Source organism: Vigna angularis, chromosome 6 (genome assembly GCF_016808095.1).
Source record: "Vigna angularis cultivar LongXiaoDou No.4 chromosome 6, ASM1680809v1, whole genome shotgun sequence".
NCBI lineage: Eukaryota > Viridiplantae > Streptophyta > Magnoliopsida > Fabales > Fabaceae > Vigna > Vigna angularis.
The window spans coordinates 35,780,394-35,893,196 of NC_068975.1; the positions used below are offsets into that span (position 1 = coordinate 35,780,394).

The window sequence follows — 112,803 nt, forward strand, 5'->3', positions numbered from 1 at the left end:
TTTCTTCTTCCGATCATCAAACAGACCACACCTGAGCATTTTCGGCGTCGAGGACGTTCGTTTGAACCGATCAGTTTCAGGTTCTGAGTTGGTAAGTTCTCTCTTCATTCAGCCGGTTGGTTTCCTGGTACATGCAAACCTAGTTTATGGGTTGCATGAGTCAATCATCTTGTTCTGAGAGTTTCTGAATTTCTGTTTGGTTTAGTTTCTTAAGGCGTGACTGTAGAACGCTAAAGTCTCTTGTAAAGGTAAACCCGTATTCTGAACTGTGAACGTTCGGTCACGCTTAGAGGTAAGGAAAACTTATATAATTTGATTGTATGTTCGATTCTACGTTCGTTTTAATGGATGCATGTTTGTTGAGTTGCTGAATGAATATGAAGTATGATTGTTGATATGTTTTGACTGTATAATGTATGAATGTATGCAAGAACGATAAGTATGTAATTCCACATAAGAAATTGTGTTCGTCACTGAATGGTCTTTGACCGTTTCGTTTTCCAGTGGACTCGTTTTGGAACTGGATTCTTTCATTTGGGAAGAATTCTACTTGAGGACGAGCGTTTTCGTTCTGTAACATCTGTATGTGAGCGTTCACCTAAGGGTATTTATTCCTTGGTGTTTGATGGTAAACCTAAGTATATCTATATATATAATTGTATATCTCATTCATTCTTGAATACTAGTTAAATAGTAATCTTATATTTATCAAGCCTTTATTCTATAAGTTTTGTAGTGTTCGGTCTTACACCAGGCGCTCATTTTCCTTTCTGTAATATATATTGATAATAAGAACGTTCGTCCAAACCCAATAGGGTTCGCTCGTTATGGTGTTCAGTCTTTGACTAACATTCTTATTTTCTTTATGTTTAACTCATTCAAAAGCTAAGTATATATTGACATTCGGTTTCTTCACCGGATCCAGTTAAGTACCATTATTTGATGTCCCCCATTGTTTGTCTCAATTGGTTTCAGCCTAGAGTTTTAGTATTCGGCCTAGGCTTGTTGGCGTTCGGTTTAACTCTCGTGAGTCAGTTCATTCAATTGGCTCACCTAGTAAATAACATTTAGTTCTACGCGTCCTCGAGAAATATTATGGTAATTAGTTTTTGTATAACCCGATATTCACTCCCTCGGGTTTGATACGGTTTTGGAACTGAAGACCTTTGGTCTCACTCCAAGCGTTCGGTCTTGTTTAGGGTTAAAGCTCAGCATTCGGCATTTTGATATCCTACGAGATATTTATTCAAATTGATCTCATTGAGGTCTTATTAATGAAAGATGATGAAATATGATATGGATGAAATAACTTGAGTTATGAACGAGCGTTCCGGGGAGGAATAGCTCATGAATGTAAATTGGAAATTGGTAAAGTATGAATGTGGGCATGCTAAGCTGGCGGTTCATCCTGATATTCGTGATTACTCGTTTCTCACGTAGAGAAGGGTAAGTCATGTGTGAGAATAACAGGAGGTCCTCGTCCTTATGGTTAATTTGGACGGAACAGACTAACCTCGAGTGGCAGCTGTTGAGAGTATCCTAGTTACTACATCACCCGGGTGCACGAACATCGTAGCTACACAGAATTCATACAGTCCGGACAGTCAGAGTCTAGCATTAGGCTTTGCATGTAAAAGTGAATGAAATGATCTTGTTTATGTGAATTGTGTGAAATCTATGTTGATACTTGAATTGAATTACATAAGCTTACCCTATTTCCTGTCTTGTCCTTTTGCACGTTCGTGGGTTGTCCTTATGTTGCAATGATCATCCGTATGGATGTGAGTAGAAGGAGAAGAATTGCTGGAAGAGGCATTAAAAGAAAATCTGGTCGAAGTGGAAGTTAAGGCCGAACAGTAGAACCGTTCGGTCAGTTGTTGGTTTTCTTTGTATGATCGTTTGGTCATCTTTTGGCTATTTCTTTTGTAAACTGTTGGTCATAGTTGTAACTAGTGTGCAGTTTAGCTTCTCGTTATTGTAAGGTCGTTCGACCGTAATTGTACTGAATCCCTTTTGAAAGACTGAAATGTAATATTATTATATGTGATCATTCAATTATATAGTTTTACACTGTATTATTTGGGATGTTACAAACACATTGATAACAAGTGTTAAAATAGAATAATTTTAATTATAAATTACTAAATTAAATAATTTTTAAAGAAGTTGATATAAATAGGTTATTATAATATGGTCTCTACATCTATAAGCCCAAACACAATCAAGGCTCTAGTTCAAAACACAAAAAATACAAAAACATGGAAATTTTTATTATAATGAAATGACTATTTTTTTTATTGTAAGTTGATTATGTAAATCAAGCTAAAAAAAATTAGCAAAATGATTGCAGAAAGTAGATTGATGTAGAAAATAATTTAGTATCACTAACTCTTGAGATTATTATTACTACTAAAGAACATAATAGTTATGGCATTAATATTGTGGTTCACATCATAATGCAATACTTAGAATTGATATAAATTATATGTAATCTCTGTTACTGCTACTTTGTTATTATTATTAGTAGCAGTTGTATTTCTCGTTATCAATCTTACAACTTCTTATCACTTTTATTATTACACCGACTATTGATGATAACATAATTATGCAATATTTCTTATAATAATATAATTTTAATAATTTTTTAAATTTTATTTTTATTTATTCACGTGTTTTTATTATAATATATATATATATATATATATATATATATATATATATATATATATATATATATATATATATATATATATATATATATATATATGGTTTTTATTATTGTGATTACTATGAGTTTCATGTTAATAATAGGGTAGTTTTTTTTAACAATTCTGTTAAAAATATACAATGTTTTTAGGTTAGGTTTTAGCAGAGAGAAAGTTACAATTTTTTTCTTTTTATATTTTGCAAATGACAAAAAAACTAAATGATATAAAATAATTTGTACTCATGTTACTGTATTTTTACAACTAAAAATATATACATTTATATCTATACACTGATTCCCCTTAAAAAATGAATTTTGAATAAAATTAATTTGATTCATAATATTAATTATATATAAGATGAATATACTGACAACAGATTTTATAATACGTACAAGGTTACCTTTCTCACAATTTTTTAAATTTTAATTATGTATATATTAGTGAAAATAATTAGTTTAGAAAACTAAAAGCATTACATTTTGGGTGTTTTATTTTATAAAAAATTATAAATAAGTGTCAGGATAGGTAAAACTGTCACAATTCCTTTTCCCGTCCTTATTTTAACTATCAACTCCTATAACTTTATTACCATTTACAATAGATTGAATAATTATCATGTCTAATTTAAGAGTACGAATTTGAAGTTATTGCTTTTAAATGTAAACATAATAACATATTACTTGTTTTATATGCAATTATATCATACTTAACATTTATTTTTACAATTTAAAAGAAAAAAATTAATATTTTTTAAAATTCCTTTTATGTTGAGAATATTTTTTTTCCTAGTCAAATCCCAGGTTTGGTATTTTTAAATATTTTCCTTTTATACTAAACTTCCCATTTTGTATAAGGTAATACTCAATTTTTAATATTATTTTATACTTATAAAAGACATAAAAATGTTTTAAATTTTCTTTTTCTTTTGAGATATTTTTTCTTTTTATATATTTTTTCAAACATATTTCTTCCAAATAAATTTTATCCTTTATAAAAGTTGTCTATTTAAAAAAAACTAAAATTAGTATACTTTATTTATTTATTTTAATTTTATAAATATATATTATTTTCATTTTTAAAGTAATATACTTTAATAATTTATATTTAATATTATATTATATAAATTTATTTTTTAATAAATAAAAAGTATTTAATAAAATACGTAAATATACAATTTCTTAACCGAAATATATCTATTAATATATTTTTGTTTTGTAACTGCTATTTTAGTGTAAGCTAATTTATGCTTTATTAATATATTTTATTTTATTATTTTATTTTTAAAATTTTGTTAAGATATTTCTAATTTATTTGTATAAAAATTTTGTAACCACTATTTTAATGTACATAATTTTTTATCAATTTTAGTCTGTATCAATATATTTTATTTTATTATTTTATTTTTTAATTATGTCTCTTTAAATTCAATTGGTTATTTCTAATAAAAATAATATAATAATATTTTATTTTATATCACAAAAAAAACATGCATATATTTTCACTAATAATAAAAAAATATATATCTACGAATATGTGTATGTTTGCACCAGTATTTATAAAAGAAGTCATGGGTAACAAATATTATGAAACAAAATTTACTTTATGCAATTTTATTAATTTACTAAATATCAATCTAAAATTTGACTTAAAACATTGAAATTCATTTATATTTATTCTATTTGACATTAGATGAAGTATGTCCCCTAACTAGTACATAAAGTAAAATTTGGTGAGTACAGCCACTAAATTATATTTTTGTATTTTTTACTCATAATTTATTAAAACTTAACAGTAATAAAAAGTTATAAATATTTCATTTTCAATATACATATTTTTTCTAATATAATTCAGTGTATTCTAAAAATGTATAACATGTCAATTTTATCTATGTAAAAGTTATTTAATTATGTAATATATATATATATATATATATATATATATATATATATATATATATATATATATATATATATATATATGAGTTGAGTGCAATAATAAAATTTAATAAATAATTTTAAAAACAAAAACAATACATTTAAATTAAATATAATTTTAATATGTAATTTTGGAAGTAAAGTTATTAAAATTTATTTTTTATCTGTCATCTATTAACTTCAAATAACTTTCTTTACTATATTACCAACAATATGGATCTGAGAACATTAAAGAAAAAATGTTTTTGTTTTTTTTATGCATAGGATCCTTAACCCATAAGATACACATGCTTCTTTCTACTCATCACCATTGCAGATTTGATGATACCTTCTACATGGAGAAACAGTAAAATTCTTCAAAGGTTTTTTATATCACCTTCCTCATACATGTCTTTGACTAATTCTGACTTTACCACTACCAGTGAAAATTTAAATAAATAAAAAAACATAATTTATTGTCTACACACAGTGGTAAAACATCAGGAAGCCGCCAGCCGCCAAAATGGGCCAACTTAGAACTGTCTCGTCAAATAAACCTCACATTCAAATTTCCAAACACAAGTACAAATTGGTTGCTGTTTTAGGAATTTTTCAATTGTTATTCTGTGCCTTATTTTATTGTCTTCCCATTAGATAATTCACCACTAATACCTTGGATTCCAACACGTGTCTATATACTATTGGCTAAAGACTTTTATCCTCTATATGGCAGTCCACTAAGAACTGAATTCTGTAGGATGGCACCGACATTACCACCGACTCTGACCGACCAATTTGCCACATCATCACCAACCTATCCTGCATTGCCATCTGTTCTTTCTAACCGTTATTTATTTTTGTTTTATCATCTTTCTTTAACTGCCAATTAGATGATTGGAAGTGACTGCTGAAATTGCCTTAATTTTCTCCTTTCTATAATTTTTAGGTTTAATTAAAATTTCTGATTGATAACCTTTTTAAATGCTTAAAAAGCATTTCTAGGACTCATATAAATGTGCCTATCATTTTGACTTGAAGTTGAACCAAGTAACCAACTGTGCAGTTTTCTAGATTTGTGATTTTCAATTTCCTTTTGAAATCAGAAATAGAAACCCTAGTCAATCTAGCACTTTTCCCTCAAATCGCTGTAGGTTTGATTTCTATAACTCCTTTAAAAATTTTCTTTTCTCTTTTTAATGACAATTCCCATGAGACTCTTTCGGGAAAAAATTGATTGTTTCTCCTATAGTATTCACAGTCTAATAATGTTCCTCACGAGTTCGCGTTAATGGCTGATAAATAGGGAATTTTTGTTGTTGGGTATTCAGATTGCAGCAGAAAAGAGGCATCTTTTGTTGTTGAGTTTGTGCTCGGAGATATGGCAATTGGGCTTGCGGATTACAGTAATACTCTAACACTGGGAAGAAAGAGGGTCGTGGTTTCCAACGATGTGGAAGCTTCTCCTCAAGTTACCACTTCATTGAAGAAAATATGCAGCCGTGGAATCCTTTCCATCTCTGAGATGTCTCCTCTTGAAGCCCTTCCTCAGGATATTCTGGTAATTATAGAAATTTGAAGTTTTTATTTCTGGGTTTCTGCAAATTTGAAGCTTGGGTTTTGTTTTTTTTTATGAGTTTTCGTGACTAAAAGCGTGGAGGGTGTTTGAATTGCAGGTCCAGGTGTTGTGCAGCGTGGAGCATGAAGATTTGAAGCAGCTTTTTCATGTGTCGAAAACCATTAGAGAAGCAGTAAGTGTTATAGAAGTAGGAGGCTCTTAAGTCCTTGCTCAGTTTGATCATTGATTGTTGATTATTCCAGTTTGTAACTGTTGGGTTTTCGTCTATTGCAGACTCTGATAGCAAAGGACTTATATTTTGAGTATAGTACCCCAAAGAAGAAAACGTTTGCTTTTCTTCATCCTTCTGATTTGGATAATGCAGATGTGTTTAAGGAAATTGAAACTCCAAAAGCGCCATTGAGAAAATCAAAGTCAAGATGGAATGCAAATCTGGCTGACATCACAACGGCCTTGTTTAAAGAGGGATTTTGAATGGTGAATCAAGGGAAGACGAAAGAGATACTGATCATTAGAAGTGAGGATTGTGAATAGATAGATTACAGTGAATAGATTATACTTTGGTAGATGAGAAGTCTTCACATGCTGTTCTTCAAAACTTTCATTGAAGATACGCGTATGATCATCTTTCTGTACATCTATAGACAGACAAATAGAAACAAAAGGTTCAAATTGTTAGAATTTTGTAGGAGGGCAATCTGTGACCCTCATATTGTGATATATTTGATGACATATTACTGGTACTACCCACACTTTGTCCTGTATTAATAAAACGAGGAAAATTTGTTTTAATTTTCCCTTTTTACCTCTCTCTATATCTTGTTAACATTTTGTTTTAATGTTGTTTCTCTTATAGATTCAGAAAATGTTTATATAATTCAGTGATCATTTCTCTAAATATGTTTTGTCAGTTACTATCATGAACAAATGAGGAAGCCACCAATTGTGGATACTTTTTTTCAAAATAAGGAATGAAAATCATAAGAAAAGTTCTGCTTCTTAGGATCCTGAGTACTTATTCATACTAAATTTAACTGTAATCTTTCACTTGGCTATGTGTAATCCTTTTGTACAGCAAATAGAAAAGGGAGACTCATTAATTTTACCTGTAATTTTTCATTTGCCTGAATATCTGTGGTGCTGTATATGACAATTAAAAAAATTAAGATTTTAAGGATTTTGTCTAAAGGGTAATTTTTACCTCCTTTCTATGCAGACTTTGTCACCTCTTTAATAAAATGAAGAAAGATTCAATTTTTTTATATTGAATAGTCTTGATACTTCCTTTCTCTCTGTATACCTGTCTGTAGATTCGTTTTTCTTTAATGGAGTTTTTTTTTAAGATTCACCAATTCATGTGAAATTAGTTTAGATAAAATACATAGAAATTAATAAATTGAAAAGAAAATTAAAAAGAAAGGTTGAAGAATGTAGTGTGTAACTAGTTATGGTAGACCATAACTTCTATTTCATGAGAATGTGTATTCACCTTTTCTTTTTATGAAAATAAATCTATCTAGATATTTAAAATAAATTACGTATTTAGATAACACATGTTTAGAAACATACTATATCTTCATCGCAAAATAAAAGTTGAAAAATAATTCATGTATAATAGAAAAGTTGATCCGACACTTAATTATATCCAAAAAAAGTAATATATTTATAAAATATATAATATGATAAAAAAAAGAGAGATCAAAAAAGAAATAAATGTGTAATAGATATTCATAAAACCAAAGATATATATATATTATTGTTATGAGTGATGTCCTTTCTGAATCTTGAAACTTCTGCAATCATTCTTTCTCATGAGCTTTTGTCACTGTAATAACATCCAAGTTTAAGAAAAAAATTCAAATTTATATTTTGTTAATATAAAACATTTTGGGAAGACAATCTCATGGTCCAGACAGACCCTTCTCCCAATCATCTCCTAACATCCACTAATTCTCATCATCAATTACTTGCTTCTGTCATAGGAACAATGTAATTTATTGTGTTAATTAAATAAATTCACATTAATTAAATTTTATTAATCTAAGAGGGATGAGAAGGTGAAAGAATAAATTATTATGTACTCTTGCAATAAGCCTAATAATGGTATATGCATATTAATTTAGCAGCCATGAGAAGTAGTGTATTCATGGGAACTTCTCTCTAAATATTATATAAAATCTATAAATTTTAATTATGTGGGAAATGATAGTGCCATGAGATATGTCCAAATTCACTTCCACACTTTCATGTGTTTAAATAAGGTAAACAATCTTGTCACGTATTAATTTGTAATTTTTTGTTTTCTTTTTATTTTTTTTAATTTAAAAAAAGTTGTTTACCAGTCAAGTTAGTGTGGTACTATTAATATAATGTGTTAAGTCAGTGTTATTGTGTGTTTCGATCTTAATTTTAGTTAATTTTGTATAATTCAATTATAATTTTTTCAAAATAGAACAATTTTATCTCTTTCTATAGAAATAAAATTTAATTTTTATATAAATATTATACTAAATTTTTTATTAAAATTCACATTTTTATTATATATATTTTTTAAACTAACTCTAACTATTATTAGAATATAATTATTATGTTTATGTTTAATTTTTATTACATGTAAAAAAATATAACTTCATTTTATATTATTTTTAAAATATTTTTTCAACCCATGACAACAAAATATCAAACATCATTAACTGCGGTGCCTATTTTTGCAAGAAAAAATATGACTTTTAGGGTATGAAAAAGAATACATTCTTTAACTTTGAAGATCTATGAAACATTATAAAATTCAAAGACTTTATTTGCTCTTGAATAAGTAGTTAATGACAAAGTCTATCCAAAAATAACAAGTATCACAAGTGTAAAAAAGTCATTAAATCAAAAAAATAGTTTATCTAATCTGAAATAAAAATTACTTCAGATAAATTTAACTAAAATACTTTTCTTTCAAACAAACTAAATTGAACTAAACTATTGTTTAAATTAATTTTTTTATTTAATATAATGTATTTCTTTAATAGTTAAATGAATTTCGATTAATTTTGTTCGCTCCTAATAATAATAAATCAAACAAAGCCACTTTCATTGAATAAAATTTTTGAGATGTGTAAGTATTTTCACATTTCTTACATTTAAATTCTAAAAATTTAGAAGTGATAAAGATTTAATATAAATATGTTTTGATTAGGAGAAATATAAAACCAAACACTATAAAGCCAGAAATAAAAAGTGAGGCATGAAGAGGAGAAGTCCTCTGTTATCCTCGACAATGGCTTCCACAAAACGACGTTTTGCAGAGGAGGATAATATTCACTTGTTCTCGAAGAAAGTGAGGGAATCTGCACCTGAATCTGATGTATCTGCTTCTACTCTGCGTGTCATTCTCAATCCTGCCGACTGTGACTTAGGTATTAACTATCGTTTCCCTGTCAATCTTAATACCTGTATTTCATTATTTGATCAAGAAAATCTAACTAGTTATCTAATAAATTTAATGTTAAAAGATATAAAATTGTTAGAATGATGAAGGTATTCGTTAGTTATTGGTTTCGTAAGAGAAGTGATTCGAGGTTTTGTGATTTGAACATAAAGTATTTTCTTGAGTAGTTAGTTAATAAACTTGCGAAATTGTCACAAAATTTATTGTTTTCTCTGTCTGTCTCCTATATCTATTACGTTGTCCTGTGATGTCTCAGCTAATAGTTTTATTTATTGTTAGATTTCAATATTGACCACAATGGACTTGTTGGATATGGACTTCATCAGGATGGGTTTGCTTATTGTTGGTCTGGTGCCCGGGCTAACGTGGGAATAATCCGAGGTAAATATTGTTTTGGCTGTAAAGTTGTGTCTGAACAGCTGGTTCATATGAATGACACTGTCCCTGAGCAGCAACATATTTGTCGTATTGGGATTTCTAGAGGCGACGATACCGTTGGGAAACTTGGAGAGTCTAGACACAGCTTTGGATATGGTGGTACTGGCAAGTTTTCAAACTCTGGAAGATTTGTAAATTTTGGAGATAGGTTTGGTGCTGGGGATACAATAATTTGTTGTGTTGACTTTGAAAGCAAACCGCTGGCTTCTATAGGTTTCTCCAAGAATGGTAAATGGTTGGGTGTTGCGGCTCAATTTGATGTGGCTAACCTTGGATTGATGGATTCTCCTCCAGGGAGTTTCCAGTGGAAATCAGCACTTTTTCCGCATGTGTTGTTGAAAAATGTTGAAGTCCAAATGCAGTTCAGTGTTGGAGATGGACTGGTTCCTGAAGAAGGGTTTAAACCGTGGGCCTCAGCTGTGGAGGATGCAAACATAGTTATGGGACCTTCCTTTTCTGATCCAAAGGATTGTGAAATGATAATGATGGTGGGATTACCAGCTTCAGGCAAGACTACATGGGGAGAAAAATGGGTGAGAGATCATCCAGAAAAGCGTTATGTGTTACTTGGCACAAACTTAATTCTTGATCAGATGAAGGTTAGGACTTTGCTTGACCCAATTTTGTGATTATTGTTTTTTCTTTTTCTTTTTTTCTGAATTCAATGTCATGCAGGTACCTGGACTATTGCGGAGAAACAACTATGGTGAAAGATTTGATCTTTTGATGGATAGGGCTACTGGAATATTCAATATACTGCTATCCAGGGCAGCTAATATACCTCGCAATTACATAATTGATCAGACAAATGTGTATAAGAGTGCACGTAAGCGTAAGCTTAAACCATTTGCTGATTATAAAAAGGTGGCTATTTATCTGATTGTTGAAGCTTGGAATATAAATATTCTATGCATTTTGTAATATGATTTTTTGTCCATTCCAGATTGCTGTTGTTGTATTCCCAAAGCCAGAAGAACTCAAGATAAGGTCTGATAAAAGATTTACAGAAATGGGGAAAGAAGTACCACTTGATGCTCTGAATAAAATGATAGGTATTGTTTAGTTTTGTTTTTCTTTTACCTGTTATCTGCTAGTTTTAAGTTCATCTTATGGCCTATTTATTCTGTTTACGGTTGTGGCAGCTAATTATGTTCTACCTGAAAGCAAGGATATGCCTGATTCAGATGAAGTTTTTGATCAGGTATGTAGTAACCTGCTAGTCTACATCTTTTTGTTACTGTGGTTGTAATCGTGACTGTACTACAAGTCTACCTCACGCTACCTAAATCTTTATTTGTACCTTAAGGTTATTTTTGTGGAACTGAACCAAAGCGAGTCTCAGAAATATTTGGATCAGATGAAACAGAATCTAGCATGTGTATCTAACAATAACAGATCAACATTACCCGTTGGAGGTTGTAATGAGTCTTTTGCCGGATCCCCTTTACAAAATAAAAGAAGTTTGACAGGTTTTTATCTACACGCAGTTATTTGTTTACTTGCAGCATCTGTGTGTAATTAAACACGTTTTGATGATATTCATGATGATACAAATTTGGTTCAGGCAGTGGTCTTCATCAGTCAGGCTCTTATTCTACTATGACTCCAAACAGCCATGGGATTCCTAGTCAAGTTAGTCAGGTTTCGTTCTAGATATTTCTATCTTATTGCAACCTTATCCGTCTTGTTTATTCTATTTTTGTGACAACAATGCTGATGCCTGGGTGGAATAACTGTTCATAGGTTAATGCAAATGGTCTTGTGACTGAACTTCAGAGGAGTATAAATTCATTTTCTGGAGTATATCCTGGAAGTCAAATTCCTCGTGCCGTCAGAGCACCTTCTCCTTGTGAACCTTATTCCAATAGTGAATCAAGTTGTTTCCCTAGAGATGTTACTGGTTATAATCAAACTTACAGTGCCATTTCGAGGGATGATATCCGGAATTTCAACAACTCTGTTGTGGGTGCCCCCTACAGGCCAGACATTGTAGGGAACAATATGGTTTTTCATGATGCTTTTCCTGATGCCTACAGGAGTGGCATGAATGAGCCCTCTCCAACAGCAAGAGCAAGAGCAAGAGCAATGTCTTTTGATTATAGAACTCATGGTGAACCTTATCCTGATGCCTACAGGAGTGGGCTGAATGAATCCTCTCCAATAGCCAGTGCAAGAGCAGTGTCATTCGATTATAGAACTCATGACGAACCTTATCCTACAGAGGCATACAGCCATTCCCTGAGAGGTTTCCGGCCTGACCTGCATACTCGCTCCCCAACCACATTCGGTACTTACTCTCTTCTTCCCTTTTCTTCTTGACCTATATTTTGATTAATACATTCTTTATTTGTTACTATTACTTTTCAGATTCACTTTCCCCGTACGGGACATCGACTCCAAGACCTCCATATGGAAGTTCATCCAACATCATGCCTCATTCAGGGAGATATGCCCCTCATCATCCAAGATACTTCTAACTGTTGTGTTTTGTGTGTATTCGTCTGACTCATGCGAGACTAGGTATATCTGTTTCGAAGGGGATCATAGCTCACTGACTACAAATATACATGTGGGTATTCATGTTGGATATTTAGTATTTATTTATTTATATATGTGCACTGAAAGTAATAAAGTGAGGTTCATTGTATAGGGAAAGAAATTAAAATTTGTACTTTTTTATTATTAATCTTATGTTCATTCGTACTTAATTACCAAATGAAACCAGTGCAGAGGTTTGGTGTTTTAGTTTTCTTATATTAAGCAATTTAACTATACTAAAGTAAGAAATGTGTTTAGTGAGGGAGGATAAGAGTATCCACGAAGTTTGCTAGTGCATAAGATACTATCAAATTAAGGAAGAATATATTATCGTCTTCTAAATTTAGAGGTGAATCTCTTAGATCATCTTTCTTCTGCAAAATTATGTATTATTATGTATATTTGTTAGTATTCTGCATGTAATTGGATGTATATTCTTGTTAGTCAAGAAATGAAGATCTACAGAGCATTTAATGATATGCTGTAAATTCTTATTCTTTTTAATACTACGTTATTTCTCCCGTTGTGGTGAAAAGTTTCAATATGTTGAACGGTTATATGGAAGCACGTTCTGGTAAGGGACTGATACCAAATGGTACCGTCAAAAGGAACTTAAAGAACTAAATAAGTAATGCAAGTTTATCGTTGGCATCAAGTAAATATGGTTAAGGTTTCTCCCAGAGCATTCTTGCAAGTCGCTGATCGGGTTTGGTGCGAAATGTTTTGAACGGAAAACTTTGTATTAATAGTTCTCAATGTTTGGAATTCAATGTGAGCCAGAAATCATATATGGGTTGAGTTGAGATGAATAATATACAAGTAAAAAGATTCACGAATTCTTAAAGTTGAATTGAACATGTTGTCTTGGTCACAAATAATTTTATTAACTGTGTTGGATACTGATCGAGTCTTCCCGTCAATTGATCGATCTTCATATGGTCGCTTGTTCGAATATCATCTATCGAAACATATATGTCAAAGGTCTCATGATATCAAAGTCAATTTGATTCAAATTATAAGAACAATACATATGTAATCTATCTCCTTATCTTGAACTACTGTTTATAGATTTTAAGATGAATTTTTGATTAAAATCAAACAAATTACGATCTAAATATGACTAATGATAATTTAACCTTTCAATAGGATTGTTTGAGTTAATTTACTTCCGCTCAATTGATTGGTTTCCGCAATATTTAGACTGTCTGATAAGGTTGACCGTTTTGCTGTACAATATCTTTTCTCCAAAAATTCACAAGTCTTATCTCAAAGAATTCACATCTCAGCTCAATAAGTATAATGATGATAAGATAATTCTTCTGTGATTTTTTTTTCTTATATGTTAATCACTCATTCTTATATAATATAAAGCCTCTAACTTACACTTTACTCCCACACTCCCCACCATTATCAGTCCCAACACACTTACGGTGAATCAAACTAAGCTTTACAGAGGTATATATGCCAGCATTAATTGCCGTGAACAGATGAAACAGCACAATCATTCATATGAACTAAGTGAATAGGAGCAGCAGTCTTACTTGAATTCAAGTAGAAGGTAGTTTAACCAAATGACAGAAATCACAACCTTCATTTGCAGTCAACTGTACATATGGGAAATGGTTTGAAACATGTTTCAATACATTCATTGAAAAGGTACAGCGGTCGCATTCAGAGTTGCCAAAAGAACAATATGTATTTACTGAGATCCTTAATGACAGAAGAGTGTATAATCCATGTCTGGACACAGCAATCCATAAGTGGGTCACTTCAAAGTCCAAAAGGGAAGGCAGATACCTAAACTTTAGATGTTCATATCACCAACACCTTGTATAGTTATTGCATGTATTATATGTGCGCAGTGAGTTGCCAAAAAAAATGATGAATAGAACAGTACTGATGCTTAATGATGGAAACTGACAAGTCATGGAATGAAGGGGGAAACTGAGCAAGGTGAGAAATTTAGGCGTTGGGTTTGGTGGAAATGAGTTTGGACAAGAGGAAGGAATACTAAGTGGCCTTGATGCAGGGTATAATAGTGGGGCTTTTAATGCAGGGAATGTTGGGGAACAAGTAGAGCTATTGAAGAGACAAAAATGTTAATAGTGTGGAGGAATAATGGAGCTCTTAACTTGGTAATGTTTTAGCACCTTGGGAGTTGTGGGTGGAACTGTGTATGCCTCCTTTTAGTAACTATTTATGATATTTGATGAACAAGAACTAATGTCAGCTTTGTTTGCTCTATCATCTTCGCATGGATGTTACTCACTTGTTAATATAACACGCATATGTTTCTGATTTGCATTAAATGTGACATCAAACATGCATTGAATTTAGTATTAAGAACATTTTAGCAAATGGTCCCCTTATTTAATGTCTTGTTGAACTTGTATACCTAATGCATGAAGTGTTAGCATATCTCATTGCACCAAATATATGCATAAACACAATCATGGCGTTGCAAGGACTAACTGGTGGGTTGAACCAGCCAAAGTCAACAGTCATCAATTCAATCTTGATGAATGATTGAATTGAACATGTAATCTGGTACTGGTTTTTGGAGAGAGACTTACTATATGTATAAATAGGATGACAATGCCTTTTAATTTGTTTCGCATGTGATCTATACAAAAAATAGATTTGATTAGTCTATTTCGCAGAAAAAATGTGAATTAATTTATCTTGCTCTTCCTGTATAACATTTGACCTATGAATTTACGTGTCAAACGTTTTGTAATTTTTTGTTCTGAAATATATTAGGTTTCTCAATTATTTAACAATTTTTAGTCGAGTTCTTAAACTAATTTTAAAAGATAATTAAAGGACACTTACGAAATCATTTGATCTAAAGTCAACAACAGTTTCTAGAAAACTTCTGCGCCTCCAGAATCATTCCACCCAATTTACACACAATTCAGAAAAAGATTGAAGCTGAGGCCCAAAAGAGTTCAAAAGAAAGGTTTTTGCAAAATGTGAATGATGGTAAAGCAAGTTACGATTTGAAAAAAGATAGCGTCTGTAGTAACCACAAAAGCCACTATTTACTCTACCCAATGTTTCATTCTCTGTCTTCAAAAACCTCATCAACTTCAGTTCCAATGCAACAATTATTTGTGGTTGCTCCGCCTAACTGTGATGAAAGGGTCCAAACAGATTGCTTCAAATAAATATTCTACCAACAAAATCACAATCATATATATGTGTTTTGCATGAGATTGGGTGTAATGAAAGTAGAAATATATAATACAATAAAAAATGTAACAAAGAGGAATAAAGGCAAAATAATTTTCATATTGTTGTGTGAATTATTATCAAAATATCATATTTCATTTGAATTTTCATTTAAAGAAATAAAAAGAGACATGGGTGTTTTTTTTTTAACTCAACATTGTTGTAACTTTAATCAATGATGATAGAGAAGAAAAAAATATTCCTTCTAGTGTTTTTTATTTTATTTTATTGCAAGTAGCGTTTTTCAATTCATTAAATCCTTAACTATACTAAGTCGATATATTTGATTTCTTTCTACGTTTAAACTGTTAAACTTCCATTTTTATCATCAAATCCTTGCATATGCTTATTTGTTACCAATTTCAGAGTAGAATGAGTAGAGATAAAGTATATACCCAAATTACTTTATACACTTACTGTTTGAATGAAGCAGTTTACCCAAAATGGAGTTTTTAGGCGGCAGGGCATGTGGTTGGGGGTAAAGTTTAACATTTATGTGAAGTAATAACCAAAAACAATGAAATAGTTACCGCCATTTGGAGCTGAAACCAAGGTCTTGGATTGGTAATTGAAATGAAAAAAGGGAATAGATTCCATGAATAAAAACCTAAAACCAGTACGGAGCTTAATACAGTGATTGATTAAAATGGTGATGAGTTTGAGAAGTGTAAAAGCATAACAACTTTTTAGGTTGGATTTGTAGTATTTTCGTGTATGCATAAAAGATCGTCTTGGTTTTTGCACAAGAAGGACCACTCTCCTTTCTTTCTATTATTCCATGCCTTCTTCTCACGCAAAAAAGGCCTTATAAACCCCACACTACACCCTGTCTAAGCCTTCCTCTACAGTGCTCCCTTTCACCAATCTGTTTCTCACTTTTTTCTCACTTCCCTCATGGCTTTGCTGTTCTTATCACCACCTCTTCTCTTCCAATCATAGTTTGTTAGTTATCTTGTGCCAAGTATATAGCAACAATAATTGTGGCCAATGGAGGATCAAAGTAAATTTCTTCTACAAATCAAGTTCATTGTCAACTTCTTATGCACCGAAACACTTTCCTTTCTCTCTGTTCACTCTTCACAACCTCTGTTTTCATGCATTCTCACTTTCTGTTTCTTGATTCTCCTTTATTTGCCTCATCTCTTCTGGAAGATAGTTCTGTCGCCAGTTCTCATCCTCTCAGGGCTTCTATTGATCCTCCTTCTCCGTCTCGGTGCAATTCAGAGGTCTCAAAATGAAGAGAACAAAATCCCGGTTGAACGCGAACCCATTGCCACCGAAGAAAACAGGGGAAACAGAGATGAGAAACAGGGGAACCCCATTGAACCGGCGGAAGCCGATTCTCTCGACTATGTTTACAGGTGGGTAACCAGCGAATCTCAATTAGAGCTCAATTCACAAGCGGGTTTGCGGTCAAGTTCGCGTCTTGATGAGTCTTTCATGGAATGGAACGTGAAAGCGCCGTTGGAGGTTATATACGAAGGTGAAGAAACAGAGCAGGATCAGAATGGGAATCATGGCGAGGGAATTTTCAGGTACCCGTCGCTATCACGGTACTACCCGGAAACCGACTCCGACAGCTCGTCGGAAAGCGGGTTTCCGGGGAACGATAACACGTGCTTCCGGTGGGACGAGGAGGACAGAGAAGGGTTAATCGAAATAGCTCTGGACGGTTGCAAGAAGAGGGAGGTGGGGTTTCAGTTCGAGGAGGAGAATTTGATCGAGATTGATATTTCTCCGACGAGGCGCGGGGAATTTTCCGGCGAGGATGACCCGTTTTCCGGTGAGATTTGTTGCAACTAGTGTAATGATCAATGGTAAAGATTAATTAACACGGTGGATTATTATGGGATTTGTTTTGGGGATAAGTGAAAGGGAAAATTAGAGATTTGGAATTACTTTGGATTTGTATGTTATGTTACGGTATAGATTGCCTGTTTTTGACGTGATCATTATTGTACTATCGTTGGTGCCAAAGCTTTAAGGGCAATGAATTAATCACTAATCCCAAATATTCAAATGTGATTAAAGTTCTAAGACCCCCTCCCCTTCCCTCCATTAGTCTCTCCATTAATTAATGTATAGGTGAGATTTCCTCTATAGTCAAGGTTTTTGAAATTGAATTATAGTTGTGGAATGGAAAGGTTTTAAATTTGTTGGGGTTATGAGAAGTTTGAAAACATAGTAGCATAGAAATAAATTTGGAAGCGTTGATAATTGTGAGAAGAGAAGGATGATGTAGTAGTCAATAATAGGTTGTTGCAGTTTGCACCCCCAAAATGGACTTTAGAAGCACTCCTACAACGTAGCATTTGCAATAGCGTGAAAGGCTACACCTACTTCAACACACAACCCCACTCCAAGTGCTCTTGCATGTCCCTTCTTCACCCACAAAACCTACATCCATCGAACGGAGGGAGAGTGACGTGACCAACTATCACTAACATTATTGTTTCATACATCAATACATAACAATAGTATATCGAAATTATTATTAGGGTTAAATAGGTTTTTTGTCTTTCAATCAAAATTAGAATTAGTCTCTCTTTAAAATTTTGTACTAATTTAGTCTTCAAACTTTAGAAATGTGTGAATTTAGTCCTTTTAACTAAATTTTGTTAACTTTATTTGATGTTTCAAACGCATTTCTTAGTTAACATTGAAGTAAAATTGTGTCAAACGGTGTAAACAACTCAAATACTATCATGAAACACAATTCAAACATCAAATAAACCTAACAAAATTTAGTTAAAAGAACTAAATTCACACACTTTTAAAATTTAGGAACTAAATTAGACCAAAGTTTTGAAGAGAGACTAATTCCAATTTTCACTAAAAGTTAAGGGACCAAAATCATATTTAATCCTTATTATTATTATTATTATTATTATAAATCAAAATTCAACTTCAAAATTGCTAAATTAATTTCTGTATCTTAAAATTTCTCTCGTAGTTGCAACAAATGAAAGAGGTCTTCATACGTATATAAAGAAGATTCCTATTTTAAAAATACAGCCATGTGCGTTGGAATTTCATCGGTAGCGCACATGGTGTGGCTGTTAAAAGTTGGGAGACGTCGAATTCCAAGCAAATTTACAACCTTTTCTATGCAAATGCCACCCTCACAAAAATAATATTTTTTTATTAAAATAAATTTCACAATTAATATTATTAATTTCACTCCCATTTCTTAAAATATTTTTTCTATTCAAATTTAATGTTTTTAATATATAAACAAAATTGTGTGACAGGTATTACGTTTTTTTTATTCAAAAATGGTAATGAAAACTGAGTCTTATCCTTTGTTTACTTGAATGGATATGGAGGAAAGTGATTGAATATATTTGAGAAAATTTGATAGTAATTTTTTTTTTATTTATTTGAGTGAATTTGGAGATAAGTGAGAGTAGATTTGGAAGTAAAATGTGTAAAAATTAGTGTAGGATTTAGTTGATGTGATAGATTAAAAAAATTTACTTCCAAAATACAGTTTCACTTACTTTTAAATTCAGTTAAATAAACAGCATCAAAATTTACCATCAAATCCTCTCAAATTTATTTAATTATTCTTCTTCAAAATTATTTAAGTAAAGAAAGCGTTCAACTTTATACAGCATTACTGAAATCCTTTACCACCTTATCCACTGACCTACACCTACTGCACTAAAGATATGAGAAACACATGAATCAAAGTTGTTCACGAGTCTCCCAAACTCTTAGAGGGAATGGCTAAACAAAGAGGGCAAAGCAACACCACACGACATGGCACATGTAATAATTTACCTGCACGTCCTTTCCTATTTTAATCATTTTTCTAACCATTTGCTTTAAAAAAAACATTTCCAAAAAATATTATCAACAAATTAAAACCCACAAATTTGGAGTTTTAATTTTTTTTAAACATGTTTTAATCTATTTAAATTCAGTAATATATAAATGTTCACTTTTAGACACGGTAGATGATAAAACGTCGTCACAGATTATATCTGATGTTTTTTTTTCTATTAGAATTAATGACAGAAGTTTACTTACTGTGATACATTTTAACAATTACACTTGAAAAGTCAACGTTTTTAAAAGTAAATACTGAAAATAATATTTTCTATAATTATAGGAAAATTAAGTGTTTTTGTATAGAGATTTCAATTGTTAAGATTTGTTTGAAAAAAGTTTTTAAATGTTTTTCTTCAATACTTTATGTTTTGTCATTTCACATTAGTTGACTTAACGGCCGCTCCACAAATTTTATGCAAACAGACGACCTAGCTTTAATTTTAGTTTTAACATAATATGTGGTTTTTATTATTATATGAGGAGGATAAACAAAAATAAAAAGAATATTAAATGAAAATCAAAATACAATATTAAGAGACTATCAATTAATTAGAATTAATGGCAAAACTTGGTCATTATGACATAAGGAGTCACGGCTCTTCTAAAATTGTTTAATATTATTTTTTATATATATTTTAAAATTATATTTATATGTTATTATATTATTTATATTAAGGTTAAGAATTTTTTTCACCGTCTCACCATTTTATTCATTTATACTATTTATTTATATATTATTATTGTTTAAAAAATAAAAAACAATTTTATAAACATTAATTAATAAAAAAGTTAAAATTATGTTTCTTGCTATAAATTTTCTTCACAATAAGTTATTAAAAAAATGAGAGTAAACAAAATGTAAAAGAGAGATTGAGAAACGGAAATTGAAAAATTGAAAAACATATTATTATATTATAGGCTTAATACCTCTTTTAGTCTCTCTTTAGGGGGCAATGTTCAATTCCGTCCTACCTTTTTTAAAAAGTTCAATGTGGTCCCAACTTGTGAAAAATTGAATTAAATTAATTTTGGTTACGGCGTCAAAATTTTAACGGTAGAGCTGCCTAGTTGGCCAACACTTAATAAGCTGTCCTATTTTTCTCATACGTGGAATATAATATGTTAATTTTGAATTTTAAAAGAACAATTTACTTGCCACACATCAGCTTTATGATAATTCTGCCATGGATCAAGGCTTTATGATAACTCTGCCATGGAAAATCTCTCACTCTACATAGCGGCCTCCGAATCAAGCCTGTCGGTGGCCATCGACTCTCCGCTGCGATGAAAACAGTACCATTGTGGGAAAAAGCACAATCACTGTCCATCTTCTTGCATGCCTCCTTTTTCAGATCCCCAAGCAGCAACACCAGCTCCTTGTTGAACACCACCGCTAAGTAGAACCCCTCTAGCGGCTCGGTCCAGAAACCAAACTTGGCACAACTCAAATCCCAAAAGATATCAATTTTACCATATTGGACCTCCAAATTCTTGGACCATTTTCTCTTTGAGAATAGCGATGGCTTTATCTCAACCTTGCAGAGACAATTATTTCCCAAATCATCAATTCCCACGCTCAAGCCTTGACCCATCAGAGTTTTGGTCTAGGAGACCATGATCAGACATGAACAACGTCTTAATTTGCACTGGTACACACACGTGACAACATTTTGAGCCGCTCTTGTAGTGCTTGATGAGGATGAGTCAGCAACCTGAACCCCATTTTCTCCAAAACAAGAAGGAAACTCCTTCATGGCAACACTAGCAACAACAAACAATTGGATGCAAAAGTGTTCAGTTTGGACATGTGCTTCTAATCGTGTTTCTTCAGAATGGGATAGATTGCTCACCCATGCTCCGCCGCCACCCAAAGAGGCCCATTTCAGAGGTGTCCGCTAGCGTCTTTGGGGCTGCTTCACCGTAGAGGAAGCCGCCAAGGCCTACGACACCGTAGCCACCTGCCCCAACGATCGCAGCTCTATAGCCGGGATTCTAGCTCTCAAAGGAACCCAAACTCAGATCAAATAAAAACCCAAATTCGAAAACCCTAATCAATCCCAAATTGTAAGATTTGGGCCGCTATCCATTCCACTGCCATCGTCGGAGATGACACACAACGCATCACCACTCGGGACGAGCTCCATCATCTCTCCGCAACAGCTGCCGAACGCGTTCTTCACTTCGCCGAAGAGCTCGTTAGCCTCGCAATCTCCCTCTTCTCGCACAGATTCCTCTCTCTCGCTGAACATGTCATTTAACTTTCCAGTGCCACGCAATCACAAAAAGTGGACACCTCATTATGTTTTGTCCAGGAGGGCACTTAGACCGTTAAAAAATTAACACTGTAACCAAAAATGATTTAATTGCACATTTTTTTCACAAGTTGAGACCACATTGAACTTTTTAAAAAAGGTAGGACGGACTTGAACATTGCCCCCCTAAAAAGGACCAAAAGAGGTATTAAGCCTATATTATATCTCCTGAATCAAAATTAGTATTCTATAATGGTTTATATATGTTAAATTTATGAGTCTTCTTTTACAATGTTTTTACCAAATTAGTAAGAATCTTGATTATGATTTTGGGAATTCTTTTATGAAATTGATGTGAATTCTAATTATATTTCTCTCCAAATTAGTATAACCCTAAATTATAAATTTAGAAATTTTGTAATATATAAAATTTTATAGATGTATTTGGGTAGAATAACGAATTCCGCTGGACATAAAGAACTAGTTGAATAATCTTGAATTGAAATAGAAATTAAAATAACGTTGTTGCGTGAATTCAGTGAATTAAAAAAATTAGAAATTCAAAAAAACATAAGTGAATCACTAATGGTTTAAATAAAAGAATTGAGAAATTTTTTATTTAATTATAAAAAATAATTTATATAGAAATAATTTCCCTGTTGTTGAATATATTAATATCTTTACACTTTGCTTGGGGACAGTGAGGAGGATACTAAGCCCATTAATCACTTTCTTCTTTCAGCTACTCTGCTTTCTTAAGATTTCTTTATTCTGTATTGGTTATAATAAAATATTTTATACTTCTTTTTTTAACATCTGTTGATTTTTATAAAAAAAAAATAGAATAATCCTATATAACAAAAATATTGTTACAATATTGACTTATTCAAAAATTAAAAATGAATATCAAGACATTTGATATGATAATGGAAATATATTGTTTGACTGAAATTTATTGGAGTTAGAATATAATTATACAAGTAACAATCTATCTTTTATTAATATATTTATTATTAATGATAAAAAAAACTAAAAAAAATGATGAAAATGTGTAACGTGAATAGATTTTTAAAATTTTAAATATTTTGAATTATTTTTTATGTTGTCCAGATTTAATTTTCGATTATATTATAATAGTTGAATTTGGTGTTGAGTGTGTTGTTATTTAAAATATACATGTTTAAATTCAATTGAGTTGAAAAAAACATATCAAGTAAATATTCCTTATAAAATATTTGAATTGAGTAAATACTACGTATAAAATATTGAATTGAAATAGAGGCTGTCAAATTTCAATCAACAAAAGAAATGCCCATTTAATCATTTTAAAGGAAAATTAATGTATAAATTTCACTAATAGCCAATTTTGATTTCCCTTGACACATTTTAAGAAAAAAACTAAGTTTTATTCACTAATTTTAAATATGTAATGCATGATATAATTTTATTTGAAAAGTTGTTAGAAAATTATTTTTGAGTGAGTATAACATTAACTAGTAATAAAAAAAAAAAGTGAAGTAACGGTTTCGGAAAGTGTTTAATTATTAGGCCATTGTTTCTTGCACCCCCTACTATAGGATTCTGTGTAGCCCATTTTCCTTCCTCATTTCTCCCCATTTAGTATAGGATTGTGTCTAGCCCATTTTGCTTCCTCCTTTCTCTTTTCCTTTGTTTGTTATTCAATCTTTCTCTTATCTTTCACCTTTTCCTTGTGACCCAATTTCTCATAATTATGGTATTTAGAACAATCCAAGTAACATTTCAATTTTAATAGTTTTAACATTATTATTATTATTATTATTATTATAAAAAAACATCACATATTCAATAAATAAAATGAAACAATACGACATATAAAATATTATTATAATAATATAAGCAATAACTATAATACCAAAATATATATACAATATGCTATATTAAATAGAATTCAATTACACACGAAACTAAAATTTTAAAAGACAAAATATATATATAGAGAAATTAAAAGCAATCTTACTTAGTGCCATTACCATCACTCAACACTTACTCCAACATATAATTTTTAATTTCCTCACATCATCAAGCGAATCATAATAAACAAGAAAAAAAAAGTTAAACAGACAGACAACGATAAATGTATAAACTATTTTTAACAAAAAAAACATTAATACAATTTACTTATAAAAACAAACAGCGAAACACTAATAAAGTATGATGAAACAATTTGTCCACCAAGCTACCACACAATTAATTCATATGACATATATGATTAATAAACAACCACTGGATTAAGGACCTTTTATACTTTTCATAACATATTTCACCTGTCTTGACATGAGAATAATGTAAAGATAATCTCCAGTATGAAGTTTCTATATTAATACATACACTATATACAATGAATATAAGAACTTCTCATTAAAATTCTTCTCATACCACGTATCATCCACATTCATAATCATATCACAATCCATAATCATTTTCTATTTCAAATAAACAAATATCTAAAATATTTAAAACCACTCGAGACAACACATGATTTATTGAACACAAAAAAACTACACAAACTTTACAACAGGGAACGTTTAGCACAAGGTATGGCACTCAACGCAAAAGCTCTTACACTTTTGTCACTCAATTCTATAAATCTCTTGCTTAGTGAATTAATTAATAAATTAGCTTCAGACTGATAATTGACTTTTAGTGATATCCTACCACGGCTCAACTCCAACCATTGTGACACTTGGGTCTCTTTAGTGATAATTCGGGCCTTGAAGCTATATTAGAAACCTATGATTTAATAATATACAATTATTTCAAATATAAATTCAAATAATAAACATTATTAAAGTATGATGTATAAAATACCAGTACAAATAAAATCAACTTAAAATATAAATTTAAAAGAATTTAAAAAGTTGGTAAATTTATTTTATTTTATAAAATGCCATGAGAAAAAAGTTTAACATATTAATTTGTTAGTTGAAATTAATTTAAAAAAATTTCTATTAATATTATTTTCTATTAACAACTTTAAAACAATTTGAAATAAAATTCAGTATAAAATATAAATTCAAATATATTTAATATTGTTAAAAATATTTGTATAGTATTTACATAGAAATTAAAATTTGTTTCAATTTAAAGAGTAGTGAAATTGTTTAAATAAAAAAATATTGAGAAAAAATATAAAATACAATGACCAATTTGATATTAAGACAGTGACACATGCAATTACACGTGACATTGTCAACATGATATTAGTTTGACACGTGATAAATTTTTATTTAAAATATTTAAAAAATAAGAAAAATCAAGTAAACTACAAAGTAACATGTAACACATCTTTAACATCAGATACTATTAACATAAAAGACTTAATTGCATTAAATTTTTGAAAATAAAAATTATATTGAAACATAAAATAAATGGTTCGAACCCTTACCTCTCTTCGTGATAGGGTTTCGCCTCTTCTCCTCCGCGGAGTTGCTGATGCTCTCTGGTGGCGAGAAGAAGGTTCGAATGGTTGGCTGGGTTCGCGTTAGTGCTGGTGGCGGCGAGGAGCGAGAATGTAAATGTTGTCACGGTGGTGAATTAGGGTTTTAGGGTTCTTTCAGTTTGGGATTTTTTTGTGGGTTTCAAGGGTGGAATCATGGTGGTTCTGTTGGAGAAGATGAAGATTCATGGTGGTGATGTAGGTGGCGGGTAAAGGTGATTAGAGAATGGCGGAGATGCGATTTGCTTCATTTGGGTTTCTATCAGGTTTCCGGTGCAGTGGTTGTAAGTTCTCACGTTGAGTGGCGCAATTCTTACAGCGACAACAGCCTGAAAAGGGTTGTGCAGCACGACAACGGTTGTGGCGGCCTTGCGGCGATGGAGGATGTCAGTGTTGTGGTTTTTTCGAGGCTTGGTTGTTGTGGTTTCCTAAATTTCCCCAATCTGGCACACACTCAACAATTAAACCACTAATCCTAACTTTTAATCAGTTTTCCTTAACTTGTGTTTTGATTAAAATAAAGTTTTTTAAAATTGTAAATAAATAAAATCCAGCTCAGGCGCTGAAATGCTGTCACGTGAATAAAATTTGCTCAGTCACCAAACAATTTTTAACGCCGTCCAACGTAATTAACGGCGAGACCCAAATTGATTCAATTTTACACAATAAAGAACCTAATTAAGACCATTTAGAATATGAAGACCTATTTGAAACAAACCTACACAAAATACGGTCCGAAAGGATTAAACCCAAAAAATATATATATATATATATATATATATATATATATAATAATAATAATTATTATATACATTAATAATCATATATATTTATTATTATTATATTAAGTACAAATAATTAAATAATTCTAACTAATATTTATGTACTGAATTTTTATTTTCTTTATCAAACATTCAATAAACATGGAATGATCAGATCTGCCTCCAGTTTAATCAGGCGGATCTGAAGGGCACGCTGCTCCACCAAACCAAGTTTCCCAATTAGTAAGGACGCGTCAAATTCTTTTTCTCTAAAGTCCAAATAGGGCGTAGCGTGGAGTCTTCTTCTCCCAGTAACACTCACACCTGTAGTTTGTTAGTTAGGGTTTTACAGAGAGTGTAAATGGCGATTGCGCAAGATTTGTATCCCTCAGAAGACGACCTTTTGTACGAAGAGGAGTTGCTTCGAAACCCTTTCAGCCTTAAGCTATGGTGGCGTTACCTAATTGCGCGTTCGGAAGCTCCGTTCAAGAAGCGCTTCGTGATTTACGAGCGGGCACTGAAAGCGCTTCCCGGAAGCTACAAGCTGTGGCACGCGTACCTCCGCGAGCGCCTCGACCTCGTTCGCAACCTCCCCGTCACTCACTCTCAATACGATACGCTCAATAATACCTTCGAGCGTGCATTAGTCACCATGCACAAGATGCCGCGAATTTGGATTATGTATCTGCAAACCCTAACCAATCAGAAATTGGTTACTCGAACTCGCAGGACCTTCGACAGGGCTCTCTGCTCCCTCCCCGTCACCCAGCACGACCGTATCTGGGAACCTTATCTTGTGTTCGTTAGCCAGAAGGGTATTCCAATTGAGACTTCTCTTCGGGTTTATCGCAGGTATTTGAAGTATGATCCTTCTCACATTGAGGATTTTATTGAATTTTTGCTTAATTCGAGTCTCTGGCAAGAGGCTTCTGAGAGGCTGGCTTCGGTCCTCAATGATGACCAGTTTTACTCCATTAAGGGTAAGACCAAGCACCGGCTTTGGTTGGAGTTATGTGATTTGCTCACTCGCCATGCCAATGAGGTTTCTGGGTTGAATGTGGACCCTATCATTAGGGGTGGGATTAGGAAGTTCACTGATGAGGTGGGTAGGCTTTGGACTTCGCTTTCTGAGTATTACATTAGGAGGGGTTTGCATGAGAAGGCTAGGGATGTGTTTGAGGAGGGTATGTCTACTGTTATCACGGTCAGGGATTTTAGTGTTATATTTGATTCTTACTCGCAGTTTGAAGAGAGCATGCTTGCTTACAAGATGGAGGAGATGGGGTTGAGTGATGAAGAAGATGATGAGGGTGAGGAAAATGGCTTTGAGGAAGTGGAAGAAGAGGATATTCGTGTCAAAGGAAGATTGGTGGAGGAGGATTTTGAGAGGAAGATTTTGCATGGGTTTTGGTTGAATGACAAGAATGACATAGACTTGAGGTTAGCTCGGTTTGATTACCTTATGGAGAGGAGGCCGGAATTGGCTAACAGTGTGCTTTTGCGTCAAAATCCTCATAATGTAGAACAGTGGCACAGGAGGGTAAAGCTCTTTGAAGGGAATCCTACCAAGCAGATACTGACTTACACTGAAGCGGTGAGGACGATTGATCCCATGAAGGCAGTGGGAAAGCCTCACACTTTGTGGGTTGCGTTTGCTAAACTGTATGAACAGCACAAAGATCTTGCCAATGCCCGTGTCATATATGACAAGGCAGTGCAGGTGAACTACAAAACTGTGGATAACCTGGCTAGTGTCTGGTGTGAGTGGGCTGAAATGGAGTTAAAGCATAAAAATTTCAAAGGAGCACTTGAGCTGATGAGGCGGGCTACAGCTGAGCCGTCAGTTGAGGTGAAGCGAAAAGGTACCCTCAATTATCCATGTTCACATTATCTTCTTCTTAGGTGTCGGAAAAATCGATCCAAACTTTTAAGTTTAATCTGGCCATTCCTGACCATTTTAAATCAACTTCAGTGGGTTCGTTTTCGTGTTCAATTGAAATATATATGGTTTGTATATGTTGTGTCTGTTTCTAGTCTCCATTCAGTCTTGATTTTCAATTTAATGATCTACTTGATAAAATTATACTATGAAGCTATTCATCAAAAACAAGATTCACATGATATTATGCACAGCCATAGACACAAAAAGGCCTTGTAAAGCACCATCTTTGACTTCAATTTCACCTATATAACTTCAGCTAACTTTGAGATTTCTTCGGCATCTGTTATTCTACGTCATGGTTTAACCAAGAGACTTGCGTTTGCTTGTTGTGTCTCCTAAGAAATGATTTCTTGGGAGAAAAGTATTTCTCAAGACCTGCTTCTACTGACTTTTGTAATCCTGGTTGAGAGTGGATATCTCTGGAACATAAAGAGTTGGCTTACTTCTGGATCAGTAGTTTTTGTGTGTCCTAGATGTAATAAGATTATAAGATAATCATGTTTACATTTGATGCTGTTTTGTGTTATTCAATGACAATGTTCAAAAGATAAATATCTTGTGTTTATAAATTGTGTCGTATGAATGGTTATTATGTGCTATGTGCAAGGCTTTAAAGGGCTTGTCGTTGTGATCCTTTCGGCTTGTTGTTGTGATCCTGTCAGTACGTTGTTAGTGTCAATAAGCTTGTTTATAAGAATATCCTACATAAGCCTGTTCAGCTAAAAACTTGTTCATAACTGGGTTTTGGTTTAAAATAGATTGAGAAACTAGTTTATAAAAAGAAATTCTAACTGGTTTTAAATAAAATGTATTAGATTTTAAATTCGAACCCCTTTAAGTGGTTTTTGTTTGTATATGGATCGAATTTATTACAATCCATGTCGTCCCCACGCAAGAAATGTTGTTATGGAGAGTGGACTAACTTTTCAATTGCCTTTTGCCTTACTTTTAGTGGCTGCGGATGGGAATGAACCAGTCCAGATGAAGCTACACAAATCCTTGAGATTGTGGACATTCTATGTTGATTTGGAGGAAAGTCTAGGTTCTTTGGAATCTACATGTGCTGTTTATGAGCGAATTTTGGATTTACGAATAGCCACACCGCAAATAATAATCAATTATGCATACTTTTTGGAGGTAGGTTGTACTTTTTTTGTGCTTTTGGATTTTTCTGAGCTGATTTTGGCTTATCGACAATTTCTTTCATTTATTTATGCAGGAACATAAGTACTTTGAAGATGCTTTTAAAGTTTATGAAAGAGGAGTAAAGATCTTTAAGTACCCTCATGTTAAAGACATATGGATTACTTATCTCTCTAAATTTGTGAAGAGATATGGAAAGAATAAATTGGAGCGAGCAAGAGAATTATTTGAAAATGCAGTTGAATCGGTATGCACAATTTTTTTATTGATAGATTTCCAAAATCTAAGCGTTCTTTAAGTACAATTTCTTCACAAGTTTTACTTTATGATCCTTTAGCAAGACTTAAGGGTGTCAAAAGGATGAATTGGTTGAATTCTTAGTCTGATTAATGGATTAGATATAATAACCATTTTTGATCTATTAAAACTCCATTTAAAAAGTCTAATCCATTCCATCCATGAAGAAGTGTGTTTGTGACAACTGAAAAAATTGGATTGTTTTGATAATTGATTATTGAAATAGTCAATTATAATCAAAAATTAGTTTTTGTTAGGGTGAATTTACTGAATAGTGATTGTAAGATAATTATGTTTGTTTGGGGTCGAAATCATATACAATAAGTTTCTAAAAGGGGGTTGGTAGCTGTTTATCATCGTTAATAGATTATTCAAATGGATGGGTAGTTTGGGAATTATGCTTTTAAAAGTAAAATAAGCTTTCCAACTTAAGCAAACAGTTGGACTCTAGAGATTCAAGACAGATTATTTGTGGGAAAAAAAGCTGTTTTGGAATTTAAGCTGATCGAACCAGACAAGAATGCTTTTTAAATAAACAATTGAAATATCTAGAAAACAGCTGAAATGGGGAAATTCAATATCTCCCAAACACACTAACCATATCTAATGGATGGATATCAATCCTTGCACAAAAGCATTATATTTTAAGAATTAAATAGTTTTTATTTGTAAAATATTCTCTCTCTACTCTATTCTTTTTTCAAAAACAATTTCGTATACTACTTTTCTATGTTTTTAGTTAACTGTTTAGTTTTTATTTTGTATTTGTTAGTTAAATGGTATGCTTTTTGTGCAATAAGGATTCCAATCACAGGTTACGTGTTGCATGTAGCATGATTAAGAAAAACAATTTGTTATGTCATTTTGGAACTGAATATTGACTGCAAGAAGAAGGCCTGGCCAGAAAGGGAAATGATGCTAACATTCTCGGGACGGGAGAGAGAAGGGAGAGAGACAGAGAAGAGATGGTGGAGAGAGCAGGAGAGGAGAGAAGAGTATTAAAAAAATTAAATATGATAAATTAATTTTGGTATAATTTTGATCCATTATCATTAGTTAGATGATCCTTTGAATCTGATCATAAAAGCAGATGGATTGTGTTATCCTTCCGTTTAATTTACAATCCATTCAATCTGATCCAAGACTTTCCATCAATGATGAATGGATTGGATTTTCAATGGATGTAGATAGATAATTTATTGGACCTATTTGTCACCCTAACAAGACTGTGGTCAAAACGCACAATTGTGGATATATTATATTTCCTTTGTTGAACCTTTTGAATTCTTTTAATGCATTGCAATTCTAACCTAATCCGTCTTCTGGATCATGCTTGCCAAGCAGGCTCCAGCTGATCAAGTGAAGCCACTTTACCTGCAATATGCCAAGCTGGAGGAGGACTATGGTCTAGCTAAGCGAGCTATGAAGGTTTATGATCAAGCAACTAAGGCTGTTCCTAACAATGAGAAGTTAAGCATGTATGAGATATACATTTCTCGTGCAGCTGAGATATTTGGTGTGCCCAAAACAAGAGAGATCTATGAGCAGGCAATTGAATCTGGTCTCCCAGATAAGGATGTCAAAACCATGTGTTTGAAGTATGCTGAACTGGAGAAAAGCTTGGGAGAAATTGACCGGGCCCGTGCAGTATATGTATTTGCATCTCAGTATGCAGATCCACGATCTGATCCCGAGTTTTGGAATAAGTGGCATGAGTTTGAGGTTCAGCATGGGAATGAAGATACTTTCAGAGAAATGCTTCGTATTAAGCGAAGCGTCTCTGCAAGCTACAGCCAGGTTACTTTGACTTTTATGTTTTCTTTTGTGAGGCTCTAACCTTGATATTTGACTTGTATTCTAATCTTACTTCAACTGTTTTTCCAGACACATTTTATACTGCCCGAGTATCTAATGCAGAAGGATCAAACTGTGAATCTCGATGAAGCCAAAGACAAGTTAAAACAGGCTGGGATCCCTGAGGACGAAATGGCTGCTTTAGAAAGGCAATTAGCACCAGCAGCAGCTGACAATACTGTGACAAAAGATAGAAAAGTTGGGTTTGTGAGTGCTGGAGTGGAATCTCAATCTGATGAAGGGATAAAAACTAATTCAAATCACGAGGATATTGAGTTACCAGAAGAAAGTGATTCTGATGATGATGATGATAAGATTGAAATTGCACAAAAAGATGTTCCTTCTGCTGTGTTTGGTGGTTTGATTAGAAAGAGAGACGAGGATGAAAAGAATGGAGAGGTAGATGCGGCAAAAGATAAGGATAATGAAAATCGGCTTGGTGCTCTTGAGAGAATAAAGAGGCTAAAACGAAATTAAATGCTCGGTCTAGGTTTTTCGGATAAAATTTTGGTAGCTGTGAAATTAGTTTTGGTTTGTATTATGTACTATCAATCTATCCAAAGATAACGCTGAAGATCCTTTCTGATGGTGCTAAATCGGTGAATCCCCAGCGGAGTCTTCATTTTATTTTTAAGGTTTGTTTAACAACTTTTCCAGAAGGGCTTTGACGAGAAAAAAATGGATATGATTTTCATTGTAAGTTAAAATGCTTATGCATAAGCTAAAAATAAAAGTTTGGAAAAGTTACGTGGGAGAACTTTTACCAGTTAACTCATCCATAAGTGAATTTTAATTTCATTGTTTTTTCTTATTTTTCTCTCTTGGAAGTCCTCATGGAAAAGTTCATCCAAACATGCTCTTACTTCAGTGTTATAAAATGCTTGCTAGGCCCAAACATTTCTTTGAACTTGATTTCCAATTTGTGTATCTCTCCACTGTTTACGACTTTATTTGCATCATGATTTTATATTTTCTTCAATACAGGGAAAACGGGGCCACTATTTTTCCTGCAATGTGCATCAAGTTATCAGGTCTCAGTGAAGTACAAAACAGGGTACATGGTTGCTGATATAGATTTGTCAAAAATTGAAAAAAAAATTGTTACAATTTAATTTTGCAGCCATGATTTGTACCCTCAAATTCAATAGCATAGTTAACCAAGTTTGGTACTGTAAATGTCAAATCCATTGCTGACACTGAGTAAATATTGTGTTATTGGGGTTCTTACTGCAAATGGCAGCATTTAACAATCATGAGACTCAAATCTGGAATGAAAAATTTGAGTTTGTCATTGATCAGTTCTTTTGAATCAAGTGGTACAGTACAATTATGTTCTTTAAATATGGATCCTATGCATTTCCTTGAACTTTTTGTTAGACTTTATCTCTCCATGATGTATATTGGCTTGAAACCTTCAAACATAAAAAGCATTTTCATGTTACATGGAGAAAATGATGCTTTGCAATCTTACTCTGTAAATATTTTATTTGGACATGTTTTCCCTTTTTGTGAGTTGACATTCTTGAAATTTGTGAGTATTCACTAGAAGGAGAATTTTACATGATGCCATAATTTTTCCAGTTTATAGGCATCTTTGTGATATTTGTTGGCTGAGTTATCTCTGGTATTCCTGAAATGTTTGGGTTCACTCTTTTTTCTACTTCAATGACTGTAACGAGTGGGATGAAATTGAAAAATGAATCCAGCACAGGTTTTTAATTTATTTTACGTATGACCTTACAGACTATTTTTGTCGCAGGACTTAACAAGCTTCTCCCTTAATGATCTACTTAGCTTCAGTGATCTACTTAGCTTCTGCCAAGGTATTTAGTAAGTGATGCATTAGAGCTTAAATGAGGAAATTCTGGCATGGTAGGATGTTTTTGATCTATGACTGGCTATGTAGAAAATAGAATAGGAGTAGGGGCAGTTACATCAGAGGAACCTCTACAACGGACGTATCGTGATAGTAGAGAGCTAATTTTGCTAAATTATCTGCAACCATATTGTCACTGCATTTGGTTAAGAGAAGCGCAGATTATTCCCTCTATGCGTCATACCTGCACATTACATTCCATAGCAATTCAGCGAATGAGTGATGTACAAATAAGAATGACCAAACATAGGAGGAAAACAAGTTTAATTATCTTATATCCATTTAAAAAGAATCAAATATTCATATTTAATAGATATATTGTTCTCATATCTATCTTTACTAAATACTCATCTTCAAATCCACTTTTTACTGTATCAATATAAATTAATTAATTTTTACAAAGAAAATCACGACAAAGAAAATACAAAATTATTAAATATTTAATATAAAAAAGTATTATAATGTATTCAATATTAAATATTTAGAAATAAATTACAATTGTATATGTTAGAATAAAAAATATTTCACAATAATCAAAATATTTATTAAATTTATAAATGTTAATTATACAAAAATCATAAAATTAAAAAATATTTTTAAAAATGTATAAAATATAAACAAATATTCAATTATAAAAATATTTTAAATATCTATTTACTTCCTTTATCTAAATAATGATATCTTTTTTATATACTAATAAAAGTTATAATATACTACTTAGAAGAATAAAAAAAACAAATATTAAATTAATAATAATTAAAATTTAAATAATATCTTTTATCTTTTGAATTTCTAGATAATCATAAACAATATTAATGAAAAAAATTAAATTATTATATTATATGAAATTATGTCTTTATACAATTCAAGTGATAAAATTACTTTAGATGATTTAACTGTAAGGGCCTGAAAAATATAGGATTTTTGGACCTTATGTTGAGGCAGTCAGGTCTGTAAAACTAAGGACATCATGATCTTAGAAGGGACTTTTCCAAATCTAAGTTCATTATCTCAACTTCCCATTCTCTCTCTAAAAAGCTTGTTCCTTCATTTCTCTCTGCCTTCTCTCTACCATTCCCTCAATTTCAGTCATTGCATGTTGGATTAGGTGGTGCTCAAGTGACCGCGGCGCAGAGAGCTTCGCAACCATTCGATTAGATTTTCGTTCTTCAGCGGGTAAGTCGTTTTCCCTTCTCCTCCGTGATTTTGGAACCTAGGGCATGCATCTTTGCTGGTTGCATGTAGCTAGAAATATTCCCTTCCATTTCCTCTGTTCATTCTAGCTCTAAGAGCTGTTTCTATCACCAATGTGGTGTCTTGTAGGGTTTGGTCGGGTCCTTACTGTGTGAGGAACGGTTAGAGCATTCTAGTGGGCTGTACTGCTCAACTCCAAGGTAAGGGGAGCTAGAGTACTTTCTTATAAATTGTTATATGTTGGGTGTATGGACTGATTTATGCATCATTGTGCTGTTTGAGTTATGTTTTTAAGTTTTAAGTGAATGGAATAATATGTGCTGATATGTTCATCTGTGAATTAATGCTTGTGAGCTGATTTAAACGTGTTGTGTGACTGCAACTGAGGATGCTAGATGAGTAAAATCTGAGGTAGCAACTGTATGTTGAAAGTCAACAGGATTTGTAGTGTTTTGGGTCACTTGAGAGGAAGTGAGGTAGTGATTTTGGGAAGTAGGGGTTCTGTGCACATTTGGGCTGTTGGGACATCTTAGGCAAGTCAATTGTGACTTGTTAGGATCATAAAACTGGACTAGAACATGTTAGAAGTGGTAAAATTGAAATTGGGTCCTCAAGTATAGAAATTGATGTTTTAAAAGATAAAACTTGATCTTAATCACTTTAGATTAGTAATGGGGAGGGTTAGGATCATCTAGGCAGGTGTAATTGAGCTTAATACACGAATTGGAGGTCTTAGAAGTTGGCCAAAAGGCCTAGAAATGGTAAGGGCTGGTGTGAGTGTGTGATTCTGCAGAATTTGCGTTCTGCAGATGATGCAGAGTCGCTATGCGAGCTGTCTCGCATAGCGAGACCCTGTAGAGGGTGCTCACTGTCTGGGTAATTCGTTGTGCGAGCTGGTGCGTTGTGCGAATGACCAAAGGGTGTTGCTCTCTGGTTGTGGATTTGCCTGGCGAATCCTGTCGCTATGCGACTAATGGTGGTCTGGAACCACTGAGCATTTAATTCGAAAGGCGAGTGGGGCGCATAGCGAGAGTTTTAGGGGGGTTGGTCTCTGTCTAGGCTCTCGCATAGCGACTTGGGTGCGTTATGCAAGAGACTGAAGGTCTGATGCACCTCAGTGACTTAATTCACATAGCGAATTAAGTGGGTGCGCTATGCGAGGGACATGAGGTACGGAAGTATCCCAGAATTGCTCCAGGCTAAGCACGCTTAACCATGGAGTTCTTATGAGTCAGGCTACCGAAAAGCAAATGCATTTTGGTGATATGAGTAGTCAAATCAATTCCTTCCAGATCCCTCTCATTCCGGTGTATGTCCGATTCGTCCATGTACCCCTTCCACCCGAAGCTGCCAGGAGCCGCTCCTTGTCTGTGCCCCCTGCACCATGCTTCTTGCACCGGCGTCACTCCCCGCCCTCGTCTCCGTGCCCGGGTGTCACATGCCCACCAGCTTTTGCTCTGGTTCGTCCTCGAACCACACCGTACTGGGAGAAACCAGGCTCTGATACCATCTGTAACGCCCCGGCAACTCACAGGGACCATCGACTGTCCCCACAGATCACCACCAGGCTTTCCAGTGTGCTTTGTCCTCACTCGCACACTTTCTGGGAAAACTTCCCAGAAGGTCACCCATCCCAGAATTGCTCCAGGCTAAGCACGCTTAACCATGGAGTTCTTATGAGTCAGGCTACCGAAAAGCAAATGCATTTTGGTGATATGAGTAGTCAAATCAATTCCTTTAAGCTATCCTTCATCTGTATAGTCCCATACCTATACAGTCTCCAGATCCCTCTCATTCCGGTGTATGCTCGATTCGTCCATGTACCCCTTCCACCCGAAGCTGCCAGGAGCCGCTCCTTGTCTGTGCCCCCTGCACCATGCTTCTTGCACCGGCGTCACTCCCCGCCCTCGTCTCCGTGCCCGGGTGTCACATGCCCACCAGCTTTTGCTCTGGTTCGTCCTCGAACCACACCGTACTGGGAGAGGCTAGGCTCTGATACCATCTGTAACGCCCCGGCAACTCACAGGGACCATCGACTGCCCCCACAGATCACCACCAGGCTTTCCAGTATGCTTTGTCCTCACTCGCACACTTTCCGGAAAAACTTCCCGAAAGGTCACCCATCCCAGAATTGCTCCAGGCTAAGCACGCTTAACCATGGAGTTCTTATGAGTCAGGCTACCAAAATGCATTTGCTTTTCAATAATTGCTAAACCAATATTGGATCAAGGAAAATAACCAACAATTCTCAATAATTGCTTCAAAATACTCCCATGGATTCATGCATTATTACCGAACGCTATTTCCAACTCTGATGCTGTCTGAACGAACGTCCTGAAATCAATCCTCATCAAAACCGAACGTTGCCGAGCTCCCAGGACGAACGCTCATAAAACCAAGGACGAACGCTCTCAAAATCAAGGACGAACGCTCCCAAAACAAAGGACGAACGCTCCCAGAAAACAAGGACGAACGCTCCCAGAAAACAAGGACGAACGCTCACTGAAACAAAGGACGAACGTCCAAGATCCACACCGAACACTTAAAACCGAACGCTCCCTTATATCCAAAAATCGAACGTTCACTTATACTCAAAAACCGAACGCTTGTTATACCCCAAAAGCCGAACGCTCATAATTATCACAACAAATCCAACATACCTCATACATTTACATACTTCCCACATAAATCATATCATACTATGCATTCCAACATTCCACATGCATAAAAATCTGTTAAGCAAACAACATTAATCAATCCAATACACATTACTAAACAATAACAGTCTCAAGAGAACCACTAAACAATACAAATCCCCGTAACTCATACTTAGGCAAAGAAAATGGCTTTGAAACCATCACCAACAGTTCCGGAAGGGTCCAAAACCTCTAAAACGACTTAAGAAACGTCCAAAACGGACACCCGGAACCCCAAAAACTATCAAAAACAAAGACAAAGTCACTTTTTCCGAACACCTCGCGCCCGGGCGCCAACAAGGGGCGCTTGGGCGCGACTTTCTGCGAGACTCTCGGGCCTGGGCGCCACCGGGGGCGCCGGGCGCGAACCAGAAGTCGTCCAGCCCCATACCAGTTGACAGCAACCATTTTGCACCTGTTTTGATCAATATGATGACTCTAACAAGTCATAATACAGTGGGTGAAACTGTTCCAAAGGCTCAATAACACTCTAGACCCCAAATGCTCAAAATCACTACCTCACTTCCTCTCCAAATGACTAAAAGCTATGAATTTCCAATTTCTTTCAATTCCAAAGCATACAAGATTTCATACATGAATCAACACATCAATTTCAATCCAACCATACATACAACCACAATTTTCCAGCATCCTACTCATGCAACCACTATCAACATCCAGAAAATCCAACTCCCCTTACCTCTTGAAGACTTCCATGTAAGTTTTGGGATCAATCTCCTCCCAGACGTGCAGATCAAGATCTTCCAGGAACTTCAGCAGCTCTTCACTTCCTTTTCCAGTTCTTGATGCAAGAACTCCATCATCACCAGATGCCCAACTCAGTTCCTCCTCTAAGCCCCTTCCAAGGTTGGAACAGCTTCCCATGGGTGCTCTTTGGACGGGTGAAAATGGGAGAAAGGGTTCGCTCCCTTTGGTTGCTCTCCCTCTCTCTCTCCCTCTCCTGCCAAAAAATGAATCCCACACCTTGCAAAGCTTCCCGTAAAATGCACCCCCAATAATTGCATCTTGATAGTCAAAGAGGTGGGTGACCACCATGTCCCCACCATGTCCAAAAAAATACGGGTCTTACAGATGGACGTAATTCCATGGATCTCTAAGGAGGTCACATGGTGCTGCCCTATGTTATTGGACGTAATTCCATGATCTTCAAGGAGAAGATTCATGGTGGTGCCCTTAGTGTCTAGAATGAATTGCATGGTAGCTCAATCTTGGGAGTTATCCTAGAACTACAATAATCAATCATTCTCAAGTAGAGAGGATTGAATCATGTGGTGAGTAGTAGCAGGAGGTCCTAGTCTTGGGTGCTTCTAGCATTGGCAATGAATTTGCAAAGCAGTAGAGGCCACCACGAGTGCACGACCTGCCATAACTCGACAATCATTCTAAGTCCGGACGAGTCAGGTTTAAGTGCAACAAGTCATGTTTGTGTAGTGTAGTGTATCTGTCTTTACTTGCATGTTGCATGTGACTGTTATAACATGATTTATATATCTAGCTCACCCTTACTTGTGTGATTGTGTTTGCTTGGGTATGCTTTTTTCTTGCAATGATCATCCACTTGGATGTCAGCAGAGGCAGATGAGGTGCCTCTAGAGCAGGCTTTGGAGGAAGACGATGTTGTTGCTTAGTCTCCTTAGGATTCTCATAGTATTTCTTGTATTTTGAATTACCATTTAGTTGTTAAGGATTTCCCTGTGATTCCTATCCTTCTGAAATACTCTATTTGCGTTTAAGTTTTAAATTATGACTGATTTCGGGATGACTCTAAGCTTAACAACTGTATTTACAGTTTACTCTAAGTGTTCTCTTTTATTCAAATGTGAACTTACTATGTTATATGCTTTTGGAATGTTACATTAACAAATAAAAATAATTATATGAAAGATCATTAAATTAATATTTTACATGATAAAATTAAATAACAAATAAAAATAATTATATGAAAGATCATTAAATTAATATTTTACATGATAAAATTAAATAACAAATAAAAGTATTAAAAAGAAATAAAAATGATCAAATGTTTATCTTAAAAATAAGTTGATACATTATTGAATGAAAAAGTAAAATAAATATATAATTAATACTATAATAATATGGAAAATATCTTAAATATTAAATAATTATTTTTCAAATATCAAACTAGTTAAACTGTTTAGAGATAATAAATATTGTTTTAATAAAACAAATAAAACAAATGAAACGAAAGATAAAAAAGAATAAAAAAAAATATAAGTTTTTTAATTACTTAAGAGTAAAATATTTTCATATAAAAAATAATAAATAAAATATTAAGAAAAATAACATTTAAATCTAAGATATAAAAACTATTTTATTTACTATGATTGATAATACACTATTTAAAGATAATTTTATAAAAAAATTATTTACTATGATTGATAATACACTATTTAAATATAATTGTATAAAGACGCAATTAGATATTATATATATATATATATATATATATATATATATATATATATATATATATATATATATATTACTATTCTCAATTGAAAAAATTAAACATTAATATTAGAGCTGTCAAAATGGGTAACCCGGTCCGACTCGACCTACCACAGGTTGGTGGATTAAACGGGTTGGCTCATGGCTCACTTAATTAAATTTTTTTTCACCCTCTTCTTCTGATATTCTTATAACATGTTACTTTGATCGATTAAATTGAAACAGTAATAATTGGACCAATTGATATAAAAGAAAATTAAACAAAAGAAATATATTGTTATATATATTCTAAGCTATCAAGCATAAAATTTTGCCAATTTAGTTTAATGAGACATACACAACTGTTTGACCAAGAAACTACATATAGCCGTTAACAAAAATATATAATACAAGATAAAACTGTCATGCTTGTAGATAGGTCTAAAAATAAGATAAAACAAATGATATATTCCTGATATTATCCATCTATTAAATTGGAGTCTTGAATGGATAAATTCAAAGTATTATACTCTGTTGAAGCATCTTCTTCTTTATCTCCATCTATAATATTATCCAATCTATAATCTTAGAATTTTATTTACAGAGGGAAACTTTTGGAAATACAGCAACGCGAAACTCTATTGCTAAGTAAAATGGTGCGTTTTGAATAATTAATTTGATTTCAATAAAAAAATAGGATTTGAATAATTAATTTAATTAATTTGATTTAATTAAAAAAATAGGTGGGTTAGTGAGCCAACCCGACTCACCACGGGTTCAACCCGTGTGAGCCGAATTCTTAGTGAGCTGGGTCAAAATTAACTCACATAAAAAAATTTGTATTTTTTTCCAACCCAACCCATTTCAAACCCGTAGTGAATCGAACCACACTAATTAATATATGAATTTCCGTATTATCATACGAGTTAATGCTTGAATTTCCGATAGAAACGAAAACAAGTTGTGGTAACAAGGTTATATGTCATGTATAATTTAGGGCAATTTAAAATGTTTAAAATGTATGTTTGGAAGGATATGGTTTTACTCAAAACGTTCCGATATATGTGGTCAAATTTACATCATATTCATTTTTGTTTTGGTCGTGGGATTTTTCTGGATAAGAGGGTTTCATTTGTTAATTGTTTTTCGAGTAACGTGTCTCATTAGCTCTTCACTGATTATTTAGAAGGGAACATAATCTTTGATTTGTACTTATTTATTTTTTCTTTTCTTAAATATTTTCCGTTTTTGGGTTGACTTTTGTCCGTTTAAACTGTGTCCACGTTCAAAAGACGAAAGCCGGTGATCTAATAGTCAAAGTTTCAAACTTCACTCCTTCTTTTCACATTATTTTCTTTTCTTTTGCAAATATTTACTTTATTGGCTTTCACATATTTGTCTTTTAGTTTGAGTGGTTAGTTCGAGTGTTATTTTCTTTTTATGATTTAATTAATTTTAATACTAATATTTTTAATTGAGTTTATATTAAAAAACTTCAAGTATTTATATATATTTTTATATTTTTTTAAATAAATGTGTATCTTTTAAAAAATAAAAGTTATAAGATTGTTTGATTTAAAACAAAAAATATGAAATGTTGCATAAATTTCATTATTTATTTATTAGATAATATGTATAAAACTATAAAAGTTAAAAATAGTGTATTTTGATAAGTTTCTCAAAGGAGTTTACTTGAAGTACACTAATTGTAAGATATGCATGGATATGTATAATTATCTTTTGCTTCGTGTATAGTAATATTTTTAATACTATATTAAAAAGTGTATTTTTAAACCAAATTCAATTTAAAAAAAATATATAAAATAAGATTTACATTCACTTTATATATATATATATATATATATATATATATATATATATATATATATATATATATATATATATATATATATATATATATATATATATATATATATTAAGATATCGTCTTAGGGACTTTGAACAATTACTTTTTAAAACATTAAGTTTAGGGATATACTTCTTTTAACTATAGCAATCTATCATATATAATTTCCAGCCATAAATTGTTTCATTTTACGTTTACGATGAGGAAAAGTTTGTAAAATACAATGTTAGAAAGATAAAAACAAAATTAAAATATTTTTATTTACAAATTAATTTATAGTAATTTTGTATACCCCAACAGAGTTACAAAGAGGAACATATCTAATCCCATGTGTTTTTTCTGTATTTCTATCCTATCTAATTCATGTTTAACTTGAACCACATATTTGGGATATGGATCTTACATAGCCACAAAACAAACAAAAAATAATAATGATCATCACCCTAACCCAACCCTAAACTTATATGCCAATAAAATAAAATAAAATAAAACAAAACAAAACAAAACAGTTCTTCAACTGCAAAACTATCACTGTCTATACCCTATTCAACTATTTACACTGTTTTTTCTTCCTTTTTCTGTAAATGTAACTAACAAAATATTAAATCATTGAGACTAAGCGGCACCGCGGCTAACCATCTGCATGTACTGTTCTAAGGATTCTTGTCTCTGCAACCTCATCTCCTCGTTGAACTTCCGTATGAACGCTTCCACGCGCCGATTCAACTCTTCTTGACTCAGCGACGGCTCTTTCCGCAGCCTCCCGGCGGTGGAAACGTCGGTGAAGATCTCGCCGGACTTGTTTTCAAGAGACGGAGCGAGGTTGCCGCGGCTCTGCCACGTGTCACACTTCTTCATGTGTCTGCTCAATGGCACGGATCGACCTTCCGTTATGGCCTTCCACGTGCTCTCCAACGTTTCGTGCCGTTTGGCCTTGCCCACCACCTTCAACGCTCTCCCACCTGCACATTCTTCGGTTCAGTCAACTTTGTTTGAAAGCCGCTACATGCAACTTGCTAAACGACAATAACTTGCGCGTATTCAAACTTAACTGTTATACATTGTTTTAACGTATGGAAACAATAATGACATAATAAATGATCATTTTATAAAAATTACTGTAGAAAATTTTTTCAATGACATTGTATAATCATTATTAAACTGAATTTGAATTAATAGGTGAGTATGTATACCTTCAGAAGTGGATTTAAGGAATTTCCGGTGAGTGAACCTAGCAGACACGAGAGGCTTCTCCGTGGACGATGGAATCTCCGTTGAGTCTGTTCTCTTGAGTGTGATTTCTTGGTGGATTATTTCCTTTTCCACTTCTTGTTCTTGGAGGAGGGATTTGGGTTGAAGAGGTGGCGGAGGAGTTGGATCGGATTGAGGTTTGGAGTGGTGGAACCTGGAGGATGCAACGATGGAGATGATGATGGTGTTGAGAAGGAGGAAGAGGTAAGGAGGCTTGAAGCAGAGAAGGAGGAAGGTCCATACGAGAGGGAGGTGGGTGGCGGCGATGGGAAAAGACACTTTTACTCCCAAGGCCGCGAACATGAGAGCGGCCCAGAGCAGGAGAAGTTTCCAACTGCGCATCTTTTGTAAGTTTTGAAGGAGTAATGAGATGAGAGTGTAGAGAAGAGGTATGTCGGAGTGGGATAATTTATAGAATGGGGAAGACTCTGGGTCCACACTCATCATTAAATCTCAACCGTTCAATAGTGGGACTTCATCATAGCTCTATGCCGTGTAGACCCCTCCCATCCCTTCTATTTGTTCTTTTCTCAGTGGGGCTCGTTTTAGCAGAATAAATGGATTTTTATATTAAATATTAACTACCATGTTTAACTGTGGAATTCTTGATAATGAGAAAAAAAAGAAAGAGAGAGACTGTCAGTGTGTGTTGGAAATAGATGAATGGTATTATAACAAACTTTTACATGCATTTTTTAAATGGTGATAAAAGTTTAAATTTTTGTGTTTTTTTAAAATATAAAAAAATAAATATAAAGAAAAGTATGGTGAAATGAATGTACAAAGTGTCTCAAACCATATTTTTCTTGAAAATAATATGATTTGACCGTGAAAAAAACATCAATAAGATGTTAGAAAAATAAAATAAAATAAATTGAATAATAGATTAATTTAATTGGAATAAGAATGGTTATGAATTAAATTTTTGAAAATAATTAATTATGTATTTCATAAAAGTGGAAATTATATTAAGAAATTTAAATTTTAAATTTAATATATTTATATAATTAATTTTAAATCAAATAAATTATTTTGTCTGCGTGAAAAATAAGTTTTCTTTGATTTAGTTGGATAAATTGTGTAATATTTATAAAACTTAATAAAAATTTATTTAATATTTGTATCATTTTTATTACAAAATCATGGAATTCTCTTTTTCAACTGATAATTTCGTTCCATATCATATGCTTAATAGTAATAGTATTTTATTTTTTACAGTTGTCTAAAATTTATTTATATTTTAAACATTAAATTTTCTTTTAATAAATGCATACTTGACATCACATGACATAAAGATTTTAACAAAAAAGTTAAAAAGAAACAAAAAAAAAAAACATAAAGGATCACATCATATCATTTAAAAAGTATATCATAAATTTTTTTTTTATAGGATTGAAATATACTTAAAATCTATTGTTTAACGTGGCATCATAAAAGCATAAGTTTAGTGAAATTTGTTGTTGGTTAAACTTATTATTTCATTCTCTCAATCGAATAGTTATTAAATTATATATTGATGTATAATATCATATATATTTTATAAGAGGGAAGATGTATTGAAAGTTTTACATTAATAATTAATAAAATCAAATTACATTACATAAACAAATGTAAACCTTATCAAATAATTACATAAATAAAATAAAAATTAATGAAAACTGTTATTTACATTAATAAAATAAATTTAATTGATTTTCTAACTAAAAACTAGTTATTTCAATATTATTCTAAAAATAATAATTAACATTGGTATTAACATCAATTAAAAATAATTTTAATTAATATAAAATTAAAAAAAAATAATATTTAAAACTACCTGACAAAACAGTATTAATATACATCAAGAAAATCTTAAATAGTATTAATTGATAAATAAATATGATAAGATCAACAATAAAATAATTGATAAAGTCAATTAAATAAAAATCACGAATATTTTTAGTCTAAAATTATATTTGTCAAAAAATAATATTCAAATTATAACACATAGATCTAAATCAAACCAGTAATATTTCAATCTTAATCAAAGTCCACAACACTTTAACGAAAATTGAATTGAAGAAAAAAAAGTAAATAAATTTTAAAATATGAACAATTTTAAACTATTATTTTTTTAAATACAATATTAAATTTTCTACTTTTAAGAAATTATTTATAATTATATTTTTCTTACTTAAATAACATATTTTAATAATAAATTATTTTAAATTGTTTATTAAAATAAATTACCCTTTTAAACTTCTTTATTCTATCACATTATTAAATTTTATATACCTTAATGATGCTATAATAATTACAATGAAAATTACTTAATACTATAAAGATCATTGATAAGAATTGTAAGACGATTCAATGAGATAAATGATTGTGAAAAATATCATGACACTATGAATATTTGAGTTAAGGCAGATTAGTGTATGGACAAATATTATAGCACTAGAAAAAAAAAAATAGTTTAAAATTGATGAGAGTGGTGGAGCTGTTCACCATGGAACCAATCCAACATTTCAACTTTCTTAATTATAGCATGCCAAACTAATTATAAATAAACTTATACGAAGTATTACTATGAAGTATTATTATGAGTTCTAATATATTTAAACTTCATCCATCTTTTATTATCATATGAAATTTTATTAGAAGAAATAAAAAAAGTAAAAAATATTAAAAGTTACCAACTGATAATAAAAATTGCATCTCACGAAAATTAGTCAATTTTCTCTTCTCATAGTTTACAAATTAAGTTATATATAATTAACAAGAATGATTAGAGTTTATTAGAACACTATGAATGTTTTGGTTTGTTCTTAGAATTTTTTTAATTATTAAAGACCAATTATCTTTAAAATTTTGTTTTTATATTTTATTACAAATGTTCAAAGTAACTAAATTACAAAAAATTTCAATTTGATTACAATTTCAAATAGTTTAATTAATTATTCTTCCTCGCCCTAAATACAAAGCTATTTATATATAATATAGAACACTTTTAAAAAAAGTTACATATATTAATAACAAATAATTTTTTTTTAACTTTTAAAATAAAACCATAAAAAATTATAGGTATTATTAATATTATAAAAAAAATAATTATTTATTAATAAAAAAAGCATATGTGTATGTAAATATTTAATTGGATTAAGCAACGATTTTTTTTTTCATTTATGAAAACTACAAAATGTTGTTTCAAGATATAGAGTTATTTTACAATATGTCTTATATTAAAGACAAGAATGAGTATTATTTAAAAGACCATTTTTTTTCATACTAATTAGGCATAAATTATTTTACATCTATATTATCTTCTGCTTTTTAAAAAACAGCTAAATTATTTTATACCAAAATATATGACTTCTTTCGTAATTTTCAAACCTGATATAAAGTAATTTTGTGGCTATTTTGTAAAATTAAACAAAAGGATAATTTATTTTTGAAGAAAAAATAATTTACTTATTTTAAGAAAATAATATATTTTTTACAGATAATTATATTTTATCTGGCTTAACGAGTCTGAATATATATATATATATATATATATATATATATATATATATATATATATATATATATATATATATATATATATATATATATATATATATATATATATAACACTTATAGAATGTCATAGATATGATTTAATATACGTTACCACATTTATTTTAGTTTCATAGTTAAGATATTATATACTAACCATCATAAAATCATTTTTTTTAATTTAATCAAGAAATTCATATTGTTTCGGGTATAGGGTTGAAGTCCCATACTCAAAGCACTCCAAATTAAAGACCAGACGGACGTGACTTAAGTTAGTAATGTAACCGGGCGGTTAGAAGAGCAAGTAATGCATGTATATTGTGCATTTTGTTCTAAAGTCATACCCGAGATCTTTATTTGTACTAATTGTGATGGACTTTTACCTTTTGCTGACCTAATAACGGTCCAATTGCACCTTAACCTTCATTAGGACTTAATGAATCATTATTGTTTATAATCTAACCATGTGGTCAACCTAGGTGGTCGGCCTAATAATTGGCTTGGGTGGTCAGTCTGAAAGAACGGCCATGGGATCGTACGAATAGACGAACGTGTGGAAGAACGATAACTTTAGAGGATAGTAAGGTACACATGTCTTAAAATTTTTTATGTTTATTATTTTTTTTAGTAATTTATTTAAACCACTTTTTATTCGAAACAAAAAATCTCTACTCAACAGAAAAAATAAAAACTAAAGGATATTTTTTGTTTTACAAACTTATTGTTTTTTATATTATTAAAATAAATATATAATTAATAATGTTCTTCCGATTCTTTTAAAATTAATATATAAGCGAAATAAGTGCACGGTCAATAGCAACCGCGTCAACGAAGACGTTGCTATAATAGCCATTTTAATAATACTCATTTTATAACTGACTCATTATTTTTTTAAGAAGATTATCTTGTTGTTCTAATAACCAGAGTTATTCAAAATTGGAAAAATGGGATAAAATGTTTACTTTGTTAATTTCATACAACAGCACTATATTACTTCAGTGAAAAATATTAAGTAGTTCTTTCTATAGTAAAATTAGTTTATGTTATTTATGTTAAATAATTAAAAAGATACTATATTAGAATAGTAAAACAAAGTCTCACAATAAAATATTTTCTAAAGTGATATCAAAAATAAATTCTTAATAACTTAACTGAGAATGGACAATATTTTACTATCATGAAGATTTATGTGTCTGTTTTCCTTTCGTTACCATACATATCTTATTAATAAGTATTTTAACGACACTAATGAAAGAATTAATGAATAACTTTCTTTTAAATTCACGTTAAAATGCATGAAATATTATATTTATATGTTTTTTATGCATATAGTATATTCTTTTTTTGTTTCCTTTTTCTTTTGGTCTATTACGATATCACATTATTAGGTTACTATCTCAGTGATGGGTGCATGTGGCTCACAGGTGGGTGGGTCATCTTGAAAATGAAACAGAGAAAGAAAAGTGTAGTGAGGTCATAAATTCCAAGAGAAGAGGATTAAAAAATTATGTTGTTTTTAAGGTTAATTCTCTACAATATCTCCCAGAAAAAGACAATTTAACCGATTGATAATGACGATGAAAGTTGTTTATTTGGACATTTCAAACCGTAATTTTAGGAGTTTCTGGATTCGGATCCTAATCTTGTTCTTTTGCTACATTCAGACGAAGAATTACCCATTCCCAAAGGCACAACTCTCAACTCCACCCCGCTAAGAGAAAAAATGGTCGGTTAAATAAATCCATAAATTTCCTTAATTCATCCATAAAATTGCCTTCTCCTCTTGTTGTTTTCAAGAACGAAATTGCCTTGGAATTCTCTGAAAGTCCAGACAAAAACTTATGTGTGATGTTCAGAAGCTAGGTAAAGGTGGTTTTCAATAACATAGCCATAATATAAAAAATGATATATTATTTTCATCTGATAATATACTATTATTTAATATTGAAATTATCTTCTTTTTTTCATATTTTGGTAGGATGGAAATCCCAACGTAATAATCATTCTCCTTTCGGTAATATTCAATAAAATCTGAGCAGGTTCAATTTAGGTATTCTTTAGATTACATACGCAAACCACCGTTCATAGTGAATTACGCAAGAATTTAATAGTTCGCAAGTATTTTTAAATTATGACATTTTGTGTTCATCTTCATATAAGAGTATGAAAAAGATTTTGGAAGGTACGTGTCGTCGTGATTTGGCAAAGCAGAAGTTATTTGGTGTGAAACTGGTGAAGTTTTTATGATTATATTATGTGTCGGCAAACAACCTCGGCTTTTCACTTTGTCTGGCAAATGCTAGGTAATTTCTGAGTGATGTATATTATCATTCGACGAGACCGAAAAGGATAACGATAAAGAAGGAAGAAAGTGCAGTTTTGAAAATGAGAAAACTGAAATAGTCAATAGGGAAACGTCTGGATAATGTGTAGGGCCCTTATCATTATTTAACTGTCTGAGGTGGTCGATAGATTCATGGCAGTTGGTAACGTTCAGATCAGAAATTACATCCAAAACCATCCCTTCCAACACGGTGGTCATTAAATAAAGAGTGTTTGGTTAAAAGACAAACTAATTATATATGGTGATTTCAAAATAGATGATAAGTGCCGAAAAGTGAAGATTAGTGCTTAGCAAGTTTGGTGAATAAGTTAAGGTATGTGAGAGAGTAACGGTAGGAGTTAGTTGGACCTTTAGAAGTCAAGAGCGTAGAATATGGCTACGTTTTTCTGTAGTCTTATGCACCGTCCATTGCTCATGAAAGGCCCAAATGTTTGGCTTAGAAAGCTACAGCTCAGGTTTAATTAAATTCTATCTCTTCATTATTTTTCTTCAATATCTTCATATTCTTTTTAAAAAATCCATTTTTGGATGAATTTTAAAACTGATTATGACATTATTACTAGTATTTTATTCTTTTCAAACAAAGTTAAATGATATTCTAATATAAATTTTATTATTTTGAACTTTAAATTGGGAATAGTTTTTAGACATATTAAAAATGATCAATATAAAAGACGACACGAGCCTTATTAATGAAAGATGGTAAGAATTTCGAAAAACCTACTGAAAAATTAAATTTATAATATACAAGTTCAGCACTGATCATATTGACCTAGGAGTCTAGATAGAATTTAAACGTAGAATCAAATTATTCTTTTCAAGAGCTGGGTTCTGAGTGAGCATGACCGTATTTTGCGAGAGTTTTTCAGGTAAGAAATGACTTTTGCATCGTGTTTATCCGCTTTTAGATTTACAAATGCTTATCTAGTTTACATTATGAATCAGTTTCAATAAAAAGAAAACCATTTAACATAAAAAAAAAATAAACAAACCGAGTTAAAATAACTAGACCAATTCCAATTTAATACTAAAAAGTTGATGATCGTGATGAAGCCAAACCATAGAATAATTTACGAAAAATAGGGCTTAGCTGAATTAGCATCTAAAAATGAAATTTCCCAGTTTTTCAATCCACACATTCTAAACGTTTCCAGCGACAGAAAATTGATTGCGAGAAGAAAAATAATGCAACGCAACAGAAGTCCCCGCAACAAAGTTTCCTTTGACCAAAAATTGCATCTTTTCCAAGAATCTTGACCATCAAGGAAACCAAACAGTGGGAGAGCGTTGACTGTAAAATTATCTGAGATTAAAGAAGAAAGCTCCCAGAAAGGCCTTTTTGCCTTTATATTATAGGGTAGGGAGCTTTCACTAAAGTAGCCAAGCAGAAAGTAACTAACTTTCTCTAATAGCATGCCATCAGGGTATCTCATGTTTCATCACAGGAGCTTTGTATGCCACTGTTGGTGCAAGTTCTTACTTATGTGCCTAGGAGGAGAGTAGCTATGACAGAGAGCGTGTCAAAAAAACATCTTAGAGAGTGTCTTTCTAAGATTTCTCCATCATGATTGATCAATATCTGTTAGGGATTCAGGCATTTAAAACGGGTGGGTCCTCCACATTGATATCTAAGTGGGGCCTGATGGAAAACTTGAACTTGTGCAACGCTATTGAGGACTATTGTTAAAATTATATTAAGAGGGGGGTCATGCAAAAAACATAGCATGAAACACTGAGGAATCAAATCAATGTGACTACGTCAAAATAATTCAAGTTTCAGTTAATGTATTGATCAGCTATTCCCTCGATCCAGACCATGAAAGTGTCTCTGATTGTAACACGGTAATCAGAAACAAATATCATCTTGAGCAAATGGCCCTCCGGTGCGAATAATGATAATAAAAACGAAATCTCTTTTACTATGGCTGGGAAATTACAACTAAAAAGAAAACATTACACAGGTGGTGGACGGGCAGCCTTGTACAGTAAACTAACATTAAAAAATAACAAATCCACTTGGCATCAATGTTTTCATGTTTCTAGCGCCACAGTGAAGAACTCTTAAATACATCTCTGTAGCCTGATTTTTTTAGCTTATAATACTTAGTCATTTTTCTTGTTTTGTCTAAGCATTTTCTCAACTTCTCCGCTATATGGTGCAGGATGATAAGCATACTGTTGCAGAACAGAAAAGATAACCATCTCTACACATACCAAAATATTCTGCATAGCTTCCTCAATGTGCTCCACATCTAACCGCAAATGACGAGATTGAATGACGCCAAATTTTGCTAAAAGATCCAGCACCATTCCCTGCACGTGGCAAAGAGAGTTCATTATTATAAAAAAACAGCCCTAGATAATGATGCAATAATATATGAAGGATAATACACAAATATAAGGCTAGAAAAAGAATTGAAGATAAATGGATGGATCAAGCAAATTGAAGCACAAAAGGTTGTAAATGGAATGGAATGACCCATCAGTAGGGGAATTCTTCATAATCTAAATGATGTGATACAGAGCAATGAACAACAAAATCTAAAAATAATTCATCATTCAAAATAGAATTTAAAGAGAATTAATTTCTAACGAAGTTTCAAATTTTAAATAATGTGGAAAAATGTTAGTCTTTAGTTTAGATTTGACGTAAGTAGCAAACAACCTCTGTCGTATTGTATCATTGATTTCAGAATTGTGTTCTTTCCCAATAAATACAAGGACGAATATGGGATGGTTTTCCCATTTATAACAAAAACTTAATGTTGATTTTCTCTAATTCCTAATTTGCACATTTTAGACTAGGGCTATAATTATTAGTTTATTATACAGATCTGTACATGAGCAAGGACGACTCTGGGCTAACACTCAGAAGGTCTTGAAGACTTATTAAAGAGATTTACTAATTGGATCCCGGGGCCATCACAATTGTCATCAGAGTTTAGACCATGGAAATTTACCATATCAGTGAATGACTTGGCTTCTTCACCGGCAAAGTATTTACATAAAACACACCTCAAACAACAAACACAATATAAACCCAAGCTTAATAAAATCCAACCTGATAAAGTGTTTTATAGCAACAATCAAACTGACTACCCACTAAGTAAGATCAGTTACATGGATCAAAACCCACCACAATGTTCAGTTGTAAATCGTGCCTATAGTTTTTCTTAGTGCTCTTCTAGTGACTGGGTTACCTTTTCATTTGGTCTACCCTCCTCACGTAGGCTTCTATAAGTTTTCACATGCCTGAACCACCAAAGGTTCTGCCATGTTTTCTACAATAGTTGCTACTTCCATATTTTCTCGATTCATTTATCCCTAAAACTGTTTTGCCAACATACTCATTTTTGCTACATTGAATTTTTCTCTTGATGGCTACACCAAAATAAATAAATAATAAGCAAAATCGTTTTATAGAAAAAAATATTATAATAAAGAGAAAAGGCTTGAGAATCACTAACTAGTCTAATTATTTGTATCGATTCTATATGTAAACACAGGTTTTTAGTTTTTAGTTTTTTTTTTTCATGTAAAGAAAAGACCATACCAACCAGCATTATAAGTTCAGCAAGTTTTGCAGTTCAAAAATTGTAGTATCTATATTCCTCTAACAGGGAGGGGTCTGCGACTCTCTGCTGCTATTTTTGGCTCGAGATCTTCTTTAGGTGGTCATTTAACTCAGCTTATGTTATGACTATAAAGGGTAAGGAGTTTACCTGCCAAAAGCAGAAGAAAACAATTCCTTTGATACACAAGAATTTCGCTAGAGGCGTGTGTGGTGCCAGTTCTTTAGCAAACACATGGTAAAAGACCACCAGAGAATACAAGGCTAACGACACAGATATGTTGAGGATGACGGTGAATGTCCAGCTCAACCAAGTTGGATACAGCCCAAGTAACTGCAATGCTATCATCAGAATGGAACATACTGGACGGATAACAACAAATTGCCATGTCCAATATTTTAGAAGCTTCAAATTACGGTAGTCCAGGTGAACAGTACGAGGCTGCAAAAGATCAATTTACAGAATTATGAATACCATGACATCATTAACGTCATACACAAAATGTAAATTTCTTGTGAGAAGAAAAAATCCATTCTCCCCAAAAGTTTAGCATAGTTATAAGTAGCCACACCTGAAAAAGTGTCATGGGAAAAGAGTGGTGAATTTCCCTGCCTTTAATTTCATCGGGCACAATGTTTCCACTCATTGATATGTTCAAGTAACTATACATCAAAGCCAAAAACTTGGCAATGACCAAAGCTTCATAACATTCTTTGGCTGACTCCAAAAAGGTGAAAAACTCTTTGCTTCCTCTAATATCCAAGAGACCCACAAAGGAGACAGTTGCATAAAGGGGAGCCATGAGAATGATGATGATAATAGCCTTTTGCTCTTTTGGATTCTTCCAATAGAAGAGATGCTGAGACAATAACTGCGATGTGAAATGCATGGAAAGCATAACACAAAACGCGGATCCCAGCACGGTAATCTGTGCGGGATTGAGCGTGCTTAGATCTATCATTTTTCACAACACTCTGTCTGAGATGAAAGCCTAATAATTTCAGAACCTGCAAAAGGAAATTTGGAAAACTAAAGGATCAAGCAATACCCTCAAAGAGAAAACTAAAATTAAATTAAATTCATAATAATAAAAGGTCACTGTAATTCGCAGTAAGACCAAAACATGTTTGCTTCATATAATAACAACCTAGTTCCTCTCGAAATTCACATAAACAAGGACCACTTCGCTTTCGAAAAGACGAGTTTCAGGTTCGGCGAACAACTAAAGCAAACTTGAATTATGAAAAAAATCCAAAGGGAATAATAGAAAGAAGTTGAAAACAGAAAGCACGAAAAACACCTTACTTAACGCGATTCAACAAATGGCATCTGAGGCGATGAAAGGAAGGGTTTACGATAGTATAAAGAAATTATTGAGACACGTGGCAGAAATTATCATATTGTTTATTGTATTGTGTCACAGTGTGTCAGCCATGGCGTGCGTTTATTAGTTCTTAGGGCGATTCGTCGTCAAACTGGACGAAGGCACCAGAAATTCAATTTGAATACGACATTAGGAAATTTAAACATTTTGAGTTTATAAAGGATTTCCGTTTCTTTCTTTGATTTCTGTGTCAAATTTTATTCAACTATTACTTACAGTAGATTATATTCATAACAGTACTCAAGCAAGAATAAATTATCAAGTGATAAACTAAGGAGTAATATGCCATTGCTTAAAAAGATCTAATACACTAGAAATTAGCAAAGCTTATTTCCGTTTATCTATTATTTATTTTTCTTAGTAAGCTATTGAAAGCGTTAATTGGATAATCTAACGATTCAATCCAATCTATAGATTGATTTTCTTTATTAGATTAAATTTAACTCACCAACTTCTTACAAAATGGTAATAAATTGAATTTTAAGAAATTCCACCAAAATTATTAAATAATATTAGTATTACTACTTAATTAATTTTATTTTGTTAACTATAGATATATTTTTAGAATATTAAATAAGACAGTGTGTTTTAAAAGAATAAAAAAATTGAAATTATAATTTTTACAAAGAAATATTTAAGTTTGTAGTCCAGTTGACGCAATCCGATCATGTGTAAATTAGGCTGGATTGAACTGAATAAAAGAAATGCAAAAAGTAAGCTAATCTGGAATTTTTCATTATATAGAGAGTGATGAATTTGTTCCACCCCCTCCCATCTATACACTTTGTTATTGAGCAGTTTGGGTGTGGTGGAAAACTGGTATGAAATGGAATGTTACGAATGCTCTGAAATATGTCCACACATGCTTGAGCGAAGAGTATGTATGAAGCTGGAGTTTTAATTCGGACTGTGATGGAAGGCTGAAAAGCTTCCAGATTGCGAAGTAGCATGCTCCTATAAACACATACAATGTATAATCACATGGAATTACTCTTTTTTCTTCTTTAAGCTTACCAAATGCATTTGGTTTGGCAGACATTTGTGGAGTGAAACATGCAGGGATTAACTTCAAAGTATTTGAAACGCTCCACGTAACAAAATGAGCCTGATACACGATAGACATTCTTGGGAGTATATTTAATCTTTGATCTACTACGGGTTTCTCTTACAATTACTGGAGTGACCTATTTCTTTTATTCATTAGTCGCGCAGACGATGTGGCCAATGGGTAAAATTTTCTTTCTATCGCATCACTTGTTTGATCATACTTTTTTTCTCTCTCTTTTCCTACCGTTTATCTCTTTATTGTAAAAATCATTGAGATGAAAATACAATCTGCTAGAAAACGGATATATGGGTCTGTGCATTGCAAATCTATCGTAGTATTCTGATTTCTGTGTATTGTAATAAACTGGTTTAATAATACTTGTCTCAATTGACACAATCCAAAAGAAGTATTCCAGCATGATTAGTGCAAATTATTTTTAGACTTGAAAACCAATATATATTACTTGAAAAGTTAAAAGTATTCAATTTTACAAGAAACAGTCCGCTGCAACAATGTGTCTTTTAACAACACATTTCTTGTTACATCAATTGATACACACATACGGTAGGATTCTTGAAATGAACCAGCTATATCAATTCCTGCTTTAACAACAAAGCACAACATTATTAGAAACCTGAGATCATCACAAAAAAGTCTAAACACAGAATTCAAATATATAACATGAACTACATTATTTATGACAACGATCATGGCACAAGCAATATCTTCCCAATATGCTTGCTGCTTTCCATAAGCCGATGAGCATCAACAGCCTCCGCAAGAGGGAAAGATTTGTAGACCACAGGCTTAACCTTTCCTTCGGCAATGGCAGGCCAAACGTTCTTCTCCACTTCGCTAATAATCGCGGCTTTATTTTCGAGACTTCTATTACGCAAGCCAGCCGCTACAATGCATCCACCATATGAGATGCACAAATATAAAATTACCAAGTTAGATCGTATCACTCCACACAAAAGAGCCCACGTTCAAATAATGAAAAAGTTTGCTGTCCAAGCGTATGTTTCTGTTAACATAGGAGAAAGGCTAACGTAGGTTCACAAAAGTAACACCTTTATAAGTTTTCCATTTGACGCATGAGTCCTAATGAGTTTCCAAACATAGCTTAATGCTTCGACATACAAAACTCATTTTCAAGAAAATAAAGAGGTAAAATTCAAAAGGGGTGCGCCTATTCTTGGTGCACGTAACTATAAATAGAAAGTGACCGCATTCATATAAACAAGTCAAAGATTAAAAACTTGAAGAAGCTCCTACACAGAAATGTAGAACAATATATAGTAGTAAGAATGCACGAGAAGCACAAACAGAAATTGTAAGAAGTCTCATTGGAAAATTAAGAAAGTTAACACTATTTTCATTTCCTCATTACCCCACTACCCAAAATTTAGAATTTCATAAACTGATTTGCACTTTTGTAATTATTCAGACACTGTTATGTTGGGATCTTTCTAAGAGGATAGATTAGAGAAATTCACCACCAATGAGACGTCGGTTGTCATACAAGAGATATGACATCATCTTCAATCCAAAACCATAATGTTGTGTTGGGGATCTTTTTTCCTTGTTTGTTACTCAACTTTCTCTTTTCCACTCAATGTAAGTCTTTTAACTCATATTTGGATTCTAAAACCGTTGAAATCCTTCTAGGGAGATAAACTAGAGATTCACTACCAATGAAAATATGAGTAGTCATACAAGATATCATAACACCACCTCTAACCCAAAACCCTAAAATTATGAGTTACTCAATGTCATATGAAACTTTCAATTCATAATTGATTCTTAACATGATATTCCTACACAAACAAATGTTTACATTAAAAACTAAACTTGAGCAATATAATATATTCCCAAGTTTGCAATACCTTGTACTGTGAGACGCTTAGCAAGTAAAGGGCGGAGATTTGCTTCAGTAGTAACCCCACCCTGTAAGCCAATAATAAAAAGCCTTCCATCCAAATTCAAGCTATCAAGATTTCTTTGATAGTAGGATGCTCCCATACAATCAAGAATGACATCAACACCTGCCACCACACACAATTACACTGTTACACCATGCTTCTCTACAGAACAAAAATCATAAACATTAGAGGTACGACTACATAAAATATTAAACGCCAAGAAATACAGGAAAATCACATCATGCAAGCAAGAGATACTACCTTGTCCACCAGTTTCCTCCTTTACCCTCTCAACAAAGTCTTCTGTTTTGTAATTAATAGCCACATCAGCCCCAATACTCTTACAAAAAGCTAGCTTCTCCTCACTCCCTGTCAAGCAATATCCAATCTAGATTAATATTTCGGGAAACACTGCTTGGAATTTAAATAAACCAGAACGAGCAGTTTCACTAAACAATATATCGGACAGACAGCTGATCTTCAGTTCTCCATATTTTGAATACATTGGAAAGTGACTATTGTTGAATAACAGGATAAATCAGTACCGAACCTGCAGTAACAAATACTCTTGCCCCTCGATACTTAGCTATCTGAATTGCAAATGTACCAATCCCACTAGAACCACCATGAACCTGAGAGTGAGATAGAAAAGATTAAAGTTAACATAACATAACTCTTAATAAGGTAGCAAAGTAGGGTCATCATACATTTTCTAGGTAAGATCCAGTGAAAATCCTTGAGCGGTCAGGGTGATATAATGAAGATAATAATAGTAATATAGAATTTAGGGTATGATGAAATACCAACAGGGTTTCCCCTTGAGATAAACGACTCGTCATGAAAATAGTAGACCACACAGTGCATGCGACCTCAGGAAAACTAGCTGCATCCGTGAGGGAAACACCTGGTGGAATCGGAAGCACTTGCCCGGCGGGAACAGCAACTTTCTCGGCATAACCTCCCCCGCCGAGAAGAGCACATACCTGTGAATTAATAATTTTTAGTAACAGTGAAACGGTAAATATTGGAAAAGGGAATTAGGTTAAGAATACCTGATCGCCGATTTTCCACTTGGAAACGTTTTTACCGATAGATAGGACTGTTCCGGAACATTCGAGACCCAGGTAGGGACTGGCACCCTTAGGGGGAGGGTGGAAGCCCTTCCTCTGGAGGGTATCGGCTCTGTTAAGGGCAGTAGCGTGGACTCCGATGAGAACCTCGTCCTCTTGGAGTTGGGGATCTTCAACTTCTTGAAGCTGCAGCACTTCAGGACCCCCCGGACTCGTTATCACTATAGCCTTCATCTTCTTCCCTTCCCTCTCTTCACGCTTTTTAGACCCCACCCTCTCTACTTCCTTATTCACGATTTATACTACATGATACAGGAAGTAATTACATTTAATATTGGCAAAAAGTTATCATCCTGTATTCCCTCATACAGTAACATCTACTAATTGTAGCATTCTTTTCCCACCAAAAGTTTAAAATCTACATTCTTAAATATTTAAATCCCTAACCAAAATTCTATTAAAAGCTGAGTATATAGATATGAGAGATCATAATATGCCTTCATCAAAATAGACTTAATATAGATTTAATTGGATAATTGTAAATGTTGGTTATTGAATATTTTATAATAAAAATTATATCTCGGACATTCCTATTTGTGGAGGTTTTTCTTAAATAGATCATCGTATTCTAAATGATCTTAATTAAGTCTCTTATTGTGTAAAATTGATAAATTTAGACCTCACCGTTAATTTAATTGGACGACGTTAAATCTCATGTAAATAAAACAAATCCAACATTTTTTAACGCCGTCCAGGGTCTAAATTGATTTAATTCTAATTGAAACCATTTAAAATACAAGGACCTATTTGAAAAAACTTTACATAAATTTAAGTGTTACTGATAAATGACAATATGTCTCTAGAGTAAAATAGGGTCCATGTCAAGAAAAATTATATTCAGTTGGAGAGAACTACAAAAATTCCCTACACAATTTCAATTGTAGTATAAATTATAATATTTTTACCTCTTATTTACTCTTTAATTTACTTCTTATAATATTTATTTACGTGAACTCCATGGACTATGAATATCAATTTCTGTTACGTAGTCCAGACTATGAATATCAATTTCTGCACCGAAATCTTATTATTACAGTACCAATATGAACAATTTGACTTTTACTCATAGTTTTATGTTAGAGGCAAACAATGAGTGAAAACTAGAAGACCACTCCTTGATAATAGCGGACCTTCTCACCAAATGGGTAAGTAAAATTACAAGAAATATATGCACCGAACATTCAATACTCATTCACACAAAATATCAATATTTATTAATTCATACAGACTTATGAACATTCACCTTCGTTATAAACAGATGACTGTATAACTTTACAAATGCATTTTCACATGAGTCAACAAAACTAGAAACATACATTTCATGCCACAGCAATCCTTTCCTTCTGAAATAGGGAAAAAAAAAAGTTTGCAAGATGGTCGGATAATAATTATGCTAATCGTCCAAACCGAAGCAAATAGTTCAATAACACAAGTGATATAAAATTGATTGAAATTAAATGGTTTAATCTGAAAATACATATACTCTTTTATTAAACAATTTCAAAAGCAATTAAGTATAGATGTCAATGAAATTTGTTCATAAATTATTAACAAGACGTAAAGTCGTATATCCAAAAAAAGTAAATTAAAAATATAATCCATTAAAAAAGCACTTATTTCAGACAATAACAAAATTACTAATTGCTTAGCTACATTAAAAATTGAGGTGTGACAGCATCGCACCACTTTGAATGATTTGAAAAACAAAAGTTCGCAATTGACAATTTGGACAGTCACAAAGCATTTGCCTTTACACACTTTAGCAGGCCTTATGACATATCGGAGCCTGTTACGAGGAGTTTCAACCCCTCTATGTACATAAATATTTGACTGGAGCACAGAAAATTAATTAATACCACAAAAAAATGAAAAGTTGATCACTTTACTTAGCTTTCATGTGATCAAATCAAGTAACACATAGGAAACTTAAAACGAGTGAAAAAGGGAACGCATCTCAAACAGGTTCAAGAATCTTCATTTTTTGCAACTTCCAGTAAGTCTCGACAGAATTTACTTATTTTAACAAAAATAATTAACTAAAAAATAGAAGCAATGATTCTCCATAATATTACCGTCTTCATATCAGTTAAAACTAAAATCTAAAGCTAAGGTACATATAGCAACGACTATTGTCAACAGCAGTGAATTAATAGAGAAATGAATCATACCTCATTGCCTAATACAGCATACAAACAAAACTTCAATCCATCATACAAAATTCACTAAAACTAAGAGGTATGACCACCCAATGTGTGTTGACACGACTTCCCAATATCCAGTCCCATAACAATAAGGTATAATTTCATAAAGAAATGACAAGTTCCCAGCAAATATTGACAGAACATATTCATCATTCATTGTTTCATAAGCAGAAGTGCAAACCTTAGTTCATACAAAGGTCAGATTCATCAAAGCCCACTACCCAAATTGCTATTGCTATAACAAAACATTTACTCGAACAGAGCTGGTCAGATAACAAATTTTCAGCACCTGCTACCTCAGACAGGGATAACTGTAAAATTAAGGATCTCATCATCCACAGCACCGTATAAAACTCAAATAAAACAACAAAAACCTTTTGAAGCAAAATGTGTCCATCATCCCTATACAAATCACAAAGCCAGAGACGTTAACCATTGCACATTCTAACTACACTAACACAGCTACGCAATAGAGAGTTTCGTGATATAACAAAGTGTTTACACAGGCATGTTAAAATTCAGAGTAGTATAAAAGGGAAATGCAAGCAAAAATAACAGACCGATAGAAAGGGGCAACAAGTATTAAGCGCGTAGAAAAATAAAAGGATAAAAGGATTAGATATGGTTTGATTAACATAAGAAAACAAAAACTTTCAAAAAGGATAATGAATATTTAAGATAGAGAAACGCTACAAAACACTGGTTTATATGATAAAGAGATTAATCAACGGTTTGCATGATGTCTTCGGGAGCGAACTTGGTGCCCTTCTCCTTATCAGCGGCGGCGCGACCCTTCGCCTTGCGATCGAGAATGGCCTTGCGATCTTTGTCCAGTTTCAGCTTCGTCACCACAACCTTGGAAGGGTGGATTCCTACGTTGACAGTTGAACCATTAACCTTCTCGCGAGTGATGCGCTCGATGTGGATGACCCACTTGCGACGGTACACCTGAGTCACCTTCCCCTCGCGTCCCTTGTACGTTCCACGAACCACCTGCACTTCATCCTCTTTCCTCACCGGAATCGAGCGCACGTTGTACTTGGACCGGAGCTCCGCTGAGAGAGGAGCGCTCATCAGCACCCGCCGCACGCTAGACGGCGCGGTGAAGTGAGCCTTCCGGCTCTTGCGGCGGCTGCTCGATACTCTTGGGTTGAACTTCATCGTCTCTAGCTCTCTCTATCTCTCTCTCTATCTCTCTCTCTCACCCTCTTGCCGCGGCTTCTTAGGGTTTCTCTGTCGATCTCCTATATATTGAATGTACATATATGGATTGGCCTAGGGTTTTAATTCTTTCAAGTGGGTTACTGGGCCTTTCTATTTTACCATGGACCCAGGGCTTATTAAGTTCCTGCACCCCCTCACTCGTGAAAAAGACTAAAATACCCTTTATCACTGCATCACATTATGGTATTGTATTCTACGAATAAAAACTTACGTATGTATAACGCAAATGTAAATTAATAATAAAAACCAATGCAGTGTACTATAAGCAAAAAAAACTCAAAACTCTCTTTATATAACACCCCACCTTGCGTGTACTATAGAATTCAACTTGGACATACTTTTAAGATAGATATTGGAATCTTGCACTCAATCAAAACCGTGCCATGTGTTACGTGTTCCTTCAACACAATCATATGCATCTCTACATATATATAGATGTAATGTTCTATCATGAATAAAGCAAAGCATGTGAAGTCAGTGAGAATTTAGTGAAGAGATGATGGGTAGACATAGAAGTTTGTGGGTGTCTCTTGTTTCATTTGGATTTGTCTTGTTCTTTAGCTCAACTTTCATTGGAGTGCCTAGTGCCCTTGGCTGGAGCAAAGAGGGTCATGTCATGACATGCCAAATTGCACAGGTAAAATTCAATTTCAATCTGTTAAACAACAATTAATGCATTTCACTTGGCCAACACCACAACACAATACGTACCAATTCATCATCAGAAGCATTTGGTTTTTGATATATAGGCACTTTTAGAGCCTGAGGCATCAGAAGCAGTGAACCGTTTGCTACCTGACTATGTGAAAGGCAACTTATCAGCCCTTTGCGTATGGCCTGACCAAATTAGACACGGCTACAAATATAGGTGGACAAGTCCTCTTCATTTCATTGACACACCGGATAATGCTTGTTCCTTTCAGTATTCAAGTAAAGTTAAACATTGCTTATATGTGTGTGTGTATATATATGCTAATTCTTCTTATTATGTGTTCTCATTAAACCTTTGAATTATGCTATAATTTATTGTTGTTTGTTATCATAGGAGACTGCCATGATTCCCATGGTGTGGAGGATATGTGTGTTGCTGGTGCTGTCAAAAATTTCACTTCCCAACTCAAGCAATACAGAGAGGGGACATCTGATCAACGATGTAAGGAGTCAAATTTGAAAACAAAAAAAAACCTCTTCACCTGTACTTTTTTTCTTAATGTTTGTATGTTCTCCTTGATGGTTTCGTTCAATGCCTTTAGTTTTTGTATCTTACAGATAATATGACGGAGGCGTTGTTGTTCTTGTCACATTTCATGGGAGACATTCATCAGGTATGTGACAAGCTTTTCACAGTCTTGTGAAGTTTCTTACATACTTTCCTTTTAACAAAGCTTTTGGGAACTTGTCTTTTAAGCCAATGCACGTTGGATTCACCACTGACGAAGGAGGAAACACGATAGAACTACGCTGGTTCAGGCATAAATCTAATCTGCACCATGTATGTTGTAACTTCAACTTCTCCATTATATATCTATTCACAGATTACTTGTATGCATTAAAGTATTAATTTGTTGTCTATAATTAGGTGTGGGACAGAGAAATTATCCTCAGTGCACTAGCAGACTATTATGATAAGGATGTGAGCCTCCTTCTCCAAGACATTCAGAGGAACTACACATATGTAAGACTAAATTTGTCAGATATCCTTCCTAGTATTTATTAAAACCTTGAATTCTTTGATTGATTTCAAATGAAAACAAAATAATTTGTGTGCTGTGTACAGGGAATCTGGGTAGATGATATTTCATCTTGGAAACATTGTAATGATATCTCTCAGTGTGTAAACGAGTGAGTTCTCTCTCTATCACCTTCAGCTTCCACTTTCTCTTTTCCTCTGTTAATGTTCACATTCCTCATCACTCTTTTGGAATCGTATAGTTGGGCCAAAGAAAGCATACAAATTGCTTGCAAATGGGGTTACGAAGGTGTTAAATCTGGAACAACTCTGGCAGGTAACCCATTTCACCAACCATGTAGTCAACCAGTTATTTAAGGAAATAGTTCACGAAACTGCAAGCAAACTCATTAGAAGGTTAAAGGATTTTGTGGGATGACTTTTTGTTTGTGATTTTTTTGTAGATTATTACTTCGACTCAAGGATGCCATTTGTCATGAAACGAATTGCTCAAGGTGGAATTCGATTAGCCATGGTTTTAAATAAGGTGTTTGCTGCCTCTGAAGAAGGATTTACGTACAACAACAACGTAGGAAGATAGACTCATTCATATATAAGTTGTTTAAACTTTGTTACTGGAATTGTCGTCTATAACTTAGTTCAGAATTGATTTAATTTTATATAAATATATATACAATTCTATTATTGTTGTTTACTAATTTTTTAGTAAGTTGTTTTTAGTTTAAAATAATAATAATTTAGAAAATATAAATATTTTCATAGAAAAATGAAATTGGCAGACAAGTCTACTTAAAAATAATTTTAAATTAGTATAACTATGAATAAATAATTAAGAGAAATAATAACAATAAAATTGTATTTTCCTTATTAAAATCATATTAAACACAAATTACAGACACATTAGAATTATTTGATAAGAGTTATATATATATATATATATATATATATATATATATATATATATTAATAGGGTTGTTAATGTAAATTATTAGTGCATGAATGCTACTAATACAAATTATTATTGTGGTTAATATATATTAATTTGTTATTATACGTTAAACTGTCAGTGTTGTGAATTTATCAAAAGACAAATATATCTAGAGAAATTAAAAGCAATCTTATTTTACGCATGAGTTCCATTACCATCATTCAACACTTACTACACATATAAATTTTAATTTGCTCACATCATCAAAGTGATGATAGTAAACAAGAAAAAAAAGGGTAAAACACACAAACAGAGATAAATGAATAAACTAATTTTACCAAAGAACATACATACAATGTGCTTATAGAAACAAACAGCAAAACACGAATAAAATGTAATGAAACAACTTGTCAACCCAAACTACCAAAAATCAAGATTAATTCATAAGACATCTATAACTAATAAACAACTATTAAACTAAGAACTTTTTGTCACTCTTCATAACATACCCCACATTTCTCGACTTGAGACTAATGTAACGATAATCTCCAATACGAAGTTTCTATATTAATACATACACTATACATAATTAATATAAGAACTTTTCATATCACGTATCATCCACATTCATAATCATATCATAATTTATAATCGTTTTCAATTTCAAATAAACAAATGTCTAAATTATTTAAAACCACTTATTAAACATAAAAAACTACACAGATTGTACAACAGGGAACGCTTAGCACAAGGTATGATACTCACCGCGAAAGCTCTTACACTTTTGCTCACTCAATTCTATAAATCTCTTGTTTAGCAAATTAATTAATAAATTTGCTTCATACTTACAATGATAATTGACGTTTAGTGATATTCTACCACTGCTCAACTCCAAACCATTGACACTTTGGTCTCTTTAGTGATGAGTATTGAATCCTTATCAGAAACCTATGATTTAATAATATACAATTATTTTAAATATAAACTCAAATAACAAACAGTATTAAAATATGATGTATAAAATATGAGTACAAATAAGATCAACCTAAATTATAAATTTAAAAGAATTTAAAAATTTAATAAATTTATTTTATTTTATAAAATGATATGGATAGAAAAGTTTAACATATTTATTAGTTGAAATTAATTTTAAATTTTTTCTATTAATATTATTTTCTATTAACAACTTTAAAACAATTTAAAATAAAATTCAATATAAAATATAAATTTAAATAAATGTAATATTGTTAAAAATATTTGCATAATATTTATATACAAATTAAAACTGATTTCAATTTAAATAATAATGAAATTGTTTAAAGTAAAAAAATTGAGAAAAAATATAAAATACAATGACCAATTCGATATTAAGACAATGACACATACACGTAACGTCACGACATTGTCACATTATTACATTGTTACGTAAAATCATGACATTGTCACATTATTACACTGTTACATGATATGATATACGTAATAAATTTTTGTTTAAAATATTTAAAAAATAAAAAAATCAAATAAACTACAAAATAACATGTAACATAAAAAGCTTAATTGCATTAAATTTTTGAAAATAAAAATTATATTGAAACATAAAATAAATGGATATTTTTCAAAGATCAAATAAATAATGATAACTGTATAAATCTATATAAATTATAATAATACTTAAATTATAGTTGACACAATATTTGATTATCTAATATTCAGTAATAAAATATTTGACATATCTAAATAATATATATTTTTTAATTTATTTAATTTATTTGTTAAGATATATTTTTTAATTTATTTATATTGATGGTTGTTTCAAGTGTATTATTGAACTAAAATAGAAAAATAATTTCCTTGTATAAAATATGATAATCTTTTTTGCAATATTAGTGCGAAAGAAGCCCTATATGCCTCTGTATTAACCCAAACTTATATGATTTATTAACTATTATCTGCCTTTTGTTTGGTCAGTGTGGAGATTCTACCCGCCAGACATTAAACAAAGTAGTCTTTCTTCTAGAAATTAGAAATAAATAACAATTTTGGTCAATAGCTATTCTCCAATTTTGTAGCTTTTGCCGCCTCCATTTATTAAGGACAGTTTGGTTAACAGATTTTAGGTCAAACACTGCACTCGTCTCAACCACATTTTAGGTCACTTCCTCGATGCGAATATGCTATCTTCCTTCTTCCTAACCTAACGTCTAGAATCCTAAAACTGTGTATAATATATATTATTTAATATCTAAATACCAAGATTTTAATATTTCAATATATATATATATATATTTAATTATTATTATATACATTAAGAATTATATATATTAATCATTATTATATTGAGTACAAATAAGTAATAATTCTAACTAATATTTTATGTACTTAATTTTTTTTATTTTCATTATCAAACATTCAATAAACATGGAATGATCAGATCTGTCTCCAGTTTAATAGGCGGATCTGAAGGGCAGCTCCACCAAACCAAGTTTCTCATTAGTACGGACGCGTCAAATTCTTTTTCTCTATTAAAGAAATAAAATAAACACGGAATCGTGATTTGCATTCGCGCTGTCTAAACTTGGCCGCCAAGTCAAAGAAAAGGGCAAATCTGACAAATCGCTGCATAAACGTATGAAACCGTCATGACACCTTGTAGCCCTAAAAACGCATTTCCGTTTTCTTGGCTCTAGTCTTCCATTCTCTCTCACTCCTTCTCTCTTTCTTTCCCGCATTTTTGAACACGCATTTCTTGTTGCGAAAAAAAAAAAATGTCTAGCGTCTCTTTCTTGCAGCGTCTCTCTGGCGCTTTCCGTGAAAACCAGTCGCGTTTTAAGCTTGTGCTGATTTGCACCGCCGTAAGGTATACTATGATATCATTTAACTTCTTTAATCTTGTTTTTCGCTATTATTTTTTTCGACTTAAAATAGAATTGTGTTCCTCAGTCAGTAACTGTTGTGTTGTGATCGTGCTATTTCATACTATCATTTCTTTACAGCGAATTTCATACTTTCCTTTTGTTTCAAGAACTGAAGAGGCTAGATCCCTGCATTGCAGTAAATATGAAACATATTTTTCGATATTGAAATGTCAGAAACATTAACTGTTCACTTTTACTAGTTGAATCTTCCGAGGCAACTCTGTTCTACTCTAGCAATTTTACAGGATTCGTTCGGATTAATTTGCAAGTTGAATGTAAACCGTAATATATATGGATCCATCATTTAGGATGAACATACATATATATATATATATATATATATATATATATGTATGTATATAATCATTGATGTGAATGGTTGATGCAGTGGTGGTGGTCTCTTGGCTTATGGTGAGAGTGTTGCACCTGAGGAGATAATTACCGAGAAGAAAAAAGTGGTGGTTCTGGGAACTGGCTGGGCAGCCACAAGTTTCTTGAAGAATCTGAACAATCCTAAATACGAGGTTCAAGTAGTTTCCCCGCGGAACTACTTTGCTTTCACTCCTTTGCTGCCTAGCGTTACCTGCGGCACCGTTGAAGCACGCAGCATTGTTGAACCCATCCGCAATATTTTTAAGAAGGTGATGATTTAAAAGACCATGACATTTTATTTACTGTTTCGTCTTAGTTTTTTTCAGAATTAATAATTCGAAACTATGTGTTAATGTATCTCTCTTTTATTCAAACACACTATTAAAAAAAACCCACCTATGAAATATAATAGTATTTTAGTTTAAAGCGTTTTTCGGAAAACGTGTCAAAATATATTTTTATTTATTTTTTAAATAAAATTTATTATATAAGTTTTAATAAATTTTAAACGATTATAAAATAAATTATAAGTAAATTACTAAAGTAGCATTCTTCCAGCTGCATGTTTATATGTTTTACTTATACGCGGACAAAAAGTAGTAATAGTGTGCATTTTTTTAATTGTTTGTATTTTTTATCCATGATTTTTTCTTTTATCTTTTTCTAAATTTTTCATGATAAATAAAATATATAATTTTGGTCAAATTGATAAGAATAAAATGATTTAATGATATTCTATTTAAGATATTATTATTAATTAATTTTTAAATTTATGATAGATGTGAGTATTTATAATTGAATGAAATATTTAAAACTTTTATATTTTTTATTAAGTTCTGTAATTTATTTATTTTTATTAATTGATTTTATTGATATAAAACAATTAACGGTAAAAGGATTGTCCCAATATCACTATTAATAAGATTATTTTTGTTATTCAAGACAAATAAAACATAATATTTTTTTAGTAGATGGAAAAAAATAAGTAGTAATAAGATAAAATAACAATTATTTTACTTAATTAATAGAAATATTAAACAATAAAATTATAATTAAAAATATAATAATTTAATAATAAATAAAGACATATATTAAAAATTAATTGATACCTATTTAAAAATATTTAAATTTGAATCTTAATATATTTAAACTCTTAAAAAGTGACATTTACGATAAATGCTCATTGGCAATGGTAAAGCCAATTTTCAATGATTTTCAAGTTTTCTTTATCTGTAACAGGGACAAAGGTCAAACAGTCCAAATATTATAATTTTTAAATAAAAAATATTTTTTTTTATTAGTGATGTATTGAGTTTTCTCTTTCAAAATCTGCAAGTGTCATGAAACTGGTGTCTGGTTGCATAACTTGATTGTATGGTTTACCTTCATTGTTATCCGGAGAATACCATTCCTCTCGAATCGGGTTCTGTTGTGTACACTAACCAGTGTAGTTCATAATGAACTCCACGACGATGTTAGTTTTTCACCGGTTACTGTTAGGAGATGCGGATTCTGGTAATTTGATTTCCAGTTAATCAATTCTCTTTATGTGGTGTTTTTCACTAGCTTTATAGAAGATTCTTGAGACCAGGGCCACAACCAACTATGGCTTTTTCTTGTTTTCTTTTGATCAGAAAAAGGTGGATGTACAATTCAGTGAAGCCGAATGTTTCAAGATTGATGCAGAAAATAAGAAAATTTACTGTCGATCAAGTTTGAACAATAATTTGAATGGAAAAGAAGAATTCGTGGTGGATTATGACTACTTGATAATCGGCGTGGGCGCTAATGTAAACACATTCAATACTCCAGGAGTTATGGAGAATTGCCATTTTTTGAAGGTAACTTCATTTTTTTTATTACTTCTATCATATTTTATACTATACAGCATTTTAAGAAAAACTTAATAAGTTAATAAAAAATAGTCAGGTGAAAGAGGGAAGGAATCAAATCCATTGTTGTTATCATGCACGGTTACTAAAGCGTTCACTGCATTCTGTGTGTGTTTTTTTAATGGTTTTGGATTTGAATATCTTATTTATATGAGTGCAGGAAGTTGAAGATGCTCAAAAGATTAGAAGAACAGTTATTGACTGCTTCGAGAGAGCAAATTTGCCCGATGTAAGTGAAGATGAGAAGAAGAGAATTCTGCATTTTGCTATTGTTGGAGGTGGACCAACTGGAGTGGAGTTTGCAGCCTCACTTCATGATTTTGTCAATGAGGATTTGGTCCGTTTATATCCCGGGATAAAAGATTTGGTTAAAATTACTCTTCTGGAGGCGGCAGATCATATTTTGGGCATGTAAGGATGTGCTATTAATCGTTTTTTTGCTTATTATTTCTGATACACTGTCTAGTCATAGAGGTTGCTATTTTTGTGTGTAGGCATTCAAAAGTATTACATGGTTTTTAGCCGCGCATATTTGATGGCTTTGTTTTGTTGAAAGCTTTCTGCACAATTTAGCTGCTCAAAACCATTATTTCATGGTTCAGCAAATGAGGAGTAATGGATTGAAAGTTTTAGCTGTTGGAATTGGACCATGCATTGACGTTTATAACCAAACTAAACACACATTTTCTTACTGTCTCACGTGCACATGGTATTATGGTAAATAGCGTAGTAATTTTGAAGCTCAAGACACGTGTACAAGTCTACACATATAACCAATCTACATACAGCATATAAATGCTACTTATACTCATGTGGAAGGAGTATTAATGTCTGAATCTTGACATTTAGTTTTTAACACTTGATATGTTCCATTGCTATTCTCATAGGTTTGACAAGAGAATCACTGCTTTTGCTGAAGACAAGTTTCGAAGAGATGGGATTGATGTGAAAACAGGATCCATGGTTGTTAAGGTATCTGAGAAAGAAATTTCCACCAAAGAACTGAAAAGTGGAGGAGAGATTAAAACAATACCGTATGGAATGGCTGTCTGGTCAACTGGTATCGGTACTCGTCCATTTATTAAAGATTTTATGACTCAAATCGGCCAGGTGACTCAAATCATAGTTCCGAGTCATGTTTCTTTTGTAGTTTGAATCTATCATTCAGTATAGACAATTTGCAATCATTTGCCCTCAGCTCAGCATTATCTCTTGTGAACAGGCTAGTAGGCGTGCTCTAGCTACCGACGAATGGTTGAGAGTTGAAGGGTGCAACAATGTCTATGCGCTCGGTGATTGTGCTACGATAAACCAGCGAAAAGTCATGGTAATTAATACAAACACACTATTTTTTCCATCACATTTTATTAAGTTGCTTCCTAGGGTCTGCGTGGGCGTTTTTGCGCGTGACATTGTTATCCATTGACATTTGGAGCATAAAAAATGCAATTTTTTTAACCTTATTTTTGCAGTTTCTGTGCTCTGTTTGTTGTTGTAAATTATATTTTCTATGAAATAAAAACAAATTGCACTTTTTGCTTAATCAGCAGTTACTCAGTTATTCATTTGTTACCTGTCTGTTAAACATGATTTTATTATGGCCATTTCAGGATGATATTACGGCGATCTTTAAGAAGGCTGACAAAGACAATTCAGGAACACTGACGGTTAAAGAATTTCAAGAGGCCATGAAAGACATCAGTGAAAGATACCCTCAGGTTGAGCTATATCTGAAGAATAAACAGATGCGCAACATTGCTGATTTATTGAAGGATGTCAAGGGGGATGATAAAAAGGAATCAATTGAATTGAATATCGAAGAACTTACAACAGCACTTTCCAAAGTGGATTCTCAAATGAAATTTCTTCCTGCTACAGCCCAGGTTCATGTCTTATATTTGCTTGCGGTATTTACAACACTATAAGTTGCATGCTTCTCAGTGATACGTCATTAAACTTGTGAAAGTTCACGACAGGTTGCATCTCAGCAAGGCACTTACCTAGCCACATGTTTTGACCGCATGGAAGAATGTGAAAAAAGTCCAGAAGGTCCTCTCAGGTTCAGGGGAGAAGGTCGCCATCGGTTCAAACCCTTTAGGTACAATACATGATCAAACTAACTCCCAAGCTCACACCGTTTGCACAATTATGTTTACATTGATTCAGATGTCAATGTTTTCCATTTATCAATATTTTAATCACTAACACGTTGTCCTTTCCTACCCAAGGTACAAGCATTTGGGTCAATTCGCTCCTTTGGGAGGAGAGAAGACAGCAGCCCAGCTTCCTGGAGATTGGGTTTCAATTGGTCATAGCAGTCAATGGCTGTGGTATTCTGTCTATGCAAGGTACTGTGCTCCTTTACCATTTCGATATTCACGAAAGTTGCCTCAATTTTGGGACATTATTATTTGCAAGTTATTTAGATTCAATCAATCCTTTGACAGCAAGCAAGTAAGCTGGCGCACAAAAGCATTGGTAGTTTCAGACTGGACAAGACGTTTTATTTTTGGAAGGGACTCAAGTAGCATATGAGGGAACTCATTACTTTCAGAGTCTTGCATTGGCAACGTGGCGGAGCTCGTTGATCATGAATTTCATTTACTGAAATTTGTTTTCAATTCCATTAATTCTTTGAGTAAGTAAGAAGATTCACTCACTGCTGAACTCGAACAGCTCAGATACGCTCACCATTTGGAAACTCAAGGTTGAATACTCCCCTGTTTTTGGTATCATAGTCGTTGCATTAGTTGGTTTCCGAATTTTGCTGATGAAGTTTCTATTGAGAGATCTTAGGTGCTGTTCTTTCCATACTCAATCTTTCCAGTTTTCATAATTAACATTGTTCTTTTTCCATTTGTCCAATTTGGTAGCGAATTGCTGGCAACTTGGTTGAAATTTTGGTACTTGAAAAATTATGTAAGTGTGATTTTTATTACATCTGGCAGAAGTTTCCTTTTAGAAAAAATTTAAAAAAACATGTCCAAATATTCATTTTTTCCTCAAACTTATGGTGTCACAGTAATTGTGTGAAAATATAATTTTCCTTAACAAATTGTTGAAGGAGCCGAAAAAAGTTGAACGCTCTTTCTGCTTTGTATTGTCAATTTTCGAATAGAGTCATTTAGTGTAGACAGTATTTAAGAAGATACAAACAGGGTTAATTAAGTTTTCACTCATGATTATATTTGATTATTTTTAACTTAGTTTTATTAAAATTATTTATTTAACATCATTTTTTGTGATTTTAACTTAGTTTTCGTTATTTAATTTTTTATTATTTTATTTGTTTGCTTTTTATATTTCAAGATGTATAAAATTTTGTAATTAATATACAATGATATTGTTATTAATAAAAAAAGTGATAATATTATTTTTATTAATAATATGCACAATAATAAGGTTAAGTTTATGATTTATGTGTCGTTGTTTAATAATGATCAATAAATTATTATTGGTATGATTATTGATGTATCTAACTACGAGGGTTAATTTATTTAATATGTTTTAAATTAAAACAATAAAAATTATTTGCTATTTTATGTTAATTATAATATTATTTTATTTTAATTACAACTTTTTTAACACAAAAACAATTAGGTTAGATTATAAGTAAAAATAATAATTCTAACATCTAATTATCTGAAAAATTAAGATACACAAACTTAACTAACATATATAAAAGTTTTAAATATTTAATAGAATTTTTTTAATAAACACTTTGAATGTAGCTATGTAGCACATGTTCTTCGACATAATTCTATTAAATTAATTTAGTTTATTAAAATACATTTTTATCTATTATCTTTATGAAATTCTTAATGAAATTCTTTACAAATTTCGTAAATTATACTTTTAAATCTTTTTATTTTCATCTTTTATTCTTAAAACAAAAACCATTACACAATTATTTTGCTGTCTCTTCAAATCTCTCTTTATTTCACTTTCAAATCTATCATTTAAAGTAAAAACAGATTGATTATACATATATATGACGTGTGTGTCTTATTTATATAAGTTTGAGTTTTCTATAATTTGTAAAATAATAATAATGAATTTAGAATATATCTCTACAAGCTTTATCCTTCAATTCAAACCATTTAGTTGAAATAATATGTGCATATACAATGGAATGAATTTAATGTCTATGTAACAAAAGTTATACTACCAACCACTAAAATAATATGGTAAGCATAATTAGTAAAGTAGTTACTGAAAACTAATAATAAACTATCGTATACGATAATTTACGATTGAGTAATAATATAAGAAGGATTTACAATGTACATACTATTTCCTCTAATGAAATTGAGATTATATTTTCAAATAGTATTTTCAATTAAGATATAAATTAATTGTAATTATAATTAGTATTTTAATGTACGAAATAATTAAATAATATATATAAACCACGCATTTTACAAAAAATTATAATTTAATCTCTAAAACTATTTCATTTTTACAAGTTATTAAATTAAAATATAACCAATAAATATATATATATATTTAAATTATTTATGTTTGAATGATTAAAATTAAAAATGAGTTTATGGACTAATTTAAACCCTGTATCTTTATCTTTTAATTTTACTAACATGTATGTAATTATTATTGTTAAATGACAAATTTAACTTAAGTGACAGGAATCAGAAAAAAAAAACTTGTATTAGTTCTTTGTTCATAAAGAATGTTTTTATGATTTTACATGTAATCGATGACTAATGTCTGTCTTTTATTATATTATTATTATTTAAGATTTTGAAAAGGAATATTAAGAAATATACTTTAAATTTGAATCAATTTCATTTAACATTAATAAGATTTATATTTTCTTATATATTGTAAATTATGTTTGTTTTTAATTAATGTGAGAATTTCAATTGATAAAGAATAAATTGAAGATTTGTATAGGAAAACAATATTTTGGGGAAATGGTGGGTGGATGGTGAGTTGTCGAAGTCAATAAAACAGAAAAGAGCACAAACCCTAAAAAGAAAGAGAGAAATTTGATTTGGTCAACCGTAAAATCGAAGCTTTTTATTGGTCAGCCCATAAGAAAATTCTGAAACGCATGAGCGTGACCCATTGGTCTTCGGGCCTTGTTGCCAGAATTTGGTTAATTCCTTTGTCATTGGAAAACAATCTTTTTAATAATTTTTTTTATAATTTTTTTACAATAATATGATTAATTTATTTTAAATATACGAATCAATAAAATAATGACATGTTATCAAAAATTTGTTAAAATTCATTAGGTAGAATATACTGAACATCACATAAAATACATAACATTACATTAATGAAATAATTTGATAGGTTTTATGTTTTAAACAATGCAAATACTTTTTTGAATAAGTGCTTTATTTTATAGTGAAGTTTGTTAGAAGTGAACTTAAAGTCTAACTCAACCCCACAAAATCGAATTGTAGGATGAGGTTTACATCCACTTATAAACTATAAATTAACCTTATCTTTAATCGATGTGAAACTTCCAACACTGTAATGGCAAAACTTCTCTTTGGATTTGAGAATGAAATCATCAGGATGTAACAAAAATAATATGATTACATCTAAAATCCTAAGAAAAGTCAACTCAATAAATAACGATGTTATAAAAAATATCATATCAGTAAATATTGTTATCATGTAATAAAACAAAAAAAAATATTTATAGAAATTAAATTAAAATATTATAATAAGTAAAATAAAAATAACAAATTTATAAACTCTAAAACATAATTAGCATTTTTATAAAAATTGAAGTGAAAAAAACAACATTCACAAAGTTTTTTCTAAATATAAACCTAAAATTAATTAAAAAATAACTTATTAAAGTTAAATAAGAGTAATGCAATTCAGGTTGAGATAAACTTAAATTTTAGAAATTTATTAATAATTTTGTTTAAATTTTATTTTATTAGTTTGAGTTTAGTAATAATTAGTTTAATTTTATTACCGATAAAATAGAATGAATAATTTTGTTATTTTATTTTTTTAATATTTCTTTTATTAATTTTTATTATTTGTATTTAGTTCAATGTTTTATTTTTATATATTTAAAAGTTATCAAAGTTTAATGAAAATCAATTACAGTAAATTGAAGAGTCAAATTATTCATGTGAGTGATTTTTTTTAACAATTCATATCCTTTCGAGTTATCATGGATGCACTGGTCCTCTGTTCACTGTTTTAATCAACCACTTTACATACAATGATGACCTGAATCCGGTACCACATTTATGAGCTCAATTCACCAGGTAATTTGTAATAATTTAATTACTTTAATGGTGAGATTTTAAACTAAAAAAAGGCTGTTACCACCAGATGCATGCTTAGTATTTAATCTTGCTGTAATCAACTATCTATTAACAAGCACACACTCCTCCCTGTAGATAACACTATTTGGCGCATTATGAGAGGTAATCAAAGGTTTGGCAAACCGTCTTATTCAAATTTCCAACTAATAATAACTGTATGATATTTGGGTTATGCAGGATCCATGCATCATCCACAGAGACACATCATTTTCTGGTAGTATAAGTTTTAATATCAAGCACTGCAACTGGTCCATAACCATTAATTATCATCTACATAAGTCAAACTGGTGAATAGGCATATGTGTCTACACTTATGTTCTACTCACACTGTAAATATTTCTCCGTTCTGATTCATGGAAATCATGATTACTTCATGCCTGCATAGTCAGAAATTTACCAGGCAAGTGGTTAAATGAACAAAAACTGGAAAAAATATAAATTTTCTGTACCAATAATCAGGCGTTAGAAGTGAAGGCTGTTTAAATTTGAAAAAAGCATTAGGGTGTTTTTGGGAGATGAAAGATACAATTTTTCTAAGTGAATTGTATAAGGGTTGATGTGAAAGTGATTAGATTACAGAAGCAATAGTCCAGCACTGATACTTTGAGGGGTCAGTTTCGTATTCACCTTTTTTGGTTTTTAGGTTTCGTCAATTATATGGGTCCATAAGAAGCAGGAATTGATTGTGATTTAACTCCTTTAATACATCACATCGAGGTGATAACGTGGTGATTCTCAGATCTGAACTCGTGTCTTTTGTTCAACACATAAATATAAAATACCACAAGCATTAGGAAGGAACATACTAATGACAGGTTTAAGCACTTTAAAACCAATATATCTGCATTAATTACCAATCCATGTGCATCATGTTCAATGTTTTGGCGTTTTCGTTTTTCAAGTCATGTTTGATTGCTTGAACAAAAAAATAATTAGCTGTGATGATAATTGACCAATTTGTATATAAACATTTGATATCAGTGGAATGATTGCGTAATTTATTTTACTGAATTAACACTACATCCAAAAAAACACAGAAATCAATCTATAATAGTAATGTTATTTCCCATTTTTTCATATAGGTTACCCCTCCACTGAGTTGAAGAGCACAGGATATTTTCTCTTCAAAGCTAAGGTATTTTCAACTTCCTCTGCTTTCTTGAATTTCACTTCTTGCCTACTCAAAGCTAGCATTGCAATGCTCTGCTTTTTGCATATAATTTAATGAGATTCTGCACCTAGCATGAGTGGAAAAGAAACAGAATAGCACATTGTTCTTCTTGACTATTAGAAGGGTTAGACAGTAATTCTCTTTTGTTTAGGTTCAATGGTGAAATTGAAAATGATGATCAATGATTATTATTACTAGTTGATCTTGCAAAACATAATCCATTGAGAAGTGGGAGAAAATCTCAGGAAACTAAAATTGAATTATTAGGTAGATGCATTGATCATGATGTAAAGTAACTTAGGCAAAGTAGAACACAAATGAATGAAGATATGAGATTAGAGCAAAGGGTTCCACTTTGCTTGTAAGATAAATTGACATATATGCAAGAAATGGGGTTCCTGGCCCTCGAATTTAGGCATGTGCAGAACTGAAATTGCAATTATGTTGCATTGGCAGCAACAACATGTATTTTCCAATGAGTTGTTTTCCCCCACTCAACCAGCAGGACCCTACGAGCACAGTGGCTTTCTACAATACCAAACGAAAAGCTTTTAGTAATTTAGACCTGCTAAACCAAAGTTCTGGTATAAAGAATACTATATGCAGTATTCCAGTTGCATTACATCATATCACAATTTTATCATTTGACAGTGCTGAAACTCTGCACCAAAATCACCGTCTGTTTTTTGTTTCTATTTTTACCTATTACTAGTTTCCCATTTGTCACGTACCAATGCATCTTTACCTCTTCATTTTGTTGTAGTAGTAAACAGCATGAATTTTGCAAAAGAAGATTTTGTTAGTGGGGGATGGTTGGTCAATATCTCGATGCTTTTTGGGGATTATAATGACATGGGCAGCTTTTAATTTACCCTTTTTTGTTTGTTTTGAGCCTGTGGCCTGTGGCCTGTACCGTTTGGACCTTCTTCTCGTGCTCTCTCGTGAACCAACACCCCCTTTGTCTCTTGAAAACATGCACACTTTTTTAGATGTAAGCATCATTTGATTTTATCTGACTTCGTATTTGGAGCTGATCAAAGGGTTGAAATTTGATTGCTTAATGTTGTTCGGTGGGGGTTGGAATCCGTTTGCAAGCTACAAAAAGGTTAGGAAAAGAGAGTTACTTTTGGTAATTAGTTATGAGGGTCACTTCCACTTTGAATGTGAAAGGTCAGTGGTGGCTGAAGGCAAATACAAAGGCTAAAGGAGATTGTTTCACATGGTGGGGTGTGTGCAGTGTGGTCGTGTCATTCCCATTCCAAGGCCATTGAAAGCTCCCCCTTCTTCTTTGCCTTTTGCTTTCCAAATCAAAGCTATGTCCTTATTACACTGTGGTCCATCTGCATTTCCATCTATTCTGTTTATTTTATTAATTAATTCACACTTCATACCCTCTCTCTCTCTCTCAACTATAATTCAAACACTGTTCTAATCCTTCATTCCAGTTTCCTTCATTTGATTAGCAGTTGGTCTGTTTTCTCCACAAATTTATTATCACAATGCAGTAAAAGCTATATTTAAGATGCTGATAATTTATTTCATGCAATTGCAGAAACTATGCACTGGATATAGTTGGACCACTGCCAAACTAGGTCCATTTTTTTAAGTACATCAATGTTTTGAATTGAATAAATACAACACGTTGTTCTAAATTGTAAATGTTTGAGTTTGACTTCAATCATATGTAAACTCTGTAGTTGATAGAAAGATAGTAATAAATCCTTTCGTTAACTTCCACAAGGCTAAAGAAAGATACATAACTTCTTTTATTTGATTTTAAGTCACACTGCCGTTGTCTCAGAAAAACGAACAAAATCATGAATTCAAGACAAGCTAGTTAAATAACAAATACATCTGACTTTGGGAACATGTTCTGCTGTCAACAAATCATGTTCTTGGTGTGAAAAAGGTAAAAGTAAAACCACTGGTTTTCATTTTGATGCCAAAAGCACGTTCTTCATACTAATTTTGACTGTAAATTCATAAAACTGAATACCATAGAAGTTGTGTTGCTTTAATAGTATATACGAATAAATGCTTCAAAATACAACTTCTGGGTCCAACTTTGTAACCCGTTCCATATCGAGATCAAGCTGTAGGATTACGATTACTATTACTCTCCCTAACCCGAAATCCCAATTTTCCGAAGGATCATGAAAAGTAAGAAAAAGAAAAAGGTTAATTTGGTTACTGCTGGGTGCAATGAGAGTACCTGCAAAGTATGATTCCTGCTATGATATTTACAGAAAAGTAGCAGTAAACTGATAACTTCTGCTCTTACTTAAATAACCGTTAAGTAATAACTTCCACTGGCATGCAGAAGATACTTACTAGAAAAAGTGCATTTTGCAATTATAAAAGATAAATACTAATCTGGCTTAGTCCTGTAAATTCAATAATTAAAAGAATAAACTATTTATTTTAGTTTTATGCTTTATTATAAAATTGCATACTATTATGTTATGTGATGTTATAAAACAATTAAAAATTGTATATATTCAATGATTAGCTCAGATTTTTGAATGAAGTAATTTTCTTATGGTTATGTAATCCTCCCTTATCTTTTTGCTGATCCGTATGTCCTAATTTTTTCAGTAATCAGATACGGTAAGACAAATTCACCTGAAGCACCAAATCAAGACATTATATAGAGAGTGAGAAGAAGAAAAAAGAAAAAAATATTTGAAGAAAAAGGAAGAAAAGACAGTTTACAGAGTAGCCCAAAAGGGTATTCCAGTAAATAAACAGAGAAGAGTCCAACTTTCTGTGAACTGCAATCTAAGGATAAGTTTAGATCTGAAGTCAGAACCATATTACATTCTCTCTCTTCCGACATCGTTACTGAGAAATTCCAACGCACAAAACCGAATGAGTTTGCTTTGAGAACTAAAATGGCTGACACCGCCGGCTCCGGTCACCGGCGGGTTATCACGCTCATCTCTTCCCTTATCTCCCTCTCTCTCTCCATCAGAGTCTTCGCCGGAAAGTGGCAACTTATTCGGAGTAGGCTGGAGGAGCTCTGTTCGGCATTCGTTGCCGGCGACTCCACTTCACTGTCAAGCGAGATCCCGGAGGTAACAGGCACGGTGGAGGAGTGCCACGAGCTGGCAAGGCGGTGCTTGGATCTGTCCTACAGCGGGAAGCTCTTGATGCAGAGCGACTTAGACGTGACTTTGGGGAAGTTGGAAGCGCACGTGAAGAAGCTATCCGAGATATTCAAGAAGCGTGTGTCGATGCATGGCTACGCTGTTGTGGTTTCAAGGCCTGGTTTTGGAGCTTGCAAAGATGACATGAGGTTCTACTTAAGGGATTTAATGACTCGAATGAAGGTTGGTGATTTGGGTATCAGGAAGCAAGCGTTGATGAACCTGCATGAAGTTGTTGTGGAGGATGATAAGTATGTGAAATTGGTTGTTGAGGCTTCTGAGTTTGTTCACTTGTTGGTGGATTTTCTGGGTTGTGATGAGGTTGAGATTGTTGAGGAGGCTGCCAAGGTTGTTTCTGTCGTTGCGGGTTTTGATTATTATAAAGGGGTTTTGGTTGGTGCTGGAGTTATTGGTCCTTTAATTCGGATTTTGGAATGTGGGAGTGAAATGGGAAAGATTGCTGCTGTGAGATGTTTGTGTAGACTGACTGAGAATTCGGATAATGCTTGGAGTGTTTCAGCTCATGGAGGTGTAACAGTCTTGTTGAGGATTTGTGAGAGCGGAGAGTGTAAAGGAGAATTGATTGGTCCTGCTTGTGGGGTGTTGCGGAATCTTTGTGGGGTTGAGGAAATCAAGAGGTTTATGGTTGAGGAGGGTGTGGTTTCCACGTTTGTGAAGCTTGTGAGGTCTAAGGATGAAGTAGTTCAAGTTAGTTCTATCGAGTTGATTCAAAACATTGCCTCTGGTGATGAGTTGGTTAGGCAGATGGTGGTTAGAGAAGGAGGGGTTCGTGTTCTTCTGCGTGTTTTGGATCCATTGTGGACGTGCTCGTCTAAATCAAGAGAGGTTGTGATGAGGGCTATTGAGAATTTGTGTTTTTCTTCGTCCAGTTGTGTTAATCTTTTGCTGAGTTATGGCTTTGTGGATCAGTTGATGTATTATGTTCGAAATGGGGAGGTATCAATTCAGGAGTTGGGGTTGAAGGTAGCGTTTAGATTGTGTGAAGCATCGGAGGAGGCCAAGAAGGCATTAGGTGATGCCGGCTTCATGGCCGAGCTTGTGAAGTTTCTAAATGCGGAATCGTTTGAAGTTCGTGAAATGGCAGCAGAGGCACTCTCTAGCATGGTTACGGTGGCTAAAAATAGGAAGAGGTTTGTGCAGGATGACCAAAACATTACCCTTCTTCTGCAATTGCTGGATCCAGGGGAGGGAAATTCTGGTAATAAAAAGTTGTTGATCTCTATCTTGATGTCACTAACAAGCTGCAACAGTGGCAGGAAGAAAATTGTGAGTTCCGGGTATGCCAAAAACATAGAGAGGCTTGCAGAAGCTGAGGTTTCTTCCGATGCCAAGAGGCTCGTCAGGAAGCTATCCACAAACCGGTTCCGCAGTATGTTGAGTGGAATCTGGCACTCTTGAATGTAATTTTGATTTTCACTTTTTTAACTGTAAATTTTCACCATAATTGTTTTCCAAGTGCTGCTAATTTGGTTTCCTAGTCTCAATTTCTTCTCAACTTTGTTTCATATTCTTTGCCATTGACAAGAGCTCATCATTCTTATTAAGATTGTAACAAAAAAATAGTGATAACAGGATATATTTGTTGTAGATATATTTGTTGCAGAAGCTGAGTTTTCTTCCTCATCATGCCGTTGTTTTCTGATTATTAGTTTGACAGTTGAGAACTTAAGAACTTAACTACTAGTCATAGTTATTGCAGTAGTTTGTGTTCTAAAAATATTATAACAAGTGAAGGGTGTGTGATCAGATGAGAAAGACGTTAATCCTTGAAGAGGAGCATGTGAGTGGTGTCTATCTTGGTCTTCTCTATCTGGCATTATGTGAAAAGAGATAGTGATAGATGAAGTTTTTCCCATCTTTATTATTTTGTCTCTTAGGTAGTTTGTCTTTTATGCTGCTGCAGTTTCCTTATGGTAATTGAGAAAGTACAACACGCCAATTCTTTGCATGCTCGTTGCCTGGTATCTTTCAGATAAGACAACAAAATGAACCTACATCCTTCTCTTTCTGTTTATGCCTTTTTTTTTTAATTAACCCCTATTAGCTTCTAGAGTTATAGAAAATACTAACATTTTGAAAGTGCAAGTTTCTAAATGCTCTTGGATTCTTTGAAGGAGCGGAGGAAACAGCAAGCTTCTTGCCTGTGTCGTGATTGCTGAAAAGAGTGTTGGGTGGCATTTATTATATACCATGTATATGCAACAAATGCAAGAGGAGTAATTAATGGAGAACATGTGAAAATGTGAATCAAGAAATGTAGTATAGTATTGGGTTGAGGAAGGCACAGAAAACCCATGTTTCTTCCAATTTCCAAGATCTCATCTCCAATGAATGATTTCATTGATTGTGTTTGTTGAATGTCTGAAACTTTCTTTCGATGTTGTGCTGTAATATATCTAAAAGAATCTGATGGTAAACAAAGCAACTGACGGTTGAAGAACTGTGCATTGTGGTAGGTGTGACCCACTTGATAACATAAAAAAATTGGCTAAGTTCGGTGAGTGTTTTTAAGTTATGGTCTTGGCTTCTTCCAAACGCTAAAGCGAAAATAAGAATAATTAACGGGTAAAGTCATTTTCAATAAAACAGTTGAATTATGATTGCATACGTTTTTCTTTGCACCCACTTTCGGGCTCTGTTCATTTCATTCACACCTTTCATTAGTCAAACTCGTCCCTTCTTGCATCTTCTTATGCCTTTTTTTTTACTGTAAACTTCCTTTTAGTAGAAAGGAAAAAAATAAATAGAAAAAGTGAAAAAAAAAAGATATTTAACTGAAAAAAACAATGTTTTACTTTAATATTATTTTATTCTATTTATTATTATTATTAACGAGATTTTTTTTATTATAAAAAATTAAAAGAATAGATCCTAATCAATTATGAGACTCTAATAATTGTTCATGGGGTTGTTTTATATTACAGAAATGTTAAGCAAACAAACATAATAAATTAGAAGTGATGTTATTAAAATAATGGATATAACAGGGATACTGAATTTTCTCCATAACCACAAACATTAAAAAAAAGTCACATAATAAAAAGAGAAAACATTATTTTTATTCTACGGGTTTGGCCCATTATACTCCCTTGTTTGGTTCGGCTTGTCCTTTTCTGTTTCACTTTACATTTGGCCCATTATATCCCCTGTTTCATTTTCACAACCCTATAATTTTATAAAAAAAATTTCTATGAAACTATCTTTAACTAAAACTAGTTTTCGTTGTATTGTTTCAATTCAAAAGAGTAATTTATATCATAATTAATCCAAGTTCTGTTAAAATATATTTTATAATTAATGAATTGAGTTTCTATGAAAACGTGGTAACTTCTACTGTTAATTCGGTTACTATAAACATAATTTATATCACAACTAATTCAATTTCCATTTTAAAAAGTTCCTTCTAAAAGATGAGAGGTAACTATAATCTTTATACTTACATTCAGATTTCAGTTTCGGACCACATTTAATGTTTTTTTGTCTTATATAACATGAACCTTGTCATGACAGCAAAACATCCATCTTACAGAAACTGTCATTTTACATCAATCCATCAAAATATGGTTCCGGAACTGACCCATGTGTTTGCATATAAATACAGAGGATGGTCTCTTCCAATTATAGGTTTTTCGAAAAAGAACACTTCACACTAGCCATTCACCCACATGAATCTTCTCTAAGCCAAACGTTTGTGATTACATATAATTGTTTCCCTAATGTCATGTCATCTTCCCCACGGTAACGCAAATTCCTACTCAAACTTCTCTATATAGAGTCCATTACCATTTCACCCTGCTGCTTTGCCAGGTATCTTTCCCTCCTCTCTTTCTGGAAACAAAATCAGAGATATAGATATATGAAGCATCTGTCAAAAATTGGCATATTGCAAGGTAACTTTTCCAATGAACTCATTAAGCAAACATGCTCACCCATTCGTCTATAACAAGCCCTTCTCCGAGAATCTTAGGGCCTGCATCTTCTGGGGCTCTTTTACGTGCCTCAGCTGCAGCATTAGCCTCAGCTAAATGAAGCCTTAGTTTTTCCAAAGCCTGAAAAGACAACAATACGCAAGCAATTAGTTAATATATATGTCATACATAGCAAGCTTATAAACATTACATCAAAATAAGAAAATACATTTTACTAAAAAAGAGTACCTCCTGTCTCAAAAATAGTGTGTTTTGGTGGGATAGAATAAAAGGAGAGGAAGAAAGGAAGATCATAGAATTTTGTATACTAGTTTTTTATTATAACATGTATATTGTACATATCATAACCTGTTATTTTTAGAATAATCGCATTGCCATATCCAATAAATGTACCGTATCTATGCATCATAGGTCAACACTTTATGCTCTTAAAATCAACAAGATTAACTCTTATCCAGAATAATTTATTCACATCTATTTGTACTTTTAAGTTCTAATGTAGTAAGAGAATATAGCCAAAGTAGAAGTGAAAAACTTAAATTTCAGCACTTACAGGGCTATTACGCTCTGGATCCAGAAAAACAACCTGCAAAATCTGCTCGACTGTTACTTGATCCTTCAGCTCACCAAACTGTTTAGAGAATGAGCAAACACCCATGATTCAAAACTATAGCGGTTGATATAATGACAAAAACCGAGCACATACAACAGAAGTTATTTTGATTGTGTCCAGATTCCATAGTGTGTACGAAAGACGGGAGAGAGACTAGGGAGATAGAAACAATCCAACCATTAGAAATGGAGACGAGCGTAAGTTTGTACTGATGACAAAAAAACTAACCATTTCAGGCACATAATCAATTGATCCTTTGACCTTCATGCTCATGATTTTAAATTTGAGTCCAGTTTTTTCTGGCTTTTCGTTATTCTGTGGAGGCTCTACAAACTTGAACACTAGCAGATAAATACTGATTAGTGAGATCACTTGGCATTCTAAACAATTTTATGCTCCACACAAGGGAAAGAACACGAAGAAATGAAACATAAATTATTACCAATCGCTACTATACTCTCGCCAGGCGTTAGTACGCCCCCTGGAGGGCGCATGAAACAGCTCTTGGGTGCATTTGTTTGAAACTATGTATACACAATAAGTTGAACAAGAACATAAAGTATTATCAGAATAGACGGTTACAAAATCAGAGATAAAAAATTGAAAATTCTTGCATTTATTCAGAATTACAGATGAACTACTCTTGCAACAAAGTAATATTCAACACAATAGACAGTTCACAGTTGATTGGAAGGCTCGATGAAATTGCCTCTGTAACATCAATAAGCAAAACGAAAGCATAGCAAAAGAGGTGCATATTTTTTATCTGAGTGTACATTACCTTGAAAGCTACATTGGATTTGCTGGTGTTTTTAATCCTGATGGCACTCTTAGCCTGCTTGCCCGGTTCATCTACACGGGACAACAGACAATTGAAGGAACAAATGTAATAACACAAAGAATGACTCTGTCAAGCAATCATATAGATTTGTACAAGGACAAAACTTCAGAATTGCTATTCTGTGATGTTTTTCAACCTAAAATAGAATTGTATCTCGGTAAACAAAAGAACAAGACTTGTTTTAAATGATTATGCTGATAGTTGATATTAAAAAATATCTAAAATACTGTATCTACATTTTGTCATACAAGTATTATTAGTAATCAAAGGAACGATACATAATTAGGAAGATACAAAACTACTAAAAACAAGTGATTATCAATATCCAAAAACAAAATTCAAATTTTGGAACAATGAATTCAATCCCACCTAGTGGATAGCAATTGAAAACAGGATACAGGAATTTGATGACAAGCAAAGCAATTATATATTGATTGCAGCGCATGAAAACAGACACGGAAAAAGATGCATACAAGGGAAGTAGAGCTTGTTGGAAGGATCGAGCTTGAGACGACGTCGTGTGGGGAGGAGCGATCTGGCGAGGGAAGAAACGGAATTGGAGGTTGAAGCAGTTGAATGGCGAAAGGGAAGCTTCAACAAATTCCACACTTTTCCTTCTGATTGTGATTCTTGTCTTTCTTCACCTATTCCCATGCCTTCCGACTTAACTCCCAAACCAAAAGCATTCACAATATAATCACCATCTTCCTCTGCAACAATATAGTAAACGTCGTCTTTGACCCTCTCCCTAAATCCATAGACCAAAACACAAACATTTTACTTTATCATTTTAAATATTTCTTTTATGTTCAATATTAGGATACGAAATCTGTAAATTAAGATTTTTTATACGAGAAGTTAGACTCGTCATGCCAAGTGCGAGCAGATTATGTAGACGAATTGTTTTTTTAATGTTGGGTTAGAAAATGTTTTAGAATTTTTCTAGAAGAACTTATAATATGATTTTAAAAAACTAATATTATTGAGATTCTGGCGAACATAAACAAGAAAAATCAAAAGACATGCAAAAATTCAAGGTTTTTTAAAATTACTTCTATAGTATCGTTTCTTTACTGTGTATATATGTGTTGCATGTAGGGTTTGTTTGTCCTCGTAAAAGACAAAGGTTTTGGTTGATCAAAGGTTGAGTTTTTGAGAGTGGAGGGTCCCACGATTGCGGTGTTCACGGTGGAAAAGCCAACTAATTCTAACAACGCAACTCTGTTCTTAATCCATGCTACCCACTTCCTCCTTTTGATTCCCCAATTTTTTCTTTCTTCTTTTCTTCATTCCAACTTTTCACTTTTTTAAGGAGTGACGGTCTTTTTCGTGATTTTTATTTTATTTTATTTTTTATACATTATTTAAAAAGTAATACTATTAATATTTTTACAGTATTACTTTTTGATGAAGTTTGGTTATATTTCTCAATAATCGTGATGATTTTTTTTTTGTTTTTTTCCTCTTCCAAAAAAAATGAATTTATTATAAACTTGACTGTACATGTTAATCTTAACAAAAATAAATGTCTCAAGCTGCAACATGAAAGGCCATTCAAGATATCCAGTAACAAACAAACATATTCTTTGATGTTATTTTACACATGTATAGATTATTTCATTAGTTAATTTCATCAAATAATATCTTGTTCACTAACTTCCCAAACTTTTCAATCCAGTTTTGAACAAAAACTATTGTTATCAACTAACTTTTGTAATTAACTGTGAAAGCCCATTGTCTAAACATCTGAAGAGCCGCGGGCCTATCATTTTGTGTCTTTTTGCGAATTAATTTTTACAATTTTTCAAGGGAAAAATCAAATTTGTGTTTTCATAGTTTTTGCATAAAAAGTCTATGTTTACAATTTATGTAAAATGATTAGGATTTGAAGAGTCAAAAAAATGGAAAAAAAAAAATTGCTAAATGGAATATTGACAAAAACTTTTACAATTTACAGAGTAAAGTTACAGAAACTGAGAGTATGTAAATATAAACACCTTCAGGTATATATATATTGATTATCTGTAACATTTATACATAGAGATAGGTATAAATCATGAAATTGAGAGTACAAAAATAAGTAATTGATAAATAAGCATGCATGGGTGTCTCTTACATGATCTAAAAGTGAAGGATGAAGTTTAGATCAATTGGGACCCCAGCAGCTCAAATACATGACAGTTCTGAGAGAGTCTTCAGCCTGTTTAAGGTTGTCATTGTTGGGAGTTTTGAAGGGAGGTGATGATGAAGTTGAGAAGAAGCAAGCCTTTTTTGAATCCCTGAGAGATTTTATGGTTGAGTCACACTTTGAACCTTGCTCTTTCATGCCCTGAAACACCCTCATCCCACCCTGGTATATCACCCTGCTCATATACCTCAAGCTCATTCCACAATCTCAACTTTTCTGTAACTTTCAACAATTTCAGATTTCTAAAAGATTATCTTGTTCAAGGGATATTTATAAAATAGCCGATGTGGGACTACAAAAACATGGGGCAACCGGAGGAGAAGGTCGAAACAACCGGCTACGTTTTTGTGGGTATAAAGAGAGGAACTGTGGGCAGATAAAGTCCGTGGGCCGAGGACACGTGTCGCGCTCATGGAATTGGAAAGGCCACGTAGGAATTTAGAAATTATCCTATATAAGTTAGTTTTATCCGGATTGATGAGTGAAACGGTCAAAATGGAAAACCAGTCAGTTGTTCTAACTCTAACTGATCGCTCTTAGCTTCTCCTCCCACCGTGCTTATCGCCAACTCCACGGTCACTGGTTTTATCCAATTAGTCACCACGTAGATTTAGATAATAATACTATTTCTTTTGAAATAATAATACGATAATTATTATTGCATTAATTGGATATTTTTCTATGCAATCTCTCGTTGACTTTTATGAGGAGTATTTTAGTTTGGGAATTATTGATACAAATGATATTACGAGTTAACTTTAATAAAACTATTTCGATTTCAAATTGTTCCAAATTGGGACATAGGTAAGAACAATTAATTCTCATATGAGATGTAGTCTATTTTAGAGCATGTGTTTTATTATTGTTCTGTCTTTAAAAAATATCTTCAAATAATAAAAAAATATATATTTAAATTGTTTTAAATCTCAATTTTTAAACGATATAAAATCATTTTCGAAAAATAATTGTTTACTTTTAAAGAAGGATTTAAGAAAGTGATGATTAATCTTAAAATCTTGTCATTAACTAGTGTCAATATTTTAGTCTTAAGTCGAGTGATATTTTAATTATTATTTTTTTCTCGATGTTAATCAAAATATCAAATTCTGAATTAAATAATCAAAGTAAAAGATACTTGAGCACGATCTCCATATATGAGACCTTAAACTTCAAAAATTTATTTTTGAAGTTTTTGAAAAATTATATATAAACTATGAATAGAAAACTATATTAGACACATTAAAAACACTGAAGTAACTTCAGTCTCATGTTTCATTTGAAAAAAAACCATAAACCTATGATAAATGGAGTTCGAGTGAGTAAAAAAAACATGTATAACAATATTAACCTCTAAATTAAATAAATATTTGAACATGCATTTTCTTTAAAGATGTATAGCAATATTTAAAAACTATATCGTGTCAGAGTGTCTAGCGATATAGTTTATACAATTATAAATAAAAGAATGTAGAGTATAATTAAATAGAAAAATAGACATATTATAGAAATAGATATAAAGTCACATTAAAATGCTACAAAAATACCCACAATATAAAGTAAAAACAACGTACAATATAATTCAAAAGTAAAATAGACTTGTTACGGAAATAGATATGAAGTCACACATTAAAATGGTATAAGAATACCCACAATATAAAGTAAAAACAACGTCCAATATAATTAAATAGAAAAATAGACACGATACGAAAATAGATACGAAGTCACACATTAAAATGCTATAAACCCACAATGTAAAGTAAAAACAACGTACAATATAATTAAATAGAAAAATATGCTATATTAACATGAATTTTAATTTAGTTACCTTACAATATGTTTTATCAACAATAATAAATAAAAATAGAGATCTTTTAATATATTATAAAAGTGATGATAATTTATTTAAAATTATAGTGGTGTATGGATATTAAAAAATAAACTATTATACATACTCGTCAATTTCTACATATTATATTATACAATAACAAAATAATATATTTTTAATGTATATTTCGGTATTATATACACACTGTTTGCTAACTTACGTAATGTTTAAAATGTATCAAATTTTAGTTTGACAAAAAAATTTCTATTCATACTTTAAACGATATTTTAATAATTTTTATTTTTAATTTATAATAAAAAATAAAAAAAAATAAAAAATTATTTAAATACTTTTAATCTTAAAACTTAGGAATCATAATATATGAAATATGAAAGTATTTTTATCAATTAAAATTTGACACACTTTAAGAGGTTCCATTATATTATATTATATATATATATATATATATATATATATATATATATATATATATATATATTTGAAATCCTACAAGTATATTATTTAGCGCATATAGTATACAATAATGTTATTAATTTAATTAAATAAATATATGCTTTTAAATATCAATTTCGTGTAATTTAACAATATTATAAACGTAAACTAGTTTTTCATATTTAATAAATACATCAATGATGTTACATAATATTGTCTTTATTGGATTTAAATTTATTTTTAGTTTCTAAAACGTGAAATTGAAATTGATCCATTTCTTTAATTTGTTTCTAAAATTTTAAAATTAAATCAATGTAATATTTTTATTCTAATTTTGTTAAATTATTTTACACATTTTAATTATATGTCGATTTTGAACATGATTTAATATTAAAAAAAATATTAACATTATTAAATTAAAAAAAGTATATTTATTTTTTAAAGTTTAAGACCAAAATATATTCAATTTAATTTCACCCTAAATTCAAACATCGTACATATATTCAACCCTGTTTATTATAATTAATAATGCTATGAACCTTAATTATATATATATATATATTTATAAATACAATTGTTAGTATTATGTAAGCAAGATAGTTTTCTTTATTTATTTTTTTACATCAATATTATAAATATCAAATAGTGCATTAATAGTTAGATCATGCTCTTTGCATGGATAATTAAAATTAAAAGCTATTATTTAACAATTATATTATAATTTTTTATTAAAAAATCACATAAGGTGGATATTTATTTGTACTTATATTTTCATTCTAAGACTAACATTCATTGCACTCTTACTTTTTTGTTATCGTTGTTTTCTTTGAAAGGTTTACTTTATTATTATAAGCCCTTGTTTATATTATGTCCATATATGGCCATCAAAACTGTAATGACAGTTTTAAAAAGTTTTTTTTTAAAGAAATATTCTTATAATTATTTTGACTATTAAGCTAATTATTTAATATATTTCTGTCTTTAAAAGTGTGAATGATATTTTATTTAAGTTGCTTGAATTTTACATTTTGAATTAAAATAAATAATAATTTACACCTCCAAAGGTTTTTAATTTATTATTTTTAAAGGCTAAAATAAAATATCTTATGCTTTGATAAAAAAAAAAAAATTTATTTCCATTTTCATCACCAATTCATCCCCTTATCCACGTTTATCATCCGTCCCTCCTCAACGGCGAGAATCGATGGCAATGGATATCCTCCGTTCACAAGTCTCCGCCATCCCATTTTTTGACGCTGCCGCCACTCGCCGTCGTCGCTCTGCCACATTCAGCTTCAGCGTAATGTATCTTCTGTTCTTCTCAAAACGACAAACTTTCATTTCCTCTGAAATCCTCCATTTGCCTCACTCCGATTTTTGCAATCCGTTAGGGCAACCCTTCCTCTCCCGCACCAAAATGCTAAGTACCACAAAGAACTTGAAGCTGCTGTTGACGTAGTCCAGAAGGCTTGCAATTTCACTCTCCATGTAATCTTCTGTGACTTACTTTTTGTGTGTACTTGCTGAATCATGAGAACCGATTCTGTCGAAAATAGATTTTATGTGCATTATTTCTTTTTCATCAGTAAGCAGTCACATTGGTCCCTTCAACTATGAAAATGTTAAATATGTCTTAAGATATTTTTAAGATGGTAACTTTAACTTGTAAGGGGATATACTGTGAGTGTGCTTTAAGTATAAGTCAACCTTATAAAACTAATTTATAAGATGAGGTTTGTAGTTATGTATACTTATATATGTCTTATTTCTACTCTATGTCTCATCTCCAACAGATATCAAATAAGTCCATGAACTTAACTCTAAACTATTATTTAGTTCCTAAATATAAGTTGATATTATATTTTAGTCACAAATTTTTTTAAAATTTGGATTAATTTGATTATCGATATATATTTTCTAGCACTCAATAATTTCCTTTAGTACAGGTACTAATATGATGTCCTACGACTAATATGATGTCCTACGAGATGAGAAATCAAATTGATTGTTTACTTTTTATAGCACTGAAGAATGCTATGTGATTTGTGTTGGTGGACTTCTGCAGGTGCAATCATCTTTGTTCTCAACTGATGGGAAGGTTATTGAGAAAAATGACCAGACTCCCGTGACTGTTGCAGATTTTGGAGTTCAGGCTCTCATAAGTTTGGGTATTAACTTTGTGTCCAGTGTAAAAAGTCATATTTCTGAATTGTGATGCTGTATAATGAAGCCACCGTGGCGTAAGTGTAACGAATTTTGATTAAAATGGTCTATTACAGTTCTACATAAATTGCTCTTTTATCTAGGGACATTACAACAATATGATGAACATCTTTTTCTAAAGGACTCAGCTCAGTAAAACTTGAAAAATGCCAATGAAATCTGATCGATGCTCATAATTTCTGGCCAATGTGATGTAGTATAAAAAAGCCGAGTACACGAACTAAATTTTTTCATGATGTGTGCAAGGCCCATTGCACGCACAATGAGTGGATTTGCACGGAAACGAGGGCATTAGGAACAAGTTTTAGATAAACACTTTTTAAACAAGTTGAAGGTAATGTGCGATTTTTTCCGTTTGGAATACCATTAAAAACACAACGTGTGATCCATCAAAAGTGTATTTGTAAACACTAGTTTGCTGCAACATAGTTTTCTTGCATTCATGTAGTTAGCGTAGTATTATAATTAGCATGTAGCCTTGAAAATAATTTATCTGAAGTAATTATTTTAATGGTATTGAATTTTTTTTGTTTTATCATATGTGGTTATTCAAACAGAGTTAGATAAGTTGTTCCCTTCTATACCTTTGGTGGCCGAGGAGGACTCTGCTTTCTTGCGATCAAGAAATTTAGCAGGTACCGTGTTTGATACAATAACTGCTACAGATAGCTCCACCTGTAAATCATTGACACAAGATGATGTACTAGAAGCAATTGATAGAGGAAGCAAGGAAGCTTTTATATTTGGACCAAAGCCAGCCACATATTGGGTGGGCAATCTAAGCAGTTATATTAAATGCTGTGAAGTGATGCAGATATCTTCCTAAAAATTTGATCCATGACTTCATTTTTTATGTTGTTGTATGACACATTTGTTCACATTGTGTTCCTGAATATAAAAAAATGGTGGTAATTATTTTTTCTGTTTTATGAAAATTACATACTTTTACAAGTTCACTTCTGTTGGTCGCTGGGACCTTATCTATTTAAAGGTTGATATTGGAATTTTTATATATTTACTTCTCGTGTTTGATTTTTCCTATTATAACTTATGGTAAATTCATTGAATAATGCAGCTGCTTGACCCAATTGATGGCACGCGTGGTTTTCTAAAGGCTGGCAAAGCCTTTTATGTGGTAAGTTATAATGTAGGTTATACTGTTTGAGTTTCTTTTTGATAATGCATGAGAGACATATCCTATAGATTTCCATCTGGAATAGCCTTTTGTTGTAGAGTTAACCTTGTGATAGTGCTTGAATTGTGGTGCACATTGATCTCAGGTAACTGGTATAGATAAGCTGCATGTGTATATCTTTATATAAGGAATTTTTGTTGAGTGATATTTGGTTCAGTGTCTCATGTTTATCCAATTTTCATATTATCTTAACCCAACTAGTTTCCAAAATATACAGGTTGGTTTGGCTCTGGTGGTTGAGGGAGAGGTTGTCATTGGTGTTATGGGCTGTCCTACCTGGAAGGAAGATTTATCTGAGAAATCCTCTGCTGAGATTGACGAGGAGTGGGATTCTCTTAATGGATCAGGAACTGTAATGATTGCCCATAAAGGCTGTGGAACATGGAGGAAAAGTTTGAATAGCCAACTGAAATCACCTGATGTGTGGACCAGATGTTTTGTTGATGGGTCTGACGTAATACATAAAGCACGCTTTTGTATTTCAGACAGTGAAAAATGGGAAGCACTGCCACTGTCTCCTTTATTTAAGGCAGCAAGCGATGCTGATAACGTAGGCAGCAACCAAATCCATCTTTTGCGGGCATGTTGTGGAAGGTCTCAGCAATATTATCCATATACTTTTTACTTGATTACATGCAATCAAAACTTCTTTAACTATTGATGTTTCTATGTAGTAGTGATGCGTGGAGTAGCTGGTAAAATCTAAAGCAATTGTTAACTTGTGTTATTTCTTATTCTATTTTTACTGCTTAAATTTCGTGAGGTTTTTTTAAGTTAAATTTTTGCAGTGTGCTTTTGAAAGGAACTCTTTGTTAATATCTTATATCTGAGGGCTGAACAGAGGAGTTGTTGCTCTGAATAGTAATTACTAATTCATTTAACTGTGATTACTATATTGTAATTTGTTGATAGAATCATCTGATGGAGTTAAATTGGCAATATTTGTTAGATTTATTGATTTTTCACCCTTTCTTTGTTTCAATTGCCCATTTCTTGATTTGTTGTGGACCAATGCAGCTTATGCAAGTATTTGATGGTGGCCTCTGGCAGAGCATCTATTTTCATTCTTCGAGCAAAGCAGAAGCCCGTTATAATGGTATCCTATAAATTTTTAGGTTTGTAGCTGGTCGGATAATTTATTCAGTGATACATTTTTTATCTGGTCTTGTGTAGGCCTGGGATCATGCAGCTGGCATTATATGCGTTCACGAAGCAGGGGGAAAGGTATTTCTTTTCCCTATCATTTTTGTTTGCTAAAATAAATGAAAAACATTTCTTAAAATGTTAGAGTATGTTAGATGATCTATTAGGATTGATTTCCACATTTTCTTGTATGTTTCATCATTGTATTTTTTTATCTGTTTTTCTTGATTCCCTTTAACTTTTAAATTTGAATCGCACTTTTATATTTTTTATATGCTTCTTTTTAAAACAGATAATGTAGATTAAGTTTAAAAAAATATTAAAAATCAAAACTTTGTTAATAGAAAAACTTTTTCATTGTGCTTCCATTTTTATTTTAATCAATTTCAACTTTCAGTCTTTGCACTTTTTAATGCTACAAATTAAATTTATATATGAATTTTGTCACCACTACTCAATATTTGAATCCCTCAGTGGTTGTGTGGGAATTTGTACAGGGATTGGGAGAGACCTAGACCTCTCAAAAGTCCTGGAGTGTTCATGCCTTTTTATTTATGCTTTGATTATGATTTCGGAATAGCATTATTAAGGATTTTTCGTCAGTGCGGTAGTTGTGTAAAAGGAAGTATGTGTATTCAAGTTTGAGAGAAAATAAGTTGCTATGAATAATAATTGAAATAAAAAAATTTGTGATTTTATGGAACAACTGGTGGGCAAGGTATGGAGTCGTGAAAAATGGGTGAGAAGTCAGAGTTGGAACTAAGTAAACTATCCCTCCTGCAATCCATCAATTATCCATCTATTTATATTTAAATTATATCATCCGCTCACACAATATCCAAATCTTAATTCTTCAAGCTAATGAACCTAAATCACTAGTAGTCACAAGTCCTTGTAAATTTAAATTAAGTAATCAACTTTATAGATCAAAGATTTAAAATGTCTAATTAAGATTAACGTATCCTTAGTATTAGGTGATCTTTCCGGATTCCAAGTTTAAAGATGTCAATTATTAACTCCCAAAAGAATAAGTGCAAGGTGGTCAATCTCATACAAGCGTTATACGCAGAAAAAATATATAAAGGAATAAAAGCTGAAACTTTAACTAGGAAGTTACATAAGTTCTAGTTTAGCTACATCCAACTCATTAATGGATGATTAGCCGCTCATAACTATCATAGATAAAGAAATTTGATGAGTTATGGTAGATTTTTTATGGAAAACCTTGGGATTCATGTAGGAGAAATTTGTTGGGCCCTAGTTTATATCTCTCGCTTAAACGAGAGTTAAGTCTCGCTTAAGTGAGACATCTTTTCCTAAAATATGTTGCCTCTTTGGGGGTTACTCGCTTAAGTAAGCCTAGTATTCTTCAAATAGAGCGACTCGCTTGGAGGAACAATTGACTTTGTTTGAGTGATCTCTTGAATATTGAACTTAAAATTTTTCATCTTTCTCTCACCTTAGCGAGCATTTGACTTAGTTCTTCATTAATGTTTTGAACCTTATTAGATAGATATGTCATACCAAATAAATATCAAAATGTACTACTAAGTAGTGGTAAATTCGAAAAATCAGAAGTTTGATGTGCAAAACTCTTGTTTTCATTTTCTTAACAGTGCAGTAAAATATTGCTGTAGTAATTTTGCACCTTTTCTCGAACATCGTGCATTACGATACTACTGACATACACTAATGTACTGTCAGCAATTGACTGAGGCCAGGCTTAAGCATCATGTTGTATGCCCCCCTCCTCTACCCACTACGCATACAAAGTTTTTGTGGTGGCTATGGATTTCTGTTAATTGCAACTCGTTTCATTAATGAAGGCAGCCTTCCTAGCTTCATATTCTTTCTCTCTGTCCTTTAACCTTTTCATTTATGCATGTAGGATGTGAGACTATAATAATTTCTTGCTCATTTATTTCCCTTTTAGACATGTAAGTTAAAGTCATGCATAATAATTTCTGCCAAATATTTACCCTGAGAACTATTACTACTCTAGATGATTGTTGTGCCCCGTATAAATGATGGCAGGTAATTTACATATATTTCCCTTTTCATCTAATTTAAAAGGCGTTTATTGGTATTTGATGCATGGCATTGTTGATTTCTTATTGAAAGAATTAATTATCTTATTGATAATGTGGTGTGGTGCTTGAACCCAGCGGTCGAACTCGAAATCTTTTACTCTTAATCTTATTACATTTTCCAGTTTTGGATTTTATGAAATGCCTTAAAAGTTATTTAGCAAATTTATAATTCACAGGCACTTGTATACGATTTTCATATTTTGACCCTTTAATGCATCACCTTTTCTCTATTTCTCATTTGATGATAATATTCAATTTTTTCAAATTTGATCAGGTAACAGACTGGAACGGCAGTGAAATAGATCTGGCAGCGGATCGTGATGGCCGGCGGATTATATATCCTTCCGACGGTATCCTTGTCACCAACGGCCATATACATAACCAGGTTTTGCAGATTATCTATCAGACTGCAGGAGTTTGATGTTTGGGGAATTGTTCATCCCAATTATTTCTGAAATGATTTATATGAAAATTGTACGTGTACTGATGTTGTTAGAATTTTTTACATTGATTTTTCGTAAAGCTGTGATAAATTTATTAATTTTTACAATAATTATTTTAAACCTCCTTGTAATTTTTTGTTGTTGATTAATGTATAAAATTTATATTTGACCCAGGATACTTTATTTTGACTATTGAATGTAATTGACTCAACAAATATATCAAGGAATATGATCCAACAAAACTCATTTGATATTATTAATCTAAAGTAGTTAAATAATTAATATTTTAAAAGATATTGGTTAGTGTAATTATCATATATTAAGAAAATATGTGATTAAATTTTGGTAATTTAATTACGTTTTAATTTATTTTAATATCATATATCAATAAATATGTGATTAATCAGGTAAGATATTGGGTTATTCTTATTATTATACTAATTTAACATATTAAGTTATTATATTTATTGATATTATTAGTTTTTATAATAAATCCTATAGAATTCAAAAATCATATAAATACACAGTATTTTATTAAGAAATATATATAGGATTTATAAAAAAAATATACACAATTCTCTCATATAATTTTATTCATAAAGATCAATTTTTTTTTATTGATTTAAAGGTCGAATCTTTTTTTTGCAGAAATGATGTATTCTGATAATATATTAGTGTTATCCTTTTAGGATTATTGTAAGGAAATTAATAAAAAATATATGAGGAAAATTTTGGCTAAAAAAATATATAATTTTTTATGTTTATCTATTATGATTCATCTCTCTTTGAAATTTTACTTAGAAAATCTTCAACAATTTTTTTTATTAAAAAACTCCTATGCACTAACTAACAGTACGGTTGATAATAGTATTAACACGTCAAATCTCAGTAATAACAACTGTTACCTCAAAGTATGATTTTTAACTCACAAAAATCATTGAATAAGTCCAATATGTCGTCCAAATAAATAAAAAAGTTAACTTTCAGAAAAATTGATAAAGAAAAATCAGAAAACCAGCAAAAAAAGTTGACAAAAGAACACAATCCATTTGTATATGATTGAGATATACTCACAGTAAAAAAATCTATACTATATATCATTTTCTTTCAATTTTATATGTAAATTTGTTATTGTATTATTATATTTGATCTAGATAGTTGTGTATGTCTTAAACATCAAAAGTTCATAAATTACTGCTTTATTTTTAGTTTAGTGTTTATAAAAGCATAGTATTATATTTGTATACGATTTAGTTATAGTTATTACTTTTAATTATTTTATTAATATTCGTTCGATCACGATTAAATTATTTAATCTTGTATATCAATATATTAACTAGTTATCACTTACTTAAATCTTCTGGTTTCCACCCCAAAATTGACCAGAAGTGTTTTACCTAAGCATTGCAATGCTTTATATGCACCTAACCAAGGATGTTACCTATATAGAATACAAACTGTGGTATTTATTACCTATAGTATACATGTTTGACCAGAAGGGATGAATGAGCTACGTACAATTTTCTTTCAAAATCTGTGGCGTTGAGTTAAGTGTAGTGTCATCTCACTTGTTAGACATGAAAGATTTGTAGATACTTATATATAAAATTGAATATAGAACTAAACATTATTAATAGTGAAATAACATATTATTATAATAAATTATATTTATTATTATGGTATTATATTAAAAAATCAATTTTAAATTTAACTTAATTCTATAAAATTGATATTAAAAATGAAGTTTACATATTTTTTACATACTATAAATTAGTATCATATTTAGTGGACGTAAAAACTTTCTAACAATTATTTTATCTTCAAGCATTCACTAATGCTACACCTATTTCATTATAATAAGATGTAGAAGCTTTCATATATTAAAAACCCTAATCCATGCAGGAAAGTTCTCGAGCTTCATCCAGGTGTTATTTATTATAAATTGAAGTAGCAATCTAGCATACTACCATTTTCTCACCACTGCTTGCTTATCTTCTGCCAATCATATTCCATCCTAATCAATTATTTAAGAACCTCCTAGCTTCCTATGCTAATTAAAAAATCTTACTCATTACCTTAAAATATTAGTGCTACCTCTTTATTTGCGCAAGCTTCGGATCTCGTATCTGCAAATAATGCCTTTCAAACCAAGAAATAATTATCAAAGTTTGTTGAAGCTATTGAACAGCTCATAACAAATAATTAGCAAATTCTCAGACAGCAGTCACCAAATTTCTGTACACGAATACTTCTTCTCTACACGTGGACACCTTCTTGCGGATCCTCAAATTAAATAACCATATATGTCTATGCATGCCACAAATAGGGAACAGTATAAATTGGATGCGTTTAATAATAAACTATGTTATGATTTCGTTGCATGTCGTGAAGCACGAAAGCTTGATCGACGTATCATGATCTTTTGTAGATTGCAGAGAAGTTAGGTTTGAATTAATAAACATATGCATAGTTTAGCAATGGCTCCCACACTGTGAGATTTTTAAGAATAGTTTAATACGAAAGTTTGAACATTTTCTCAACTGTTAAAGAAAACATAAAGGGAAACAAATGATCGGAGAAAATCTGAGTGGAAGATTAAATTAACGTTTGACTTTGTAGCTTGTTCGCATTAGGCAGAGTTGGGTGAGACCAAAGTAACCAATGGTAATTTCACACCTTACAATCTTTTCCATTCATGCATCTTGAAAACTATGACTAAAAACAAAACTATCAATATCTATCTCACCATTTTGTTCATCGTCATTTTTCTTTCCAGCAAACATGTACGAAGAACATCAATTTTATATATATTTAACGTGTATTAGGTGAAAGAGGAGAATGTGATCAAAAGAGTAAATATGCTGCCCATATTAAAAATATTGTTAACATATGATTGAGATTTTCTCACATTTTCTACAATAATTTTGTTAATATTCATTAATATAAAATTCACCTTAAATCTAGAATGTGTTTGTATTTAATTTTATGATTTTCATTTAAAAAAATTCTATTACTTGATACCCACACTTATAAAATAAAACTTATATCTATTTATAAGATAATCAACCTTATCTCATAAAATTCATGACATGTAAATAGACGAGGACATAATATTTTAATTTTATTGATTCATATATTTGAAACTAATCAATTATATATTATTACATAAGTTATTACTAAAAAAATTATCAAAAAAATTTGTCAAAAAATTTATTAAAAAGACATTTTCTTATATTAAATTTTGTGCCAAGGGATGTGTTTCCACTTACGGAAATTTGATCTCATATTTCTTTGACGACACTGTTACCAAATCTTACGTCACTTGCCTCAATCATTAGATAAACAACTTTTGCAAACTGATTTGTTTTAAGCCACTGAGAGAGTGAGTAGTTTGGAGTTATTTTACCATTATCATTCCAATTTCTTTTTGATGTCATTAGTAAACTTATAATACAGTGTCTTTTAAATTTTTATTATTTATTTGGAATAGTAGAAATGTAAGTTTTTTATATTATAAAATCAACATAAATTTTAAGATTGAAATTAAAATAATCTTTTGAGGGACTCAAAACTCTATTTAAAAAACCATGACCGTTTTGCTAAATCTGTTAAATAGACTTTTTTTTTAAAAAAAAGGTAAAGGTCTTTTCTTTTTCACTTGCAGAGTTTTATTGTATGTTTCAACATAGGGAACTCTTGAACTCTTTGTTCGTGAATGGTAGTTATCTCTTGTCAAGGAGATTCAATACAATAATAATAATAAAATATTAAACTTTAGCCAATCATAGGTTTACGTCCCACACATATATTCGATAGAGATAATAACTTTCTTTATAATTTATTTATACGGACTCAAATATATTTTGCAAATATTTCAAACATTTTAAGAATATTTCATAAATATTTATTCTTTTCGATTAAACAAAAGTTGTATTTGTAAAGGATACTTTGATGTTCAAATCAATCAAATACATCATATTTATATTACGTTTATGGGCTTTTTATTTAGATAGATTTGATCCAAGTGATTAATTACCTTGGTTTGATTAATTTATATGCTTAATTATATCTTTATATAATTTTAAACTAACCAACTCAGTCAACATTTTTTAGTTACTGATTATGATTGCTGATATGTATTCTACCAAATTGTCTTGATGCAAGACTATATATAAGAATCGAGTACATTTAAACACAGATGATGAAAATATATTTAAAAGAGTAAAGAATTTTGGTCAGCCAACATATATTTGACCAAACTTTTTTATCTTATGATATCATAAAAACTTACTACATCTAGGGCCTTAAATATCTTTTATCACATATAGTACAAATTTTTTTAAGACATCTTTCCAACTTACCCTATAAAATAAATGCAATAATATGATATATGAGATGCATATTAACGAATTGATACTTTTCTTGCGTTTTTTTACTCTCTTATCATAAAAAAGTAAGCTTTGCATGTGACCTAAACAGCTTCAGCAGCTGAGAAACTGAAATGAATTGAAATTAGTAGTTTGGATTAGAAAGAGTGCCACTACCATAAACAGAAGTCAATAAACTTTTCAAAGTTCACTTTGACAACAAAGGAGAAAATAAGCAAATTAATAGTGTTCTTCACCCGATTTTCTTACAATTGATCACCCAATAAATAAATAAATAAAATCTTAAATATGATTTTCAGAGGGAACCGTATCAGAACGATGACGTATTGCGGAGGGTGGGTGATAAGAGGTGTAATATATATATATATATATATATATATATATATATATATATATATATATATATATATATATATATATATATATATATATATATATATATATATATATAATAAAAACAGAAGAAAATAATAAAAGAAGTTGCTTTTCCAGAATAATTTAAAATAATAAAATAGCTCTTATCCCATATCATGCCTAATAAATGTTTGGGAGGAGTATATAGTATTTTAAATTAAGGCAACACCGAACTCTATTATTGCCACGGTGTCTATTAAATGCTCATCCTCAACCTTCTTTGCATTTATTATGTACACACATTTAAGATGCTGATTATAACAGTACATGTTTCATCAAATTATTTTCATTTTTATTTCTCCTTTTTCTTTAATTTTTAATAAGTTTTTTGAGATATTGTTGTCTGAGAATTATAACTATAAGACTATATATATGTCAAAACTTTTCAATCTATTTAACGAATAATTGTTTTAAATTCAAACATATGTTCATGAAAGGCACGATGCAATGAAAGCGAGTGAGATATATGCGTATTTCTCGTATTTGTAATAACTTCCACTTCACATAATAATATTTTACCAATTTTTTTAAAATTGCATAAACAAAAAAAATAAAATAAGCTTATTTTATCGAAACACGTTTTTTTTTTAAATAAAGAGAAATAAACCGAACCATATTATGTGATAACAAAAAAAAAATCAATTTTTTAGAGAGAAGTTGCACAAAGACCAAATAAGCACTTTAGCCAATGATATAGAAGTAAGTGATGCAGGTCATGGTTTGCAGCTAGAGGTGAAAATGGTGAATAGAAAACCAATTAATCGGAAACATGTATGTGTGTATGTGTTTTCCAGATAAGCTAAGCATAGCATTCAACATAAAAGGCTTGCTTCAGGGAAAAGGAAGAAAAGAAAAGGTATGTGTATGCATGGATAAAACAACAAAACCAACGCCGTCTACTCCTGTACTGTAATAATACAGAGAGAGAGAGAGAGAGAGAGAGAGAGAGAGAGAGAGAGAGAGAGAGAGAGAGAGAGAGAGAGAGAGAGAGAGAGAGAGAGAGAGAGAGAGAGAGAGAGAGAGAGAGAGAGAGAGAGAGAGAGAGAGAGAGAGAGAGAGAGAGAGAGAGAGAGAGAGAGAGAGAGAGAGAGAGAGAGAGAGAGAGAGAGAGAGAGAGAGAGAGAGAGAGAGAGAGAGAGAGAGAGAGAGAGAGAGAGAGAGAGAGAGAGAGAGAGAGAGAGAGAGAGAGAGAGAGAGAGAGAGAGAGAGAGAGAGAGAGAGAGAGAGAGAGAGAGAGAGAGAGAGAGAGAGAGAGAGAGAGAGACACGTGGCGTCTCCTTTTAATTACAGCTAATATCAATCCAGAAACTTTCAGGAGTCACACTCCCGGAAAATCATATGCCTTCACACTTCACTCAATCTTAATCTTAATCACTTTTTTAATACAATTTTACATTCACAAACACACAAATCTGTTTACTTTCTTCCTTGTCATTTCATGCTAATCCAGTTTAAATTATAGTATAAGTAAGAAGTTGACGTAATTAAACTCCAACTTCAACCTCAAACCTACGTACAAATAGATTAACGTATAGTGATATAATTGAAATGGTTTTTTCTGTAATAACATTAAGAATAGGGAAAAAAAATTCATAGATTAGATGAGACACGTAGCCAATGCCCAGAGGGATAACAGGAGGACGGCACCGAATCAATTTGACTTCCCTTGTTTCTTAATCTTCACTTTCTTTCTATTTATACCACAAAACTACTACTACGTCCCACTACGGACCCTACTATCATAACTCCGTTTTTTCCTCCCTCTCTCTTTCCCTATTCTCTCACGTCTCATATATTTCCTCCTCTGTCTCTCGTCGTCACCTTCAACCATTCACCTTCTAAAATGGGGAGATCACCTTGTTGCGAAAAGAATGGCCTCAAGAAAGGACCATGGACCACTGAGGAGGATCAGAAACTCCTTGATTACATTCAGAAACATGGATATGGCAACTGGAGGACACTCCCAAAGAATGCTGGTATCTCACCGAATTAAACAAAATAAAAAAACTGCATTTAAATAAATGTTTTTTTTTTTAAATCTAATTATGTGAGTTTCAACTGACGAGTTTGGTGTTATTTATTGAATAGGGTTGCAGAGATGTGGAAAGAGTTGCCGTCTTCGTTGGACAAACTATCTCCGACCAGACATAAAGCGAGGTCGGTTTTCGTTTGAGGAGGAAGAGACCATAATTCAGCTACATAGCATTCTTGGCAACAAGTCAGTTCTTGTCTCTTCTCTGAGTTTTTACTCAAAATTATTTAATAAGAGACAAACAACGCTTACTGTTCCTTAAATATTTTATAACGTTTCTTATTGTGTAGGTGGTCTGCAATTGCTTCTCGCTTACCCGGAAGAACAGACAATGAAATCAAGAACTATTGGAACACACACATTAGAAAAAGGCTTCTGAGGATGGGAATCGACCCTGTCACACACAGTCCTCGACTTGATCTATTGGACATCTCTTCCATTCTAAACGCATCTTTCTATGGTTCATCACAAATGCTCCTTGGCATGCAGCCTTCTATGGTGAACCCCGAGCTTTTAAGGTTGGCTTCTTCACTCTTCTCCTCCTCACAGCAACACAAACACCTTGAAATCTGTGCTCCAAAGGGTCAACAGAACCAGCTTTGCGATCCACAGGTTCAGAATCATGTTCCACACTTGGCACAATTTCAAGATCCAGTTCAAGAGGTGCCTGCATGCAGCACCCCCGTGTTCGGCACCCCTCGTGTTTCATTGCCTCTCTCTCAACCACAGTTGGTTGAGCCCCATAATGTGGACCCGTATCCATCATCAAGTTTCACAGACTTCACTTACCAACAACATTCCCATGATGATCAGATAATAAGTGATTGGCACAAAGATGGGGTTGCTTTAAGCACTTTAACAGATGACTATGTCCCTCAGTTATCAGGCTATAATTATTATAGTTCTGATGCTCAAGATCTCGTGTATCCTCCCTTGTCCGAACCTTCAACTTTCCATTCCAATAACAGCAATCAGAACTTCAGCTTCGCTTCAGTTCTATCCACGCCTTCGTCAAGCCCCACACCCTTGAACTCAAACTCCACGATAATCAACGGGAGCAACACAGAAGACGAGAGAGACCAGAGCTATGACAGTAGCAGCATGTTGAAATTTGAAATCCCAGATATTTTAGATGTGAATGAGTTCATGTAATGTGATCAGATACACAGATCATCAACGATTAATTAAATCAGCCAAAAAGTCGATTGATTTTATCACATGTCCCCCAAATTGTTTTTCTGGGATACCTTGATACGGATCCGTGGTGTTGATCCCTGTAACATTTTCCTAATTTTTATTATTGATTGACAGTTTAAATTTCTTAATTGAGCTAGCTTTGACTTTATTAGCAAGTACGTCATAACTATTTTTTAAGTTATATGAGTTTCTATTATTGCTATGGTATGCATGTCAGCTTTCCCTCTATAGATTAGACGTTACTTTAAGAAAAAAGTGCTGAATTAAAAACAACCATATCTCCAACACTTCAGCAAGCAGGTACTATACAATAGCCAGAAGAGCCAAAACTAAGACTGTATACATGTGTTTTGTCAGCTGCATGCTTAACATAATATTCAATATTCTTTGGGTAGAGCAACTTCTTGTAAACAAAATATTAGCACTATCACATTTTGTATACAAACTTTACTTTTCAATCGTATGCTGAGTGTTTGTGATGCTTACAGAAATATAAATAATAAAGAAAAAAGAATTGTAGTGAGAGGAAATCTTTGGGAAGGAAAGACTGAGGAGGAAGGGAAAATTAGGTTTCAGATATCCCGACAGTGAGTCCAAGATTCTGGCGAGGTGACCGGAGACGGCACGCCGGAACACGTGCGAATGACACGTGTCCCGGACACCTGTAATGGATAAGTAATAGTATGATTTGCATGGGGTTATGGTATGGGTAATTGGAGCTCAGGAAGCATTGACTTATAAACAAATGGGGCACGTGTCCGTGCGACGTCGGTGACACCGCAACATGCGGGGCCCACGATGTTGCTTTTTTCGTTTGAAATCACAAGCCTTGCCTCTTGTGCTGTGTCTTTTTTGTTTTAGTATTAATATTTTATGAGAGCGCTACCATTAATAATTATTGGTTTACTGTTCACTACTATTAATTGCTTCAGCATTTGAGACACGTGGGTTCAATAATGAAGGAGGCCAGCGGTTCAAGTTTCGCTGAACCGGTTATTTGCTTTGAACCGAGAACGCCGTTACTAAACTGAAGTGGGTTGCGTGCAATAATGTGGTGATGATTGAGTTGAAAAGGTACGCTGCTGTTGCCCATTGGCATGGCAAAACCAATCAATTTAAAGTTTAATAGATTAAAAAATTTGATATAATATAGATAAAAGGTTCAAACCGAATATTTCAATTTTAATCAAAAAGTGAAAAGAAAACTCCGAAAACTAAGTCTTTAAAGATCTTTCATTTTACTTCTATAGCTTATCTCTGGTTATTTTTCCTTAATATCACTATTTTAGTCAAATAAATTGAAATAATTTAGACAAACTATTAAATACTTAGAGAGAGAGGAATGGAGCAAACTATTAAACTTACTACATTCGTACTCAATAATAATTTAACATAAATTACAAATTAAAACAATTTCACACACTTAAATTGCGTACTCACCTATTATTATATGTTTTATCAACTAACGTAGATAAGAGGCCAAATACATGTAATTTTGTTTGACTGTAAATATTTAGATTCATAGTAAAATTAAATATTAACTTAAGCAATTCAACTCAGCTTCATATTGTCTAAAATAAATTAAATAACAACTAACTAAGGAAATTAATTTAACGGAAAAAAGACAAGTAATGCTATTGTTGAATTGATATTTTTAAATTTAAATTTAAAGAAGAAGAAAAAATCTTATTGAATGAAGAATCTCATTAATAATCTACGATTATTATAATAAATATGTCCAAATCTTAATACTAATAATAACTGTGATTATTATTATTAAATAGATTAAAGACACCCAATACAAAATAACAGCTAAAAAGATTAAAAACAAAGAGGGGGACATTTAAGAGAAGACAAAACCAAGGAGAAGCTAAAGCAAATTACTTAAACATTTATATACTTGAACCAATAATATTTGTTTCAGCTTATTTATACTGAATTTTAATTATTTGATGCATGGAATTAAAGATAATAAATTCCTTTTTTTAGTGTTCGAGAAAATACAATCTAGAAAGAAAAAGAGGCAAATATATTTGCTTTTATATAAATAATTATGTAAATAAATAAAAATTAAGACCGAGAAATAAGAACTAAATGTAATCATACACGAAAGTTGTATCAAAAGTCCTAAAAGCATGAAGTGTCTATCTTCCTTCATCATATGACATGGAAATTACTTCTAAAGTCTGTTATCAAGAATTGAGCTGTCGGAAGCAAATGAGGGTTGTACAGGTGTTAGGTAAATGACTTCTCCTGCGCAGCCCAGATTTCTGAATTACGTGTATTCGAAAACAATCGTTTATGTAGAAAGTACGATCCATATATATTTGAACTGCATGTGCCTTTTTTCATCAAAGCTTATTAACAGAACTACTCAGAAGCAAACAAAAAACTGGTCCTACTCCACATTTTATCTTCTTCATATACTCAACTTTTCATGTCCTTTTGTGTTTCGAATCCTCAACATTGACCCGTCTCTATGTAACTGGGAATTGCCTGTACATGGTTTCTGCCACATGTTCTAATATTCCCTCACAATGCTCACAATCAGCTCCTACATTTCTCTCTTCTCACAACTTTTCGCTTTAAAACACACAAAAAGTAATGTCAAATTTTCCTTGCTATCGGTTTGAGCGTTCAACAAAAATAAAGTCAAATTATATATAGTATATTAATAAAGGAAAAAAACATATTTTATTGTTTTGGTTAAGCGAACTAGTAAAAATTTGAATCTATATTGCAATATTTATTAGATGAGGGAGTAATCTTCACAACGTTCTTCTTCGCATAAGAGTTATAACTTTTTTTAGCAGACATTAAAATTTATCTTTCATTTCTGTCACAGTGAGAAATAGAGATGATGAGATAAAGGGTTTTACGAAATCAGTGATAGACATCATATACTTGTTAGATAAATACAAGGGAAGATTACTCCCTTGAAAAACTGTGTCTAAAAGAAGTGGAAAATTTGCAACTACCTGGTAATGTAATTAATGTGGAAGACTCAATCATTTAGACCTGATAGAACGACGAATCATTATGGCATTCTATAAAAACAGATGCATTATTAGTAGTATCATTCATCACATCATATTGGGTGGCTTGGATGACTATCGAAGCAGGAAAGTTGGACATTTTTTGGTCAACGCCAAGCTTTCGACCACATACTACGGAAGCATAATTTTGCATTTATATAGGCTTGGTAAGCTGCTAAGTCACCATCTTAATTTGTTTATCTTAGATGATAGCTTTCTTTGTCTCACTCGTTGATAATGAAGGTTCATATATAACTTTGGGTTACTGATTGCATTCTTGAAAGCACATGCCCTTGTTTTTCCGTACGCATGTAACATGTTCGTCAGGTTTACGTCACAGAAAAACGATTGACTTTGTAGACAACCAGGCGTGTGTGCATACGAAGTGGCATTTTGTCGTTAAGTAAAAGGGTTCAGAACAATAGAGACATGCATGTCCATCTGTTTTAGATTATTAAGGAAAGGATATTGGTTGTTATGGCCTAGTCTTTGACTCCAACCTATGTATTTGCCACTGTGACTCTCGCTTTCTGTCTCGACCGACCAAAGAAAAACTGTTTCCAACTTCAAAGTTTTTGAATAAGTAAACACTTAAAGTGGATCCATGTCTTATTGTCATCGCTTCGCTTCACTTCCCTTTTCTTCTTTTTTTCTTATCTCTATCTTTTCTCAATGTCTGTTTCTTCATTCTCAGTTTCAGATGATCACAACACTACATATATAAGGACTGATTCATAAGCACAAAAATATCATTTGCACCCAACAAGGGCCAGATTTCTCTTGTTTTATTAGGTTATATTGACTAGTTCTATTATAATTTTGTAAATAAGATCTTTGGCCCTCTAATTATATGATTTAAATCATGTTTTTAATGTTATTAAGTTTGTCTTATTTCATGAATAGGTGCAACATTTATCAACCTATATTCAAAATTTGTTTTTTACTTTTTATATTTAATGATAACAAGATATGTTTAATTTCTACAAGTGTTAAAAAGAGAATTTCTGCATGTTAAAATATAGATGAAAACTAAAACTTAAAACTGCATTATTTGAGCCCTTTAAGTACTCTGAATTTGCTTTAACTTTCTCGGGTTGAACTTTTGCAACGTCTATCCATTTCCTTTGAAATATTCAGACTTATCTTTTAATGTCGGAGTCCAAAAAGAACGCTTACTTTAATCTAGAGTACAGCTTTATTTAACGCAAATTCTTCATTGATTTTTTTATACTGTATTGAAAATGGTTTGAAATAGATTAAATATGATTTGTCAAATGCTTATCTATAAAACGTGTCTACGGTGGATAATGGCAATCTTTCTCTCCCTTAATATTTCAACAATGACATTAAATTGATGTCCCAGTATATATTTATTTCTGCACAACAAATTTAAGATGAACAATTAAACTTATATAAAAATGCATGGCTTCTATATATAGGTCATTTATTCGGGTGAGATGTGACCCAGTAGAAAATGAAAAGCTTCTGGAAAAATATAATTGAAGAGTGCAGTTTTCAACGACATGCATGTTAATGGCAGTGACCGATGAGGGAGATATATTGAAAACTGTGGGCGTAGAAAAGAAGTTGAATCAATTGGGTATTGGAGTAGAGCAAGGTCAGCAGAAATTAGAGATTGCAGTGTTTGATTAGTCAATAAATAGCTCAGTGATGTGATTTGCACTCATAAAATTTGTCCATAATTAGGTTAAGATGGCTGCAATTAGGTCTGCAGTCTCCACATACGTACAAGTGTCATGTAATTTCTCTACCACTAATCATTATCAAACTTAAAACAAAGATTGGCTCATTCGTTCTTAAATTATTAGAAAAAGACTTTCGTCCTTGTTAAGGTCCATTCCAATCGTTCACTCTAATTTTTTTACTTTCATTCTATTTTGTGATTTCTATATTGTATTTTTCTCTTTCTAATATTTTTCTCACCTTTTGTGATTAGGGTTATTAATTTAAAATAGCGCACTGTCAAAATTAAAATGTATAAGATTAACTTACTCATATATTATAATTATAAATTCAAAAGACCAATATTAGGATAATGATCTCATTATTTCTGCTGTAAATTAGACGTTCTTAATATTTTTATCTGTACATGCAGCGGTGTATTCTTGAACTGTTCTCTCAATTAATAAAATAAAAGTATATTTCAAATCATCCTCTTTTTACCTTACTTTTTAGTTCTTTAATTGTGGTGTTAATCTTTAATTTTTAACAAAATTCAATATAAAAGATGAGCTTAAACTAATTGGCCCATTTATATCTATGGGCCTATACACAGAAATGTGGGGGAGTGTTACTCTCTCCACTACCACACACACTGCTCCTTACATCTTTCTAATTTTTTTAATTCCAAAAATATTCTTATTTACTTTTATCTTTTACTTTTTTAATTTTTTTCTTAAAACCTTAATTTTTACTCTCTTATTCACTTAGCCACACACCACACCCTCACCCCCACACTCTTATTTTCTCTCTTCCTTTCTTATTCTCCTCTTTCTCTTTCCCCAATTTTTCATCTTCTTCTTTTCCCAATTTATCATTTCTATCAAGGTTTTCTTCTCCTTTGTTTGGTTCGTGCTGGTGCTTGATTCGTGGGTTCGTGTTGTTGCTTAATTCATGGTAGGTTCATAGTGTTGTGAAGTTTGGTGGTTCTTTTGTTATTGTCTCTCATCAAGGTTAGTGATTTTATATGCGCCTTTATTTTGTGTTAAACAAAAAAGAAGAGAAACGTCAAAAGCTGCAACGGATATGGAACATCCGTTAACAGATGTGACCATATCCGTTTAAGTTTTTTTTTTTAAATTTAGTTTATTTAAATATTATATTTTAATTAATTTATAGATTATTATAATATATTACGTAAATTAATTTTATTTTATTTAATTAAATAATTATTATTAATACAATAAATTAATTAACTAAAAACTAAAAAAAAACATAAAACTTAAACGGACGGGGACACATCCGTTAACGGATGTGACATATCTGTTAAAGAAAAGAAGTGAAGGTATAAGATTTTTTAAAATATAAAGGTTAATTTTGAAAATTTAAAAAAATATGGTGGTGCAGAGGAAGCAATTGGAGTGGTGTAGGGAGTAACGTCATTTAAAATTGGATTATACGTTTCAACCCATTTATTGGACCGGGCTATTTTAGCCGTGTATGATCCATAAGTTGCAGATAGTCTATGATGATATTGTGTTCGGATATGTAACTTTACGCGTTAGGTTATTTCTTTTCTTTATTTTTGCTATTTATTTAAACACGTCATCAGTGTTGATTTCACGTACTGTATAAAAATATTCAACGATCATTTCACGTGATACATATTAAACAGTAAAAACTCACAGCACTAAAATCTTATATAATAATATACACAATTTCATAATCAACTAAAATAACCTATTTCAACTTGCACATGCAAATATCTTAATTATATTAGAGGACAAAGTAATGTTTCTAGAATCCAAAACACTATTTAGAAAAAGTATAATTTAACTTGACATGAAAACTGGTCCTTATAAGGAAATGAGAAAGTGAAAAGCAAAAGAAAAATTGGTGAATGATTATGCGTGAACGTAAGATAATTTTGCAATGAAATGAGTTACCTATATCATGACGCAATTGAGAAGAAAAAGATGTAGATATTTTAATACAAGTATTTATGAAGTTCATGAGGTATTCATCTATATTTATGACCGTGGCAGCACAACTGAACTGGTGTGAATGCTGACGTGCATGCCCACCGTCCGCAGCCTACGAGTATATAAAAATATATTTTTTAAATAATATATTTATTAAACATTGATTAATAATTCAAACAATAAAGCATGCGCTAAGTTGACTTTTCTCCTTTTTTGTTGTGTACTTAAATTTGACACGTTCCCTTTCATCACAACACTTATGTTGTTTTCGAGCAAAGTTGCTCGTCAAAATATTAACATAAATTAAATTATTTAATGACAACTTCTGCTAATACTATGATATAAATAGCCATGTTTTTGCATATTCATCAGTAATTATTTTTTAAATGTTCAAAAATTACATGATTATATTTTCATAATTATGTATAAATATTTTTTATATTCAAGAATATTTATCATTGTAATATTGTTTCAATAGTCGGATCAATAGTAATACAGTTTTCACCAGTCTAATTTTGAGATAATTTTGATCTTAATTAACAATATTAACGTTTGATTTTCTAATATTTTCGAGTTAAATATAATGATTAGACAATATAATAAATTGTTAAGATAAAACAAATTCAATTTTTAAATTACTATCATAATGTTTACTTGTCAACAATTTTTAAATGATGCTCAGCAAAAGCTCATCTAAAAGAAGATAAAATATTAAAAAAATAAATGATGAAAGTATTATAACAAAATACAAGTTCAATTTTGAATTTATCAAATCACTGCAGAAGTTACTAAATATTGATTAATATAACAACCTTTCGCATATCATTATATATATATATATATATATATATATATATATATATATATATATATATATATATATATATATATATATATATATATAATTTTTATAAGAAATCTGATTTTTTTAATTTAATATGATAATTAAATGTTTATTAATTTTTCTTTCTAGAATACCATTTTATTTGATGTAATTAGTTATATTAAAACGTACCACACCCAATAATCTCGTAGAGATTTAAGACCGTTTATATATTTCTTGTTATTTTTATCCTTTAAGACACCTTAAATTACAAGGTAATTGATCTTATCTAGAATACAACCAATCACATAAATTGAGATATGATAATATTTTTTTAAACAATATTAATAATAATTTATGAAAAAATTTACCATATTTGTAATTCTTTGAGTTTCCATATTATCTAAATTGACAGATTTTTTTTTTCTATTTTTTATGCCAATTGATAAATACATTTTTGAAGTGATTCATAACGCTCAGGATATGTGTCTGCGCGCAAAACAGGTAAACCGAGTAAGGTAAAATCCTCGTATCTATTTGATATAGACTGGATAAATTCTACAATAAATTTGACATAAAATATGTTGAAATTTATTTATATTAAATATTTTCATAAAAAAATCATTTACAGATTCATCACACAAGGAAATATTAATTCAGATTGAAATATTTTTAATACCCTCATTTGATAAACAGGAATATAGGCATAGAAAATAGGCAATTGATCCTAGAAGGTTC

At 31.9% G+C, this 112,803-nt stretch overlaps 14 protein-coding genes, 1 non-coding gene and 1 pseudogene across 32 annotated transcripts; 9 read left to right on the forward strand and 7 right to left on the reverse strand.

Moving 5' to 3' along the window:
* The first annotated feature begins 5,499 nt into the window (after positions 1-5,499).
* On the forward strand, positions 5,500-7,012 carry LOC108342396 (F-box protein At1g61340). Of its 3 annotated transcripts, none has more exons than XM_017580170.2 (4): positions 5,500-5,772; positions 5,950-6,179; positions 6,295-6,369; positions 6,471-7,012. In XM_017580170.2, the coding sequence occupies exons 2-4, from the start codon at positions 6,000-6,002 to the stop codon at positions 6,669-6,671; spliced, it is 456 nt and encodes a 151-aa protein (XP_017435659.1). In that variant the 5' UTR covers positions 5,500-5,772; positions 5,950-5,999; the 3' UTR covers positions 6,672-7,012. The 3 variants fall into 3 exon arrangements, with proteins under 3 accessions (XP_017435659.1, XP_017435658.1, XP_052734847.1); XM_017580169.2 differs by having other exon boundaries at positions 5,500-5,768; XM_052878887.1 differs by having other exon boundaries at positions 5,500-6,179.
* A 2,399-nt stretch (positions 7,013-9,411) lies between these two features.
* LOC108341862 (uncharacterized) lies at positions 9,412-12,798 on the forward strand. 3 transcript variants are annotated; one of them, XM_017579518.2, is made up of 9 exons: positions 9,412-9,604; positions 9,916-10,673; positions 10,750-10,938; positions 11,018-11,126; positions 11,217-11,275; positions 11,381-11,543; positions 11,639-11,715; positions 11,818-12,361; positions 12,442-12,798. In XM_017579518.2, the coding sequence occupies exons 1-9, from the start codon at positions 9,433-9,435 to the stop codon at positions 12,549-12,551; spliced, it is 2,181 nt and encodes a 726-aa protein (XP_017435007.1). In that variant the 5' UTR covers positions 9,412-9,432; the 3' UTR covers positions 12,552-12,798. The 3 variants fall into 3 exon arrangements, with proteins under 3 accessions (XP_017435007.1, XP_017435008.1, XP_017435009.1); XM_017579519.2 differs by having other exon boundaries at positions 11,639-11,706; XM_017579520.2 differs by having other exon boundaries at positions 9,963-10,673.
* A 3,811-nt stretch (positions 12,799-16,609) lies between these two features.
* LOC108341697 (uncharacterized) lies at positions 16,610-17,873 on the forward strand. Its single transcript, XM_052878889.1, has one exon. The coding sequence runs from the start codon at positions 16,831-16,833 to the stop codon at positions 17,644-17,646; it is 816 nt and encodes a 271-aa protein (XP_052734849.1). The 5' UTR covers positions 16,610-16,830; the 3' UTR covers positions 17,647-17,873.
* A 2,952-nt stretch (positions 17,874-20,825) lies between these two features.
* Positions 20,826-21,431, reverse strand: LOC108341699 (uncharacterized; annotated as a pseudogene).
* Positions 21,432-26,331: 4,900 nt separating this feature from the next.
* Positions 26,332-33,449, forward strand: LOC108343033 (uncharacterized). 4 transcript variants are annotated; one of them, XR_008249839.1, is made up of 7 exons: positions 26,332-28,030; positions 29,063-29,247; positions 29,330-29,500; positions 30,895-31,347; positions 31,435-32,039; positions 32,389-32,458; positions 33,164-33,449. XR_008249839.1 is itself a non-coding variant. In XM_017581049.2 (5 exons), exons 1-5 carry the CDS (start codon positions 26,530-26,532, stop codon positions 31,879-31,881), a joined length of 2,757 nt encoding a protein of 918 aa, XP_017436538.1. In that variant the 5' UTR covers positions 26,332-26,529; the 3' UTR covers positions 31,882-32,215. The 4 variants fall into 4 exon arrangements, 1 of the variants encoding a protein (XP_017436538.1); XR_008249838.1 differs by lacking the exon at positions 32,389-32,458; XR_001833462.2 differs by lacking the exon at positions 33,164-33,449 and having other exon boundaries at positions 32,389-32,638.
* An 8,294-nt stretch (positions 33,450-41,743) lies between these two features.
* Positions 41,744-43,140, reverse strand: LOC108342426 (uncharacterized). The gene is made up of 2 exons (XM_017580201.2): positions 42,700-43,140; positions 41,744-42,468 (listed from the first exon to the last, which is right to left on the reverse strand). Exons 1-2 carry the CDS (start codon positions 43,097-43,099, stop codon positions 42,122-42,124), a joined length of 747 nt encoding a protein of 248 aa, XP_017435690.1. The 5' UTR covers positions 43,100-43,140; the 3' UTR covers positions 41,744-42,121.
* A 7,394-nt stretch (positions 43,141-50,534) lies between these two features.
* Positions 50,535-53,695, reverse strand: LOC108342960 (uncharacterized). 3 transcript variants are annotated; one of them, XM_017580908.2, is made up of 4 exons: positions 53,516-53,695; positions 52,782-53,217; positions 52,361-52,651; positions 50,535-50,951 (listed from the first exon to the last, which is right to left on the reverse strand). In XM_017580908.2, exons 2-4 carry the CDS (start codon positions 53,169-53,171, stop codon positions 50,742-50,744), a joined length of 891 nt encoding a protein of 296 aa, XP_017436397.1. In that variant the 5' UTR covers positions 53,172-53,217; positions 53,516-53,695; the 3' UTR covers positions 50,535-50,741. The 3 variants fall into 3 exon arrangements, with proteins under 3 accessions (XP_017436397.1, XP_017436395.1, XP_017436396.1); XM_017580906.2 differs by having other exon boundaries at positions 53,511-53,694; XM_017580907.2 differs by having other exon boundaries at positions 53,358-53,520.
* Positions 53,696-55,075: 1,380 nt separating this feature from the next.
* Positions 55,076-57,932, reverse strand: LOC108342958 (uncharacterized). 2 transcript variants are annotated; one of them, XM_017580905.2, is made up of 7 exons: positions 57,617-57,932; positions 57,368-57,547; positions 57,115-57,196; positions 56,826-56,933; positions 56,529-56,687; positions 55,333-55,546; positions 55,076-55,241 (listed from the first exon to the last, which is right to left on the reverse strand). In XM_017580905.2, exons 1-6 carry the CDS (start codon positions 57,866-57,868, stop codon positions 55,350-55,352), a joined length of 978 nt encoding a protein of 325 aa, XP_017436394.1. In that variant the 5' UTR covers positions 57,869-57,932; the 3' UTR covers positions 55,076-55,241; positions 55,333-55,349. The 2 variants fall into 2 exon arrangements, with proteins under 2 accessions (XP_017436394.1, XP_052734850.1); XM_052878890.1 differs by having other exon boundaries at positions 55,076-55,244; positions 57,617-57,930.
* Positions 57,933-60,156: 2,224 nt separating this feature from the next.
* LOC128197643 (small nucleolar RNA R38) lies at positions 60,157-60,238 on the reverse strand. Its single transcript, XR_008250271.1, has one exon. It is a non-coding gene; the product is annotated as a small nucleolar RNA R38 (small nucleolar RNA).
* A 168-nt stretch (positions 60,239-60,406) lies between these two features.
* On the reverse strand, positions 60,407-61,151 carry LOC108341910 (60S ribosomal protein L26-1). The gene has a single exon (XM_017579589.2). It carries the CDS (start codon positions 61,054-61,056, stop codon positions 60,616-60,618), a length of 441 nt encoding a protein of 146 aa, XP_017435078.1. The 5' UTR covers positions 61,057-61,151; the 3' UTR covers positions 60,407-60,615.
* Positions 61,152-61,566: 415 nt separating this feature from the next.
* Positions 61,567-63,503, forward strand: LOC108342453 (endonuclease 1). Its single transcript, XM_017580234.2, has 9 exons — positions 61,567-61,756; positions 61,869-62,049; positions 62,165-62,272; positions 62,389-62,444; positions 62,528-62,611; positions 62,699-62,794; positions 62,897-62,961; positions 63,052-63,125; positions 63,253-63,503. Exons 1-9 carry the CDS (start codon positions 61,616-61,618, stop codon positions 63,387-63,389), a joined length of 942 nt encoding a protein of 313 aa, XP_017435723.1. The 5' UTR covers positions 61,567-61,615; the 3' UTR covers positions 63,390-63,503.
* A 2,883-nt stretch (positions 63,504-66,386) lies between these two features.
* Positions 66,387-71,856, forward strand: LOC108342023 (external alternative NAD(P)H-ubiquinone oxidoreductase B2, mitochondrial). Of its 2 annotated transcripts, XM_017579724.2 has the most exons (10): positions 66,387-66,594; positions 67,041-67,293; positions 68,659-68,865; positions 69,077-69,327; positions 69,804-70,026; positions 70,139-70,243; positions 70,527-70,799; positions 70,893-71,014; positions 71,145-71,264; positions 71,364-71,856. In XM_017579724.2, the coding sequence occupies exons 1-10, from the start codon at positions 66,503-66,505 to the stop codon at positions 71,449-71,451; spliced, it is 1,734 nt and encodes a 577-aa protein (XP_017435213.1). In that variant the 5' UTR covers positions 66,387-66,502; the 3' UTR covers positions 71,452-71,856. The 2 variants fall into 2 exon arrangements, with proteins under 2 accessions (XP_017435213.1, XP_017435214.1); XM_017579725.2 differs by lacking the exons at positions 66,387-66,594; positions 67,041-67,293 and adding an exon at positions 68,358-68,539.
* Positions 71,857-79,174: 7,318 nt separating this feature from the next.
* LOC108343492 (uncharacterized) lies at positions 79,175-81,994 on the forward strand. 3 transcript variants are annotated; one of them, XR_008249840.1, is made up of 3 exons: positions 79,175-80,971; positions 81,475-81,532; positions 81,686-81,994. XR_008249840.1 is itself a non-coding variant. In XM_052878892.1 (2 exons), exon 1 carries the CDS (start codon positions 79,296-79,298, stop codon positions 80,967-80,969), a length of 1,674 nt encoding a protein of 557 aa, XP_052734852.1. In that variant the 5' UTR covers positions 79,175-79,295; the 3' UTR covers positions 80,970-80,971; positions 81,686-81,991. The 3 variants fall into 3 exon arrangements, 2 of the variants coding, with proteins under 2 accessions (XP_052734852.1, XP_017437294.1); XM_052878892.1 differs by lacking the exon at positions 81,475-81,532 and having other exon boundaries at positions 81,686-81,991; XM_017581805.2 differs by lacking the exon at positions 81,686-81,994 and having other exon boundaries at positions 81,475-81,625.
* A 1,082-nt stretch (positions 81,995-83,076) lies between these two features.
* LOC108342378 (vesicle-associated protein 4-2) lies at positions 83,077-87,210 on the reverse strand. 3 transcript variants are annotated; one of them, XM_017580145.2, is made up of 8 exons: positions 87,071-87,210; positions 85,428-85,702; positions 84,895-84,965; positions 84,556-84,637; positions 84,342-84,454; positions 84,054-84,131; positions 83,501-83,620; positions 83,077-83,399 (listed from the first exon to the last, which is right to left on the reverse strand). In XM_017580145.2, coding segments are annotated over exons 1-8 (804 nt in total). In that variant the 5' UTR covers positions 87,073-87,210; the 3' UTR covers positions 83,077-83,336. The 3 variants fall into 3 exon arrangements, with proteins under 3 accessions (XP_017435634.2, XP_052734853.1, XP_052734854.1); XM_052878893.1 differs by having other exon boundaries at positions 85,428-85,664; positions 87,071-87,209; XM_052878894.1 differs by lacking the exons at positions 84,342-84,454; positions 84,556-84,637.
* Positions 87,211-90,550: 3,340 nt separating this feature from the next.
* On the forward strand, positions 90,551-96,543 carry LOC108341228 (putative PAP-specific phosphatase, mitochondrial). 3 transcript variants are annotated; one of them, XM_017578917.2, is made up of 10 exons: positions 90,551-90,725; positions 90,812-90,908; positions 91,486-91,588; positions 92,201-92,278; positions 92,354-92,412; positions 92,719-92,778; positions 93,056-93,432; positions 93,856-93,934; positions 94,012-94,062; positions 96,346-96,543. In XM_017578917.2, the coding sequence occupies exons 1-10, from the start codon at positions 90,625-90,627 to the stop codon at positions 96,490-96,492; spliced, it is 1,152 nt and encodes a 383-aa protein (XP_017434406.1). In that variant the 5' UTR covers positions 90,551-90,624; the 3' UTR covers positions 96,493-96,543. The 3 variants fall into 3 exon arrangements, with proteins under 3 accessions (XP_017434406.1, XP_017434407.1, XP_052734855.1); XM_017578918.2 differs by having other exon boundaries at positions 90,552-90,725; positions 92,201-92,412; XM_052878895.1 differs by lacking the exons at positions 90,551-90,725; positions 90,812-90,908 and having other exon boundaries at positions 91,521-91,660; positions 92,201-92,412.
* Positions 96,544-103,058: 6,515 nt separating this feature from the next.
* Positions 103,059-104,562, forward strand: LOC108342280 (transcription factor MYB102). The gene is made up of 3 exons (XM_017580031.2): positions 103,059-103,292; positions 103,405-103,534; positions 103,639-104,562. The coding sequence occupies exons 1-3, from the start codon at positions 103,160-103,162 to the stop codon at positions 104,498-104,500; spliced, it is 1,125 nt and encodes a 374-aa protein (XP_017435520.1). The 5' UTR covers positions 103,059-103,159; the 3' UTR covers positions 104,501-104,562.
* Positions 104,563-112,803: the final 8,241 nt, after the last annotated feature.

Bases quoted from the DNA above. Each gene is read 5' to 3' on its own strand.
- LOC108342396 (XM_052878887.1), top strand. From the start codon at position 6,000: ATGGCAATTGGGCTTGCGGATTACAGTAATACTCTAACACTGGGAAGA. The intron at 6,180-6,294 runs GTAATTATAGAA...TTTGAATTGCAG, and splicing joins CCCTTCCTCAGGATATTCTG to GTCCAGGTGTTGTGCAGCGT. The intron at 6,370-6,470 runs GTAAGTGTTATA...CGTCTATTGCAG, and splicing joins CGAAAACCATTAGAGAAGCA to ACTCTGATAGCAAAGGACTT.
- LOC108341862 (XM_017579518.2), top strand. From the start codon at position 9,433: ATGAAGAGGAGAAGTCCTCTGTTATCCTCGACAATGGCTTCCACAAAA. The intron at 11,127-11,216 runs GTATTGTTTAGT...CGGTTGTGGCAG, and splicing joins TGCTCTGAATAAAATGATAG to CTAATTATGTTCTACCTGAA. The intron at 12,362-12,441 runs GTACTTACTCTC...ATTACTTTTCAG, and splicing joins TCGCTCCCCAACCACATTCG to ATTCACTTTCCCCGTACGGG.
- LOC108341697 (XM_052878889.1), top strand. From the start codon at position 16,831: ATGGAGGATCAAAGTAAATTTCTTCTACAAATCAAGTTCATTGTCAAC.
- LOC108343033 (XM_017581049.2), top strand. From the start codon at position 26,530: ATGGCGATTGCGCAAGATTTGTATCCCTCAGAAGACGACCTTTTGTAC. The intron at 28,031-29,062 runs GTACCCTCAATT...CCTTACTTTTAG, and splicing joins AGTTGAGGTGAAGCGAAAAG to TGGCTGCGGATGGGAATGAA. The intron at 31,348-31,434 runs GTTACTTTGACT...CTGTTTTTCCAG, and splicing joins TCTCTGCAAGCTACAGCCAG to ACACATTTTATACTGCCCGA.
- LOC108342426 (XM_017580201.2), bottom strand. From the start codon at position 43,099: ATGCGCAGTTGGAAACTTCTCCTGCTCTGGGCCGCTCTCATGTTCGCG. The intron at 42,469-42,699 runs GTATACATACTC...AAGAATGTGCAG, and splicing joins CCTTAAATCCACTTCTGAAG to GTGGGAGAGCGTTGAAGGTG.
- LOC108342960 (XM_017580908.2), bottom strand. From the start codon at position 53,171: ATGATAGATCTAAGCACGCTCAATCCCGCACAGATTACCGTGCTGGGA. The intron at 52,652-52,781 runs GTGTGGCTACTT...GATCTTTTGCAG, and splicing joins TTCCCATGACACTTTTTCAG to CCTCGTACTGTTCACCTGGA. The intron at 50,952-52,360 runs GTAAACTCCTTA...TGCCACGTGCAG, and splicing joins TTTTCTTCTGCTTTTGGCAG to GGAATGGTGCTGGATCTTTT.
- LOC108342958 (XM_017580905.2), bottom strand. From the start codon at position 57,868: ATGAAGGCTATAGTGATAACGAGTCCGGGGGGTCCTGAAGTGCTGCAG. The intron at 57,548-57,616 runs GTATTCTTAACC...ATTAATTCACAG, and splicing joins AGTGGAAAATCGGCGATCAG to GTATGTGCTCTTCTCGGCGG. The intron at 55,547-56,528 runs GTATTGCAAACT...GATGCATTGTAG, and splicing joins TAAGCGTCTCACAGTACAAG to CGGCTGGCTTGCGTAATAGA.
- LOC108341910 (XM_017579589.2), bottom strand. From the start codon at position 61,056: ATGAAGTTCAACCCAAGAGTATCGAGCAGCCGCCGCAAGAGCCGGAAG.
- LOC108342453 (XM_017580234.2), top strand. From the start codon at position 61,616: ATGATGGGTAGACATAGAAGTTTGTGGGTGTCTCTTGTTTCATTTGGA. The intron at 62,612-62,698 runs GTATGTTGTAAC...GTCTATAATTAG, and splicing joins ATAAATCTAATCTGCACCAT to GTGTGGGACAGAGAAATTAT. The intron at 63,126-63,252 runs GTAACCCATTTC...ATTTTTTTGTAG, and splicing joins ATCTGGAACAACTCTGGCAG to ATTATTACTTCGACTCAAGG.
- LOC108342023 (XM_017579724.2), top strand. From the start codon at position 66,503: ATGTCTAGCGTCTCTTTCTTGCAGCGTCTCTCTGGCGCTTTCCGTGAA. The intron at 67,294-68,658 runs GTGATGATTTAA...TCTTTTGATCAG, and splicing joins TCCGCAATATTTTTAAGAAG to AAAAAGGTGGATGTACAATT. The intron at 70,800-70,892 runs GTTCATGTCTTA...AGTTCACGACAG, and splicing joins TTCTTCCTGCTACAGCCCAG to GTTGCATCTCAGCAAGGCAC.
- LOC108343492 (XM_052878892.1), top strand. From the start codon at position 79,296: ATGGCTGACACCGCCGGCTCCGGTCACCGGCGGGTTATCACGCTCATC.
- LOC108342378 (XM_017580145.2), bottom strand. The intron at 84,455-84,555 runs GTAATAATTTAT...TTTATCTGCTAG, and splicing joins CGAGAGTATAGTAGCGATTG to TGTTCAAGTTTGTAGAGCCT. The intron at 84,132-84,341 runs GTTAGTTTTTTT...TTCTCTAAACAG, and splicing joins TTGATTATGTGCCTGAAATG to TTTGGTGAGCTGAAGGATCA.
- LOC108341228 (XM_017578918.2), top strand. From the start codon at position 90,625: ATGGCAATGGATATCCTCCGTTCACAAGTCTCCGCCATCCCATTTTTT. The intron at 91,589-92,200 runs GTATTAACTTTG...TTATTCAAACAG, and splicing joins TCAGGCTCTCATAAGTTTGG to AGTTAGATAAGTTGTTCCCT. The intron at 92,413-92,718 runs GTGGGCAATCTA...TGAATAATGCAG, and splicing joins CAAAGCCAGCCACATATTGG to CTGCTTGACCCAATTGATGG.
- LOC108342280 (XM_017580031.2), top strand. From the start codon at position 103,160: ATGGGGAGATCACCTTGTTGCGAAAAGAATGGCCTCAAGAAAGGACCA. The intron at 103,293-103,404 runs GTATCTCACCGA...TTTATTGAATAG, and splicing joins GACACTCCCAAAGAATGCTG to GGTTGCAGAGATGTGGAAAG. The intron at 103,535-103,638 runs GTCAGTTCTTGT...CTTATTGTGTAG, and splicing joins CATAGCATTCTTGGCAACAA to GTGGTCTGCAATTGCTTCTC.